Source organism: Hevea brasiliensis, chromosome 12 (genome assembly GCF_030052815.1).
Source record: "Hevea brasiliensis isolate MT/VB/25A 57/8 chromosome 12, ASM3005281v1, whole genome shotgun sequence".
Lineage (NCBI taxonomy): Eukaryota > Viridiplantae > Streptophyta > Magnoliopsida > Malpighiales > Euphorbiaceae > Hevea > Hevea brasiliensis.
In genome coordinates this window covers 58,490,954-58,635,132 of record NC_079504.1, presented here as the reverse complement: position 1 = coordinate 58,635,132, position 144,179 = coordinate 58,490,954, and the positions used below count along the sequence as shown (strand labels likewise).

The window sequence follows — 144,179 nt, the reverse complement described above, 5'->3', positions numbered from 1 at the left end:
ACTTATACTATACATCCAATAATCTAGATTTGGTTTCAAGCCATGCTAGGGACTTTGCAATCTAATTGCAAACCAAACCTATTTAATTAATCAATTAAACTTTTAATTAATTAATTAAATCATATTTAATTTGGTGATTACTTGTGTATCTGTGTGACTTACTAGGCTCATCATTAATTGGCAATGAGACATGATATCAACTCTTAATATAATCAGAACTCTTTCTTACCATAAATGATTTCTCTAAATCATTTTATGCACCTCATAGACCATGGTTAACACCTAGCATAGCAAGCCATGGCCACCTAATCAGTAATAAGGTTGACCTTAAATGAACCTATAATCATATGTTACCATGCACTAGAATCTCTCTGTTACAAAATCCCAATTCAATTTGAGTCATGGTTTATGTCAAACCCCATTTGCTATGAATATTATGTTCTCTTTTAATTCCAGTTCTTGATTAAAAGATTTTCTCATCTGAAACTCTTTTCTGAATAAATATATCTGTCCTGGCCAGGAAACATCAAGAACAATTAAATGAATATAGGATTTTATCCATATTTACTTAGAGGAATAGATTCCATCTTGATCAACACCTACCTCCATATATAACTAGTAGGAGCCAACACATGCCCATATACCCATACAAAGTACAAGTATGAAAGCAGTATCAAACTCAAACCACCTATATACAAGATAACTGTGCTATCTCGGGTCTAGAGATTATATGCACTGATATGATTTATGATAATACATTGACAAGACTAAACTCTATGTGCTTATTATAAGTGTCCTTTGGTTGACCTACTTATCATGTATAAGTGCCTATCATGTTTGTTATATGGCATGAGATTCACCATTCCATCTTATTTATATCTCATATAAATAACTTGGGAACAAACATGAATAAAATCTTTTTGGATAAGTCATGTCGTTATTATGAAGTGTCCTTGATTGTGAACCTATTTATGATACTTTGTACTAGAAATACTATCACTCATATTCTTAACAACTTAAGAATAGAATTTCAAATAAAATATCAATGGACCTTTTCTATTACACATAAATATATTATGTAAATGGAAAAGTGGAAATGCCTTTTATTAATAAAAACATGTACAAGATACATACTAAATGATATGCTCTAGGGCATGCTACTAACAGTCACACCATCGGTCACAAAGTATCTCCTGGTGTGCAAACAGTATGGCTAAAAAGCCATATAATCAATCAGGCATTAAGCCGAGTATAATAACACAATCTGTATAGCAATAGGCTATTAAAATAATAGTATGGCATAAAAAGCCATAAAACACAATATGACATAAAGCCATTTACAGAATAGCTATCAGGATCCTATTGGCATGCCAAACTATCCAAACTAGTCAACTACGCAAATCAGGGCATATTACAAGATTAAATATTTATTTTTAGAGTTTACTGGTCATTAGATAATTCACCGGTCAATGAAAATGTTGACCTTTTCATACATCACGCATAAGTTGATTCTAGTATCAACATGTCACAATTTGCATTTGAATATGCTACCAATATAGTGAAATTTACAATTCTCACAAGTTGACATTTATTGCCAATTTACTTCAAGGCTTGATTGTATGTTTGTAACACCCTCCCTGCGGCAATTACGTACATTTTACTATTTCGGTGACCGGTGTCGGTTCGGCCGGCTAGAACATTTGGAAAAATATTTAAACTAAAGTGAGAAACCATAATTAACTCAAATATTAATAAGAAAAATTTAGGAAAAATTTTAGAAATAAAATAGAACTAAGTTAAATGAGCCGGTGCCCAAGCGATGGGTAACTTAGTAGGAAGTTGCGGTCCTCGAAACTAGGAGCCCTAGACCTGGGGGAAAATTCATAAAATAATTTTTGGGACTCCAGAGAAGGGTCATTGAGGTTTCTATGGCATTAGAATGCCAAGAAAATACTTAGAAAAATTTTTCATTGATCTGAAACAATTTTGGTGCATTAAGCCAAATGGAGGGCATTTTGGTCATTTTGCCTTGAGGTGATTTTTGGCGACTTATCCAGTTAAGTAAATAATTATTATAACATAAAATGTGAATAAATATTGCTAAAAATTAAATTGAAAATGAGTAGAGAAGAGAAGAATAGAAAATGAAAGAAAATACCTAATTATGACATCATATGATGTCATTAAAAACCTATCCACCAATCACAATTAAGCACCACTTAAATTAACCTATTAAAGAGGATAATTGAGACAAAAAAAGAAAAACAAAAGCCATCTGCTCTTCCAAAAAAAGAAAAAAAACAAAAGCCATCTGCTCTTCCTCACCCAAACCAACGTCACTTTCTCTTCCAAAGTCATTCCACCATGAAAGCTCACTAAAGCTCCCAAACCTCACCTTATTTCACCTTGAAACCACAAACTTGCTTCACAAAAAATTAACCGAGCAACTTGAATATCCTCTAGGCAGCCAAAAGAGGAAGAAAAAAAGAAGTTGGGTAGCTTGAAATTCTGCTCCATTCAAGGCTAGTGCCCTAAACAATTTCTTTTCTTTCTTTAATCTTGTAAGCATGCTAAATCAAGTAGAAATTGTGTAAAATTAAAAGAAAAACTTGAGTAAATGAAATCTCTAAATTTGGCAGCCATGAGAAAGTTTAAGGATTGTTGGTTTTTGATGAAATTAAGTGGCTTAATTATGTTATTGATGAGTATAGATGATGGATAAAGTGATTTGGTATGAGTTTGGTGTGTGTATGCCATGAATTGGAAATTGGAGTTAGGGTTTGAGCATGAAATTGAGACTTTGATTATGTAATGATGAAAGTGAGTTTTAATTGTCAATTAGTGACCATTTGGTTATTGGTAAACAAGAAATGAAGTGTGTTTAGTGATGGGATTTAGGTTTAGTGTGGTTGCCCTAGGTGACCTGCAGAATTGGACATGAGTCCAACAGGTTTGGGCAGCCATAACTTGAATTGTAGAGGTTTAATTGGTGCAAGGCCAATTGGAAATGAAACTAGATATATAATGGCACAACTTTATTGAAGAAACCATGCCCATAAAACCGAACCAAGTAGACCAAAAGCTTGCCCCAATCCGGATGACCTGCAGTTTATTTCTGCAGAATGACCAAATGAACAGTGATTGTTCATTTGGCCATAACTCAGTGTAGAATGTCCAATTGACCTGACATTTTACCATAAATAAGTTTAGATATAGACCAACAACTTTCATGAAGAAACCTAACCCAAATTATGACCAGAACCTATCCAACAAGTGAGTTGCAGTCACTATTCACTGCACTGTAGATATGGTCAGTCCAGAAAAATTCCAATCTGGCGAGTTATGGTTTTTGGACCATAACTTGAGCTACAAAACTCCAAATGGAGTGATTCAAAAAAGGAAATTCAACTAGACAAAATAAGGAACAACTTTTATGTTGATCATTTTCCCAAATTCCCACTTCAAAGATGACTAATGGAACAGTAAAAATAAGGTACGAAAACTAAAAATTCTGCTCGATTAACTTTAAGCGTAGAAATGGTATTGGCAATCAATACCAACAAATTTTGAATGCAAAATGTGGTATGTTGGGAGTATTAAAACTAATGTACCTATTGTCTATGCAAAAGTCAATATTTTGGTTGACTAATGAAGTGAATAGTAGCACCAAAACTTGAAATTCAAAAATTGTAAAACTCAAAAGTGTAAAATGCCCTAGTATACCTAACAAGATTGGTTTGGATAGCTTGGCATGCCAATAGGGTTGATTAGCGATCTGCGGATGGCATTATGCCGTGCAGTGATTTCATGGCTTTTGGCCATTACGACATTATGTTGATACTTGGCCTTGTGCCTAATGTTATTATAGCTTATTAGGCTGCATTACATTGCACAGAGACACATATGTGACCGATGGTGTGACGGCCCGAGGTACTTGATACCCAGTGCCGGTTTACCCGTTTATCTAGTCCATTCGTCCAGTATAGGTTACTTGGGCAACCAAAAATGAATGTGGATAAATTTAATGAAATAATGAATATAACCAGTACAAAATAAGTACGACTACAAATACTCATCGAAAAATTTGTTTGCAATGAGACATCAATACATTCACTGCATATTTATTTTCTGTTATTTCTTTTTATTTTATTATTGGCACCACTAAGCATTATTGCTTAGCGCGTTGCTTTTTCCACGCGTGAGTTGGAGAATCTTGGCCGAGAGCCCAGTTGACCATAGGTAGGTGAGACCTCCTGTGACTACTGCATAGTGTCCGTGTCACCTCACCATCTTCAGTGCATTGGTAGGACACTAGGTTTCATTTTGGTATTTTGTAACTAACTTTTATTTTCTTTTGTGTAATTGAGACTTATGTAATGTATTTTGATGTTAATGTAAATAGTGGAAATTGTGTTTATGAATGGAAAATTGAGTATTTATTTATTGCTTGTATATGAATACCATGAGAAATGAATGATTGAGAAATGGAAATGTTGTTAAAAAATATTGAGATTTTGATGATGAAATGGAGTTTGGGATTGGTTGAAAAATTTGGAAGTGTTTTTCACAGGTTCCGAAGAACTGTTTTCTTCATTTTTAGCCGGTACTCTGCCAGATTTTCTATAAAATTTTCGGAACCTCAAATAAATTATAATTTCAATAAATGATTTCAATGAATTATATTTCATAAATTTTACTTCATAACTATGAAAAAAAAATAATAATAATAGTAAATTAGGAAAAAAAAATGATTGAATTAAAATAGGGTGTTCCGATACACTGCGTGGCATATCTTGCTCGGCTACACTGCCGACGGGTAAGGGGTGTCGCATTTAGTGGTATTAGAGCACGATTTAGGCATTTCTGGGCCTAGATCGAGTCCATACCATGCATTGCATTTGTAAGAGTCGAGGTGACACTAATGCAAATCTGTTTGTCTTTGTTATTTTGATTAGGATATGGACCCCACATCTCAGAGGGCAATTGAGGAGGAAGTGGAGTGTCATGCTCCACCTGCGATGGCGAGGCGGGGTAGGGGAGAACTGCTCCACCGGCTCAGTGAGCACCTTTCGGCCTCCACAGGTCGTGTTCCAGCAAATGGCCGAATTCTTCAGACAAATGGCTGGGGTAATGCCACCACCACCACCACCTCCACAGCAGAAATCACACTTGGAAAGACTAAGAAAATTTGGAGCAATGGATTTCTTTGGCAAGAGAGAAGATGACTCTGTTGCAGCTGAAAATTGGTTGAACAGAACAGGAAGGGTTTTAAAACAACTCCACTGCACTCTAGAGCAAAACCTAGAAGCTGTCATATCTCTGTTACAAGATGATGCATATGAATGGTGGGATACGGTGTCTAGTGAAGTGCAACCAGAAGTAATAACTTAGGACTTCTTCCTCTCAGAATTCAAGAAAAAGTATGTGGGTAGTGTATACCTGGAAGAGAGAAGAAGAGAATTCATTAACCTGAGATAGAGGCGGTGTGGTGGCCTAGTATGAAAAGGAATTTGTTAGATTGAGCCGCTACGGAAGGGAGATAGTCCCTAATGAGGCCGAAAGGTGTAAGAGATTTGAAGAGGGATTAAATGACAACATAAAGATCATGATTATGCCTTGGGAATCACCGACTTCACCAAGTTAGTGTAAGCTGCAATAAAAGTTGAAAAGGTTAGAATAAGTGAGCAGACCAAAAGAGAGAGACAGCAGAAGAGGAGCCCGGGTCAGTCTAGTTCATCTCCTGCACCTGGGAAGACGTTCAAAGGTCCACACACGAGTTGAGTCAACCACAAGGTCAGGGTCAGTCTCAGGGTCCCAGGCCACAGTTCACCCCCAGGAGAGGTCAATCCACACTATCAGTGGGCAGCTCTCCAGGGTCGAGGTTTAGGGGACCAGCCCCAGCATCTTCTGCATGTCCACATTGTCTGAAATGGCATAAGGGGGAGTGTTGGAGAGTGGCGGTGCACTGCTAAGGTGTGGGTCAGCAGAGCATCGGTGAGGCTGTCCACACTGAGTGCTGCATTTGCTCCAACACAAGCAGACACTGCTCTGCACCACAAGGGGTAGGAAATCTAGCAAATCTGAGGCGGTGGGACCATCACGAGGCACATGTCGAGCCAGCGAGAGAGGCTCGAGGCGGACCACTGCGAGCCTATGCCATGAGAGCTCGGGAGGAGCAAGATGCCGGACATCATTAGAGTGCGTTCTCCCTCTATAATACATCTGTGCATGCATTGGTGGATCCAGGATCCACTAATTCATACATCTGCATCAACCTACCCGTAGAAAGGGGGATACTAGTAGGGTAGAGTGACCAAGACATTCTGGTCACTAATCTATTGGGCCACAGTGTAGTGGTGAACAAAGTGTACAAGGGTTGCCCGTTAAGGATTCAGGGGTATGAATTCTTAGCAGACCTGATTGAGTTGCCTTTCCATGAGTTTGACGTGATTTTGGGAATGGAATGGTTGTCACGTCATCAGGCAATGGTTGATTGTAAACTGAAGAGGATTTCTTTGAAAACTCTTGAGGGTAATAAGATTATAGTTATAGGGGAAAGGATAGATTTCTTGTCAAATGTCATCTCAGCCACAATTACAAGAAAACTGATGAGAAAAAGCTGTGAAGCCTACCTAGCACATGTGGTGGATACTAGGCAGGCTAAGCTAGATCTGTGTGACATACCCACAGTAAAAGACTTCCCAGATGTGTTCCCTGAAGAATTGCCTAGTTTGCCACCACAAAGGGAAGTTGAATTTGCTATTGAGACACTGCCGGGTACAACACCAATCTCTATTGCTCCTTATAGGATGGCACCCATAGAATTGAAGGAAGGCGAAAATCCGATTCTGAGGAGTTCTTGGATAAAGGGATTCATACACCCAGTGTGTCACCATGGGGAGCTCCAGTGCTGTTTGTGAAAAAGAAGGATGGGACTTTGAGGTTATGCATTGATTACCGGCAGTTGAATAAAGTGACAGTGAAGAATAAGTATCCATTGCCTAGAATTAATAATCTGTTTGATCAATTGAAGGGAGCAGGACTATTTTCAAAAATTGATCTTAGATCGGGGTATCATCAGTTGAGGGTGAAGGAAGCAGATGTGCCAAAGACTGCATTCAGGACCTGGTATGGGCATTATGAGTTTTTGGTGATGCCCTTTGGCCTAACAAATGCACCAGCAGCATTCATGGACCTTATGAACCGTATCTTCCATCCATACCTAGATCAGTTCGTAGTGGTCTTTATTGGTGATATTTTGGTGTATTCCAAGACCAGTGAAGAACATGATGAGCATTTGAGGATTGTTCTGCAAACCCTGAGAGAAAAGAAGCTGTACGCTAAGTTGTCTAAGTGTGACTTCTGGTTAAATGAGATTGCATTCCTTAGACACATAGTGTCAGCTGATGGGATTAGGGTAGATCCCAGAAAAATAGAAGCAGTGATGGAATGGAAGCCTCCCAGAAATACAACTGAGGTCAGAAGCTTCTTGGGGCTAGCTGGGTATTACAGGAGATTTGTGAAGGGATTTTCCTTAATAGTTGCTCCAATGACCAAGTTGTTACATAAGAATGTCAGATTTGACTGGAATGACAAGTGTCAGACTAGTTTTGAGAAGTTAAAGGCTATGTTGATAGAGGCACCAATGTTAACATCAGTGTCGAGAAAAGACTTTGTGGTCTACAGTGATGCCTCTCATAATGGGTTAGGGTGTGTATTGATGCAAGAGGGGAAGGTGGTCGCTTATGCTTCCAGGCAGCTAAGGCCACATGAACAGAATTACCCTACCCATGATTTAGAACTTGTAGCAATTATCTTCGCACTGAAGATATGGAGGCATTACTTGTATGGTGAAAAGTGCTACATTTACAAAGACCACAAAATTCTGAAATACTTGTCAACCTAGAAGGAGCTCAACCTTAGACAGAGGCGATGGATTGAGTTCCTGAAGGACTATGATTGTGTAATTAACTACCATCCTGGGAAGGCAAATGTAGTTCTTGATGCGTTTAGCAGAAAATCCATCACAACTTTGAGATCATTGAATGCCCGTCTATCTTTGGTTCGAGATGGAGCTATTTTAGCAGAGTTGCAAGTGAGGCCAAATCTGTTACAGCAGATTTTAGATGGGCAGAAGGTAGATGAGAAGCTAAAGGCTATTATGAGAAAAATCTTAGAAGGGAAAGAAACTGATTATGAAGTGAAAACAGATGGGTGTCTATACTACAAAGGAAGACTATGTGTACGGATGATGGGGAATTGAAGGCGATATTCTAAAGAGACACACACTAGTGTATATGCTATGCACCAGGAAGTACAAAAATGTATCCTAATCTGAAGCTTGGTATTAGTGGCACAGTATGAAGAAGGACATAGCGACTATGTGACTAAATGCTTGACATGTCAGCAAGTTAAGGTAGAACATCAAGTTCCATCGGGTTTGCTATAGCCTATACACATACCTGAATGGAAATGGGATAGAGTCACCATGGATTTTGTAAGTGGTCTACCTCTCACCCAAAAGAAGCATGATGCAGTATGGGTGATAGTAGATAGATTGACAAAGTCGACACACTTTCTGCCGATTAGGGTGACTACTCCTTTGGAAAAGTTAGCGGTGTATATCAGTGAGGTAGTTAGACTGCATGGAATTCCACTTTCCATCATATCTGATCGAGACCCAAGGTTTACATCGACATTCTAGAAGAAGTTGCATAAGTCCTTGGGTACACAACTCCACTTTAGCACAGCTTTCCATCCTCAGATGGATGGGCAATCAGAAAGTGTAATCCAGGTAAACAATTGAAACCAATTAAACTAATACACATATTGAACTAAAATGGTAATAATAATGTGAAATATATGTCAGGTCCTTGAGGATATCTTTGAGGAGTTGTGTCATTGAGTTTGAGGAAGTTGGGATAGATATCTTCCATGGCGAATTTGCATACAACAATAGCTAACAAGCTAGCATCCAAATGGCCGTATGAAACCTTTGTATGGGAGGAAATGTAGAACTCGGTGTCTTTGGACTGAATTGGGCGAAGATAAACTGGTAGGACCAGACCTGGTGAAACAGACTGAGGAGAAGGTAAAACTAATCAAAGCCAATCTGAAGGTTGCCTCAGACAGACAGAAATCCTATGCCGACTTGAAGAGAAAAGAAATAGAATATGCAGTTGGTGATAAAGTGTTCCTCAAGGTGTCACCATGGAAGAAGGTACTAAGGTTTGGAAGAAAAGGTAAGTTAAGCCCTAGGTTCATTGGCCCATATTAAGTCATTGATCGTGTGGGACCGATAGCTTCTGCTAGCTTTACCACCAGAGCTGGACAAGATCCACAATGTGTTCCACGTGTCTATGCTAAAAAGATACCGCTCAGATCCTTCACATGTCATCTCCATGGAAGAAATTAAAGTACAACCGGATTTGACATATGAAGAAGAACCCATACGGATCGTAGCTCGGGAAGTGAAAGAGTTGAGAAATAAGCAGATTCCACTGGTGAAAGTGCTTTGGAGGCACCACAACACCGAGGAGGCAACTTGGGAAAGTGAAGAAACGATGAGGCAACAGTTCCCTCAACTGTTTGCATCAGGTAAATTTCGAGGACGAAATTTAAATTAGAGGGGAAGAGTTGTAACACCCTCCCTGTCACACCTTACCCCTCTGTAAGGCATAACATGATCCCATAGAATACTTAATAAACTACCGAATTTCACCTACCAATAACTCATTAAGTACCCTACAAGGGATTTTAACACAATTTTCTTCATTTTGGAAGTGGTGAGCATTTTGGTAGGAATTAAAAACTATTTATTCAAAGTTTAAATACTAATAAAAATTTTTGTCCATTCTAATTTTGCCACAAATTTTATAAAAATTTTGTGAGTTTAAATGCGTATTTTGAGAAAACAGTTCTTCAAATACCTGTAAAAAGCACTTCTAAAAATGTTTCTCAACAACTGCTTCAATTTCATACTCAATCTCAATCAATTTCTCAACGCATTTATCGACTTTCAAATTTCAAATCCACTATCCAATGATCATCAAATACTAACAATCCATTTCATTCAATTTAAATAAAATAGTTTCATTCATATTTCAACTCCGCCTAAGTAGTTTGCACTTAGCCGGTCCCAAGCCCGAATAAAGGAGGAGGGTTGCGGTAGGTGACAACCAGCGTAAAAATTTCGTCACACCCTATGATATGGATTCAAATGATATAAACGTTGGGGCATCATCTACTAACGACGCGCTACATCGGAGCCCGGGTGTAGTGAGAAATATGCAAGGGTGTAGGGCGTTCATCGAAAGCGACGCGCCATGCTAGCGCCCGGGTGTGGTGTTAAGTGAGCAAGGGTTCTCACATCATGGACGGGTGTGGGTAAATAAGTTAGTCCATAGGACAGATAGTAGAATAAATAGTGGAACAGAACACAAGATAGACATAGAAAACAATAGAAGATATCATAGAAGGAGACCAATTAGGAAGGAGCAAGATAGGAGGAGGATCAGGGTTGGTACTTGGAATGTTGGATCACTTACGGGAAAATTAATGGAACTTGTGGATACCTTGGAAAGGAGAAGGGTGAATATTGCTTGCATTCAGGAGACTAAATGGGTAGGAGAGAAAAGTAAGGAAGTGGGTAATTCAGGGTACAAACTGTGGTTTACAGGAAAGGAGAGAAACAAGAGCAGTGGGTATAATCATAAACAGGACATTGAAAGACGATAATAGCTGTGAAAAGAGTAGGAGATAGAATTATACTAGTAAAGCTAGTACTAGAAGGAGAAACAATAAATATAGTTAGTTCTTATGCCCCACAAATAGGACTAGACAGTGAGAGTAAACAAAGGTTTTGGGAAGATATGGATGATTTAATGCAAAGCATACCGAATGAAGAGAATGTTTTCGTTGGTGGAGATTTGAATGGGCATGTAGGAAGTGATAGACAAGGTTATAAGAATGTTCATGGAGGTTTTGGTTTTGGCAGTCGAAATGAGGAGGGAAAAAATATCTTGGATTTTGCTATGGCATACGACCTAATACTAGCAAATACCTACTTTATAAAAAGAGAGTCACATTTAGTGACTTTCAAAAGTGGGCAACATAGAAGCCAAATCGACTTCCTCTTAACTAGGAAGACAAATAGAGCTCTATGCAAGGATTGCAAGGTCATCCCAGGAGAAGCTTTAACAAGTCAACATCGCTTGGTGGTCTTGGATGTCAAGTTTAGGAACAATTCAAGTAAGGTCAGAAGAAATAGTGTAGCTCGAACAAAGTGGTGGGAGTTCGAAGGAGTAACGCAAGTGAAGTTCAAAAATGAGCTTCTCGAGTCCGAAGTATGGAAGCTGGATATGGAGGCCAATGATATGTGGATACAGATGGCATCAAAGATTAGAGAAGTAGCTAGAAAAGTACTTGGAGAGTCTAAAGGACATGGACCACCCTCAAAAGAGAGATGGTGGTGGAATGAGGAAGTACAAAAGACAGTGAAGAGAAAAAGGGAATGGTATAAGAAATTACCTAAATGTGATAATAATGAGGCATATGAACAGTACAATATAGCAAAGAAAGAGGCAAAAAAGGTAGTTAGTCAAGCAAGAGCATAGGCATTTGAAAAGTTATATGAGAAACTTGGAACTAAAGAAGGGGAGAAAGATATTTATAGATTAGCAAGGAGGAGAGAAAGGAAATGTCAAGATCTCAATCAAGTTAGGTGCATTAAGGATAAAGAAGGAAAAGTATTGGTGAAAGATGAGGACATTAAAGAAAGATGGAGAAATTACTTTAATGATCTCTTTAATAATAGTCAAAATGGTAATAGCGTGAATATAGATTATAGAACAATAGAAAAGAATGTGAATTATACTAGAAGGATTAGATCTTTAGAAGTAAAGAAAGCACTTAAGAGAATGAAAGTGAATAAAGCTTGTGGACTCGATGAAATACCAATTGAAGTGTGGAATTGTTTGGGAGATATGGGAGTGGCATGGTTAACTAAATTATTTAATAAGATTCTAAACTCAAAGAAAATGCCTGATGAATGGAGGAGGAGTATTTTAGTACCTATTTTTAAAAATAAGGAGACATCTGAGTTGCTCAAACTATAGGGGAATTAAACTCATGAGCCATACTATGAAGTTGTGGGAGAGAGTTGTGGAGCATCGACTACGTCATGATACTTCTATCTCTCTCAATCAATTTGGTTTCATGCCCGGTCGTTCAACTATGGAAGCAATCTTTCTCATTAGAAGCTTGATGGAGAAATATAGAGATGTGAAGAAAGATCTACACATGGTTTTTATTGATTTGGAGAAGGCTTATGATAGTGTTCCAAGAGAGGTCTTATGGAATGTGTTAGAACAAAAGAGGGTATCTATTAGGTATATACAAGTATTGAAAGATATGTATGAAGGAGCAACTACTATTGTGAGCACAGTGGGAGGGGACACAAGAGATTTTCTAATTTCAATTGGATTACACCAAGGATCAGCCATAAGCCCTTACCTTTTTACATTAGTTTTAGATGGTAATGAAACATATACAAGAGAGTATTCCTTGGTACATGATGTTTGCGGATGATATTGTTCTGATAGATGAGACACGAGAAGGAGTCAATAGAAAGCTAGAACTTTGGAGAAGTACTATAGAGTCAAAGGGTTTTAAGTTAAGTAGAGCAGACAAAATACATGCATTGCAAGTTCAGTGAAGGCCAAACTGGTGATAAGGAAGGAGTTAGTTTGAATGGAGTGATACTGCCCCAAAGTAATCACTTTAAATATCTAGGCTCAGTCCTTCAAGTAGATGGGGGATGTGAGGAGGGTGTTAGTTATAGGATTAAAGCTGGATGGTTGAAGTAGAGACGTACCACGGGAGTTTTATGTGATTGTAAGATTCCCAATAAATTGAAAGGAAAATTTTACCATCTGACCATACGTTGGCTATGTTATATGGTAGTGAGTGTTGGGCACTGAAAGAGTCGTATGCATCTAAGATAAGAGTTGCAGAGATGAGAATGTTAAGGTGGATGAGTGGCCATACTAGACAAGATAAAGTCCAATTGAAGATAAGTTGAGAGAAGGGAGATTGAGGTGGTTTGGTCATATGAAGTGTAGACATACGGAGGCTCCAGTTAGACAAGTAGAGCACATTAGGTCAGAGGATAGAAAGAAAAAAAGGGGTAGACCTAAATTGACTTGGAGGAGAGTAGTACAACATGATCTAGAAGCATTACACATTTCTGAGGATTTAACCCACAATCGTTCAGAATGGAGAAAGCGAATCCATATAGCCGACCCCAAATTTTTGGGATAAAGGCTTAGTTGAGTTGAGTTGAGTTGAGTTCCATTCATATTTCATTAGAGACAAAACAATTTAGATACATCATTACAAAATTTACATTAAGAGAATTTCAAACTACTATATATATTACAACTTTATACAAATTTTATACAAACTGCTCAAGACCCATTTTTACATGTCCATATATTTATGTGCAATATATACATCAAAAGAATTATTTACAGTTAGGGTATAAATTATACCCGAAGGCTTTAAACTGATAGCTCCTCACACCTCAGCAGCTCAATCTGCTGCTCCTCTAGTCTCTGTAACTGCGATAGCAATAGAAGCTATCGCTGAGTACTAGGACTCAGTGGTGCACAACATACTAAAATAATCTTTATGCAGAATATTAGTCACATTTATTCAAAATTTTAACTAAACATGAGCATTAAACACAAAACATGAATTATGAAATTTTAATATAAACCAAGTTCATTTCAAAGTATCAAAACACATTTCATAAAACCCACAGTTAGATCATGCCATTCGAAACAAATAGAATCTCAATAGCCAGAGGCTAAAGAGAAATCACATCACAAGGCTAGCTAGCTCAAATATATGGATATCCACTCACATCCTCCTCTACTGGCACACCTCAACACTTCTCCAGAGAAGGAATCAAAATTCGAAACTAATTACCCCCACTAGTCGTGCTAGTGAGGTGTTCAAATATATGGTCATGACACTGTGGTTTCAAAACTTATCTTAACAATTTGCTAAACATTGTCATTTCAATATACATAATAACTTTCAACAATTTAAATCAAAACATCATAAGAATGCCATAATCTAATATTTCACATTATTCAAAACAGTATGCAAAAGATGATTACAAAAAGTATACGTTGTGCACAAACCTCAAACGAGTCGCCCCTTAGCCTCGACTCGGTTCCTCAGGTTCCTTCCCGATATTCTTTTCAACTGAAACACACAATTTTATAATTTTTCAGTACTAGAACTTAATATAAATCCAAAATAAATTTAGCCTCATTTTTACCTAGCCCTAACGTGCTAAACTCGATGTTCTTGAAATTTTGTGCTTTGGGTTACTATTCACTATACTATTTAAATCAATTTGTTGACTTTCTAAGGCTTAATAGGTATGGGAATTCCAACTTCACCCACATACCACATTTTGGTCATTAAATTTGTTAGTTTTGGTCATTTTCTCAAAGCTTAAGTCCTTTTGACAAAATTGTCAAATTTTCAGTTTTGGTGCTCCTAGTTGCACTGTTCCATTGATAATTTTATTGTTGGAATTTGACAAAACTTCCCTCATAGAAAATGTTCCTTATTGTCTTAAGTTTATTCTCATTTTTGGATCACCCCAATTGGAGTTTTTTAGCTCAAGTTATGGCCATTTGAACCATGGCTGCCGGATTGGAAACAACCCAGATTTTCTAGGCAAATTTGGTGCTGGCAGTTTTGGGTCACCAACTTGGGGTGGCCAAATAACTTGGTTTCTTGCAGAATTTGGGTTTGTATTCTTCATAAAAGTTTTAGGTCTATATCTCATCTAACTACTGGTAAAATTTCAGGTCATTTGGACCTGCCTAGCTCGAGCTATGACCAAATGAACAAATACTGTTCATTTAGTCAGTTTGCACAGGGCAACCTGCACTTATCCAACTTTGGTCAATTTGTTCACTAGGTTTTGGTCACTTTTTGGGCATGGTTTCTAAATGAAAATTGTGTCATTTTATGTCTATTTTCATCCCCAATTGGTCCCATATCAATTGGACTTGTAAAATTTCATTTTTGGTCCTTCAAAGTTGACTTGGTCATGCTGCCAGCAGCATGACCACAGTCCCTCCGAATTTGATTTCAATTCCAACCATTCCAACACAACTCATGTAGTCCCAAATGACCATTTTTAACTTCAAAATAGGTCAAACATGTCATTTACCAATTTCTCATAATTTTGCCTCCCAAACCCTAGGTCCAAACCCTAAGTCACATTTTTTGTTACATTTTATTAATTCAACACATATAAACTTACTTACTCAACTCATTCAAGCTCATGTTTACTTTTAATTCAATCAAATGCATGCAATTCTCACCCCTACATAGGCTGGACGAATTTCCCATATGGTCCCTCAACAATAATTCTCTTTCATTTTAAATTAAAATTCTAAGTTAAAGAAACTCAAATCATATAAATTTAAATATTAAATTTCAATTTAATGCTTACCACAACTTGGAGTTTCCTCTTCCTTAATTCCTTCCTTTTCCTCTTTTATTTCCTTGCTCTAAATTCTTTTCAAGTTGCCTAGACAAGCTTTAATCAACAAAATTAGGGAATTTATGGGAGATTTTTAAGGTTTATGGAGCTTGAAATCAAGCTTCAATAGTGGATTTTGAGAGAGAGGTGAGAGGTGATGGGAATGGGAGAAGAAATCAATTTTTTTTCTTTTCTTTTTGTTATTTTATGTCTTAGGAAGACCATAATTCTAAATAAATAAATTTTTAATTAAAATACTTATGGCATCATGCATGTGTCACCACATGATGTCATTACCTTTTTAACTTTTTCATTTTTCTTTTTTTTTTCTTTTTATTTTTCTATTAATTTTTTAATTTAATTCTCGAACCCGAAGTTTTCTTTTCTCCGATTTTATTTGACAGTTAGGTCATGAGTCAGCTCTCGGGGTCAATTGACCAAATTGCCCTTCACCAGTTCAACCCGGTTTACAATTAATTTCATATTTCTTCCGGCTCCCTGACCTAATTATTTGACTGGCTTAATAGTTCTTTTTTGTGATTTTCCCTTTTCCACTATGTTCATAAGGGTCCTAAGGACCGCAGTGTCACATTTTACGGTTCGAAATTTGAGTTTAAAATGACTTCGCAGTCCTTCCCGAGAAGGTCACCCATCGATGTGACTCTTGGCTCGTTTAACTTCTTATGTTCTATTTTTCTTGTTTATACTTAACTAATTGGACATTACTAATTATTTGTGTTTATGGCTTCTCCAGTTGTCTTAAGTATGGTTCTAATCCCTTTAATTGTCCGGATCGACACCGGTCACCGGAATAATGAAATATACCAGGCTATACAAATGGGGTGTTACAATTCTCCCCTCCTTAAAATAAATTTCGCCTCGAAATTTTACCTGGTACTAATCTCTGAATAGCTGTGGGTGTTGTCTCCTCATGTCCTCTTCTCGTTCCCAAGTAGCCTCCTGGCCCGAATGATGGTTCCACAGCACTTTTACCAATGGTATCTGCTTGTTCCGTAGCTGCTTCACCTCATAAGTTAGAATTTGTATGGGTTCTTCTTCATATGTGAGGTCTAGATTCACTTCAATTTCTTTTACTGGTAGTACATGAGATGGGTCTGATCGATACCTCCTCAACATAGACACATGGAAGACATTATGTATCTTCTCCAACTCTGGAGGTAGTGCCAACCGATATGCCAAAGGACCCACTCTTTCCAGAACCTCATATGGCCCAATGAAACGAGGACTCAGTTTCCCCTTTTTACCGAATCTCATAATTCTCTTCTAAGGAGAAACCTTGAGGAAAACTTTCTCACCCACTGCATACTCAATATCCCTTCTTTTCAGATCAATGTAGGACTTCTGATGGTCTGATGCAGTCTTAAGTCGATCTCGAATCACCCTGATTTTCTCTTTAGTTTGTTGAATAATTTTGGGTCCAATCATCTTTCTTTCACCCACGTCATCCCAACACAACGGGGTTCTACATTTTCTTCCATACAAAGCTTCATATGGAAGCATCCCAATGCTTGATTGGTAGCTATTGTTGTAAGCCAACTCAATCAAAGGCAAGTGTGTATCCCAATTGCCCTCAAACTCAATCACACAAGCCCGTAGCAAGTCCTCCAAGATCTGAATTACCCTCTCAGACTGGCCATCTGTCTGTGGATGGAATGCAGTACTGAAGTTCAATCTAGTTCCTAAGGCTCTCGGAAGGCTACCCCAGAATCTAGAAGTGAACCTAGGAACTCTGTCTGACACGATGGATACTGGCACTCCATGCAATCTCACAATCTCATCGATGTATAACTTGGCCAATCTTTCTAAACTGTAGTCCATCCGAACTGGCAGAAAATGAGCAGATTTAGTCAGTCTGTCAATAATGATCCAAACTACATCATGACTCTTCTGTGTCCTCGGAAGTCCCATCACAAAATCCATTGTTATTCTTTCCCATTTCCATTCTGGTACTGGTAGTGGATGTAACAACTCAGTGGGTACTTGATGCTCTGCCTTCACTTGTTGACAAGTTAGGCATTTAGAAATAAACTCTGCTACATCTCTTTTCATACCCATCCACCAGTAATGCTCCTTTAGCCCCCTATACATTTTTGTGCCACTAGGGTGCATGGCAAAAGGAGGCTCATGTGCTTCCTTCAAAATGATCTGCCTCAAATCAACATCATTAGGAACACACATTCTGCCCTGGTGTAGCAATAGACCATCATCTCTGATTGAGAATTTTGGTTTCTTGCTCTGTTGGACTTCTTCCAACGACGATACTTCGATCATTACGGCGACCATTCTAATATGATCAATCAACACTGGCTGTACATGCCATGCAACTGCTGTCTGCCCATCATCATTAATCTCTAAGCTAGCATGCAATAATCTTAACTCATGTACCAAAGACAAAGGAGTAACTCGTAGACTTGCCATAGTCTTGCGACTTAAGGCATCAGCCACAACATTAGCTTTCCCTGGCTGATAGTCTATTAGACAATCATAGTCTTTTATCAACTCTAACCATCTCCTCTGTCTCAAATTCAACTCTTTTTGGGTGCCCAAATACTTCATACTCTTATGATCTGTGTAGATGTGGCACTTTTCCCCATACAAATAATGTCTCCAGTTCTTAAGAGTAAACACAATAGCTGCAAGCTCCAAGTCATGTGTCGGATAATTCCTCTCATCCGGTTTTAGTTGGCGTGATGCATAGGCAATGACATTTCGATCTTGCATCAATACACAGCCTAACCCATTGTGAGAAGCATCACTATATACTGTATATTCTTTACCCAGAGTAGGTAAAGTCAGGACTGGAGCCTCAGTCAAACATCTTTTCAATTCATCAAAACTTTGCTGGCAAATCCGTCCACTGAAATTTCACATCCTTTCTAAGTAGCTTGGTCAATGGAGATGCCAACATGGAGAATCCCTTTACAAATCTACGATAGTATCCAGCTAAACCCAGAAAACTACGAATTTCTGTGACATTTTTGGGTGGCCTCTAATTAAGGACAGCTTCAATCTTACTTGGATCTACTTTAATGCCTTCTTTTGATACTACATGCCCCAAGAAAGATATTTCCTTCAGCCAAAATTCACACTTTGACAATTTGGCATATAGCTGTTTCTCCCTCAAAGTCTGTAATACAACCCGCAGATGTCTATCATGCTCTTCTGCATTCCTCGAATAGACCAATATATCATCGATAAATACCACAACAAACTGGTCGAGGTATGGTCTGAAGATAGTGTTCATCAGATCCATAAAAGCAGCCGAAGCATTAGTTAACCCGAATGGCATAACCAAAAACTCATAATGGCCATAACGGCTTCTGAAGGCAGTTTTAGCAATACTCTGCTCTTGTACTTTCAACTGATAATAACCTGATCTCAAGTCAATTTTGGAGAACACAGCTGCACCCCTCAACTGATCAAACAAGTCATCAATGCGGGACAATGGATATCTGTTCTTTATACTCACCTTATTCAATTGTCGATAATCAATACACAAGCGGAGAGTGCCATCCTTCTTCTTTACAAACAATACTGGCGCTCCCCAAGGTGACACACTAGGGCGGATAAAGCCCTTGTCAAGCAACTCTTGCAATTGTACTTTCAACTCTTTTAATTCTGTAGGTGCCATTCTATATGGCGTTATGGAGATTGGGTCCACACCAGGCATAACATCAATCTCAAACTGCACCTCTCTTTTTGGAGGTAATCCTGGCAATTCATCAGGAAACACATCCGGAAAGTCACATACAATAGGGATGTCCCTCAATACTGGACTACCCACTTGGGTGTCTATCACATGTGCCAAGTATGTCTCACACCCTTTCCTAATCATTTTTCTGGCCAGTGCAGCTGAAATGATGTTTGATGGCAGTAAATGCCTCTCCCCATATATTACCACATCACCGTACAAAGGGAGACCAAAAGTGACTGTCTTCAGTCTACAGTCAATCATGGCATAATGCCTGGCTAACCAATCCATGCCTAAGATGATGTCATACTCTCTGAAGGGCATTTCAATCAAGTCTGATAGGAAAACATGTCCTTGGATCACCAAAGGACAGTCTCTATAAATTCTGTTGACCCGGACCTCTTGTCCTAACGGACTAGTTACTAGCACTTCAAAACCCATTTGCACACATGGAACAGCAAGTGAACTGACTATGCTAGCACTAACATATGAATGGGTTGAACCCGAATCAAACAATACAAATACTTCTTGATCAGAGATAGAGAATGTACCAGCTACCACATCGGAAGTCTCAGCCTCTTCTCGCTGTCTCATTGTGTAGATTCTGGTTGAAGCACTTCCTTGTCTGGATCGACCAAGCGTGCCCATTGCACAGGCGGTGCCTCTACCTCTGCCTCTTCCTCTGCCAACTGACTGTGAACCTCTGGGAACAGGACTCTGAATTGATCCCTCAGCAGTAGTAGGAGCTGGACCATATCTCGAAGACGGAGCACTAGTGCAGTCTCTTGCTAAATGACACTTGCCTCCACAGTTAAAGTAGGCTCCAGTGGCCCAATAACACTCCCCCCCATGAATCTTGCCACAAGTCTCACAGGGGCGGGCAGAATGTGAACCCCTGCTCGACTGCTGACCAGACCTAGGGGGTCTCTGTCCGGAGAATCGGCCCCTACCAAATCTTCCACCTCGACCCCTGCTGGGTCCACTAAACTTCTTTCTCTTTCCAGAGGTAGCACCAGAACTCTGTTCAACTGATTTTTCCCCCTTGTCTTTTTCTGATTTCTCAGCTTTTTCTGATTTTTCTTTCACTGGGGTTGCTTCTGATTCAAATCTCTCCAGTTCAAGTGCTTGAGACATAAGCTCTGAGAAGTTGCTGTGTCAAAATCCCACAACTTGCATCCTTATGCTAGGCTTCAAACCCATCTCAAATCTCTTGCACCTTGCCTTGCTGGTAGTAAGGAGACTCCCCACATAGTGACTCAGGCGGGAGAACTCCCTCTCATACTCTGCCACTGATTGATTTCCTTGTTTCAAACTCAAAAATTCTTGCAGTTTCTGATCAACATATACATCTGGGATGTATTTCTGTCTGAACTCTCTGATGAAGTCATCCCAGGTCAGCACTGGTGGTTCAACCAAGCTGTGGGGGATGGTCTTCCACCAATCATATGCATCCCCTTGCAGTAGCGACACAGAATACTCAAACTTCAACTCATCTTGGCAATGCAGCTTCTTAAATACTCTGTCCATTCTTTCAAGCCATTGCTCTGCCTTTAAAGGGTCCACTGTACCCTTGAATTTTGCAGCCCCATACTTCAATAACTTGTCATACTGTCTGGCTGGAGGCAATGGTTGTGCCACAGGTGGTTATGGTGGAGTTTGAACAGGCATACCCCCAGCCATTTGTTGAAACATTGCCGCCATCTGCTGTGCAAACTGTGTAGGGAACTGCAGCATTTGCGGGGCTGGTGCTACTGACCCACTGACATTCGGTAAAGCTGGGGCTTCCTCTTGTGCCTCAGCTTCAACAGACTGCTCAACTGAGCGATCCCCTTCTTCCATTTCAGTCTGAAGTTAGGGTATCTCCTGAACAAGTAACACATGGAGATTTCCCTCCGTTAGTTCATATTCATGATGTAATGCACTGTACGTAACAAAAATGGACATTGAGCAGTTATACTTAACAAAGAAAAGACACAAATTCATAATTTAAAACATACTTCAAAACTTGCTCTGATACCACTAAAACATGTCACACCTTACCCCTCTGTAAGGCATAACATGATCCCGTAGAATACTTAATGAACTACCGAACTTCACCTACCGATAACTCATTAAGTACCCTACAAGGGATTTTAACACAATTTTCTTCATTTTGGAAGTGGTGAGCATTTTGGTAGGAATTAAAAACTATTTATTCAAAGTTTAAATACTAATAAAAATTTTGTCCATTTTAATTTTGCATAAATTTTATAAAAATTTTGTGAGTTTAAATCTGTATTTTGAGAAAACAGTTCTTCAAATACCTGTAAAAGGCACTTCTAAAAATGTTTCTCAACAACTGCTTCAATTTCATACTCAATCTCAATCAATTTCTCAACACATTTATTGACTTTCAAATTTCAAATCTACTATCCAATGATCATCAAATACTAACAATCCATTTCATTCAATTTAAATAAAATAGTTCCATTCACATTTCATTACAGACAAAACAATTTAGATACATCATTACAAAATTTACATTAAGAGAATTTCAAACTACTATATATATTACAACTTTATACAAATTTTATACAAACTACTCAAGACCCATTTTTACATGTCCATACATTTATGTGCAATATATACATCAAAAGAATTATTTACAGTTAGGGTATAAATTATACCCGAAGACTTTAAGCTGATAGCTCCTCACACCTCAGCAGCTCAATCTGCTGCTCCTCTAGTCTCTGTATCTGCGACAGTAAAAAAAGCTATCGCTGAGTACTAGGACTCAGTGGTGCACAACATACTAAAATAATTTTTATGCAGAATATAAATCACATTTATTCAAAAATTTGACTAAACATGAGCATTAAACACAAAACATGAATTATGAAATTTTAATGCGAACCAAGTTCATTTCGAAGTATCAAAACACATTTCATAAAACCCACAGTTAGATCATGCCATTCGAAACAAATAGAATCTCAATAGCCAGAGGCCAAAGAGAAATCACATCACAAGGCTAGCTAGCTCAAATATATGGATATCCATTCACATCCTCTTCTACTGGCACACCTCAACACTTCTCCAGAGAAGGAATCAAAATTCGAAACTAATTACCCCCACTAGTCGTGCTAGTGAGGTGTTCAAATATATGGTCATGACACTGTGGTTTCAAAACTTATCTTAACAATTTGCTAAACATTGTCATTTCAATATACATAATAACTTTCAATAATTTAAATCAAAACATCATAAGAATGCCATAATCCAATATTTCACATTATTCAAAACAGTATGCAAAAGATGATTACAAAAAGTATACGTTGTGCACAAACCTCAAACGAGTCGCCCCTTAGCCTCGACTCGGTTCCTCGGGTTCCTTCCCGATATTCTTTTCAACTGAAACACACAATTTTACAATGTTTTAGTACTAGAACTTAACATAAATCCAAAATAAATTTAGCCTTATTTTTACCTAGCCCTAACATGCTAAACTCGATGTTCTTGAAATTTTGTGCTTCGGGTTACTATTCACTACACTATTCAAGTCAATTTGTTGACTTTCTAAGGCTTAATAGGTATGGGAATTCCAACTTCACCCACATACCACATTTTGGTCATTAAATTTGTTGGTTTTGGTCATTTTCTCAAAGCTTAAGTCCTTTTGACAATATTGTCAAATTTTCAGTTTTGGTGCTCCTAGTTGCACTGTTCCATTGGTAATTTTACTGTTGGAATTTGGCAAAACTTCCTTCATAGAAAATGTTCCTTATTATCTTAAGTTTATTCTCACTTTTGGATCACCCCAATTGGAGTTTTGTAGCTCAAGTTATGGCCATTTGAACTATGGCTGCCTGATTGGAAATAACCCAGATTTTCTGGGCAAATTTGGTGCTGGCAGTTTTGGGTCACCAACTTGGGGTGGCCAAATGACTTGGTTGCTGGTAGAATTTGGTTTGTGTTCTTCATGAAAGTTTTAGGTCTATATCTCATCTAACTACTGGTAAAATTTTAGGTCATTTGGACCTACCTAGCTCGAGTTATGACCAAATGAACAAATACTGTTCATTTAGTCAGTTTGTACAGGGCAGCCTGCACTTATCCAACTTTGGTCAATTTGTTCACTAGGTTTTGGTCACTTTTTGGGCATGGTTTCTAAATGAAAATTGTGTCATTTTATGTCTATTTTCATCCCCAATTGGTCCCATATCAATTGGACTTGTAAAATTTCATTTTTGGTCCTTCAAATTTTACTTGGTCATGCTGCCAGCAGCATGACCACACTCCCTCCGAATTTGATTTCAATTCCAACCATTCCAATACAACTCATTTAGTCCCAAATGACCATTTTTAACTTCGAAATAGGTCAAACATATCATTTACTAATATCTCATAATTTTGCCTCCCAAACCCTAGGTCCAAACCCTAACTCACAATTTTTGTTACATTTTATTAATTCAACACATATAAACTTACTTACTCAACTCATTCAAGCTCATGTTTACTTTCAATTCAATCAAATGCATGCAATTCTCACCCCTACATAGGCTGGACGAATTTCCCATATGGTCCCTCAACAATAATTCTCTTTTCATTTTAAATTAAAATTCTAAGCTAAAGTAACTCAAATTATATAAATTTAAACATTAAATTTCAATTTAATGCTTACCTCAACTTGGAGTTTCCTCTTCCTTAATTCCTTCCTTTTCCTCTTTTTATTTCCTTGCTCTAAATTCTTTTCAAGTTGCCTAGACAAGCTTTAATCAACAAAATTAGGGAATTTATGGGAGATTTTTAGGGTTTATGGAGCTTGAAATCAAGCTTCAATGGTGGATTTTGAGAGAGAGGTGAGAGGTGACGGGAATGGGAGAAGAAATCAATTTTTTTTCTTTTCTTTTTGTTATTTTATGTCTTAGGAAGACCATAATTCTAATTAAATAAATTTTTAATTAAAATACTTATGGCATCATGCATGTGTCACCACATGACATGCATGATGCCATTACCTTTTTAACTTTTTTATTTTTCATTTTTTTTTTCTTTTTATTTTTCTATTAATTCTTTAATTTAATTCTCAATCCTGAAGTTTTCTTTTCTCCGATTTTATTTGACAGTTAGGTCAGGAGTCAGCTCTCGGGGTCAATTGACCAAATTGCCCTTCACCGGTTTAACCCGATTTACAATTAATTCCATATTTCTTGGCTCCACGACCCAATTATTTGGTAGCTTAACGATTCTTTTTCGTGATTTTCTCTTTTCCACTTTGTGTTCATAAGGGTCATAAGGACATGGCGTCACATTTCTTGTTGAAATTTGAGTTTAAAAGACTTATGATCCTTCCGAGAAGGTCACCCATCGCTGTGACTCTCGGCTCGTTTAACTTCTTATGTTCTATTTTTCTTGTTTATACTTAACTAATTGGACATTACTAATTATTTGTGTTTATGGCTTCTCCAGTTTTCTTAAGTATGGTTCTAATCCCCTTAATTGTCCGGACCGACACTGGTCACAGGAATAATGAAATATTCCAGGTTATACAAATGGGGTGTTAGACTCCCTGTAGCAATTCCGTACATTCTACTGTTCTGATGATCGGTGTCGGTCCGGACAGCTAGAACGTCTGGAAAAATATTTAAACTAAAGTGAGGAACCATAATTAACTTAAATATTAATAAGAAAAAATTAGGAAAAATTTTAGAAATAAAATACAACCAAGTTAAATGAGCCGGTGCCCAAGCAATGGGTAACCTAGTAGGAAGTTACGATTCTCGCAATTAGGAGCCCTAGACCTGGGGGAAAATTCATAAAATAATTTTTGGGACTCCAAAGAAGGGTCATTGAGGTTTCTATGGCATTAGAATGCCAAGAAAATACTTAGAAAAACTTTTCATTCGGTACAGACAATTTTGGTCTATTAAGCCAAACGGAGGGCATTTTGGTCATTTCGCCTTCAGAGGTGATTTTTGGCCGACTTGTCCAGTTAAGTAAATAATTATTATAACATAAAATGTGAATAAATATTGCTAAAAATTAAATTGAAAATGAGTAGAGAAGAGAAGAAATGAAAATGAAAGAAATTACCTAATTATGACATCATATGATGTCATTAAAAACCTATCCACCAATCACAATTAAGCACCACTTAAATTAACCTATTAAAGAGGATAATTGAGACCAAAAAAAACAAAAGCCATCTGCTCTTCCTCACCCAAACCAACGTCACTTTCTCTCCCAAAGCCATTCCACCATGAAAGCTCACTAAAGCTCCCAAACCTCACCTTATTTCACCTTGAAACCACAAACTTGCTTCACAAAAAATTAACCTAGCAACTTGAAAATCCTCTAGGTAGCCAAAAGAGGAAGAAAAAAAGAAGTTGGGTAGCTTGAAATTCTGCTCCATTCAAGGTTAGTACCCTAAACAATTTATTTTCTTTCTTTAATCTTGTAAGCATGCTAAATCAAGTAGAAATTGTGTGAAATTAAAAGAAAAACTTGAGTGAATGAAATCTCTAAATTTGGCATCCATGAGAAAGTTTAAGGATTGTTGGTTTTTTATGAAATTAAGTGGCTTAATTATGTTATTGATGAGTATAGATGATGGATAAAGTGATTTGGAATGAGTTTGGTGTGTGTATGCCATGAATTGGAAATTGGAGTTAGGGTTTGAGCATGAAATTGAGACTTTGATTATGTAATGATGAAAGTGAGTTTTAATGGTCAATTAGTGACCATTAGGTTTAGTGTGGCTGCCCTAGGTGACCTGCAGAATTGGACATGAGTCTAGCAGGTTTGGGCAGCCATAACTTGAATTGTAGAGGTTCCATTGGTGCAAGGCCAATTGGAAATGAAACTAGACATATAGTGGCACAACTTTGGTGAAGAAACCATGCCCATAAAACAAAACCAAGTGGACCAAAAGTTTGCCCCAATCCGGGTGACCTGCAGTCTGTTTCTGCAGAATGACCAAATGAACAGTGTTCATTTGGCCATAACTCAGTGTAGAATGGTCCAATTGACTTGATATTTCACCAGCAACAAGTTGAGATACAGACCAACAACTTTTATGAAGAAACCTAACCCAAATTATGACCAGAACTTATCCAACAAGTGAGTTGCAATGACTGTTCACTGCACTATAGATATGGTCAGTCCAGAAAAATTCCAATCCAGCCAGTTGTGGTTTTTGGACCATAACTTGAGCTGCAAAACTCCAAATGGAGTGATTCTAAAATGGAAATTCAACTAGAAAAAATAAGGAACAACTTTCATGTTGATCATTTTACCAAATTCCCACTGCAAAAATGACTAATGGAACAGTAAAAATAAGGTATGAAAACTGAAAATTTTGCTCAATTAACTTTAAGCATAGAAATGGTATTGGCAACCAATACTAACAAATTTTGAATGCAAAATGTGGTATGTTGGGAGTATTAAAACCAATGTACCTATTGTCTATGCAAAAGTCAACATTTTGGTTGACTATTAAAGTGAATAGTAACACCAAAACTTGAAATTCAAAAATTGTAAAACTCAAAAGTGTAAAATGCCCTAGTATACCTAACAAGATTGGTTTGGATAGCTTGGTATGCCAATAGGGTTCAGTTAGCAATGCTGTACATGGCATTATGCCATTATGTGATTTCATGGCTTTTAGCCATTCTGACATTATGTTGATACTTGGCCTTGTGCCTAATGTTATCTGACTTATTAGGTTACATTTGCCTGCACAGGAGACACATATGTGACCGATGGTGTGACGGCCCGAGGTACTTGATACCCAGTGCCAGTTTACTCGTTTATCCAATCAAGTCGTCCAGTATAGGTTACTTGGGCAATCAAAAATGAAAGTGGATAAATTTAATAAAATAATGAATATAACTAGTATAAACTAAGTACGACTACAAATATTCATCGAAAATTTATTTGCAATGAGACATCAATACATTCACTGCATATTTATTTTCTATTATTTCTTTTTATTTTATTATTGGCACCACTAAGCATTAGTTCTTAGCGCGTTGCTTTTGCCATGCGTAGGTTATGGAGATACTGACTGAGAGCCCAGTAGACCACAGACTGAGTGAGACCTCCTGCAGCTCTGCATAGTGTCCATGTCACCTCACCATCTTCAGTGCATTGGTAGGACACTAGGTTTCATTTTGGTATTTTGTAACTCACTTTTATTTTCTCTTGTGTAATTGAGACTTATGTAATGTATTTTGATGTTAATGTAAATAGTGAAAATTGTATTTATGAATGGAAAATTGAGTATTTATTTATTGCTTGTATATGAATACCATGAGAAATGAATGATTGAGAAATGGAAATGTTGTTGAAAAATATTGAGATTTTGATGATGAAATGGAGTTTGGGATTGGTTGAAAATTTTGGAAGTGTTTTTCACAGGTTCCGAAGAACTGTTTTCTCCATTTTTAGTCGGTACTCTGCCGAATTTTCTATAAAATTTTTGGAACCTCAAATAAATTATAATTTCAATAAATGATTTAAATGAATTATATTTCATAAATTTTACTTCATAACTATGAAAAAAAAATGAAAAAAAAATAATAAGTTAGGAAAAAAAATGATTGAATTAAAATAGGGTGTTCCGATACAGTGCGTGGCATATCTTGCTCGGCTACACTATAGACAGGTAAGGGGTGTCACAATGTTAATGTCAAATTTTCAGTTTTAGTATGTGTCGCAAGGGTTTTGCGGTCGCCTGGACGAACCCTCACCAAAGTGGGAAGGAATGAGGAGTCGCCACTTTAATTTTGAGGGAAATTAAAGGAAACCATTTATGAAAACAAACTAACGTAAAACCACTTCGAAAACAGAGATTCTAGGTTCGGGGTCCATAAACGGGTGGGGAAGGTATTAGGCACCCCACCTCGTCCCTCAATGAGGGTGAGCAGATTTAACTTTAAGCTCTTTATATATTAAAATCGATAGTTAGGGGGTTCGAATGAAGATGTTAATCCTTTTGATTAAAGGGAATATTTGATTTTTCACTAATTCAGATTACCCAGATACATAAATAAATGAGACGACCCTTAGTGAGTTGGTGTTGCGCATCAGTTTTGTTTAGGGGGTTATTTTGCATATTTGTTAAAATTCGATTTGAGAATCGGATAAGAACTCTCCTCCGATCTCTTTTAGATATTAAAATTTTGGTTGAGAATCGGATAAGAACTCTCCTCCGATCTCTTTTAAATATTTATTAGAATTTTTTGATCGAGGATCGGATACGAACTCTCCTTTGATCTCTTTTAGATATTTATTAAAATTTTGGATTGAGAATCGGATAAGAACTCTCCTCCGATCTCTTTTAGATATTTATTAAAATTTTGTATTGAGAATCGGATAAGAACTCTCCCCCGATCTCTTTTAGATATTAAAATTTTGGTTGAGAATCGGATAAGAACTCTCCTTCGATCTCTTTTAAATATTTATTAAAACTTTGGTTGAGAATCGGATAAGAACTCTCCTCCGATCTCTTTTAGATATTTATTAAAACTTTGGTTGAGAATCGGATAAGAACTCTCCTTCGATCTCTTTTAGATATTTATTAAAATTTTGGTTGAGAATCGGATAAGAACACTCCTCTGATCTCTTTTAAATATTTATTAAATTTTTGGTTGAGAATCGGATAAGAACTCTCTTCCGATCTCTTTTAAATATTTGTTAAAACTTTGGTTGAGAATCGGATAAGAACTCTCCTCCGATCTCTTTTATTTGAATGGGAGTCGGATAAGGACTTTTCCGACCTCTTGAAATCTGATTACATCTACACATCATAAGAGCCTAAAACTAAGGGTTCTGGCATTCGAAGATGCCGGGGACCCAAATAAGGTTTCTTTTAACTCATGGGTACCTCGTGACTAGATAGGGGATACCAGACTGAATTTTATCGACCTCCTATGTGATCGCCTTACCAATACCTTTCGGCAGGCAACATTTGCTTATTTCATTTGCTATTCTGAAATTCAATTTTACTCCGACCCCCCCCCCCTGTGACACCCCTTACCCGTCTACAGTATATCCGAGTAAGATATGTCATACGGTGTACCGGAATACTCTATTTTATCTTAATTAATTTTGATCATAGTTTTGAATATAACTTGTGAAATATAATTCATTTAAGTCATTTATTGACATTATAATTTATTTGAGGTTCCAAAAATTTTATAGAAAATCCGTGATCTGGCTAAAAATGGAGAAAACAGTTCTTCGGAACCTATGAAAAACACTTCCAAAATCATTTCCAAACAATCCCAACTCCATTTTATCAACAAAGTCTTAATATGATTTTCAACAACCTTTCCATTACTCAAACATTCATTTCTCATGATAATCATATACAAGCAATAAATAAATACTCAAATTTTTACATTCATAACCACAATTTTCATTATTTACATGGACATCAAAATACATTACATAAGTTCAATTACATATGAGAAAATAAAAATTAGTTACAAAATACCAAAATGAAACCTAGTGTCCTACCAATGCACTGAAGATGGTGAGGTGACACGGATACTATGCAGAGCTGCAGGATGGTCTCACCCTGTCTGCGGTCTACTGGGCTCTCGATCAGTATCTCCAGAACCTACGCGTGGCAAAAGCAATGCGCTAAGCAAATATGCTTAGTGGTGCCAATAATAAAACAAAAAGAAATAACAGTAATAAATATACATTGAATGTATCGATGTTTTACTTGTTTTATACTCGTTATAATCATTTATTTCGTTAACTTTATCCACTTTCATTCTTTTGGTTGCCCAAGTAATCTATCTTGAATGGATTTGGATAAACGGGTAGCGCCTTTGGGTATCAAGTACCTCTGGCCGTCACACCATCGGTCACATATGTATCTCCCGGTGTGCAACAGAACAGCTAACAAGCTGTAAATAATATGAGGCACGAGGCCAAGTCTCAACACAATGTCAAAATGGCTAAAAGCCATAAAATCACAGAATGGCATAATGCCATGTGCAGTACTGCTAACTGAACCCTATTGGCATGCCAAACTATCCAAACCAATCTTGTTAGGTATACTAGGGCATTTGATACTTTAGAATTCTTCAATTTTTGAATTTCAAGTTTTGATGTTACTATTCACTTCATTAGTCAACAAAAATGTTGACTTTTGCATAGAAAATAGGTACATTGGTTTTGACACTCCCAACATACAACATTTTGCATTCAAAACTTGTTGGCATTAATCACCAATACCATTTCTAAGCTTAAACTAAGGGAGCAGAATTTTTCAGTTTTCATACCTAAACTTTACTATTCCATTAGTTGCTGTTGCAGTGAGAATTTGAGAAAATGATAAACATGAAAGTTGTTCCTTATTTTGTCTAGTTGAATTTCGTTTTTTGAATCACTCCATTTGGAGTTTTTTAGCTCCAGTTATGGTCTAAAAACCACAGCTGGCCGGATTGAAAAATTGTAGAACTGACCATATCTACAGTGCAGTGAACAGTGACTGCAACTGCTTTGTTGGATAGGTTCTGGTCATAATTTGGGGTAGCTTTCTTCATGAAGGTTGTTTGTCTATATCTTAACTTGTTGCTGTAAAAATTTCAGGTCAATTGGGTCATTCTACAATGAGTTATAGCCAAATAAACAATTACTGTTCATTTGGTCATTCTACAGAATCTGGTTGCAGGACATCCGGATTGGGGCCAGTTTTTGGTCCACTTGCTTTGGTCTTTTGGGCATGGTTTCTTCACCAAAATTGTGACATTATATGTCTAGTTTCATGTCCAATTGACCAAACACCAATTGAACCTACACAGCCAGAGTTATGGTAGTCCAAACAGGCTGGACTCACAGCCTCACCTGCTGCCCTCACTAGGCAGCATACCAATTCAGTTTGTAATACTCTAATTCACTTCAAATTATGGTCAACTTACTTCAAATGGTCACTAAATGACTATTAGAATGTTCACTCACCATTTCATGAACAAAGTCCAAGTTTCACTCCCAAAACCCTAATTCCCATTATGAATTTACACAAGATACCTTAATTAACTCACTAATTCATTATCCACATATATATATTCTTTAAACATGATCTCTAGTCCACTCTAAGTCCATCAAAAACAATCAATCTTATCCCTTCCTTAGGGCTGCCGAAATTCATGGTGTACATACACATAAATTTTATTCATTTAATTCACAAATCCTTACTCATTTTAAGTCTCTAAAATAGAATAAGAGAGATTTATGTGTAAATAGGCACTAACCTAGGTAGGGCAGAATTTTTCCAAGCTTAAACTTCACTTTCTTTCCTTTTCTAGGCTACCAAACACTTTAGCAAGGTTGGATGACCAATTTTAGTGAAGGGACTTAAGGGTTTTGGGGTAAGGTTGGAGAGATCTTTAAGCTAAAATGAAGAAAAGAAATGGAGGGCTTTCCTTGGCCATAGTGCGGCTGGAATGAGGGAAGAAGATGGCTATTTGCTTTTTAATTTCTTTGGTCTTTATGAAGGAACGGAAGCGTGAAAACACAAGTTTATACCATTGAAAGTCAAAATTTTTCACCTAGGGTCACATGCATCATGCAAGATTTATTTTTATCTATTTGATTTCAATGATAAACAACATATTAAAACTCTTTTAATATGTTTTTGGATCTGTATTTGCCATTTAAGATTTTAAAATTAATCAGATTAATTTTAGAACCCTAGATTAAATCAAGAACGATTACACTAACCTCTTAATGCACTGCAGCGTGTCTGCGCCTTTGAGATTCGTCTTCAGGACACCAAATGTTGTCCCTCTAGCTTGTCCACACCAAGAACACCTATGGCAGCCCCTTGAACAGCCTCTAAAGCTTTTTCTATTAATTAGAAATTCAAGTTCTGCCTTTTAAGAGATTAGAGATGTAAACAGGACAACAATTTCTAGTGTTCTTAATTCAAGAGATTGATGGCTAATCTCTTTGAATTGATGAGAGATGAAGAGAAATAGCTGGAGAGGCTCAAAGTGGCGTGACTATTGAGAAGAGAGGCTGCTGGTTATGTTTTTTTTTTCATAACCACACTTAAATAGCTAGGTTAACACATTAAACCCTAGCCACATGTCACCTTTTGATTAGCTCTAGGTTTAAGTGACCCAATCAAATTGTGCCAAGTGTCAAACCTATATTTAATCTTGATTTTAATCATCTTACATGATTAAAAAAACATTTGGCAAGCTTATGTGTAATCCCATGTGTCACCATCTCATGGTGCCACGTGTCACACTGCAAAATGACCAAAATGCTCCTGTGTCTTAATTTTGAGTTCTCAACCCAAAATAATTATTTTTCTTCTTCTAATTAATTTATATCAAATATAAATTAATTAATTAATCTCTATTAATTAATTTCTCATTAATTAAATTCATATTTAAACACTTTAAATATAAATTTAACTTATATTATACATCCAATAATCTAGATTTGGTTTCAAGTCATGTTAGGGACTTTGCAATCTAATTGCAAACCAAACCTATTTAATTAATCAATTAAACTCTTTAATTAATTAATTAAATCATATTTAAATAGGTGATAACTTGTGTATGTGTGTGACTTACTAGGCTCATCACTAATTGGCAATGAGACATGATATCAACTCTTAATATCATCAGAACTCTTTCTTACCATAAATGATTTCTCTAAATCATTTTATGAACCTCATAGACCATGGTTAACACCTAGCATAGCATGCCATGGCCACCCAATTAGTAATAAGGTTTACCTTAAATGAACCTATAATCATATGTTACCATGCACTAGAATCTCTCTGTTACAAAATCCCAACTCAAGCTGGAGTCATGGTTTATGTCAAACTCCATTTGCTATGAATATTATGTTCTCTTTTAATTCCAGTTCTTGATTAAAAGATTTTTCTCATCAGAAACTCTTTTCTGAATAAATCTATCTGTCCTGGCTAGGAACTTGAAACATCAAGAACAATTAAATGAACATAGGATTTTATCTCTATTTACTTAGAGAGCATATTCCATCTTGATCAACACCTACCTCCATATATAACTAGTAGGAGCCAACACATGCCCATATAACCATACACAGTACAAGTATGAAAGCAGTATCAAACTCAAACTACCTATATACAAGATAACTGTGCTATCTCAGGTCTAAAGATTATATGCACTGATATGATTTATGACAAAACATTGACAAGAGTAAACTCCATGTGCTTGTCATAAGTGTCACTGGTTCGGCCTACTTATCATTTATAAGTGCCTATCATGTTTGTCATATGGCATGAGACTCAACATTCCATCTTATTTATATCTCATATAAATAACTTGGGAACAAACATGAATACAATCTTTCTGGATAAGTCATGTCCTTATTATGAAGTATCCTCGATTGTGAACCTATTTATGATACTTTGTGCTAGAAATATTGTCACTCATATTCTTAACAACTTAAGAATAATATTTCTAACAAAATATCAATGGACCTTTTCTATTACACATAAATATATTATGTAAACGGAAAAGTGGAAATGCCATTTTTTAATAAAATATGTACAAGATACATACTAAATGATATGCCCTAGGGCATACTACTAACAATCTCCCACTAGCACTAGAGCCATTCATAACAATACCTTAGACCTATCTTCTCAAGATGGCGGTCTAACTGAACTTGTGACAAAAGCTTAGTGAATGGATCAGCTGAATTTTTTAGCTGATGTTATTTTTCTGCATGGCTATATCGCCTTGCCCAACTATATCTCTGATAATGTGGTAGTGCCTTTCTATGTGTTTGGATTTTGGGTGAGACCTTGGTTCCTTAGCTTATGATCGCTCCATTGTTGTCACGGTGTAGTGGAGCTATTGACTAAATGGAAGGAACTCTTGTAAGTTACATCACGAACTTCTTTATCCAAACGACTTCCTTTGCGACATCGATGCGACAATATACTCGACCTCGAGTGGAATCTGCGATGCGTACTGCTGTTTGGAACTCTTCCAACCGATCGCACCTCCATTACAAATGAACACATATCCAGAGGTAGACTTTCTATCATCGATATCGATTGGAAATCGTAATCGATATAACCATCTAATTGCAAGTCTCCACCTCCATAAATCAAGAATAAATCCTTAGTTCTTCTCAAGTACTTAAGGATATTCTTGTGATTATCGATGTTCCAAACCTGGATTGGATTGATACCTGCTAGTCAAACTAATAGCATATGCGATATCCGGCCTAGTACACAACATTGCATACATTAAACTTCCAATAGCCGAAGCATATGGAATCCTAGCCATCTTATCTCTTTCTTCGGGTGTCTTTGGAGACATCTCTTTAGAAAGATGGATACCATGTCTTACTGGTAACAATCCTCTCTTGGAATCAAGCATGTTAAACCTCTTTAACACCTTTTCCAAGTATAGACTTTGGGATAAACCTATTATTCTTTTCGCTCTATCTTTATAGATGCGAATCCCAAGAATATAGGTTGCCTCCCCTAAGTCTTTCATGGAGAATGTACTTGACAACCATACCTTTATAGTCGTCAACATACCTGTATCATTACCCATCAACAGTATGTCATCCACATATAAGACAAGGAAAGTGATAGCATTGTCACTAACCTTCTTATATACACATGGCTCATCCTCATTTTTGATAAAACCAAAGGATTTAATGGCTTCATCAAAACGGATGTTCCAACTCCTCGAAGCTTGTTTCAACCCATAAATGGATCGCTTTAGCTTGCATACCTTGGAACCATCTTGGGATTCAAATCCCCTAGGTTGTTCCATGAAAATGTTTTCTTCAATGTATCCATTGAGAAAAGCTGTTTTGACATCCATCTGTCAAATCTCATAATCATAGTATGCAGCTATTGCTAATAAAATCCTAATTGATTTAAGCATGGCAACAGGCGAGAAAGTCTCCTCATAGTCGATTCCTTGCCTTTGGCGAAACCCTTTTGCTACTAGCCTTGCCTTATAGGTCTCTACCTTTCCATCAGAACCAATTTTCTTCTTGAAAACCCATTTGTTCCCTATAGGTATAATACCTTCAGGTGGGTCAACAAGATCCCAAACTTGATTCTTATACATGGAATCAATCTCGAATTTTATAGCATCAATCCATTTTGAAGAGTCTATATCTGATATAGCTTCTTCATAGGTAAGTGGATCATCTCCATGATCTACTTCTTCATGAGTAGACAACTCTTGTTCTTCTTCATGAAGAAAACCATATCTCACTGGTGGGTGAAATACCTTGGTTGTTCTACGAGGAACAGTTGTAGATGTTTCATCAACGGGTATAGGTTGACTAGATGGATCTATATCCATCTGATCTGTTGGTTGGTCAGAATTCTCCAATTCTAACTCTATTTGCCTTCCTTTGCCTCCTTCTTGAATAAACTGTTGTTCAAGAAATGTGGCATCTCTACTTATCACAACCTTTTGTGAAGTAGGCAAATAAAAATAATATCCAAAACTATCTTTTGGATATCCAAAACTATCTTTTGGATATCCAACAAATCGACCTTTTTCTGATCTGGTCTCCAATTTATCAGTGTTCAGCTTTTTGATATAAGCTGGACAACCCCAAATCTTAACATGCTTAAGACTTGGTTTTCTTCCATGCCATATCTCATAAGGTGTGGAAGAAACTGATTTTGATGGAATCTTTCAGAATATACAAAGCTGATTCTAATGCAAATCCCCAAAAGAAGATTGGCATATCAGTATAGCTCATCATACTACGTACCATATCCAATAGGGTACGATTTCTCCTTTCAGATACACCATTCAGTTGTGGCGTTCTGGAGGAGTCGGTGAGAAACAATGCCATGCTCTCTCAAGTATTCATCAAATTCAGTACTCAAATATTCACCTCCACGATCTGATCGAAGAGCTTTAATACTTTTTCCTGTTTGATTTTCTACTTCAGATTTAAATTCCTTAAACTATTCAAAGGATTCATGTTTGTATTTCATCAAATACAAATACCCAAACCTTGATTTATCATCAGTAAAGGTAATAAAATAATGAAAGCCCCCTCTAGCCATTTCTTTAAACGGACCACATACATCACTATGTATTAGTTCCAAAATATTTTCATCTCTTAGCCCTTGTCCAACAAAGGGTGATCTAGTCATTTTGCCCTGAAGGCAAGATTCACAAGTTGGAGTAGGTTCAGAGCCCAATGAGGATAGAATCCCTATTTTCTCCAATTTTGCAATCCTATCTTCTGCAACATGACATAACCTTAAGTGCCAAATATATTTTGAACTTGAGTTGGTTTTCACCATGGCATTGTATTCTTTTAGATTGCTATACTCTGGCTAGTGGAAACACTTTCTTACTGGCAATGGAAAAACTTTCCTACTGGCAATGGAAACACTTTCCTGTTGCCTTTGTCAGCTTTGGTTTTCCTTTTCTGTTTAGCTATTTTCTTGGAAGGACCAGGAATTTGAGGTTTCTTTTTCTTATTGCCCTTCTTCTTGTTGGACTTTCCAGCAGAAGAAGATGCAACCAAAGCTACCTCTTTTCCTTTATTGCCTGGCATATTCTTTTGGGCAATAACCAGCATGTTGAGTAATTCAGCTAAGGTGCATTCGTGTTTAGTCATATGGAAATTTGTCACAAAATTCCCAAAAGACTCAGGAAGGGACTGAAGGATCAAATCCGTTTGTAGTTGGAAATCCATGTTGAAGTCAAGATGTTCCAACTGCTCAATCAGCCGAATCATCTTGTGGACATGATCCCCAACATTCTGTCCCTCAAACATCCTCATACGGAATAGCTGTCTAGATATCTCATACCTAGCATTCCTGCTGTGCTCACCATACAACTCTTGTAGGTGAAGGAGGATCTCACTCGCACTCTGCATGTTCTCATGTTGCTTCTGTAACTCATTACTCATGGAAGCAAGCATATAACACTTAGCTCTCATATCATGCTCCTTCCACTTGTCCAAAGTTTCATGTTCCTCTTGTGTGGCCTCTGGAGGTAAGGGACCAGGAACATTTGAATCTAGAACATATCCTATATGTTCAAGGTACAAGACAAGTTTCAAATTTCTTAGCCAATCAGAGAGATTAGGTCCTGTCAACCTATTGCGATCAAGTATGCTTGCAAGGATATTGGATGGTGGTGGTTGTTCTGTGCTCATTATTATCAGAAAATTAATTGCAGAAATAACCAGATTAATTAGTAAATGTATCATGTAATTAACCAAAATGATTATGGTCTTTTAATCAAATTGGTCCTCCCACTAACTTAGCGAATCCTACACTTCCAAAGTAGAAAACGGAAATCCTAATTGGATGGATTTCTAGTGGGTGATTGAATTCTTATAATTCTATTGATCATCCTCAGGTACATCCATTATTGGAATTACAATAAACTATAAGTGAGCAACTCCTTGCCCATCACATCTCATGTGAGGTTCAATCCTTTACCTAGCCCCTAATGCTCAAAATCTCAGGTACATCCATTATTGACTTATCTTGCATTAGTTAAGTTGATCCCATTGAGTCAGTAATTATGCAAATAATTTTAATGTCCTCAGGTACATCCAATATTGGCCACCAAACCATTTACATATTTACAACATCTCATGCTTAACAATTATTCTTAAGAAAATCTCTTAAATTAATTGCATCTCATGCAACTATTTAAAATTTCTTAAAATAATTGCCCCAATGGAGGGCTTATGTTATAATTACTTTAATTATAGTATTTCCAACTTAATCATTTGTTTGGAAGATTTTATAGCCATCCTTATTACTATTAAGGTCTCACTTTGCACATTATACATTTAGCATGCATATATCATATAATTGCATACATTCCCATACATCTCATGCATTCATGGATAAGCAGTAAATATGGTATGATCATGGACTTTATAAGGGATTCAATTCTGAGCCACCAAGAATTGAATCAGGGCATTCCTAGGTGCATTTCATTCATTCATTTTACAAGAGTTGCTGAAGGAGTACATAATCAACACTTGATATTGAATTCCTCCCACTAGTCCCACCAATGCTCTTGACCTCCTTAAACTTCTTGCAATCCAATATTACATAGTAATCCTTGGCATACCAAGGCGAATTTACAAGAACTTAAATAAATGAAATTACAACCCAAAAATATTACAAACTTAATAATACATGCCCAAAATAAATTAAAATAAATTAATTAATTTACAATCCCAAAGAAACATAAAAGAAATAAATCCAATCACATTGGTCTTTTATAGTCCATGATCATCCATCATGCATATCACTATTTAACAATTAAATAAAACATACATACTTAAATTAAATTGAATATCTCATATTCAACTTAAAAATCCAGATTTGAATATGATTCAAATAAATTTAAAAATTCAGATTTGAATCTCATTCAAACAAATTTAAAAATTCAGATTTGAATCACATTCAAACAACTTTAAAAATTCAGATTTGAATCACATTCAAACATTTTTTAAAAAATCAGATTTGAATCACATTCAAATATTTTTTAAAAAATCAGATCTGAATTTTATTGAATCAATTTTAAAAAAATCAGATTTAAATATGATTCAAACAACTTTTAAAATTCAGATTTGAATCACATTCAAACAACTTTTAAAATTCATATTTGAATCACATTCAAACAATTTTTAAAATTCTGATTTGAATCATAATTTAATTGTGTGATTAAAACTACTAATTAAACACTTTAATTAGTCAAAGAATAGGCCTTAGATCATACAACAATTGCAGAATTAAAAGCCAAACCTTGAACCACCCATGGAACCATTGTTGCCGCCACCAATGGTGGCTTCACCATGTGTGCCGCCACACCTCTTGATCCAACCAGCAATGAATCAATCATCTCATGATCAAATCACACAATTAAATCATATAATCAACAATCTAAATGGCAAATATAGTGGCTCTGATACCAATTGAAGGAACGGAAGCGTGAAAACACAAGTTTATACCATTGAAAATCAAAATTTTTCACCTAGGGTCACATGCATCATGCAAGATTTATTTTTATCTATTTGATTTCAATGATAAACAACATATTAAAACTCTTTTAATATGTTTTTGGATCTGTATTTGCCATTTAAGATTTTAAAATTAATCAGATTAATTTTAGAATCCTAGATTAAATCAAGAACGATTACACTAACCTCTTAATGCACTGCAGCGTGTCTGCGCCTTTGAGATTCGTCTTCAGGACACCAAATGTTGTCCCTCTAGCTTGTCCACACCAAGAACACCTATGGCAGCCCCTTGAACAGCCTCTAAAGCTTTTTCTATTAATTAGAAATTCAAGTTCTGCCTTTTAAGAGATTAGAGATGTAAACAGGACACTAGAAACAATTTCTAGTGTTCTTAATTCAAGAGATTGATGGCTAATCTCTTTGAATTGATGAGAGATGAAGAGAAATAGCTGGAGAGGCTCAAAGTGGCGTGACAATTGAGAAGAGAGGCTGCTGGTTATGTTTTTTTTTTTCATAACCACACTTAAATAGCTAGGTTAACACATTAAACCCTAGCCACATGTCACCTTTTGATTAGCTCTAGGTTTAAGTGACCCAATCAAATTGTGCCAAGTGTCAAACCTATATTTAATCTTGATTTTAATCATCTTACATGATTAAAAAACATTTGGCAAGCTTATGTGTAATCCCAGGTGTCACCATCTCATGGTGCCACGTGTCACACTGCAAAATGACCAAAATGCCCCTGTGTCTTAATTTTGAGTTCTCAACCCAAAATAATTATTTTTCTTCTTCTAATTAATTTATATCAAATATAAATTAATTAATTAATCTCTATTAATTAATTTCTCATTAATTAAATTCATATTTAAACACTTTAAATATAAATTTAACTTATATTATACATCCAATAATCTAGATTTGGTTTCAAGTCATGCTAGAGACTTTGCAATCTAATTGCAAACCAAACCTATTTAATTAATCAATTAAACTCTTTAATTAATTAATTAAATCATATTTAAATAGGTGATAACTTGTGTATGTGTGTGACTTACTAGGCTCATCACTAATTGGCAATGAGACATGATATCAACTCTTAATATCATCAGAACTCTTTCTTACCATAAATGATTTCTCTAAATCATTTTATGAACCTCATAGACCATGGTTAACACCTAGCATAGCATGCCATGGCCACCCAATTAGTAATAAGGTTTACCTTAAATGAACCTATAATCATATGTTACCATGCACTAGAATCTCTCTGTTACAAAATCCCAACTCAAGCTGGAGTCATGGTTTATGTCAAACTCCATTTGCTATGAATATTATGTTCTCTTTTAATTCCAGTTCTTGATTAAAAGATTTTTCTCATCAGAAACTCTTTTCTGAATAAATCTATCTGTCCTGGCTAGGAACTTGAAACATCAAGAACAATTAAATGAACATAGGATTTTATCTCTATTTACTTAGAGGAACAGATTCCATCTTGATCAACACCTACCTCCATATATAACTAGTAGGAGCCAACACATGCCCATATACCCATACACAGTACAAGTATGAAAGCAGTATCAAACTCAAACTACCTATATACAAGATAACTATGCTGCTATCTCAGGTCTAAAGATTATATGTACTGATATGATTTATGACAAAACATTGACAAGAGTAAACTCCATGTGCTTGTCATAAATGTCACTGGTTCATCCTACTTATCATTTATAAGTGCCTATCATGTTTGTCATATGGCATGAGACTCACCATTCCATCTTATTTATATCTCATATAAATAACTTGGGAACAAACATGAATACAATCTTTCTGGATAAGTCATGTCCTTATTATGAAGTATCCTCGATTGTGAACCTATTTATGATACTTTGTGCTAGAAATATTGTCACTCATATTCTTAACAACTTAAGAATAATATTTCTAACAAAATATCAATGGACCTTTTCTATTTCACATAAATATATTATGTAAACGGAAAAGTGGAAATGCCATTTTTTAATAAAATATGTACAAGATACATACTAAATGATATGCTCTAAGGCATACTACTAACACTTTATTGTCTCTTTTATTAGTTAATTAAATGGTTGTTTAAATGTAATTGGTGGGAACTTGTAAATGACATCATAATGATGTCATAATTTGCATTATATTGATTTTTCTTTTCTTTTCTTTTCTACTAACTTTAAATTAATTTTTCATCAACATTAATTCATATTTTATGTCATAATAATTATTTACTCAATTGGACAAGTCAGCCAAAAATCACCTCTGAAGGCGAAATGACCAAAATGCCCTCCGTTTGGCTTAACGGGTCAAAATTGTCTGTACCGATTGAAAAATTTTTCTAAATATTTTCTTGGCATTCTAATGCCATAGAAACCTCAATGACCCTTTTATGGAGTCCCAAAAATTATTTTATGAATTTTTCCCTAGGTCTAGGGCTCCTAGTTGCGAGAACCGCAACTTCCCTCTGGGTTACCCATCGCTTGGGCACCGGCTCATTTGACTTAGTTGTATTTTATTTCTAAAATTTTTACTAAATTTTTCTTATTAATATTTGAGTTAATTATGGTCCCTCACTTTAGTTTAAATATTTTTCCGATCGTTCTAGCTGTCCGGACCAACACTGGTCACCGAAACAGCTAGAACGATCGGAATTTACAGGGAGGGTGTTACAACTCTTCCCCTCTAATTTAAATTTCGTCCTCGAAATTTACCTGATGCAAACAGTTGAGGGAACTGTTGCCTCATCGTTTCTTCACTTTCCCAAGTTGCCTCCTCGGTGTTATGGTGCCTCCAAAGCACTTTCACCAGTGGAATCTGCTTATTTCTCAACTCTTTCACTTCCCGAGCCAGAATCCGTAGAGGTTCTTCTTCATATGTCAACCGGGCTGTATTTCAATTTCTTCCCCGAGATGACATGTGAAGGATCTGAGCGGTATCTTCTGAGCATGGACACGTGGAACACATTGTGGATCTTGTCTAGCTCTAGTGGTAAAGCTAGCCTATAGGCCACTGGACCCACACGTTCAATGACTTCATATGGGCCAATGAACCTAGGGCTTAACTTACCTTTTCTTCCAAACCTCAATACCTTCTTCCACGGTGACACCTTGAGGAACACTTTGTCGCCAACCGTATTCTATTTCTTTTCTCTTGGTCGGCATAAGATTTCTGCATGCGAGGCAACCTTGATTGGCTTTGATTAGTTTCACTTTCTCCTCGATCTGTTTCACGGATCCGCCCCACCGCTTGTTCGCCAATTCAGTCCCAAAGACACCGAGTTCTACATTTCCTCCCATACATTGCTTCATACGGCCATTTGGATACTAGCTTGGTAGCTATTGTTGTATGCAAATTACGCAGTGGGAGGTATCTATCCTAACTTCCCTCAAACTCAATGACACAACCTCAAAGATATCCTCAAGGACTGACATATATTTCATGTTATTATTATCATTTTAATTCAATAGTTGTATTAATTCAATTGGTTCAATTGTTTACCCGATTACTCTTTCGGATTGCCCATCCGTGCGAGGATGGAATCTTGTCTTTGAAGTGGAGTTGTGTACCCAAGGACTCATGCAACTTCTTCTAAAATCTCGATGTAAACCTTGGGTCTCGATCGATATGATGGAAAGTGGAATTCCATGCGCCTAACTATCTCAGCGATATACAATTACGCTAACTTCTCCATGAGTAGTCACCCTAATCGGCGAGAAAGTGTGCCGACTTTGTCAATCTATCAACTATCACCCATCTTGCATCATGTTTCTTACGGGTGAGAGGTAGACCACTTACAAAATCCATGGTGACTGATCCCATTTCCATTCGGTATGCATATAGTCCGCAAAGAAACCCGATGGAACTTGATGTTCTCGCTTGACTTGTTGACATGTCAAGCATTTAGTCACATAGTCACTATGTCCTTCTTCATACTGTGCCACCAATATCAAGCTTCAAATCATGATACATCTTTATACTTCGGTGCATAGCATATACACCGATGTGTGCCTCTTTTAGAATCTCGCCTTCAATTCCCCATCATCCGTACACAGTCTTCCTTTGTAGTATGACACCCATCCGCTTTCACCTCATAGTCGCTTGCTTTTCCTCCGAGATTTTGCTCATAATAGCCAATAACTTTTCATCCGCTTTGCCCATCTTAAATCTGCCAGAGCAGGTTTGGCCTCACTTGCAACTCACCAAAATAGCTCCATCTCGAACCAAAGATAGACGGGCATTCAATGATCTCAAAGTCGTCATGGATTTTCTACTCAAAGCATCAAGAACTACATTTGCCTTCCCGTGATGGTAGTCAATTACACAATCATAGTCCTTCAGAACTCAATCCATCGTCTCTGCTAAGGTTGAGCTCCTTCCGGGTTGGCAAGTATTTTAGGCTTTTGTGGTCCGTGTAAATGTAGCACTTTTCACCATACAAGTAATGCCTCCATATCTTCGGGCGAAGATAATTGCCGCAAGCTCTAGATCATGGGTAGGGTAATTGCTCATGTGGCCTTAGGCCCTGGAAGCATAAGCGACCACTTTTCCTCTTGCATCAATACACACCCTAACCCATTATGAGAGGCATCACTATAGACCACAAAGTCCTTTCCTGACACTGGCTGTGTTAACACTGGTACCTCTGTCAACATAGCCTTCAACTTTTCAAACTGCGTTTCGACACTTGTCATTCTGTCACAACTGATGTTCTTGTGTAACAACTTGGTCATTGGAGCAGCTATTAAGGAAAATCCTTCAAAATCTCTGTAATACCCACTAGCCCCAAGAAGCTTACGACCTCGGTTGTATTCTGGGTGGCTTCCATTCCATCATCGCTTCTATTTTCTTGGGATCCACCTAATCCCATCGGTGACACTATGTGTCCAAGGAATGCAATTTCATTTAACGGAAGTCACACTTGGACAACTTAGCATACTGACTTCTTTTCTCTCGTGGTTTGCAGAACAATCCTCAAATGCTCATCATGTTCTTCCTTGGTCTTGGAATACACCAAAATATCATCAATAAAGACCACTATGAACCGATCTAGGTATGGATGGAAGATACGGTTCATAAGGTCCATAAATGCAGCTGGTGCATTTGTTAGGCCAAAGGGCATCACCAGAAACTCATAATGCCCATACCGGGTCCTGAATGCAGTCTTTGGCACATCTGCATCCTTCACCCTCAACTGATGATACCCTGATCTGAGATCAATTTTGGAAAATACTCCTGCTCCCTTCAACTGATAAAACAGATCATCAATTCTAGGCAACGGATATTTGTTCTTCACAGTCACTTTATTCAACTGCCGGTAATCAATGTAAAGCCTCAAAGTCCCATCCTTCTTCTTCACAAACAGCACTGGAGCTCCCCATGGTGACACACTAGGGCGTATGAACCCCTTATCAAGCAACTCTTGCAACTGAGTTTTCAACTCCCTCAATTCAGTGGGTGCCATCCTATAAGGAGCAATGGAAATGGGTGCTGTACCCGGCAGTGTCTCAATAGCAAATTCAACTTCTCTTTCTAGTGGCAAACCAGGCAATTCTTCAAGAAATACTTATGGGAAGTCTCTTACTATGGGTATATCACTCAGGTTTGGCTTAGCCTGCCTAGTATCCGCCACATGTGCTAGGTAGGCTTCACAGCCTTTTCTCATCATTCTTCTTGCAACTGTGGCTGAGATATTGGACAGAAATCTCCTTTCACCCACATGATGATCTCATTACCCTCTCAAGTTTTCAGAGAAATTCTCTTCAATTTGCAATCAACTATTGCCGATGACGTGACAACCAATCCATTCCCAAAATCACGTCAAACTCATGGAAAGACAACTCAATCAGTGCGCCAAGAATTCATACCCTGAATCCTTAACGCAACCCTTGTATACTTTGTTCACCACTACATCGTGGCCTAATGGATTAGTGACCGTAATGTCTTGGTCACTCTCCTACTAGTATCCCCTTTCTACGGGTAGGTTGATGCAGATGTATGAATGAGTGGATCTGGATCCACCAATGCATGCAGATGTATTGTAGAGGGAGAACGTATCTGAAACGTCAGGGCATCTTGCTCCTCCCGAGCTCTCATGGCATAAGCTCCGCAGTGGTCCATTATCGGGCCTCTCTGCGCTCGATGCAGCCTCGAGATGATCCCACCGCCTCGATTTGCCGATTTCCTACCCCTTTGTGGTGCAGAGCAGTGCATGCGCTTGCATTGGAGCAATGTAGTGGTTCTGCGTGGGCGGTTCCTCAACTAATGCTCTGTTGACCCACACCTGCGAGCACCGCCACTCTCCAACACTCCCCCTTGTGCCACTTCGTGCAATGTGGACATGCGAGAAGATGCCGGGCTGGTCCTGAACCCATCCTCGAGAGGTGCCCACCGATGGTGTGGGTGACCTCTCCTAGGGGTAAGCGTGGCACAGGCCCCGAGGTGACCACGACCTTGTGTGTAACACCCTCCCGATAACTACTCCGTACATCCTACTGCCTGTTGATCGGTCGGTCCCATGACCTAGAATGTCCGGAAAAATATTTAAATTAAAGTCAGGAACCATAATTAACTCAAATATTAAAAATAAAAATTTAGTAAAAATTTTAGGAATAAAATACAACCGAGTTAAACGAGCCGGTGCCCAAGCGATGGGTAACCAGAGGGAAGTTGCGGTTCTCGCAACGAGGAGCCCTAGACCCGGGAGAAAAATTATAAAATAATTTTTGGGACTCCAGAGAAGGGTTATTGAGGTTCCCATGGCATTAGAATGCCAAGAAAATACCTAGAAAAAATTTTCAATCGGTACAGACAATTTTGACCCGTTAAGCCAAACGGAGGGCATTTTGGTCATTTCGCCTTCAGAGGTGATTTTTGGCCGACTTGTCCAGTTGAGTAAATAATTAATATGACATAAAATATGAATAAACATTACTAGAAATTAAATTGAAATTGAGTAGTGGAGGAAAGAAAAGAAATTGAGGAAAAAGGGCTATTTATGACATCATGGTGATGTCATTTATAATTACCAACCAATCACAATTAAGCCCTTATTTGACTAACTAATAAAGAGACAAATTGAAGACTAAATTCATCAAAGATCCAGCAGCCATCTCCTTCCCCAAACCAGCCAAAAATGTAGAGAGAAAGAGAGGGTTTCCACCATAGTTCAAGCTTCCAAGCTTTGAAACCTTGCTTATCTTGCACCAAAACCCTAGATCCCTTCAATAAAAATTACCCCACACCTTGTTGGAGTGTTTGGCAGCCAAGAAAAGCCAAGAAAGTGAAGGAATTGCTTGGGAAAAATCTGCCCTAATCAAGGTTAGTGCATTAGATACTTAAAACTCCTTTTTTTTCATGATTTGCAACTTGAATTGAGTAAGAATTGTAACTAAAATGAATAAGAATTTTGTGTACACATACTATGAATTTTTGGCAGCCCTTGTGAAGGGATTATTTTGATTGTTTTGATGTACTCAAAGTGGGCTATAGATCAAGTTTAAACCATGTGTGTATGTGATTATTGAAGGAGCTAATAATTAAGGTGTTGTGAAAACCTATAATGGAACTAGGGTTTTGAAGAGTGAAAAATTGGCTTGGCTTGGGAAATTGTTAGAGCACATTTTAATGGTCAATTAGTGACCATTTTAGGTAAGTTGACCATAATTAGAACTGAAAAATAGTATGGTAAAGTGAAGGTGAAATCTGCCATAGGACAGCAGCAATGGACTGAGATTTCAGTCCAATTACACAGCCATAACTTTGGCTGTGTTGGTCCAATTGGTGTTTGGCCAATTGGACATGAAACTAGGCTTATAATGGCACATTTTTTCTGAAGAAACCATGCCCAAAAGACCAAAGCAAGAGGACCAAAACTTGGCCCCAATCCGGACACCCTGCAACTGATTCTGCAGAATTGACCAAATGAACAGTCTGTTCATTTGGCCATAACTCACTGTAGATATGGTCAATTGACCTGAAATTTTTACAGCAACAAGTTAAGACATAGACAAACAACTTTCATGAAGAAACCTACCCCAAATTATGGCCAGAACCTAACCCAAATGGCAGTGGCAATCACTATTCATGTTACTGTAGATATGGTAATTTCTGCAGATTGGCAATCCGGCCAGCTTGGGTTTTTAAGCCATATCTGGAGCTACAAAACTCCAAATGGAGTGATTCAAAAAAGGAAATTCAACTAGACAAAATAAGGAACAACTTTCATGGTTTACATTTCTTCAAATTCCCACAGTAACAGTGTCCAATGGAACAGTGAAGTTGACTCACCAAAACTGAAAATTCTACTTGTGTGGGTTGACACTTTGAAATGGTATTAACACTTAATGCCAACAAGTTTTAAACACCAAATGTGGTATGTTGGGAGTGCCAAAGTCAATGTACATATTTTCTATCCAAAAGTCAACATTTTTGTTGACCAATGAGGTGAATAGTAACACCAAAACATGAAATTCACAAATTGAAGAATTTAAAAGTTTCAAATGCCCTAGTATACCTAACAAGATTGGTTGGGATAGTTTGGCATGCCAATAGGGTTCAGTTAGCAGTACTGCATATGGCAATATGCCATTCCGTGATTTCATGGCTTTTAGCCATTCTGACTTTATATTGAACTTGGCCTTGTGCCTGATATTATTCTGACTTGTTAGCTGCTACATTGCACACCGGGAGATGCATATGTGACCGATGGTGTGATGGCCCGAGGTACTAGGTACCCAGTGCCAGTTTACCCGTTATCCAGTCCAGTCATCTAGTGTAGGTTACTTGGGGCAACCAAATGAATAAAAGTGAACAACGTTAATGAAACAATGAATATATCTATACCAACAAAGAAAGCATACACATTCTATACACATTCATTTTCTTGCTATTTTCTTCTATTATATTATTGCACCACTAAGCATTATTGCTTAGCGCGTTGCTTTTGCCACGTAGGTACCGAGATCCCGATCGTGAGCCCAGTAGACCACGGTGGGTGAGTCCATCCGGATTACGCTCATTGTCCGTGTCACCTCAACTTCTGCTGTGCCTTGGTAGGACACTAGGTGTCATTTTGACATTTTGTAACTTAATTTTGATTTTTCTTCATATGTAATTAAACTTGTGTAATGTATATTGATGTTTATGTAAATTATGAAAATTGTATTTGTTAATGGAAAAGTAAATGTTTACTTGTGATTTATATGTGATCATCACATGTGAATGATGAATGAGAGTTGAAATTGAAATGTTGAGATCTTGATATTGGAATTGAGAATGATTGAATTTGTTTATTGGAAGTGTTTTTAACAGGTTCCGAAGAACTGTTTTCTCCATTTTTAGCCGGTACTCCGCTGGATTTTCTTTAAAATTTTCGGAACCTCAAATAAATTATAATTTCAATAAAGGAACTATATTTCACAAACTATATTCAAAACTTTGACAAAAATTAATTAAGGTAAAATAGAGTGTGCCGGTACACCGTGTGGCATAGCTTGCTCACCTACACTGTAGACGGGTAAGGGGTGTCACATTTAGTGTTATCAGAGCACGGTTTAGGCATTTTTGGTCCTAGATCGAGTCCATACCATGCATTGCATTTGTAAGAGTCGAGGTGACACTAATGCAGATCTATTTGTTTTTCTTATTTTGAATAGGATATGGACCCTTCATCTCAAAGGGCAGTTGAGGAGGAAGTGGAGAGTCATGCTCCACCGTGCTTGGTGAGGCGGGGGTAGGGAGAACCTACTCCGCCCAGCTCGAGCGAGCACCTCGGCCTCCACAGGCCATGTTCCAACAAATGGCCAACTTCTTCAGACAAATGGCCGGGGTAATGCCACCACCACCACCACCAGCTCCACAGCAGAAATCACACCTGGAAAGGCTAAGGAAGTTTGGAGCTGTGGACTTCTATGGCAAGAGAGAAGATGACTCTGTTGCGGTAGAATTGGTTGAGCAGGCAGGCGAGTACTAAAACAACTCCACTTTGCACTCGAGCAAAACACGGAAGCTGCCATCTCTTTCTTTGCAAGATGATGCATATGAGTGGTGGGACAACGTGTCGATGAAGTGCGACGGAAGCTGTAACTTGGGACTTCTTTCTTTCGAATTTAAGAAGAAATATGTGGGTCTTGTATATACGGAAGAGAGAAGAAGAGAGTTTATTAACTGAGGTAGAGGCAGTGTGTCGGTGGCGAATATGAGAAGGAGTTTGTTCGATTAAGCCGATATGGAAGGGAGATAGTCCCTAATAAAGCTGAAAGGTGCAAGAGATTTGAAAAGGGACTAAATGACAACATCAAGATCCAGCTCACTTCCTTGGGAATCACAGAATTTACAAAGTTAGTGGAAGCTGCAATAAAGGAGGAAAAAGTGAGAATCGGTTAGCGAGACCGGAAGGATAGGCAGAAGAGGGGACCGGTCGGTCTAGTTCAGCCTGCATTTGGGAAGAAGTTCAAGGGTCCTCCCGCGAGTTCGGCTCGGCCACGAGTCGAGTCGGTCTCGAGGGCCCAGGCACGATTCACCCCTAGGAGAGGTCGGTCCACACCATCGGTGGCGACTCTCGAGGATGGGGTTGAGGACCAGCCCAACATCTTACGCATGTCCACACCGCCTTAAATGGCACAAGGGAGTGTTGGAGAGTAATGGCGTGCTTGCTTGAGATGTGGGTCAACAGAGCATCGATTGAAGAAGCGTCCACCTTGAGAACTACTACATTTGCTCCAACACAAGCGCAGACCTGCTCCTGCACCACCAAGGGGTAGAAGGTCTGGTAAATCCGAAGCTGTGGGACCATCTCAGAGGCGTGCATCTGAGCCAGCAGAGAGGCCAGATAACAGACCACCTGCAAGAAATTATGCCTTGAGAGCTCAGGAGGAGCAAGATGCCCCGGACGTCATCAGGGGTACTTTCTTCCTCTACACTTCACCTGTGCATGCATTGGTGGATCCAGGATCCACTCATTCCTACATTTGCATCAACCTACCCTAGAAAGGGGGATACTAGTAGGGGAGAGTGACCAAGACATTCTGGTCACTAATCCATTGGGCCACAGTGTGGTAGTGAACAAAGTATACAAGGGTTGCGTTAAGGATTCAGGGTATGAATTCTTGGCGGACCTAATTGAGTTGCCCTTCCATGAGTTTGACGTGATATTGGGAATGGGTGGTTGTCACGTCATCGGGCAATAGTTGATTGCAAATTGAAGAGAATTTCTCTAAAAACTTGAGAGGGTAATGAGATCATAGTTGTGGGGAAAGGACAGATTTCTTGTACAATGTCATCTCATCCACTGTTGCAAGAAGTATGATGAGAAAAGGCTGTGAAGCCTACCTAGCACATGTGGTGGATACTAGGCAGGCTAAGCCAAACTTGAGTGACATACCCACAGTAAGAGACTTCCTAGAGGTATTTCCTGAAGAGTTGCACAGTTTGCCACGAGAAAGGAAGTCGAATTTGCTATTGAGACAACTAAGATCTGACACCCATTTCCATTGCTCCTTATAGGATGGCACCCACTGAATTGAGAGAGTTGAAAACTCAGTTGCAAGAGTTGTTAGATAAAGGGTTCATACGCCCCAGTGTGTCACCATGGGGAGCTCCAGTGTTGTTTGTGAAAAAGAAGGATGGGACTTTGAGGCTATGCATCGATTCTGCAGCGATTGAATAACGTGACTGTGAAGAATAAATATCCGTTGCCTAGAATTGATGATCTGTTTGATCAGTTGAAGGGAGCAGGAGTGTTTTCCAAGATTGATCTCAGATCAGGGTATCATCAATTGAGGGTGAAGGATGTAGATGTGCCCAAGACTGCATTCAGGACCCGGTATGGGCATTATGAGTTCCTAGTGATGCCCTTTGGCCTAACAAATGCACCAGCGGTGTTTATGGACGTTATGAACCGTATCTTCCATCCACACTTAGATCGGTTTGTAGTGGTCTTTATTGATGATATTTTGGTGTATTCCAAGACCAGTGAAGAACATGATGAGCATTTGAGGATTGTTCTGTAAACCCTAAGAGAAAAGAAGCTGTATGCTAAGTTGTCCAAGTGTGACTTTTGGCTGAATGAGATTGCATTCCTTGGACACATAGTGTCAGCTGATGGGATTAGGGTAGATCCCAAGAAGATAGAAGCGATGATGGAATGGAAGCCTCCCGAGAAACACAAGCGAGGTCGAAGCTTCTTGGGGCTAGTATTCTGAGAAGATTTGTGAAGGATTTTCCCTAATAGCTGCTCCAATGACCAAGTTGTTACACAAGAATGTCGATTTGATTGGAATGACAAGTGTCGGACCAGTTTGAGAAGTTGAAGGCTATGTTGTGAGAGGCACCGGTGTTAACACGGCCGGTGTCGGGACTTTGTGGTCTCTGGTGATGCCTCTCATAATGGGTTAGGGTGTGTATTGATGCAAGAGGGGAAAGTGATCGCCTATGCTTCCGCGGCTAAGGCCACATGAGCAGAACTACCCTACCCATGATCTAGAGCTTGCGGCAATTATCTTCGCCTTGAAGATATGGAGGCATTACTTGTATGGTGAAAAGTGCTACATTTACACAGACCACAAGAGTCTAAAATATTTGCCAACTCGGAAGGAGCTCAACCTTAGACAGGCGATGGATTGAGTTCTGAAGGATTATGATTGTGTAATTGACTACCACCACAGGAAGGCAAATGTAGTTCTTGATGCCTTGAGCAGAAAATCCATGATAGCCTTGAGATCATTGAATACCCGTCTATCTTTGATTCGAGATGGAGCTATTTTGGCTGAGTTGCAAGTGAGGCCAAACCTGCTACAGCAGATTTTAGATGGGCAAAAGGCAGATGAAAAGTTAATGGCCATTATGAGCAAAATCCCAGAAGGAAAAGCAACTGACTTTGAGGTGAAAGCAAATGGGTGTCTGTATTACAAAGGAAGACTGTGTGTACCAGATGATGGGGAATTAAAGGCTAGCATTCTAAAAGAGGCACACACCAGTGTATATGCTATGCACCCAGGAAGTACAAAGATGTATCATGATCCAAGCTTGATATTGGTGGCACAGTATGAAGAGGGACATAGCTGACTATGTGACTAAATGCTTGACATGTCAGCAAGTCAAGGCAGAACATCAAGTTCCATCAGGTTTGCTACAGCCTATACGCATACCTGAATGGAAATGGGATCGAATCACCATGGATTTTGTAAGTGGTCTACCTCTCACCCGGAAGAAGCATGATGCAGCATGGGTGATAGTTGATAGATTGACAAAGTCAGCACACTTTCTGCCAGTTAGGACTGACTACTCACTAGAGAGGTTAGCGGTGTACATCGATGAGATAGTTAGATCGCATGGAATTCCACTTTCCATCATATCGATCGAGACCCAAGGTTTACATCGAGATTTTGGAAGAAGTTGCATGAATCCTTGGGTACACAACTCCACTTCAAAGATGACTTTCCATCCTCAGACGGATGGGCAATCAGAAAGAGTAATCCAGGTAAACAATTGAAACCAATGAAATTGATACAAATATTGAATTGAAATGATAACAATAACGTGAAATACTTATCAGGTCCTTGAGGATATGCTGAGGAGTTGTGTCATTGAATTTGAGGGGAGTTGGGATAGATACCTCCCACTAGCAGAATTTGCATACAACAATAGTACCAAGCTAGTATCCAAATGGCCCCGTATGAAGCGCTGTATGGGAGAAAATTTAGAACTCCAGTGTGCTGGACTAAATTGGGCGAAGACAAACTGGTAGGGCCAGACCTGGTGAAACAGGCTGAGGAGAAGGTAAAATCAATCAAAGCCAACTTAAAGGTTGTCTCAGACAGACAGAAGTCTTATGCCGACCTGAAGAGAAAAGAAATAGAATATGTGGTTGGCGACAAAGTGTTCCTCAAGGTGTCACCGTGGAAGAAAGTACTGAGGTTTGGAAGAAAAGGTAAGTTAAGCCCTAGGTTCATTGGCCCATATGAAATCATCGAACGTGTGGGTCCAGTGGCCTATAGGCTAGCTTTACCACTAGAGCTGAACAAGATTCACAATGTGTTTCACGTATCCATGCTCAGAAGATACCGCTCAGATCCTTCACATGTCATCTCCAGAGAAGAAATTGAAATACAACCGGATTTGACATATGAAGAAGAACCTCTACGGATCTTGGCTCGGGAAGTGAAAGAGTTGAGGAACAAACAGATTCCACTGGTGAAAGTGCTTTGGAGGCACCACAACACTGAGGAGGCAACTTGGGAAAGTGAAGAGACGATGAGGCAACAGTTCCCTCAACTGTTTGCATCAGGTAAATTTCGAGGACGAAATTTAAATTAGAGGGGAAGAGTTGTAACACCCTCCCGGTAACTACTCCGTACATCCTCTTATTAGGTGACCGGTGTCGGTCCGGACAGCTAGAATGTCCAGAAAAATATTTAAATTAAAGTCAGGAACCATAATTAACTCAAATATTAATAAGAAAAATTTATTAAAAATTTTTGGAATAAAATACAACCGAGTTAAACGAGCCGGTGCCCAAGCGATGGGTAACCAGAGGGAAGTTGCGGTTCTCGCAACGAGGAGCCCTAGACCCGGGAGAAAAATTATAAAATAATTTTTGGGACTCCAGAGAAGGGTTATTGAGGTTCCCATGGCATTAGAATGCCAAGAAAATACCTAGAAAAATTTTTCAATCAGTGCAGAGACAATTTTGTCCCGTTAAGCCAAGCGGAGGGCATTTTGGTCATTTCGCCTTCAGAGGTGATTTTTGGCCGACTTGTCCAGTTGAGTAAATAATTAATATGACATAAAATATGAATAAACATTACTAGAAATTAAATTGAAATTGAGTAGTGGAGGAAAGAAAAGAAATTGAGGAAAAAGGGCTATTTATGACATCATGGTGATGTCATTTATAATTACCAACCAATCACAATTAAGCCCTTATTTGACTAACTAATAAATTGACAAATTGATGACTTAATTATTAATAGATCCAGAAGCCATCTACTTCCCCAAAACCAGCAAAAAACGTAGAGAGATAAAAGAGTGGGTTTGCACCATAGTTCAATCTTACATGCTTTGAAACCTTGCTTATCTTGCACCAAAACCCTAGATCCCTTCAATAAAAATTACACCCACACCTTGTTGGAGTGTTTGGCAGCCAAGAAAAGCCAAGAAAGTGAAGGAATTGCTTGGGAAAAATCTGCCCTAATCAAGGTTAGTGCATTAGATACTTAAAACTCCTTTTTTTCATGATTTGCAACTTGAATTGAGTAAGAATTGTAACTAAAATGAATAAGAATTTTGTGTACACATACTATGAATTTTTGGCAGCCCTTGTGAAGGAATTATTTTGATTGTTTTGATGTACTTAAAGTGGGCTATAGATCAAGTTTAAACCATGTGTGTATGTGATTATTGAAGGAGCTAATAATTAAGGTGTTGTGAAAACCTATAATGGAACTAGGGTTTTGAAGAGTGAAAAATTGGCTTGGCTTAGGAAATTGTTAGAGCACATTTTAATGGTCAATTAGTGACCATTTTAGGTAAGTTGACCATAATTAGAACTGAAAAATAGTATGGTAAAGTGAAGGTGAAATCTGCCCTAGGATAGCAGCAATGGACTGAGATTTCAGTCCAATTACACAGCCATAACTTTGGCTGTATTGGTCCAATTGGTATTTGGCCAATTGGACATGAAACTAAGCTTATAATGGCACATTTTAGCTGAAGAAACCATGCCCAAAAGACCAAAGCAAGAGGACCAAAACTTGGCCCCAATCCGGACACCCTGCAACTGATTCTGCAGAATTGACCAAATGAACAGTAACTGTTCATTTGGCCATAACTCACTGTAGATATGGTCAATTGACCTGAAATTTTTACAGAAACAAGTTAAGACATAGACAAACAACTTTCATGAAGAAACCTACCCCAAATTATGGCCAGAACCTAACCCAAATGGCAGTGGCAATCACTGTTCATGTTACTGTAGATATGGTAATTTCTGCAGATTGGCAATCCGGCCAGCTTGGGTTTTTAAGCCATATCTGGAGCTACAAAACTCCAAATGGAGTGATTCAAAAAAGGAAATTCAACTAGACAAAATAAGGAACAACTTTCATGGTTTACATTTCTTCAAATTCCCACAGTAACAGTGTCCAATGGAACAGTGAAGTTGACTCACCAAAACTGAAAATTCTGCTTGTGTGGGTTTACACTTTGAAATGGTATTAACACTTAATGCCAACAAGTTTTAAACACCAAATGTGGTATGTTGGGAGTGCCAAAGTCAATGTACATATTTTCTATCCAAAAGTCAACATTTTTGTTGACCAATGAGGTGAATAGTAACACCAAAACATGAAATTCACAAATTGAAGAATTTAAAAGTTTCAAATGCCCTAGTATACCTAACAAGATTGGTTGGAATAGTTTAGCATGCCAATAGGGTTCAGTTAGCAGTACTGCATATGGCAATATGCCATTCCGTGATTTCATGGCTTTTAGCCATTCTGACTTTATATTGAACTTGGCCTTGTGCCTGATATTATTCTGACTTGTTAGCTGTTACATTTGCCGGGAGATGCATATGTGACCGATGGTGTGATGGCCCGAGGTACTAGGTACCCAGTGCCAGTTTACCCGTTATCCAGTCCAGTCATCTAGTGTAGGTTACTTGGGGCAACCAAATGAATAAAAGTGAACAACGTTAATGAAACAATGAATATATCTATACCAACAAAGAAAGCATACACATTCTATACACATTCATTTTCTTGCTATTTTCTTCTATTATATTATTGCACCACTAAGCATTATTGCTTAGCGCGTTGCTTTTGCCACGCGTGAGTACCGGAGATCCCGATCGTGAGCCCGATAGACCACCAGTGGGTGAGTCCATCCGGCGATTACGCTTTCGGTGTCGTGTCACCTCAACTTCTGCTGTGCCTTGGTAGGACACTAGGTGTCATTTTGACATTTTATAACTTAATTTTGATTTTTCTTCATATGTAATTAAACTTGTGTAATGTATATTGATGTTTATGGAAATTATGAAAATTGTATTTGTTAATGGAAAAGTAAATGTTTACTTGTGATTTATATGTGATCATCACATGTGAATGATGAATGAGAGTTGAAATTGAAATGTTGAGATCTTGATATTGGAATTGAGAATGATTGAATTTGTTTATTGGAAGTGTTTTTAACAGTTCAGAACTATTTTCTCCATTTTTAGCGGTACTCCATGGATTTTCTTTAAAATTTTTGGAACCTCAAATAAATTATAATTTCAATAAAGGAACTATATTTCACAAACTATATTCAAAACTTTGACAAAAATTAATTAAGGTAAAATAGAGTGTGCCGGTACACCGTGTGGCATAGCTTGCTCGCCTACACTGTAGACGGGTAAGGGGTGTCACATTGTGGTTGACCTGAACTCTATGCAGGTGGACCCTTGAACTTCTTCCCAAATGCAGGAGATGAACTAGACTGACCTGGGCCCCTCTTCTGCTGTCTTTCCCTTCTAGTCTGCTCACTGATTCTTACTTTTTCAACCTTTATTGCAGCTTCCACTAACTTAGTGAAGTCGGTAATTCCCAAGGCAGTGATCATGATCTTTATGTTGTCATTTAGTCCCTCTTCAAATCTCTTACACCTTTCAGCCTCATTAGGGACTATCTCCCTTCCGTAGCGGCTCAATCTAACAAATTCCTTTTCATACTCGGCAACTGACAGCTGTCTCTGCCTCAGATTAATGAACTCTCTTCTTCTCTCTTCCAGGTATACACTACCCACATATTTCTTCTTAAATTCAGAGAGGAAGAAGTCCCAAGTTATAACTTCTGGCTGCACTTCACTGGATACCGTGTCCCACCATTCATATGCATCATCTTGCAACAAAGATATGGCAGCTTCTAAATTTTGCTCTGGAGTGCAGTGGAGTTGTTTTAAAACTCTGCCTGTTCTGTTCAACCAATTCTCGGCTGCAACAGAATCATCTTCTCTCTTGCCAAAGAAGTCCACTGCTCCAAACTTTCTCAATTTTTCCAGGTGTGATTTTGGTTGTGGAGGTGGTGGTGGTGGTGGCATTACCCCAGCCATTTGTTTGAAAAATTCGGCCATTTGCTGGAACATGGCCTGTGGAGGCTGAGCAGGCTCTGCTTGAGATGGCGGAGCAGGTTCTCTCATACCCCCAGTCTCAACTGCTGCAGGTGGAGCATGACTCTCCACTTCCTCCTCAACTGCCCTCTGTGATGTAGGGTCCATATCCTATTCAAAATAAGAAAGACAAACAGATCTGCATTAGTGTCACCTCGACTCTTACAAATGCAATGCATGGTATGGACTCAATCTAGGCCCAGAAACGCCTAAACCGTGCTCTGATACCACTAAATGTGACACCCCTTACCCGTCTACAGTATATCCGAGTAAGATATGTCACACGGTGTACCGGAACACTCTATTTTATCTTAATTAATTTTGATCATAGTTTTGAATATAACTTGTGAAATATAATTCATTTAAGTCATTTATTGACATTATAATTTATTTGAGGTTCTGAAAATTTTATAGAAAATCCGGCATAGTACTTGCTAAAAATGGAGAAAACAGTTCTTCGGAACCTGTGAAAAACACTTCCAAAATCATTTCCAAACAATCCCAACTCCATTTTATCAACAAAGTCTTAATATGATTTTCAACAACCTTTCCATTACTCAAACATTCATTTCTCATGATACTCATATACAAGCAATAAATAAATACTCAAATTTTTACATTCATAATCACAATTTTCATTATTTACATGGACATCAAAATACATTACATAAGTTCAATTACATATGAGAAAATAAAAATTAGTTACAAAATACCAAAATGAAACCTAGTGTCCTACCAATGCACTGAAGATGGTGAGGTGACACGGACACTATGCAGAGCTGCAGGATGGTCTCACCCAGTCTGCGGTCTACTGGGCTCTCGATCAGTATCTCCAGAACCTACGCGTGGCAAAAGCAACGCACTAAGCAAATATGCTTAGTGGTGCCAATAATAAAATAAAAAGAAATAATAGTAATAAATATACATTGAATGTATCGATGTTTTACTTGTTTTGTACTCGTTATAATCATTTATTTCGTTAACTTTATCCACTTTCATTCTTTTGGTTGCCCAAGTAACCTATACTGAACGACTGGACTTGATAAACGGGTAAACTGGCACTGGGTATCAAGTACCTTGGGCCGTCACACCATCAGTCACATATGTATCTCTCGGTGTGCAACAGAACAGCTAACAAGCTGTAAATAATATGAGGCACGAGGCCAAGTCTCAACACAATGTCAAAATGGCTAAAAGCCATAAAATCATAGAATGGCATAATGCCATGTGTAGTACTGCTAACTGAACCCTATTGGCATGCCAAACTATCCAAACCAATCTTGTTAGGTATACTAGGGCATTTGATACTTTAGAATTCTTCAATTTTTGAATTTCAAGTTTTGATATTACTATTCACTTCATTAGTCAACAAAAATGTTGACTTTTGCATAGAAAATAGGTACATTGCTTTTGACACTCCCAACATACCACATTTTGCATTCAAAACTTGTTGGCATTAATCACCAATACCATTTCTAAGCTTAAACTAAGGGAGCAGAATTTTTCAGTTTTCATACCTAAACTTTACTGTTCCATTAGTTGCTGTTGTAGTGAGAATTTGAGAAAATGATAAACATGAAAGTTGTTCCTTATTTTTTCTAGTTGAATTTCTTATTTGGAGTTTTGTAACTCCAGTTATGGTCCAAAAACTACTGCTGGTCGGATTGAAAAATTGCAGAACTGACCATATCTACAGTCTGATGAGCTGATCGCAATTGCCTTGTTGGATAGGTTCTGGTCATAATTTGGGGTAGGTTTCTTCATGAAAGTTGTTTGTCTATATCTTAACTTGTTTCTGTAAAAATTTAAGGTCAATTGGGCCATTCTACAATGAGTTATGGCCGAATGAACAATTACTATTCATTTGGTCATTCTGCAGAATCTGGTTGCAGGACATCCGGATTGGGGCCAGTTTTTGGTTCACTTGCTTTGGTCTTTTAGGCATGGTTTCTTCACCAAAATTGTGCCATTATATGTCTAGTTTCATGTGCAATTGGCCAAACACCAATTGAACCTACACAACCAGAGTTATGGCAGTCCAAACAGGCTGGACTCACAACCTCACCTGCTGCCCTCACTAGGCAGCATACCAATTCAGTTTGTAATACTCTAATTCACTTCAAATTATGGTCAACTTACTTTAAATGGTCACCAAATGACTATTAGAATGTTCACTCACCATTTCATGAACAAAGTCCAAGTTTCACTCCCAAAACCCTAATTCCCATTATGAATTTACACAAGATACCTTAATTAACTCACTAATTCATTATCCACATATATATATTCTTTAAACATGATCTCTAGTCCACTCTAAGTCCATCAAAAACAATCAATCTTATCCCTTCCTTAGGGCTGCCGAAATTCATGGTGTACATACACATAAATTTTATTCATTTAATTCACAAATCCTTACTCATTTTAAGTCTCTAACATAGAATAAGAGAGATTTATGTGTAAATAGGCACTAACCTCTTGTAAGGCAAAATTTTTCCAAGCTTAAACTTCACTTTCTTTCCTTTTCTAGGCTGCCAAATACTTTAGCAAGGTTGAATGACCAATTTTAGTGAAGGGACTTAAGGGTTTTGGGGTAAGGTTGGAGAGATCTTCAAGCTAAAATGAAGAAAAGAAATGGAGGGCTTTCCTTGGCCATGGTGCGGCTGGAATGAGGGAAGAAGATGGCTGTTTGCTTTTTAATTTCTTTGGTCTTTATTGTCTCTTTTATTAGTTAATTAAATGGTTGTTTAAATGTAATTGGTGGGAACTTGTAAATGACATCATAATGATGTCATAATTTGCATTATATTGATTTTTCTTTTCTTTTCTTTTCTACTAACTTTAAATTAAATTTTCATCAATATTAATTCATATTTTATGTCATAATAATTATTTACTCAATTGGACAAGTCGGGCAAAAATCGCCTCTGAAGGCGAAATGACCAAAATGTCCTCCGTTTGGCTTAACGGGTCAAAATTGTCTGTACCGATTGAAAAAATTTTTTAAATATTTTCTTGGCATTCTAATGCCATAGGAAACTCAATGACCCTTTTCTAGAGTCCCAAAAATTATTTTATGAATTTTTCCCTGGGTCTAGGGCTCCTAGTTGCGAGAACCGCAACTTCCCTCTGGATTACCCATCGCTTGGGCACCGGCTCATTTGACTTAGTTGTATTTTATTTCTAAAATTTTTACTAAATTTTTCTTATTAATATTTGAGTTAATTATGGTCCCTCACTTTAGTTTAAATATTTTTTCAATCGTTCTAGCTGTCCGGACCAACACTGGTCACCGGAATAGTAGAATGTACGGAGTTGCTACAGGGAGGGTGTTACACCCCCCCCCTTTACCCAGTTATCTTCTCGAGCTAGTCTAGTGGTTCGACTTCATAACTCTCCGATTTATTATCCAAACGTTTATTAAAAAAACTCTTATGTTAAGACACTATTACCAACATTTTATCAAATTACCTATACATTACCCATAAACAGAACACCTACATTAGGAGATAATAAAAGACCAAGAACAAATAAATAACATGAACTGATATCAAAAATAAACTCGAGAATAACCACCCATGTGGGACCTTCTTGAAGGAACGGAAGCGTGAAAAACACAAGTTTATACCATTGAATTCAAAAATTTTCACCTAGGGTCACATGCATCATGCAAAATTTATTTTTATCTATTTGATTTCAATGATAAACAACATATTAAAACTCTTTTAATATGTTTTTTGGATCTATATTTGCCATTTAAGATTTTAAAATTAATCAGATTAATTTTAGAACCCTAGATTAATTCAAGAACGATTACACTAACCTCTTGATGCACTGCAGCGTGTCTGCGCCTTTGAGATTCGTCTTCAGGAAACCAAATGTTGTCCCTCTAGCTTTTCTACACCAAGAACACCTATAGCAGCCCTTGAACAGCTTCTAAAGCTTTTTCTATTAATTAGAAATTCAAGTTCTGCCTTTTAAGAGATTAGAGATATAAACAGGACACTAGAAACAATTTCTAGTGTTCTTAATTCAAGAGATTGATGGCTAATCTCTTTGAATTGATGAGAGATGAAGAAGAATAGATGAAAAGCCTCAAAGTGGCGTGACAAAGGAGAGGAGTGGCTGCTGGTTATTTTTCTTTTCATAACCACACTTAAATAGCTAGGTTAACACATTAAACCCTTGCCACATGTCACCCTTTGATTAGCTCTAGGTTTAAGTGACCTAATCACATTGTGCCAAGTGTCAAACCTATATTTAATCTTGATTTTAATCATCTTACATGATTAAAAAACATTTGGCAAGCTTATGTATAATCCCATGTGTCACCATCTCATGGTGCCACGTGTCACACTGTGAAATGACCAAAATGCCCCTGTGTCTTAATTTTGAGTTCTTAACCCAAAATAATTATTTTTCTTCTTCTAATTAATTTATATCAAATATAAATTAATTAATTAATCTCTATTAATTAATTTCTCATTAATTAAATTCATATTTAAACACTTTAAATATAAATTTAATTTATACTACACATCCAATAATCTAGATTTGGTTTCAAGTCATGCTAGGGACTTTGCAATTTAATTACAAACCAAACCTATTTAATTAATCAATTAAACTCTTTAATTAATTAATTAAATCATATTTAAATAGGTGATAACTTGTGTATGTGTGTGACTTACTAGGCTCATCACTAATTGGCAATGAGACATGATATCAACTCTTAATATTATCAGAATCTTTCTTACCATAAATGATTTCTCTAAATCATTTTATGCACCTCATAGACCATGGTTAACACCTAGCATAGCATGCCATGGCCACCCAATTAGTAATAAGGTTTACCTTAAATGAACCTATAATCATATGTTACCATGCACTAGAATCTCTCTATTACAAAATCCCAACTCAAGCTAGAGTCATGGTTTATGTCAAACTCCATTTGCTATGAATATTATGTTCTCTTTTAATTCTAGTTCTTGATTAAAAAGATTTTTTTTTTATCAGAAACTCTTTTCTGAATAAATCTATCTGTCCTGGCCAGGAACTTGAAACATCAAGAACAATTAAATGAACATAGGATTTTATCTCTATTTACTTAGAGGAACAGATTCCATCTTGATCAACACCTACCTCCATATATAACTAGTAGGAGCCAACAGATGCCCATATACCCATACACAGTACAAGTATGAAAGCAGTATCAAACTCAAACTACCTATATATAAGATAACTATGCTATCTCAGGTCTAAAGATTATATGCACTGATATGATTTATGACAAAACATTGACAAGAGTAAACTCCATGTGCTTGTCATAAGTGCCACCGTTGACCTACTTATCATTTATAAGTGCCTATCATGTTTGTTATATGGCATGAGACTCACCATTCCATCTTATTTATATCTCATATAAATAACTTGGGAACAAACATGAATATAATCTTTCTGGATAAGTCATGTCCTTATTATGAAGTATCCTAGATTGTGAACCTATTTATGATACTTTGTGCTAGAAATATTGTCACTCATATTCTTAACAACTTAAGAATAATATTTCTAACAAAATATCAATGGACCTTTTCTATTACACATAAATATATTATGTAAACGGAAAAGTGGAAATGCCTTTTATTAATGAAAATATGTACAAGATACATACTAAATGATATGCTCTAGGGCATACTACTAATAATCTCCCACTAGCACTAGAGCCATTCATTACAATATCTTAGACCTATCTTCTCAAGATGTCGGTCTAACTGAGTCTGTGACATAGGCTTAGTGAATGGATCAGCTGGATTTTCAGCTGATGCTATTTTCTGCATGGCTACATCTCGTCGCCCAACTATTTCTCTGATAATGTGGTAGCGCCTTTCTATGTGTTTGGATTTCTGATGAGACCTTGGTTCCTTAGCCCGTATGACTGCTCCATTATTGTCACAGTGTAGTGGAACTGCTGACTCAATGGAAGGAACTACTGTAAGTTCTGTCATGAACTTCTTTATCCAAACAGCTTCCTTTGCAAGATCTCGATGCAAAGAATATACTCAGCCTCTATAGTGGAATCTACAGTCGTGCTCTGTTTGGAACTCTTCCAACTGACTGCACCTCCATTACAAATGAACACATATCCAGAGGTAGACTTTTTATCATCGATATCTGATTAGAAATCAGAATCAGTATAACCATCCAATTGCAAGTCTCCACCTCCATAAATCAAGAATAAATTCTTAGTTCTTCTCAAGTACTTAAGGATATTCTTGACAGCTATCCAGTGTTCCAAACTTGGATTGGATTGATAACTGCTAGTCAAACTAACAGCATATGCGATATCCGGCCTAGTACACAACATTGCATACATTAAACTTCCAATAGCCGAAGCATATGGAATCCTGGCCATCTTATCTCTTTCTTCAGGTGTCTTTGGAGACATCTCTTTAGAAAGGTGGATACCATGTCTCACTGGTAACAATCCTCTCTTGCAATCAAGCATGTTAAACCTCTTTAACACCTTTTCCAAGTATAGACTTTGGGATAAACCAATTATTCTTTTCACTCTATCTCTATAGATGTGAATCCCAATACTATAGGTTGCCTCCCCTAAGTCTTTCATGGAGAATGTATTTGACAACCATACCTTTATAGTCGTTAACATACCTGTGTCATTACCCATCAACAGTATGTCATCCACATATAAGACAAGGAAAGTGATAGCACTGTCACTAACCTTCTTATATACACATGGCTCATCCTTATTTTTTATAAAACCAAAGGATTTAATGGCTTCATCAAAACGGATGTTCCAACTCCTCGAAGCTTGTTTCAACCCATAAATGGATCGCTTTAGCTTGCATACCTTGGAACCATCTTGGGATTCAAAACCCCTAGGTTGTTCCATGAAAATGTTTTCTTCAATGTATCCATTGAGAAAAGCTATTTTGACATCAAAGCTATTAGCAATAGCTGCCTATTGCTAATAGAATCCTAATTGATTTAAGCATGGCAGCAGGCGAGAAAGTCTCCTCATAGTCGATTCCTTGCCTTTGGCGAAACCCTTTCGCTACTAGCCTTGCCTTATAGGTCTCTACCTTTCCATCAGAACCAATTTTCTTCTTGAAAACCCATTTGTTCCCTATAGGTACAATACCTTCAGGTGGGTCAACAAGATCCCAAACTTGATTCTTATACATGGAATCAATCTCGAATTTCATAGCATCAATCCATTTTGAAGAGTCTATATCTGATATAGCTTCTTCATAAGTAAGTGGATCATCTCCATGATCTACTTCTTCATGAGTAGACAACTCTTGTTCTTCTTCATGAAGAAAACCATATCTCACTGGTGGGTGAGTACCCTGGTTGTTCTACGAGGAACAGCTGTAGATGTTTCATCAACGGGTATAGTTTGACTAGATGGATCTATATCCATCTGATATGTTAGTTGGTCAGAATTCTCTAATTCTAACTCTATTTGCCTTCCTTTGCCTCCTTCTTGAACAAACTGTTGTTCAAGAAATATGGCATCTCTACTTATCATAACCTTTTGTGAAGTAGGCAAATAAAAATAATATCCAAAACTATCTTTTGGATATCCAACAAATCGACCTTTTTCTGATCTGGTCTCCAATTTATCAGTGTTCAGGTTTTTGATATAAGCTGGACAACCCCAAATCTTAACATGCTTAAGACTTGGTTTTCTTCCATGCCATATCTCATAAGGTGTGGAAGAAACTGATTTTGATGGAATCCTATGTAACACCCCTAAGTTCGGTAGTGCGTTCTACTGTCCAGTGACCAATATTGTCCTGACAGTTAGGATGCCTAGAACTACACTTCGATATGAGTGACGGGACATAACATAATGAAATACAAGAAAAGAAAATACAAGAAAAACAAAGGAAAAAATAATAGCAAAGAAATGTAACCAAGTTAAGCGAGCCGAGAACCCTAGCGATGGGTGACCGCACCGGGAAGTCACGGCGTGGACCGTTGACTAGCCCTGGACCGCGGGGAACCCTGAAAAATATTTTTAGGACTTAAATAGACCCCTATTGAAGTATAAATATCATTAGAAATATCAAAGAAAAATATAAATAATTAGTACAAAGAAAAGTGAGAAATCGAAAAACGGATAAAACCCGGTGTTACAGAAAAATCGGGAATGCAACCCGAACAGGGGCATTATGGTCATTTGACATCCCGAGTTGTCTTTTGACCTAAATTTCCATTAAAAATAAATAATATTACACTTGGAAAATATAATGAAAAATTAATTTAGTGGTACCTAATGTAAATAGCAAAAATGGAGTATAAATGGAGTAATTAACACATTTAAACATATAATATAGTTTATAATTGGTGAGTGGAGCACTATGGATTAAATTTAATCATAAGTGGGCAGATTACTCCCACTCACACATCATCTTCTTCATTTCTTTCATCCATGCCGAAATGAACTCCCTAAAAATCTCCATGGCCGAAATTTGAAGAGCTTCATCATCTCCTCCATTTCACCTCCAAACACCAAGGTTCCTTCATTAATCTTGATCCCCACCTCACAAGGAAGAGTTTGATAGCAATTTCAAGAAGTTTTGGTGAAGATTTAGCAAGTCCCAACAATAGGTAAGTTTGAGTTTTTGATTGTTGCTTTGTTAAAGTTTGTAAGGATGTTATGGGTGTTTGATTTATGGAGAAAATTTTGAGGTTTGATGTTGAATGGGGATGTGTACTTTTTGGCAGCCATGGAAACACTTTGAAGGCAGTTTATTTGTGCTTGTAAATGGTGAATTAAATGATTGATTAAATGTATATTGTGTAGGAAATTGTTTGGGTGATGTATACTTAGTATATGTAAATGTAAAATGAAATTTAAAGCTTGGAAAGTAATGGAATGTAAGTGTACCATTGTGGTAGTTTGCTAACTCTTGAAGAATGTTGGAATTCATGCTTGGTTTATGGAATAATGATGTTAAAATGTGTTGGTTGTTATGGCAGTTTGAGTGCATGTATGATGGTTTGAAGTTGGACATGTAAATGAGCATGAATTAGTGATTGAATTATTGTAAATTGAGTTGGACAAATTCTGCACTTGTTGGTGGACATTGAATGTAATTGTAAGCTGCCAAAATGAGCTATAATATGTTGTAAATTATGTTTAGGTTGTGGTACAACCAGAATTGGTTGGAATGTTGAGTTTGGTAAGTGTTAAAAGTGATCCTTGATGTGTATGCAAAAAAATGCAATAAGGCAGTTTGGGTTTTAGGCCTATAACTTTAAGTGTGTGGCTTCAATTGGTATGAGACCAATTGGAGGTGAAACTAGGCACAAAATGTGCCAACTTTCATGAAGAAAGCTTGCCAAAATTCTGCTTGCAAGGTAGCTTGAAAAATGACCAAATCCGGATTAAGTGCAAATAAGGCCTGAAAATTGACCATTTGGGCAGCAGTTAGTGTTTAGGCCATAACTCACTCAAAACAGATCCAATTAACCTGAAATTTTAACCATGAATAGTTAGGACCCATATCTATAAGTCTTATGAAGACACCAAAGCCCATAAATTACCATAAGCAAGTCAAACAGCTTGCACAAGTTCGGGTCCAAAAACTGGCCGAACCTAAAATGACCTAAAGTGACCTAAAGTGACCAATTTTGATGCAATTTGACCAGAAATAGTAAAATGATCATAACTTGGTCTACATAACTCAGAATGACCTGAAATTTTGTCCTGCATTCCATAAGACATAGATCTACAAGTTTGTAGTTTTGACCGAAACCCAAAAACCAAGGGAACTAGGTCGTTTGGCTAGGTCAAACTAGTATCCCGGAATCCAGCAAATTGCAAGAAAATGCAGTATACATGGAAATAAACTTAGTAACATGTACCAACTCTAAAATACTATCGAATGTGACATATTCATAACATTAAAACCTAATTTACCTAGAATGCATCGAGGGTCGACATCTTAGGTTGACTAAGCAAATATTAGAATTCAATGAATTAATTATCAAGCATTATCGTTAGAGACAGTTGAAATGAGTACTGAAACACTTCAAATTGTGTTTCTCAGTTAGCAAAGACTCCGAGAAAGGGAAGGAAACACTAAGTCAAGGCCAAGAGACAGTTATCAGAGGTTTGTGCACAACAGTTATTTCTTTTGAATTTTTCAATTGAAATAAATTATGACTATTTGTATATTATTGTTTTCAATTATGGAAATGTGTTTGAATGGATACTTATTGCTTGAAAAGCATTGTAAATGGTTTGAAACTGTGGAAAAATTGATTTAGTGTGATTGTGAAAATTTGAAGTTAATTATGAATTGTGTTGCCATTTTGTGAATGAATTTATGACTTTAGAAATTTATTGGATTCTCACGAATCATTTGAATAAAATGATTGGAATTGATTTTGTGTTCACACTTAGCATGACAGTATCATATCATTCCTTCTCCATTTATGGGGTTGTGATCATTTATTTTCCTTCTCCATTTATGGAGTCGTAATCATTTATTTTTCTCCCTCTCTGGTTTACCAGTTGAGGTGATCGGATGAGTACTCATTATATAGCTAGCTCCCTTCCTCATTGATTTCGATTAGTGGGGTTGTGATTGCTTTGTTGTGGTGTACAACGCGGTATTAATCGGAAAATTGTGTCATGGCTTAAGTTGTGTATGAATTGGCAACACTGTATTCTTAAATTATTTGACTAAATTGTGTTAGTATGAGCTTTGATAAATTGTGAAATGGAATTTAAATGCTTTATGACATTCATTGTCTTGAATTTAATTATGGTTTTAAGTATCCACTATTTATATAACTTGTGATTTGTGATTTAAAGTTGTATTTGGTTAATGTTGTGCACCACTGAGACATTGTCTCAGCGATAGCTTTTCATTGCTGTCGCAGGTAGACAGACGGACAGGGCAGCAGACTAGGCTGCTAGTACATCCAGCGAGAGATTATCGGGTATAATGAGTATACCCCATTTTGCATTTGTACTATAATGTATATACACTGTATGTATATATTGTTTTTGATTTTGAGCAATTGTAAATTAAAATTGTACATTGAAGTTGTAAAGTAAATTATGAGTTATTTTGACTTGTAAAAATTGTATTATATTTCTTATATCTCAGTCTTTGAAAAATCACTGTGGATTTGAGTTGAGAAATATGTTGTGTTGAGAAATATGTTGGAGTTGAGATTTGGAAATATATTAAAGTGTCTTTTACAGGTTTTTTGAAGAACTGTTTTATCTAAAATACAGATGGCACTCTGCCAAAATTTTTACAGAAATTCCAAATAATTTAAATGTGTTAGTTCTATCACTTCAGTTCAAAAAGGTTTTTAACACCTGTAAATAGTGCTCACCACTGTAAAAGAAGTAAGAAAAGTTTTAAAATCCCTTGTAGTGTATTTAATGGGTTATCAGTAGACGAAGTTGGTAATTCATTAGGTATACTACGGGATCATGTTATGCCTTACAGAGGGGTAGGGTGTGACATCCTATTCAGAATATACAAAGCTGATTCTAATGCAAATCTCCAAAAGAATATTGGCATATCAGTATAGCTCATCATACTACGTACCATATCCAATAGGGTACGATTTCTCCTTTTAGATACACCATTCAGTTGTGGCGATCCTGGAGGAGTCAGCTGAGAAACAATGCCATGCTCTCTCAAGTATTCATCAAATTCAGTACTCAAATATTCACCTCCACGATCTGATCGAAGAGCTTTAATACTCTTTCCTGTTTGATTTTCTACTTCAGATTTAAATTCTTTGAACTTTTCAAAAGATTCATATTTGTATTCATCAAATACAAATACCCAAACCTTGATTTATCATCAGTAAAGGTAATAAAATAATGAAAACCCCCTCTAGCCATTTCTTCAAATGGACCACATACATCACTATGTATTAGCTCCAAAATATTTTCAGCTCTTAGCCCTTGTCCAACAAAGGGTGATCTAGTCATTTTTCCCTAAAGGTAAGATTCACAAGTTGGAGTAGGCTCAGAGCCCAATGAGGATAGAATCCCCATTTTCTCCAGTTTTACAATCCTATCTTCTGCAACCTGACATAACCTTAAGTGCCAAATATATTTTGAACTTGAGTTGGTTTTCACCATGGCATTGTATTCTTTTAGATCTCTTGCATTCAATTTGTGTTTGTCATTATTATCTAAATAATAAAGACCATCATTCATATAACCTTAACCAACATATTTATTTCCAAAATAAATATTGCAAACATCATCTGCGAACTGAAATTCATAGCCATTTCTAGTCAAACTAGATATAGAAATGATGTTCTTAAAAGCATCAGGTACATATAAAATATTATCCAAACACAAAACATGTCCAAACATGTAAAAAGATTTAGATCCTATGGCTAAAGCTTCAACAGTTGAGCCATTGCCAATCTGGACTCTAATATCTTGAGAACGCAAGCTGCTACTATTTGCTAGTTCCCGCATATCATTAAAAATGTGAGAACTGGCACCAGTATCTAAAACCCAAGCTGTAAATGAACTATGAGTATCATCAGAATCTAAATAACAAGATATGGACATACCTTCCGAAGGTGTATCCTTCTTGTCTTTCAGAGAAGCAAGATACTCTGGGCAGTTCCTTTTTCAGTGCCCATCCTTTTGGCAGTGGAAACACTTTCCTTTGCCTCCATCTGCTTTAGTCTTCCTTTTCTGTTTAGCTATTTTCTTGGAAGGACCAGGAATCTGAGGTTTCTTTTTCTTATTGCCCTTCTTCTTGTTGGACTTTCCAGCAGAAGAAGATGCAACCAAAGCTACCTCTTTTCCTTTATTGCCTGGCATATTCTTTTGGGCAATAACCAGCTAAGGTGCATTCCTGTTTAGTCACATGGAAATTTGTCACAAAATTCCCAAAAGACTCAGGAAGGGAGGATCAAATCCGTCTATAGTTGGAAATCCATGTTGAAGTCAAGATGTTCCAACTACTCAATCAGCCGAATCATCTTGTGGACATGATCCCCAACATTCTGTCCCTCAGACATCCTCATATGGAAAAGCTGTCTAGATATCTCATACCTAGCATTCCTGCTGTGCTCACCATATAACTCTTGTAGGTGAAGGAGGATCTCACTCGCACTCTGCATGTTCTCATGTTGCTTCTATAACTCATTACTCATGGAAGCAAGCATGTAACACTTAGCTCTCATATCATGCTCCTTCCACTTATCCAAAGTTTCATGTTCCTCTTGTGTGGCCTCTGGAGGTAAGGGACTAGGAACATTTGAATCTAGAACATATCCTATATGTTCAAGGTTCAGGACAAGTTTCAAATTTCTTAGCCAATCAGACAGATTAGGTCCTGTCAACCTATTGTGATCAAGTATGCTTGCAAGGATATTGGATGGTGGTGGTTGTTTTGTGCTCATTTTTATCAGAAAATTAACTGTAGAAAATAACCAGATTAATTAGTAAATGTATCATGTAATTAACCAAAATGATTATGGTCTTTTAATCAAATTGGTCCTCCCACTAACTTAGCGAATCCTACACTTCCAAAGTAGAAAACAGAAATCCTAGTTGGATGGATTTCTAGTGGGTGATTGAATTCTTATAATTCTATTGATCATCCTCAAGTACATCCATTATTGGAATTACAATAAACTATAAGTGAGCAACTCCTTGCCCATCACATCTCATGTGAGGTTCAATCCTTTACCTAGCCGCTAAAGCTCAAAATCTCAGGTACATCCATTATTGACTTATCTTGCATTAGTTAAGTTGATCCCATTGAGCTAGTAATTATGCAAATAATTTTAATGTCCTCAGGTACATCCAATATTGGCCACTAAACCATTTACATATTTACAACATCTCATGCTTAACAATTATTCTTAAGAAAATCTCTTAAATTAATTGCATCTTATGCAACTATTTAAAATTTCTTAAAATAATTGCCCCAATGGAGGGCCTATGTTATAATTACTTTAATTATAGCATTTCCAACTTAATCATTTGTTTGGAAGATTTTATGGTCATTCTAATTACTATTAAGGTCTCACTTTGCACATTATCCAATTAGCATGCATATATCATATAATAGCATACATTCCCATACATCTCATGCATTCATGGATAAGCAATAAATATGGCATGATCATGGACTTTCTAAGGGATTCAATTCTGAGCCACCAAGAATTGAATCAGGGCATTCCTAGGTGCATTTCATTCATTCATTCATTTTACATGAGTTGCTAAAGGAGTACATAATCAACACTTGATCTTGAATTTCTCCCACTGGTCCCACCAATGCTCTTGACCTCCTTGAACTTCTTGCAATCCAATATTACATGGTAATCCTTGGCATACCAAGGCAAATTTACAAGAACTTAAATAAATGAAATTACAACCCAAAAATTATTACAAACTTAATAATACATGCCCAAAATAAATTAAAATAAATTAATTAATTTACAATCCCAAAGAAATATAAAAGAAATAAATCCAATCACATTGGTCTTTTATAGTCCATGATCATCCATCATGCATATCACTATTTAATAATTAAATAAAACATACATACTTAAATTAAATTGAATATCTCATATTCAACTTAAAAAAACCAGATTTGAATATGATTCAAATAAATTTAAAATTCAGATTTGAATCTCATTCAAACAAATTTAAAAATTCAGATTTGAATCACATTCAAACAACTTTAAAAATTCAGATTTGAATCACATTCAAACATTTTAAAAAAAATCAGATTTGAATCACATTCGAATATTTTTTAAAAAATCAGATCTGAATTTTATTCAATCAATTTTAAAAAATCAGATTTAAATATTGTCACACCTTACCCCTCCGTAAGGCATAACATTATCCCGTAGAATACTTAATGAACTACCGAACTTCACTTACCGATAACTCATTAAGTACCCTACAAGGGATTTTAAAATGATTTTTCTTACATTTTGGAAGTGGTGAGCATTTTAGTGAGAATTAAAACCATTTATTCAAAGCTTAAAGACTAGTAAAAATTTTTGTCCATTTAAATTTTGCCGCAAATTTTATAAAAATTTTGACAGAGTTCTGTTTGTTTTTGAAGAAAATCGTTGTTCAAATACCTGAGAAAAACACTCCCAAATATGTTTCACAATTTCCAATCTCCAATAAATCACAATTCAACTCCAATCAATTCATTTCAAAACAGTTCCACAATCCAAATAAAATTTATCAACTCAGAATAGTTAATAATTCCATTCACAAAGCATAAAGTAGGAATTTCATATGTACAAATATTAAATTTACAGAAGAAAGTCCAAAATAATATCATTGCAATTTATTTACAACTGCTCAACTTACATTGATACAAATAACATTTCTATATTTACATCAAGATTATCTACAAGGGTATAAAATAATACCCGTACAAAATGATCAGAGTAGTCCTCGATTTAACAGTAGCTCACTCTGCTGCTTTCTCCTGGCTCTTATCTGCGACAGCAAAATAAGCTGTCGCTGAGTATAAAAATACTCAGTGGTGCACAATAAAAATTTAAAATGCAATAAATAAATCATTCATTGCCAAACATAATTTAATTTTTTCTCAATCACATTTCATAAATATTAAAGTTCATAATAACATCATTTTGTCAAATAATCTATTAAACACAGTTTAGTTAAACAATTTCATAAACATAGTGTTGCCAAAGTCATACACAACTTAAGCAATGACACAAAATTTCCGATCAATGCCGTGTTGTACACCATGACAAAGCAATCTCAACCCCATTAAGCGAAATCAATGAGGGAGGTGGCTAGCTAGCTAATGAGTACTCATCCGATCTACAACCTCAACTGGCAAGCCAGAGAGGGAGGAAAATAAACGATCTCAACCCCATAAATGGAGGAGGAAATGTGATATTGTCATGCTAAGTGTGAATCCAAAATCAATTTAAAACAATTATTTTCAATAATTTATAAGAGATCCCAAACAATTTTCAAAGTCATTTTTGTAATCACAAAGTGGCAACACAATTCGTAAATAACACAGTGACTTCATAAAGTATAGCAATTCAAATTTTAAATTGGAAAACAATTACATAAATTTATTGTGCGCAAACCTGACTGGAATCGCCTCTAGGCCTTGACTCAGTCTTTCAGGGCTTCCAAGTCTCTTTCAGTTGAAACACACAATTTCACAGTGTTTCAGTACCATAACTTAGCATAAATCCAAAAATAAATTTCACTTCATTTTAACTAGCTCTATTGCGTTAAATTCGACGTTCTCGAAGTTTTTGTGTTTCAGGTTACTATTCACTACACTATTCAAGTCAAATTATTGACTTTTTAAGGCTTAATAGGTATGGGAACTCCAACTTCACCCATATACCACATTTTGGTCATTAAACTTGTTGGTTTTGGTCATTTTCTCAAAGCTTAGGTCATTTTGGCAAAATTGCCAATTTTCGGTTTTGGTGTTCCGAAGTTGCACTGTTCCATTGGTCAATCTACTGTTAGAATTTGGCAAAACTTCCTTCATAGAAAATATTCCTTATTGTCTTAAGTGTATTCTTATTTTTGGATCACCCCAATCGGAGTTTTGTAGCTCAAGTTATAGCCAAAATACAGTTACTGCTCACGTGCACTGTTGATATTGCAACTATGGTTCTGGCAGGTTTTTTATCCAACTTTGTTCAGTAATTTGATCAAGTTAACTTCATAATTTGGTCTAACTTTCTTCATATGAAATGTTCTACTATGTCTTAGGTTTCCATCGGTTTAAGAATCACCTAAATCAGAGTTTTCTAGAGAGAGTTATAGCTATTCAAACATTACTGCTCAAATGGCAATCCTGCAGTTTTGCAGGTACCGTAACTCAACTTTGCTCAATAATTTGAATGGGTTAATGGCATAATTTGGGTTGGTGTTCTTCATAAAAGTTTTAGATCTATATCTTATTTAAGTTTTGGTAAAATTTCAGGTCAATTTGACCTGTATAGCTCGAATTATGACCAAATGAATAGTTACTGTTCATTTGGTCAGTTTGGTACAGTGGCAGCCTGCTCTCATTTCACTTTGGTCAATTGGTTCACCAAGTTTTAGTAAGTTTTTGGGCATGGTTCCTTAATGAAAATTGTGCCCTTTTATGTCTATTTTCATCCCTAATTGGTGGCATATCAATTGGGCTTGTAAAATTCCCGTTTTGGTTCTTCAAAGTAGGTTTGGTCATGCTGCCAGCAGCATGACCATTTGACCTACGAATTTGACTCCCATTCTAATAATTCCCACACATTTCATTTGGTCATTATTGACCATTTTTCTGTCCACAATTGGTCAAAGATATCATTTATGCATTTCTCCAAAATTTGCCTCTAACCCTAGGCCTCCAAACCCTAGTTTCACTACTTTGTTGCAATTAATCACACTTAATGGTTTTAATGCTAATCATTCAACTAAGGAAGGTTTCTAAACTCATTCAAACCCATTAAATTCATGCAATTCATACTCCCTTCAAGCTGGCCAAAAATTCAGTTTGTCCTTCCCCCATATTTGTTTCATTTAATCAAGTTCTAAGCTCACTTTCACAACTAATTATGCATTTAAGGAAGTAAAATTGAAAGTTAGCATACTAACCTTAGGTGAAGTCTTTGATCTTCAATCTTTGTTCCAATTTCTCCCTTTTTTTTCTATTTTTTTTTCTATTTTTCTATTAGTTCTTTAATTTAATTCTTGATTCTGAAATTTTCTTTTCTCCGATTTTATTTGACAGTTAGGTCAGGAGTCAGCTCTCAGGGTCAATTGACCAAATTGCCCCTCGCCGGTTCATCTCGGTTTGCAAATAATTCCATATTTCTTCCGGCTCCCTGACCTAATTATTTGACTGGCTTAACAGTTCCTTTTCATGATTTTCTCTTTTCCACTGTGTTCATAATGGTCCTAAGGACCGCAGCGTCACATTTTACGGTTCGAAATTTGAGTTTAAAATGACTTCGTGATCGTTCGAGGAGGTCACCCATCGTTGTGACTCTCGCTGCTTAACTTCTTATGTTCTGTTTTTCTTATTTATACTTAACTAATTGAACATTACTAATTATTTGTGTTTATGGCTTCTCTAGTTGTCTTAAGTATGGTTCTAGTCCCCTTAATTATCCGGACCGACACCGGTCACCGGAACAGTGAAATCTACCAGGCTATGCAAACGGGGTGTTACAATTCTCCCCTCCTTAAAATAAATTTCATCTCGAAATTTTACCTGGTATCAATTTCTGAACAGCTGTGGGTGCTGTCTCCTCATGTCCTCCTCTCGTTCCCAAGTAGCCTCCTGGCCCGAATGATGGTTCCACAGCACTTTCACCAACGGTATCTGCTTGTTCCGTAGTTGCTTCACCTCATAAGCCAGAATCTTTATGGGTTCTTCTTCATATGTGAGGTCTGGATTCACTTCAATTTCTTCTACAGGTAGTACATGAGATGGGTCTGATCGATACCTCCTCAACATAGACACATGGAAGACATTATGTATCTTTTCCAACTCTGGAGGTAGTGCCAACCGATATGCCAAAGGACCCACTCTTTCCAGAACCTCATATGGCCCAATAAAATGAGGACTTAGTTTCCCCTTTCTGCCGATTCTCATAATTTTCTTCCAAGGAGAAACTTTGAGGAAAACTTTTTCACCCACTGCATACTCAATATCTCTTCTTTTCAAATCAATATAGGACTTCTGACGGTCTGATGCAGCTTTAAGTAGACCTCTGATGACCCTGATTTTCTCTTCAGTCTGTTGAATAATTTCGGGTCCAATCATTTTTCTTTCACCCACGTCATCCCAACACAACGGGGTTCTACATTTCCTGCCATACAAAGCTTCATATGGAAGCATCCCAATGCTTGATTGGTACCTGTTGTTGTAAGCAAACTCAATCAAAGGCAAGTCCCAACTACCCTCAAACTCAATCACACATGCCCATAGCATCTCCTCCAAGATCTGAATTACCCTCTCAGACTGGCCATCTGTCTGTGGGTGGAATGTCGTACTGAAGTTCAATCTAGTTCCTAGGGCTCTCTAAAGACTACCCCAGAATCTAGAAGTGAACCTAGGATCTCTGTCTGATACAATGGATACTGGCACTCCATGCAGTCTCACAATCTCGTCAATGTACAAGCTGGCCAATCTGTCCAAACTGTAGTCCATTCGAACTGGCAGAAAATGAGCAGACTTAGTTAGTCTGTCAACAATGACCCACACTGCATCGTGACTCTTCTGTGTCCTCGGAAGTCCCATTACAAAATCCATTGTTATTCTTTTCCATTTCCATTCTGGCACTGACAGTGGATGTAATAACCCAGTTGGTACTTGATGCTCTGCCTTTACTTGCTGACAAGTCTGGCATTTGGATACAAACTCTGCCACATCTCTTTTTAAACCCATCCACCAGTAATGCTCCTTTAGTTCTCTATACATTTTTGTACCACCAGGGTGCATGGCAAAAGGAGACTCATGTGCTTCCTTCAAAATGATCTGCCTCAAATCAATATTATTAGGAACACATATTCTACCCTGGTGTAGCAATAGGCCATCATATCTGATTGAGAACTCTGGTTTCTTGCCCTGCCGAACTTCTTCCAACAGCTTCTGATACTTTTCATCATTCTGAGCAGCCATTCTGATCTGATCAATTAACACTGGCTGTACATGCCATGCAACTGCTGTTTGCCCCTCATCATTAATCTCTAAACTGGCATGTAATGATCTCAACTCATGTATCAAAGACAAGGGAGTAACCAGTAGACTTGCCATAGTCTTACGACTTAAGGCGTCAGCCACAACATTAGCTTTCCCTGGCTGATAGTCAATGTCACACCCTACCCCTCTGTAAGGCATAACATGATCCCGTAGTATACCTAATGAATTACCAACTCCGTCTACTGATAACCCATTAAATACACTACAAGAGATTTTAAAAAACTTTTCTTACTTCTTTTACAGTGGTGAGCACTATTTACAGGTGTTAAAGACTTTGGTGAACTGAGTGAAATAACTAACTCATTTGGTTTATTTGGAATTTCTGTAAAAATTTTGGCAGAGTGCCATCTGTATTTTGGATAAAACAGTTCTTGTAAAACTCAGAAAAAACACTTCAATAATTTTCCAAATCTCAACTCCAATACATTTCTCAACACAACAATTTATCAACTCAATTCCATAGAAATTTTTCAAAGTCTGAGATAAGGAAATATAATACAATTTTCACAAGTCACATAACTCATAATTAATTTACAACTTCAAGGTACATTTGAATTTACAACTGCTCAAAACCAAAAACAAAATGTACATACAGTGTCATACATTACAGTACAAAATGCAAAATACTGGTATACTCATTATACCAGGTAATCCCTCATTTGGATGTATATGCGGCCTAGTTTGTCATCTGTCTGTCTCTCTACTGCGATAAAGAATAAAGCTATCATTTGAGACAATGTCTCAGTGGTGCACAACATTAACCAAATACAATTTAAATCACAATTCATAAATCATGTAAATAGTGGATACTTAAAACCATAGTCAAATTTAAGATAAAAAAGGTCAATAAGGATTTAAACTCCATTTCTCAATATCACAATAGATTTCCATAAGTCAGATCATGTTTGAATTCAAAAGACAGTATATGTCAATGAGAGTTTAAATCCATTTCACAATCTCACAATAAACATCAATAAATCACACACAGCTTAATCATGATCCATAGTTCAATTCGTCCCAAAAGCCGATGGCTAATGAGGTATTCAATTCGTCCCAAAAGTCGATGACTAATGAGGAATAACATGGCTAGCTAGCAAAAATATGAGTACTCATCCAATTCGTCCTCAACAGGCACACACCTCAAAACTTCAACCAGAGAGGGAATTCAATTCGTCCCACTAGACAAGCTAATGAGGAATACAATCAATATACATGATAGCTGTGGTTTCAAACCATTTCCAATGCTTTTAAAACAATAAGTATCCATCAATGTCATTCAAACAATTTCTCACAGTTTCAAATCATTTACAATGCTTTTCAAGCAATAAATATTCATTCAATACATTTCCACAATTTAAAATAATAATATACAAATAGTCAATATTTATTTCAATTGAAAATAATTCAAAAGAAATAGTTGTTGTGCACAAACCTCTGATATTTGTCTCCTGGTCTTGACTCAGTATTTCTTTCCCTTTTGCTAAGTCCTTGTTAACTGAGAAACACAATTTGAAGTGTTTCAGTGCTAAATTATATTGTTTCTAATGATAATGTTCGATAAGTAATTCACTGAAAGCGATTATCTGCTTAATCACCTAATATGCCGACCCTCGATGCGTTTTAGGTAAATTAGGTCTTAGTGTCAATAATATGTCACATTCGCTAGGGTTTTAGGTTTGGTACGTGTTACCAAACTCAATTCTATGTATATTGCGTTTTCTTGCATTTTATTGCAAATTGCTGGATTTCGGGATACTAGTTTGACCTAGCCGGACGGCCTAGTTCCCTCGGTTTTCGGGTTTCGGTCAAAACTACAAACTTGTAGATCTATGTCTTATTGCACGCGGGGCAAAATTTCAGGTCAATCCGAGTTAAGTAGACCAAGTGATGGTCATTACACTATTGCTGGTCAAATGGCATCAAATTAGGTCAATTTGGTCAACTTTGGTTCGGCCAGTTTTTAGACCCGAACTTGTGCAAGCTTTTTGACTTGCTTATGGTCATTTCTGGGCTTTGGTGTCTTCATAAGACTTGTAGGTATGGGTCTTAACTATTCTTGGTCAAAGTTTCAGGTCAATTAGACCTGGTTTGAGTGAGTTATGGCCTAAACACTCACTGCTGCCCAATTGGTCATTTTTCAGGTCCTAATTGCACCTAATCCGAATTGGTCATTTTCTTAGGTCACCTTGCAAGCAGAATTTTGGTATGTTTTCTCAATGAAAGTTGGCACATTTTGTGCCTAGTTTCACCTCCAATTGGTTTCATACCAATTGAGGTTACACATTTAAAGTTATAGGTCTATTTGCACACTGTCCTCTATGTGTCTTTCAAACCCCAATTCAAACACACATTTAACTTGCTCTACCTTAAATCCCCATACCCAATTCTGATTTTATACCATTCCATATTCATTTATCACTTCTTACTATGGTCAATTTGGACAGAATACAAACATTCTCAATACATCAAATACAACCATAAACCACAAAGTCCAAATTTAGCAATATATGTACATAAATACACCTAATCATTACATAGAATCTCCACTACTAATTTACATATACATTCATCAATTCTTCTATGTCAACATTCTGCCAACACTTCCATCAATACATACAATTATTCAAGGGTTCCCAAGCTGCCGAAAACCTTCTTCAACACCACATTGCCCTACAATTCATCAATTCTCATCCAAGTGCCAAAATCACCATATATATGTGAACTAATTCACTAGGATATTAAATCACCATGATCAACATTATTTCTCATCAATTATATGCATAATAAATCATTAAATGCGTGACCCCATGGCTGTCCAAAAATGGCTATCTCAATAACTATTTAAACTTTAAAATTTCCTTCACAAAACTAACACCCATAACATGAACATAAAGTTTAACAAAGGAATTCTAAAAAATGTAAACTTACCTTTAATTGTAACTTGCTAAACCTTCACCAAACTTCTCAAATTTGGTATCAATATCTTCCTTGTGATGTGTAGACCATTTTTCATGAAGGAACCTAAGAGATTGGAGTTGAAAATGGAGGATGGATCAAGCTTGCATGCAAACGCCCATGGAGTTCTTCTCCTTTCCTTCAATTCGGCAAGTTTGAATGCTTTGAAGAAGATGAATATTTCTGCTGGTTTAGTGGAGTTACAACTGCCCTATTATGTGTTTATTTTATGCATTAGTGGTCCACTCATAAATTTAATCATATTATAAACTTAACTCCCACTTATTCCACATTTAACCTATGATTTTAGCTATTTACTTTAGGTACCACTAAACTAATTTTTCATTTTATTTTCTAAGTGTAATATTATTTATTTTTAATGGACATTTAGGTCAAAAGACAATTCGGGATGTCAAATGACCATAATGCCCCTGTTCGGGTGGCATTCCCAATTTTTCGGTAATACCGTATTTTGTCTGTTTTTTGATTTCTCACTTTTCTTTGTACTAATTATTTAATTTTTCTTTAATCTTTCTAATGAGATTTATACTTCAATAAGGGTCTATTTATGTCCTAAAAATGTTTTCCAGGGTTCCATGATCAGGAGCTAGTCAACGGTCCACACCGTGACTTCCCGGTGCGGTCACCCATCGCTAGGGTTTTCGGCTCGTTTAACTTGGTTACATTTCTTTGCTATGATTTTTCCTTTGTTTTTCTTGTATTTTCTTTTCTTGTATTTCATTATTTTATGTCTCCCCACTCATATTGAAGTACAGTTCTAGGCATCCTAGCTGTCCGGACTGACAGTCAGCAGCGTGAGCGCACTCTACGAACTTTGGGGTGTTACAATTCTCCCCCCCTTAAATAAATTTCTTCTCAAAATTTTACCTGGCATTAGTCTCTGAACAGCTGTGGGTGTTGTCCCCTCATATCCTCTTCACGTTCCCAAGTAGTTTCCTGGCCTGAATGATGGTTCCATAGCACTTTAACCAGGTGTATCTGTTTGTTCCTCAGCTGTTTCACCTCATAAGCCAAAATTTTTATGGGTTCTTCCTCATATGAAAGGTCTGGATTTACTTCAATCTCTTCAACTGATAGTACATGAGATGGGTCAGATCTGTACCTCCTTAACATGGACACATGGAAGACACTGTGTATCCTTGCTAGCTCTGGAGGTAATGCCAACCGATATGCCAAAGGACCCACTCTTTCCAGAACCTCATATGGTCCGATGAAACGAGGACTCAGTTTCCCCTTTCTGCCAAATCTCATAATTCTCTTCCAAGGAGAAACTTTGAGGAATACCTTATCACCCACTGCGTACTCAATATCTCTTCTTTTCATATCAACATAGGACTTCTGATGGTCTGATGCAGCCTTGAGTCTATCTCTAATCAATCTGATCTTTTCCTCTGCATTGAACAATTTACGGCCCAATCATCTTCCTTTCACCTACCTCATCCCAACATAGGGAGTTACGCACTTTCTGCCATACAATGCTTCATATGGAGGCATCCCAATGCTTGATTGGTAGTTGTTGTTATAAGCAAACTCAATCAAAGGCAAGTGTGTATCCCAACTACCTTCAAATTCAATCACACAAGCCCGTAGCATATCCTCCAATATCTGAATAACCCTCTCGGTGGCCATGCATGCGTGGGTGGAATGCTATCTTTGAAGTTCGATCTAGTTCCTAGGGCTCTCTGAAGACTACCCCATAATCTAGAAGTGAACCTAGGATCTGCATCGGACATAATTGATACGGCACTCCATGCGCTTTACAATCTCATATATGTACAATCGCCAATCTTTCCAGGCTATAGTCCATCCGAATCGTAAAAAGTGAGCAGACTTGATCAATCATCAACTATAACCCATACCGCATCATGACTACTCGTGTCCTTGGAAGTCTGTAACAAAATCCATAGTTATTCGTTCCCATTTCCACTGTAATAACAAAGGATGTAATAAACCACCGAACTTGATGTTCGCCTTTACTTGTCGACAAGTTAGGCATTTGGAAACGAATTCCTATATCTCTTTTCATGCCCATCCACCAAGAATGCTCTTTCGACCCTCTGTACATTTTAGTTCCACCAGTGGTGCATAGCAAATGGAGACTCATGTGCTTCCTTCATAATGATCTGTCTCAATTCCACATCACTAGAACGCACATTACGCTTCTCGATGTAGCAATAAACCATGCTCTCTCGCAGAATTTAGGTTTCTTGCCTGCTGACTTCTTTCAAGAGCTTCGATACTTTTCATCACTCTGAGCACCATTACGACCGATCAATCAACACCGGCTGTACTTGCCAAGCAACTACCGTCATCGCCCTCATCATCAATCTCTAAACTGGCATGCTGTGCTTTCAATTCACATACCATGGACATAGGAGAAACTCTGAGATTTGCCATAGTCTTGCGACTTAAGGCGTCAGCCACCACATTTGCTTTCCCTGGCTGATAGTCTATTAAACAATCATAGTCTTTGATGAGTTCTAACCATCTCCTCTGCCTCAAATTCAATTCCTTCTGGGTGCCTAAGTACTTCAAGCTCTTGTGATCTGTGAAAATGTAGCATTTCTCTCCATACAGATAGTGTCTCCAGATCTTCAGAGCAAAAACAATAGCTGCTAACCTGTGTCATGTGTTGGGTAATTCCTCTCATGCGGTTTCAGCTGGCGTGATGCATAAGCAATGACATTCCGATCTTGCATCAGTACACAGCCTAACCCATTGTGAGAAGCATCACTATAAACTGTGTATTCTTTACCCGGAGTAGGTAAAGTGAGAACTGGAGCTTCAGTTAAACACCTCTTCAACTCATTAAAACTCTGCTGACATTTATCAGTCCACTGAAATTTTACATCTTTCCGAAGCAGCTTAGTCAGTGGAGAAGATAACATAGAAAATCCCTTCACAAACCGACGGTAATATCCAGCTAGACCCAGAAAACTGCGAATTTCTGTGATGTTCCTGGGCGGCTTCCAATTAAGGATAGCTTCTACCTTGCTGGAGTCTACCTTGATCCCTTCAGCTGACACAACATGTCCCAAAAAGGAGATTTCTTTCAGCCAAAATTCACATTTCGACAATTTGGCGTATAGTTCTTTCTCCCTTAAGTCTGCAGTACAATCCGCAGATGTCTGTCATGCTTCTCTGCATTCCTTGAATATATCAAAATGTCGTCAATAAATACCACCACAAATTGATCAAGATATGGTCTAAAAATAGTGTTCATCAGATCCATAAAAGCAGCTGGAGCATTTGTCAACCCGAATGGCATTACTAGAAACTCATAGTGGTCATATCGAGTTTTGAAAGCAGTTTTTGGAATACTCTGCTCTTGCACCTTCAACTGATAATAACCAGATCGCAAATCAATTTTGGAGAATATAGCTGCACCCTTCAACTGATCAAACAGATCATCAATGCGAGGCAATGGATATCTATTCATTATTGTCACCTTATTCAACTGCCGGTAGTCAATGCATAAGCGGAGAGTACCATCCTTCTTCTTAACAAACAACACTGGTGCTCCCCAAGGTGACACACTAGGGCGGATGAAGCCCTTTTCAAGTAATTCTTGCAACTGTATCTTCAACTCCTTCAACTCCGCTGGTGCCATTCTGTATGGTGTTATGGAGATTGGATCCACACCATGCATAACATTAATTTCAAACTGCACTTCTCTTTCCGGAGGTAATCCTGGCAATTCATCAGGAAACACATCTGGAAAGTCATGTACTGTAGGGATGTCCTTCAATGCTGGACTCCCCACTTGGGTGTCTACCACATGTGCCAAGTATGCTTCACACCCTTTCTCGATCATTTTTCGCTAGTGCATACTAAATGAGGTTTGATGGCAGTCGCCTTTCCCCATGTATTACCACATCACTATACTGAGGAAGGCCAAAAGTGACTGTCTTCAGCCTACAGTCAATCATGGCATGATGCCTAGCTAACCAATCCATGCCCAAGATGATATCATAATCTCTGAAGGGCATTTCAATAAGATCAGATAGGAAAGTGTGTCCTTGGATCACCAAAGGACAATCTCTATACATTCTATTAACCCCGACCTCTGTCCTAACGGACTCGCATTAGCACCTCAAAGTCCATTTTTGTACATGGAACAAAGAATGCAATCAATGATGCTAGCACTCACATAAGAATGGGTAGAACCTGATCAAATAACACAAACACATTACGATTAAAAGTTGAGAAGGTACCAGCCACAACATCGATGTCTCTCGCTCTTCCTCTGTCTCATGGCATAGACTCGATCGAGCACTATCTTGCTCGATTGTTTTATGCCTTGGCCGCCTGCTTTGGGTTACCTCTACCCCCGCTCTACCTGCTAGGTGGTTGTGAGCTTCGTGACAGTGGCTCGAATCGATCCTTCTGCAGTAGTAGGAGGTGGTCCAACTCTGCGACTACTGGTGCAGTCCTTGGCAAAGTGCCCTGTGCCTCCACAGTTATAACAGGCTCCAATAGCCTTGTAGCAGATCCCACCATGATTTCTTCCACATGTTTCACACTGGCGGGGAGGATAGGAACCTCTGGTACTTTGCTGTCCAGATAGGGGAGGTCTATGTCCTGAATATCTTCCCCTACTAGATTTCTTGCCACCTCTGCCATGTCCCCCATAGTTCTTCCTCTTTCCAGTATGACCACTGGAACTCTGTTCTACAGATTTTCCCTCTTTCTCTGTCTTCTCTGATCTCTTTTTCTCTGGAGCAGTCTCAAACTCAACTCTTTCCAACTCTAGGGCTTGAGAAACAAGTTCAGAGAAGTTAGTGTGTTTGAAGCTGAGCACTTGTACTCTGATACTGGGTTTCAAGCCAGTTTCAAACCTCTTGCATCTCTCCCTGCTGGTAGCAAGCAAACTTACTGCATAATGGATCAGGCGGGAAAATTCTCTTTCATACTCAGCCACTGATCTGTTCCCCTGTTTCAAACTGAGGAACTCTTGCAGCTTTTGGTCTACATAAGCATCAGGGATATATTTACTCGAATTCTCGAGGAAGTCATTCCATGTTAGCACCGCAGCTCTACTGCATCGTGTGGGGAATGGTTTTCCACCAGTCATAAGCATCCCCCTGTAGTAAGGACACTGAGTATTCAAATCTAAGCTCTTCTGTACAATGTAGCTTCTTGAACACCCTATCCATCCTCTCTAACTATTGTTCAGCTTCTAGAGGATCTACTGTCCCCTTAAACTCTGTAGCCCCATACTTCATCAATTTATCATACTGCCTCGTAGGAGACTGTGGTTGTACCACTGGTGTCTGTATTGGGACTTGAGTAGGTACATTACCAGCCATTTATTGGAACATTGCAGCCATCTACTGAGCGAAGCGAGAAATCTGATGCAGCAGTGGTCTTTCTTGAACCACTAACATTTTGTAGGCCTGGGGCATCCCCATGCACCTCAGCCTCAATAGATTGATCGACTGAACGATCATCCTCTTTCATATTCAATGCGAGGATTTAAGATCTCCTGAACAAATAACATAAGGAGATTTCCTCCTGTTAGTACATATTTATAATGTAATGTACTATATGTATCAAACAATGATATTGAGCAGTTGTACTATGAAGAAAGAATAATCAAATAACAAGTGAAAACAGAATTTAAAAACTTTGCTCTGATACCACCAAAACATGTCACACCCTACCCCTCTGTAAGGCATAACATGATCCCGTAGTATACCTAATGAATTACCAACTCCGTCTACTGATAACCCATTAAATACACTACAAGGGATTTTAAAAAACTTTTCTTACTTCTTTTACAGTGGTGAGAACTATTTACAGGTGTTAAAGACTTTGGTGAACTGAGTGAAATAACTAACTCATTTGGTTTATTTGGAATTTCTGCAAAAATTTTGGCAGAGTGCCATCTGTATTTTGGATAAAACAGTTCTTCAGAAAACCTGTAAAAAAAACACTTCAATAATTTTCCAAATCTCAACTCCAATACATTTCTCAACACAACAATTTATCAACTCAATTCCATAGAAATTTTTCAAAGTCTGAGATAAGGAAATATAATACAATTTTCACAAGTCAAATAAGTCATAATTAATTTACAACTTCAAGGTACAATTTGAATTTACAACTGCTCAAAACCAAAAACAAAATGTACATACAGTGTCATACATTACAGTACAAAATGCAAAATACTGGTATACTCATTATACTGTAATCCCTCATTGGATGTATATGCAGCCTAGTCTCACGCCTGCTCTGCTCTCTACCGCGACAAAGAATAAAGCTATCATTTGAGACAATGTCTCAGTGGTGCACAACATTAACCAAATACAATTTAAATAACAATTCATAAATCATGTAAATAGTGGATACTTAAAACCATAGTCAAATTTAAGACAAAAAAGGTCAATAAGAATTTAAACTCCATTTCTCAATATCACAATAGATTTCCATAAGTCAGATCATGTTTGAATTCAAAAGATAGTATATGTCAATGAGAGTTTAAATCCATTTCACAATCTCACAATAAACATCAATAAATCACACACAGCTTAATCATGATCCATAGTTCAATTCGTCCCAAAAGCCGATGGCTAATGAGGTATTCAATTCGTCCCAAAAGTCGATGACTAATGAGGAATAACATGGCTAGCTAGCAAAAATATGAGTACTCATCCAATTCGTCCTCAACAGGCACACACCTCAACACTTCAACCAGAGAGGGAATTCAATTCGTCCCACTAGACAAGCTAATGAGGAATACAATCAATATACATGATAGTTGTGGTTTCAAACCATTTCTAATGCTTTTAAAACAATAAGTATCCATCAATGTCATTCAAACAATTTCTCACAGTTTCAAATCATTTACAATGCTTTTCAAGCAATAAATATTCAATCAATACATTTCCACAATTTAAAACAATAATATACAAATAGTCAATATTTATTTCAATTGAAAATAATTCAAAAGAAATAGTTGTTGTGCACAAACCTCTGATATTTGTCTCCTGGTCTTGACTCAGTATTTCTTTCCCTTTTGCTAAGTCCTTGTTAACTGAGAAACACAATTTGAAGTGTTTCAGTGCTAAATTATATTGTTTCTGATGATAATGTTCGATAAGTAATTCACTGAAAGCGATTATCTGCTTAATCACCTAATATACCGACCCTCGATGCGTTTTAGGTAAATTAGGTCTTAGTGTCAATAATATGTCACATTCGCTAGGGTTTTAGGTTTGGTACGTGTTACCAAACTCAATTCTATGTATATTGCGTTTTCTTGCATTTTATTGCAAATTGCTGGATTTCGGGATACTTGTTTTACCTAGCCGGACGGCCTAGTTCCCTCGGTTTTCGGGTTTCGGTCAAAACTACAAACTTGTAGATCTATGTCTTATTGCACGCGGGGAAAAATTTCAGGTCAATCCGAGTTAAGTAGACCAAGTGATGGTCATTACACTATTGCTGGTCAAATGGCATCAAATTAGGTCAATTTTAGGTCAATTTGGTCAACTTTGGTTCGGCCAGTTTTTAGACCCGAACTTGTGCAAGCTTTTTGACTTGCTTATGGTCATTTCTGGGCTTTGGTGTCTTCATAAGACTTGTAGGTATAGGTCTTAACTATTCTTGGTCAAAATTTCAGGTCAATTGGACCTGGTTTGAGTGAGTTATGGCCTAAACACTCACTTCTGCCCAATTGGTCATTTTTCAGGTCCTAATTGCACCTAATCCGAATTGGTCATTTTCTTAGGTCACCTTGCAAGCAGAATTTTGGTATGTTTTCTCAATGAAAGTTGGCACATTTTGTGCCTAGTTTCACCTCCAATTGGTTTCATACCAATTGAGGTTACACATTTAAAGTTATAGGTCTATTTGTACACTGTACTCTATGTGTCTTTCAAACCCCAATTCAAACACACATTTAACTTGCTCTACCTTAAATCCCCATACCCAATTCTGATTTTATACCATTCCATATTCATTTATCATTTCTTACTATGGTCAATTTGGACAGAATACAAACATTCTCAATACATCAACTACAACCATAAACCATAAAGTCCAAATTTAGCAATATATGTACATAAATACACCTAATCATTACATATAATCTCCACTACTAATTTACATATACATTCATCAATTCTTCTATATCAACATTCTGCCAACACTTCCATCAATACATACAATTATTCAAGGGTTCCCAAGCTGCCGAAAACCTTCTTCAACACCACATTGCCCTACAATTCATCAATTCTCATCCAAGTGCCAAAATCACCATATATATGTGAACTAATTCACTAGGATATTAAATCACCATGATCAACATTATTTCTCATCAATTATATGCATAATAAATCATTAAATGCGTGACCCCATGGCTGTCCAAAAATGGCTATCTCAATAACTATTTAAACTTTAAAATTTCCTTCACAAAACTAACACCCATAACATGAACATAAAGTTTAACAAAGGAATTCTCAAAAATGTAAACTTACCTTTAATTGTAACTTGCTAAACCTTCACCAAACTTCTCAAATTTGGTATCAATATCTTCCTTGTGATGTGTAGACCATTTTTCATGAAGGAACCTAAGAGATTGGAGTTGAAAATGGAGGATGGATCAAGCTTGCATGCAAACGCCCATGGAGTTCTTCTCCTTTCCTTCAATTCGGCAAGTTTGAATGCTTTGGAGAAGATGAATATTTCTGCTGGTTTAGTGGAGTTACAGCTGCCCTATTATGTGTTTATTTTATGCATTAGTGGTCCACTCATAAATTTAATCATATTATAAACTTAACTCCCACTTATTCCACATTTAACCCATGATTTTAGCTATTTACTTTAGGTACCACTAAACTAATTTTTCATTTTATTTTCTAAGTGTAATATTATTTATTTTTAATGGACATTTAGGTCAAAAGACAATTCGGGATGTCAAATGACCATAATGCCCCTGTTCGGGTGGCATTCAGATTTTTCTAATAACAAGTATTTTGTCTGTTTTTCGATTTCTCACTTTTCTTTGTACTAATTATTTGATTTTTCTTTAATCTTTCTAATGAGATTTATACTTCAATAAGGGTCTATTTATATCCTAAAAATGTTTTCCAGGGTTTCCCGCAGTCCAGGGCTAGTCAACGGTCCACGCCGTGACTTCCCGGTCCGGTCACCCATCGCTAGGGTTTCCGGCTCGTTTAACTTGGTTACATTTCTTTGCTATGATTTTTCCTTTGTTTTTCTTGTATTTTCTTTTCTTGTATTTCATTATTTTATGTCTCCCCACTCATATTGAAGTACAGTTCTAGGCATCCTAGCTGTCCGGACAGCACTGGTCACCGGAGCAGCAGAATGCACTACCGAACTTTGGGGTGTTACAGTCTATCAGGCAATCGTAGTCTTTTATCAACTCTAACCACCTCCTCTGTCTCAAATTCAACTCTTTCTGGTTGCCCAAATACTTCAAGCTCTTATGATCTGTGTAGATGTAGCACTTCTCCCCATACAAATAATGTCCCCAGATCTTAAGAGCAAACACAATGGTTGCAAGCTCCAAGTCATGTGTCGGATAATTCCTCTCGCGGTTTCAGCTGGCGTGATGCATAGGCAATGACATTTCGATCTTGCATCAACACACAACCTAACCCATTGTGAGAAGCATCATCAGAATCGTATATTCTTTACGGTGTAGGTAAAGTCGGGATGGAGCCTCGATCAAACGTCTCTTCAATTCATCAAAACTTTGCTGGCATTTGTCCGTCCACTGAAATTTCACATCCTTTCTAAGCAGCTTAGTCAATGGAGATGCCAACATGGAGAATCCCTTCACAAATCTACGGTAGTATCCAGCTAAACCCAGAAAACTACGAATCTCTGTGACATTTCTGGGTGGCTTCCAATTAAGGATGGCTTCAATTTTGCTAGGATCTACCTTAATACCCTCTTCTGATACTATGTGCCCCAAAAAAAATATTTCTCTCAGCCAAAATTCACACTTCGACAATTTGGCATATAGCTGTTTCTCCCTCAAAGTTTGCAGTACAATCCGCAGATGTCTATCATGCTCTTCTGCATTCCTCGAATAGACCAATATATCATCAATAAATACCACAACAAACTGGTCGAGGTATGGTCTAAAGATAGTGTTCATCAGATCCATAAAAGTAGCCGGAGCATTAGTTAACCCGAATGGCATGACCAAGAACTCATAATGGCCATGGCGGGTTCTGAAGGCAGTTTTAGAAATACTCTGCTCTTGTACTTTTAGCTGATAATAACCTGATCTCAGGTCAATTTTGGAGAACACAGCTGCACCTCTTAACTGATCAAACAAGTCATCAATACGGGGCAATGGGTATCTGTTCTTTATTGTCACCTTATTCAACTGCCGATAGTCAATGCATAACCGGAGAGTGCCATCCTTCTTCTTAACAAACAATACTGGCGCTCCCCAAGGTGACACACTAGGGCAGATGAAGCCCTTATCAAGCAACTCTTGCAATTGTACTTTCAATTCTTTTAGTTCTGCAGGTGCCATTCTATATGGTGTTATGGAGACTGGGTCCACACCAGGCATAACATCAATTTCAAACTGCAATTCTCTTTCTAGAGGTAATCCTGGCAATTCATCAGGAAACACATCCGGAAAGTCACATACAGTAGGAATGTCCCTCAGTGCTGGACTCCCCACTTGGGTGTCTATCACATGTGCCAAGTACGCCTCATACCCTTTTCTAATCATTTTCCTGGCCAGTGCAGCTGAAATGATGTTTGAAGGTAATAACAGTCTCTCCCCATGTATTACTATATCACCATACTGAGGAAGACCAAAAGTGACTGTCTTTAGTCTACAGTCAATCATCGCATGATGCCTGGCTAACCAATCCATGCCCAGGATAATGTCATAATCTCTGAAGGGCATTTCAACTAAGTCAGACAGAAAAGTGTGTCCTTGGATCACCAAAGGGCAGTCCCTATATAGCCTATTTACCCTGACCTCCTGGCCTAATGGACTAGTTACTAGCACATCATAGTCTATTGGTACACACTGAATAGCAGTAGGACACATCACACTAGCACTAACATAAGAATGTGTGGAGCCAGGATCAAATATGTAGCACCCCAAAGTTCGGTAGTGCGTTCTACTGCTCCGGTGACCAGTGTTCTCCAGACAGCTAGGATGCCTAGAACTACACTTTGACATGAGGGAGGAGACATAAAATAATGAAATACAAGAAAAGAAAATACAAGAAAAACAAAGGAAAAATAATAGCAAAGAAATGTAACCAAGTTAAGCGAGCCGGGAACCCTAGCGATGGGTGACCGCACCGGGAAGCCACGGCGTGGACCGTTGACTAGCCCTGGACTGCGGGGAACCCTGGAAAACATTTTTTCGACTTAAATAGACCCTTATTGAAGAATAAATATCATTAGAAAGATCAAAGAAAAATTAAATAATTAGTACAATGAAAAGTGAGAAATCGAAAAACGGACAAAACCCGGTGTTACCGAAAAATCGGGAATGCAACCCGAATAGGGGCATTATGGTCATTTGACATCCCGAAGTGTCTTTTGACCTAAATGTCCATTAAAAATAAATAATATTACACTTAGAAAATAAAATGAAAAATTAGTTTAGTGGTACCTAATACAAATAGCTAAAATCATGGGTTAATGTGGAATAAATGCACATTTGGCTTATTATATGATTATTTGGAGTTAGTGGACCATTAAAGGATTAATTAAACACATAGTGGGGCAGGTGTACTTCCATTACACCATCAGAAAATTTCATCTTCTCCATTGTACCAAAGTTGCCGTGAATGAAGGTGAGAGAAAACTCCATGGGCGTTTCATGCAAGCTCACTTAACCTCCCCATTTTCAACTCCAATCCCTTAAGTGGCTTCATGAAAGTTTGTCTACTCATCACAAGGAAGAGTTTGATACCAAATTTGAGAAGTTTAAGCAAGGTTTAACAAGCTCCAACCATAAGGTAAGTTAGCATTTTTGAAGATTTCTTTGATAAACTTTGTATACATGTTATGGGTGTTGGTTTTGTGAAGGAAATTTTTAAGTTTGAAGAGTTTTGAGATATCCATTTTTGGGCAGCCATGTAATCATGTATTGATGAAGTATTTGTACATATAATTGATGAGAATTATGTTGGTTGTGATGATTTAATAACCTAGTGAATTACTTCACATGTATAAGGTGATTTTTGCACTTGGAATGGGATTTAATGAATTGTAGGACACTTGGTGTTGAAGGACAATTTCGGCAGCTTGGGGACACTTGAATAAATGTATGTATTCATGGAAGTGTTGGCAGAATGTTGACATAGAAGGATTGATGGATATGTGTATGAAATTATTTTGTAAAGTGTATGTGAGAATTAGTGATGTTTAGGTGTGTATGTGATTGTATTTAGACTTTGTAAATGTGAACTTTAATTGGTGTATTGAAGATAATTGTAATCTGCCCAAAGTGAGGATAATGTAAAGTGGGATGTGGTTTTGGTAATGTACCAAAACAGAAATGGTAGGAAAGTAAACATATTGCAAGGTAAATGTGTCATGGATGTGTGTTTAAGCAAGGTAACTAAGGGCAGTGTACATTTTAGCCAATAAGTTTAAATGTGTAACCTCAATTGGTATGAGACCAATTGGAGGTGAAACTAGGCACAAAATGTGCCAACTTTCATTGAGAAAACATACCAAAATTCTGCTTGCAAGGTGACCTAAGAAAATGACCAATTCGGATTAGGTACAATTAGGACCTGAAAAAATGACCAATTGGGCAGCAGTGAGTGTTTAGGCCATAACTCACTCAAAACAGGTCCAATTGACCTGAAATTTTAACCATGAATAGCTAAGACCCATACCTACAAGTCTTATGAAGACACCAAAGCCCAGAAATGACCATAAGCAAGTCAAAAAGCTTGCACAAGTTCGGGTCCAAAAACCGGCCGAACCAAAGTTGACCAAATTGACCTAAAATTGACCTAATTTGATATTAATTAACCAGCAATAGTATAATGACCATAACTTGGTCTACTTAACTCGGATTGACCTAAAATTTTGCCCCGTGTGCAATAAGACATAGATCTACAAGTTTTTAGTTTTGACCGAAACCCGAAAACTGAAGAAACTAGGTCGTCCGGTTAGGTCAAACTAGTATCCCGGAATCCAGCAAATTGCAAGAAAATGCACTAAACAAGGAAATGAGTTTGGTAAAACGTACCAACCCTAAAACCCTATCGAATGTGACATATTAAGGACACCAAAACCTAATTTACCTTAAACGCATAGGGTCGGTATATTAGGTAATTGAGCAAATAATAGCCTTCAGTGAATTACTTATCGAACATTATCGTTAGAGACAGTTTAATTTAGTACTGAAACACTTCAAATTGTGTTTCTCAATTACCAAAGACTCAGGAAAAGGGAAGGAAACACTGAGTCCAGACCAGGAGACAGTCATCAGAGGTTTGTGCACAACTAGTTTTTAACTGATTTTGTTCTGAATATTTTATATGATTAAATGACATATTTTCTTATGAACTATGTTTAACAGGCATTGGATGTAATTCAATTATTATTGAAATTGCTATAGTATGTATGATTTTAGCTTTGTGAAATGGTATTTCCACAAGTATTAAGCATTGTTATGGATTGAACAAAATATGTTTTGGAAAATTGTGATAGAACATTTTTGAATTGTGATGGTAATTTTCATGGAAAAATGCAAATTTATGATTTGAATTGTGATGAGCATAAAAATTATTGGATATTAGAATTGACTTTAAATCGAATTATATTGTGATTTATGCTCACTAAATGGATTGTAATATTGTTTTATATCTCACTATAGATGCTTGACTAGGTTATTACCCGTCTCTCTCATTTGTTGAGAAGACAATGGAGTTAGTTGTGTTTTGATTATCATGGTACGTGCACAGGCTTAGATTTTCCTCTGATTTGAGGTTAGATCTAAGTTTATTTTATCGTTATGGCCCTTGCGGAAGATTCATTATTGTGATGGTACTGTGCACGATGATTCGACCTCCCCGACCATAGGGAGTTAGAATCTGACTCGACCTCCCCGACCATAGGGAGTTAGAATCACATCGAATATGGCCCTTTCGGATTAGTCTTGCATAGTTAGTGAGATAAAGAATGATTTTTGAGATAAAGAATGAGTTTTGAGATACAGTATAATTTTTGAGATACAGTATGATTTTTGAAATACATAATGATTTTTTAGATACAGAATGGCTTTTGAATGGTAAGGAATTTTGATTTCAATTATGGTTTATGTATAATTGATTTCGTTAGAATTATTTAAATGGATAGTCATGATTTGATAAATTGAATTTTGTGATCAAAGTCATTTATACAAATGATTTACATTATTGGCAATGAATATTTTGAGTTGTGGAATTTGATGAGTATTCAGATTTCCAAATTATTTACTGTAAATTTTGTCAATGTATATTGCACTATGTTTTAAATTATAGTTGTGCACCACTGAGTTCACCACTCGGCGATAGCTTTGTATGCTGTCGCAGGTAAGAAGAGCATAGAGCAGTAAGTAAATTTCCTTGAAGATATATTCAGATCAGCTCCAGGTATATCATAGGTATACCCATGTACATAGGTTTTGATGTATGCATGTAATAATATGTATGTAAATTATTTGAGCAGTTGTATAGAAACTCTTGTAAAATATTTTGGTTTGTAATTAAATGTAAATTATTGTAAATGTAAATTTGAGATTTCATTTACTTGAATAGTTTTGTATTATATTTCTTGTATCTCAGTCTTTGAAAAATCACTGCGGATTTGAGTTGAGAAAAATATTGTGTTGAATTTTGTTAGAGTTGATATTTGGAAAAATATTGAAGTGCTTTTTACAGGTTTTCTGAAGAACTGTTTTATCCAAAATACAGATGGCACTCTGCCAAAATTTTTACAGAAAATTTCTAATTGGTCCAAATGAGTTAGTTGTTTCACTTCAGTTCATAAAAGTTTTTAACGCCTGTAAATAGTGCTCACCACTGTAAAAGAAGTAAAAAAAGTTTTTAAAATCCCTTGTAGTGTATTTAATGGGTTATCAGTAGACAGAGTTGGTAATTCATTAGGTATACTACGGGATCATGTTATGCCTTACAGAGGGGTAGGGTGTGACATATTTTAGTGGTATCAGAGCAATGGTTTTAAAGTAAATTTTGAACTGTGAATTTGAAATCTTTTTGTCAGAACTACAACTGCTCAAATGTTTGATACATATAGTACATTTACATCATAAATGTGAACTAATAGAGAGGAATCTTCTTGTGTTGGTTGTACAGGAATAGAAAATTCTGTGAAAAGAATGGAAGAGAAGAATGAGATAATAGAACAGTCCGTGGTGGCAGAAGTACAAGTTGAGGCCCCAACTCCACAAAGTGTCGAAGGCCCGACTGTACCAATTTTACCAGTACAAATTACTGCACAAATGGCCCAGCAAATGGCCACTTTCTTCCAACAAATGGCTGATAATATGTCAGCCCAAGCCCAAGTGCAGACCCAACCCCCACAAGGGCAGTGTGAAATAGAGAAGAGGGAGAAACCTATGGGTCAGAGCTCGAACAGTAATTTGAGAAAGAGAAAAGATGTAACACCCTCACTGTAGCAACTCCGTACATTCTACTGTTCCGGTGACCGGTGTCGGTCTGGACAGCTAGAACGTCCGGAAAAATATTTAAACTAAAGTCAGGAACCATAATTAACTCAAATATTAATAAGAAAAATTTAGAAAAAATTTTAGAAATAAAATGCAACTAAGTCAAATGAGCCGGTGCCCAAGCGATGGGTAACCAGAGGTAAGTTGCGGTTCTCGCTACGAGGAGCCCTAGACCCGGGGAAAAATTCATAAAATAATTTTTGGGACTCCAGAGAAGGATTACTGAGGTTCCTATGGCATTAGAATGCCAAGAAAATACCTAGAAAAATTTTTCAATCGGTACAGACAATTTTGACCCGTTAAGTCAAACGGAGGGCATTTTGGTCATTTCGCCTTCAGAGGTGATTTTTGGCCGACTTGTCCAGTCGAGTAAATAATTAATATGACATAAAATGTGAATAAATATTGTTGAAAATTGAATTGAAAATGATTAGAAAAGAAAAGGAAAGAAAAATCCATAAAAAGCAATTTATGACATCTTTATGATGTCACTTACAAGTCTCCACCAATTGCATTCAAATAAGCATTTTTAAAACACTTAAAAGAGTCAAAGAGGACTAAAAATTCTGCTCTTCTTCTTCTTCTTCTTCCTCCAATACGTGACCTCTTCCATAGCTAAGCATATTCAAGCTTTTCAAAGCTTGATTCACCCATTTCTACCCAACAAAATCATAACCTAGCTTCACAAAAAATAAACCTAGCAACTTGAGCAACCTCTAGGCAGCCAAAAGAGGAAGAAAGAAAGGAGTTTGGGTGGCTGGAAATTCTGCCCCATTCAAGGTTAGTGCACATATACACCTAAAACTCTTTATTTCTATGTTAAAGACTTGAAATAAGTAAGGATTTGTAATTAAAATGAATAAAAACTATGTATATGTATGCCATCAATTTTGGCTGCCCCTAAGTAAGGAACAAGATTGAGTCTTTTTGATGGGCTTGGAGTACACTAGGGATTATGTTTAAAGTAAGTAAATATGAGTATAATGGATTAGTTAGTTAATTAAAGCATGTTGTGAAAATTCATATGGGAATTAGGGTTTTGAGAAGTGAAAATTTGACTTGGCTTAGGAAATTGTTAGAGAACATTTTAATGGTCAATTAGTGACCATTTTAGGTAAGTTGACCACAATTTGGACTGAAAAATAGCATGGCCAAGTGAATGTGTAGGCTGCCTAAGGACAGCAGCAGAGTGACTAAAATTTCAGTCCACTTGGACTGCCATATCTTGGGCTTTGTTGGTCCAATTGGTGTTTGGCCAATTGGACATGAAACTAGGCTTATAATGGCACATTTTTGCTGAAGAAACCATGCCCAAAAGACCAAAGCAAGAGGACCAAAAGTTGGCCCCAATCCGGATACCCTGCAAACAGCCCCTGCAGAATGACCAAATGAACAGTAAGGCCATAATTTACTGTAGAAATGGTCAATTGATCTGAAATTTTTACAGAAACAAGTTAAGACATAGACAAACAACTTTCATGAAGAAACCTACCCCAAATTATGACCAGAACCTAATCAAATCATTGAGCAAAGTGAAGTTTATCAGATCGAGATTTCCAGAATTTTCATTTGAGCAATAATGTTTGGATGGCTATAACTCTCTCTAGAAAACTCGGATTTAGGCGATTCTTGAACCGATGGAAACCTAAGTCATGGTAGAACATTTCATATGAAGAAAGTTAGACCAAATTATGAACTTAACTTGGTCAAATTACTGACCAAAGTTGGACCAAAATCTGCCAAAACCCAAAATTTCAGCAGGAACAGTACACGTGAACAGTAAACTTATTTTGGCCATAACTTGAGCTACAAAACTCCAAATGGAGTGATTCAAAAAAAGAAATTCAACTAGACAAAATAAGGAACATTTTATATAAAGGAAGTTTTGTCAAATTCCAACAGTAAATCGACCAATGAAACAGTGCAACTTCGGAGCACCAAAACAGAAAATTGGCAATTTTGCCAAAATGACCTAAGCTTTGAGAAAGTGACCAATACCAACAAGTTTTAAATGAAAAATGTAGTATGTTGGAAGTGCCAAAGTCAATGTACATATTGTCTATGCAAAAGTCAACATTTTTGTTGACCAATGAGGTGAATAGTGACACCGAAACTTGAAATTCAAAATTTGAAATTAGAAATGCATCTAGGGGACTTTAAATTGCAATTGGCAATTAATACTAGTAAATGTAAAACTCAAAATGTGGGATCTTGGTGTAATTAGAATTAATATATCCATTAAGTATAAAAAGGTCAACATTTTGGTTGACTAGTATGGTGAATAGTAATCAAAATGATTAGTGAATTAAGATGAAGACCTAGAACCAATTCTAAGCTTAAATGCTTAGAATTGTATGACAAATATGGACTATGCATCCTAGTCAAAATTGTTAAAAAGAAATTTAGGCCATAAATTTGAAATCCATGAAATATTCATGGATTACTTGAAACATGAAAAATAAGTCACCTAATTGATGTGAATAGATAGTTAGGGCATATATGCCCATCACAAATGGAATTCATAAAATATTAGTAACTCAACTTGAAATATAAAATTTGTAATTACATAAGTAGATTCTTGAATGTATAAATGAGAAAGGAAAAATGTTTTGAATACAATGGTACATGTGAACCATTGTTTAGAATTGTGATCAAAATGAATAACAAAATGAATGGATAAATAAACCATATTAATGTATGAATGAGACATTAGTTCTCATTATTGTAAAGAGGAGAAGTATTTTGAGTACAATGGTATAAAAGAATAATTAATGTGAATTGTGATCATATAAATGATCAAATGAATGTATGAATTATGATTGAAATTTATCATGAAATAATGAAGTCATAAAGCACAATATATTAACATTTTAAAGTATTAAATGCCCTAGTATTCCTAACAAGATTGGTTTGGATAGTTTGGCATGCCAATAGGGTATTGTTTTAGCAGTACTGCGAAAGGCTTTATGCCTGTATTCATGGCTTTATGCCCGTATTCATGGCTTTTATGCCAGTATTCATGGCTTTCATGCCCGATCATGTGATATCATGGCTTTTTAGCCATACTGACTGCATACGTGGTTGACGTTCTGCGTCCCATGGTATGACGGCCCGAGGCACCGCGGTGTCCAGCGCCAACGACCCGTTATCCAGTCCAGTCGTTCAGTATAGGTTACTTTGGCATGGAAAAGTATAACTGTAATTGAACTGATTGTTAAAGAAAATGTGAAAATTAAATATCAGGAATGATTACGATAGAATACAAAGAAACTCAAGATCATGAAGAAAATAATTAACAAAAGGCATGAAGAAGTTAATATCATAAAACGTAATTAGCCCTCGACTAAACATTAAGTTGATAATTATTCAGTTCTTATGAACACAATGGCTAAGAAATTATGATTTTTATTTGCATATTATATTTTCTTGTATTATTGGCACCACTAAGCTTTATGCTTAGCGCGTCGCTTTGCAGCGTAGTGCGAAGATTTGGACAGAGGGCCCAGTAGACCACAGATTCGGTAAGGCAGTTCACAGTTCTGCATAGTGTCCGTGTCACCTCGTCACCTGCAGTGCATTGGTAGGACACTAAGTGTCATTTTGATATTTTGTAACTAAATTTTTATCTTCTCATATGTATTTGGATCTATGTAACATATTTTGATGTTCATGTAAATAATGAAAATTGTATTTGTGAATGGAAGAGTGAATGTCTATTTATGACTTGTACATGATTAACAAATGAGATGAATGATTGAGAAATGAATGTGAACTGAAAAATATTGAGATTTTGATAAATGGAGTTGAGATGAATGAATAAGAATATAGGAAGTGTTTTTCACAGGTTCCGAAGAACCGTTTTCTCCATTTTTAGCCGGTACCTTGCCGGATTTTCTATAAAATTTTCGGAACCTCAAATAAATTACAATATCAATAAATGAATTATATTTCATAAGTTATTTTCAAAACTATGATAAAAATGAATTAAGATAAAATAGAGTGCTCGGCACACTGAGTGGCATAACTTGCTCGGCTACACTGTAGTCGGGTAAGGGGTGTTACAAAAGAATTTGAGGAACCCCGAGCTCAGGGATACGATAGAGGTGGATCATTAAGACAGAGACCACCAAGGTCCAGTCGTCGAACAACTAGAAGTTCCTACCCTTCCCGCCAATGTGAAACTTGTGGAAGATATCATGGTGGGATATGCTATAAGACCTCTGGAGCCTGCTACAATTGTGGAAAACTTGGACACTTTGCTAAAAATTGTACTAAACCACCTCGATCTGCTCTCCGGAGTTCACAGACCGTCAGTCAGAGTCAAGATAGAAATAGAGTTGGTACTCCTCACCACTATAACATAGTGAATCAACCCGAATATAGTAGCGCACCAGTCGAAGTGTCCACTATGCGCCAAGTAAAAGGAGCAGAACTTGGATGTAGCTGGTAAGTTCTTAATTTTAGTTATTATTTGATCCCAGTACTACTTAGTTGTGTGTTAGTGTCAGAACTATATGTTCTGTTGTCATTCCTTTACATGGGAACGAATTTTGATGTATGAGTGACTAGTCCTTTAGGATAATAACTATAATAACAAGTATGATTGACATTACTTTTGGAAGAATTGTTAGCTAAAAGTATTTTCTAACATACCATAAATTATAAAGTTAAATGGCGAGCCTACTTAATGTAAGGCAAGAGGACCTAAAAGTAAGTTACAGTAATAGAATTGCTCTAGGTGAGGGCAAAGATGTTACTGTTAGTAATTGTCAAAGGAAATTGTAATCAGAATCGGTTTGGGATATTAGTGGATTCAAGAAAGATAAGATGTTAGAAAACCTAGCCCATGAGGTTATAACGTAGTGACTATATAATGTTCTCAATGTTTGTATTGTAAGCTGCAGATTACAGTACCGACACGAGATTATTGTTTAGAGCTATGTGCTTCCTCGTGGTATAATAAATTAAGAATATTTGTAAGTAATCTATAAATTGATACAGTTGCACCGGAATAGAATACTATTGCTGGAAATAAATGTGAAAATTTTAGTCAGAAATTTAAGACTTCAGAACTAGCCTATCAAATAACTACACTTGTAAGGTAGCTAGAGTCAGTGACTCAGTTATATTAATGTGAATTACCTGTACCACAGTAATTGCTATAAGCTTAAAGATATCAGTACGACTTATCATCCTCAAACGGATGGACAATTGAAACAAGTAATTCAGGTAAATTCGAAAACTCATTGAGTTCCTATAAATAATGAAATGAAATGATAAAAATAACCTGTAAAATGTGATAAGCCCTCAAGAATATATCGAGAACTTGTGTCATTGAATCCGAGAGGAGATGGGACAGATACTTCCCACTAACAGAATTTGTATACATTAATAAGTGTCAAGCGAGCATACAAGTGGCACCCTCTGAAACATTGTAAGGGAACAGATAACTATGGATTTTGTAATGAGATTTCTGAGGACACAGAATAGTCATGATGCATTATAGGTTATAATTGACAGACTAACCAAGTCTGCTCACTTTTTGCCAGTTCGGATGGACTATAGCCTGGAAAGATTGGCCAGATTGTACATATATGAGATTGTAAAATTGCATGGAGTGCCAGTATCAATTGTGTCTGACAGAGATCCTAGGTTCACTTCTAGATTCTGGGGTAGTCTTCAGAGAGCCCTAGGTACTAGATTGAACTTCAGCACAGCATTCCACCCACAGACAAATGGCCAGTCTGAGAGGGTTATTCAGATATTGGAGGATATGCTACAGGCTTGTGTGATTGAATTTGAAGGTAGTTGGGATACACACTTGCCTTTGATTGAGTTTGCTTATAACAACAGCTACCAATCAAGCATTGGGATGCCTCCATATGAAGCTTTGTATGGCAAAAAGTGCAGAACTCCCCTATGTTGGGATGAGGTAGGTGAAAGGAAGATGATTGGGTCAGAAATTGTTTAGCAGACAGAGGAAAAGATCAGATTGATTAGAGATAGACTCAAGGCTGCATCAAACCGTCAGAAGTCCTATGTTGATATGAAAAGAAGAGATATTGAGTATGCAGTGGGTGATAAAGTATTCCTCAAAGTTTCTCCTTGGAAGAGAATTATGAGATTTTGCAGAAAGGGGAAACTGAGTCCTCGTTTCATCGGACCATATGAGGTTCTGGAAAGAGTGGGTCCTCTGGCATATCGGTTGGCATTACCTAGCAAAGATACACAGTGTCTTCCATGTATCCATGTTAAGGAGGTACAGATCTGACCCATCTCATGTACTATCAGTTGAAGAGATTGAAGTAAACCCAGACCTCTCATAAGAGGAAGAACCCATAAAAATTCTGGCATATGAGGTGAAGCAACTGAGGAACAAACAGATACACCTGGTTAAAGTGCTGTGGAACCATCATTCAGGCCAGGAAGCTACTTGGGAACGTGAAGAGGATATGAGGAGACAGCACCCACAGCTGTTCAGAGACTAATGCTAGGTAAAATTTCGAGACAAAATTTATTTTAAGGGGGAGAGAATTGTAACACCCCAAAGTTCGGTAGTGCGTTCTACTGCTCCGGTGACCAATGTTGTCCGGACAGCTAGGATGCCTAGAACTACACTTTGACATGAGGGAGGAGACATAAAATAATGAAATACAAGAAAAGAAAATACAAAAAAAAACAAAGGAAAAATAATAGCAAAGAAATGTAACCAAGTTAAGCGAGCCGGGAACCCTAGCGATGGGTGATCATGACAGGAAACCACGGCGTGGACCGTTGACTAATACTGGACTGCAGGAACCACGGAAAACATTTTTGGACTTAAATAGACCCTTATTGAAGAATATTTATCATTAGAATGATCATAGATAAATTAAATAATTAGTACAAAGAAAAGTGAGAAATCGAAAAAGCGGACAAAACCGGTGTTACTGAAAAATTGGGAATGCAACCGAACAGGGCATTATGGTCATTTGACATCCGAAGTGTCTTTTGACCTAAATGTCCATTAAAAATAAATAATATTACACTTAGAAAATAAAATGAAAAATTAGTTTAGTGGTACCTAATACAAATAGCTAAAATCATGGGTTAATGTGGAATAAATGCACATTTGGCTTATTATATGATTATTTGGAGTTAGTGGACCATTAAAGGATTAATTAAACACATAGTGGGGCAGGTGTACTTCCATTACACCATCAGAAAATTTCATCTTCTCCATTGTACCAAAGTTGCCGTGAATGAAGGTGAGAGAAAACTCCATGGGCGTTTCATGCAAGCTCACTTAACCTCCCCATTTTCAACTCCAATCCCTTAAGTGGCTTCATGAAAGTTTGTCTACTCATCACAAGGAAGAGTTTGATACCAAATTTGAGAAGTTTAAGCAAGGTTTAACAAGCTCCAACCATAAGGTAAGTTAGCATTTTTGAAGATTTCTTTGATAAACTTTGTATACATGTTATGGGTGTTGGTTTTGTGAAGGAAATTTTTAAGTTTGAAGAGTTTTGAGATATCCATTTTTGGGCAGCCATGTAATCATGTATTGATGAAGTATTTGTACATATAATTGATGAGAATTATGTTGGTTGTGATGATTTAATAACCTAGTGAATTACTTCACATGTATAAGGTGATTTTGCACTTGGAATGGGATTTAATGAATTGTAGGACACTTGGTGTTGAAGGACAATTTCGGCAGCTTGGGGACACTTGAATAAATGTATGTATTCATGGAAGTGTTGGCAGAATGTTGACATAGAAGGATTGATGGATATGTGTATGAAATTATTTTGTAAAGTGTATGTGAGAATTAGTGATGTTTAGGTGTGTATGTGATTGTATTTAGACTTTGTAAATGTGAACTTTAATTGGTGTATTGAAGATAATTGTAATCTGCCCAAAGTGAGGATAATGTAAAGTGGGATGTGGTTTTGGTAATGTACCAAAACAGAAATGGTAGGAAAGTAAACATATTGCAAGGTAAATGTGTCATGGATGTGTGTTTAAGCAAGGTAACTAAGGGCAGTGTACATTTTAGCCAATAAGTTTAAATGTGTAACCTCAATTGGTATGAGACCAATTGGAGGTGAAACTAGGCACAAAATGTGCCAACTTTCATTGAGAAAACATACCAAAATTCTGCTTGCAAGGTGACCTAAGAAAATGACCAATTCGGATTAGGTACAATTAGGACCTGAAAAAATGACCAATTGGGCAGCAGTGAGTGTTTAGGCCATAACTCACTCAAAACAGGTCCAATTGACCTGAAATTTTAACCATGAATAGCTAAGACCCATACCTACAAGTCTTATGAAGACACCAAAGCCCAGAAATGACCATAAGCAAGTCAAAAAGCTTGCACAAGTTCGGGTCCAAAAACCGGCCGAACCAAAGTTGACCAAATTGACCTAAAATTGACCTAATTTGATATTAATTAACCAGCAATAGTATAATGACCATAACTTGGTCTACTTAACTCGGATTAACCTAAAATTTTGCCCCGCGTGCAATAAGACATAGATCTACAAGTTTTTAGTTTTGACCGAAACCCGAAAACCGAAGAAACTAGGTCGTCCGGTTAGGTTAAACTAGTATCCCGGAATCCAGCAAATTGCAAGAAAATGCACTAAACAAGGAAATGAGTTTGGTAAAACGTACCAACCCTAAAACCCTATCGAATGTGACATATTAAGGACACCAAAACCTAATTTACCTTAAACGCATCGAGGGTTGGTATATTAGGTAATTGAGCAAATAATAGCCTTCAGTGAATTACTTATCGAACATTATCGTTAGAGACAGTTTAATTTAGTACTGAAACACTTCAAATTGTGTTTCTCAATTACCAAAGACTCAGGAAAAGGAAGGAAACAGAGTCGGACCAGAGACAGTCATCGAGGTTTGTGCACAACTAGTTTTTAAGCGATTTTGTTACGAATATTTTATATGATTAAATGACATATTTTCTTATGAACTATGTTTAACAGGCATTGGATGTAATTCAATTATTATTGAAATTGCTATAGTATGTATGATTTTAGCTTTGTGAAATGGTATTTCCACAAGTATTAAGCATTGTTATGGATTGAACAAAATATGTTTTGGAAAATTGTGATAGAACATGTTTTGAATTGTGATGGTAATTTTCATGGAAAAATGCAAATTTATGATTTGAATTGTGATGAGCATAAAAATTATTGGATATTAGAATTGACTTTGAATCGAATTATATTGTGATTTATGCTCACTAAATGGATTGTAATATTGTTTTATATCTCACTATAGATGCTTGACTAGGTTATTACCGTCTCTCTCATTTGTTGAGAAGACAATGGAGTTAGTTGTGTTTTGATTATCATGGTACGTGCAGAGCTTAGATTTTCCTCTGATTTGAGGTTAGATCTAAGTTTATTTTATCGTTATGGCCCTTGCGGAAGATTCATTATTGTGATGGTGCGTGCACGATGATTCGACCTCCCGACCATAGGGAGTTAGAATCGACTCGACCTCCCGACCATAGGAGTTAGAATCACATCGAATATGGCCCTTCGGATTAGTCTTGCATAGTTAGTGAGATAAAGAATGATTTTTGAGATAAAGAATGAGTTTTGAGATCTGATATAATTTTTGAGATCTGATTATGATTTTTGAAATACATAATGATTTTTAGATCTGAATGGCTTTTGAATGGTAAGGAATTTTGATTTCAATTATGGTTTATGTATAATTGATTTCGTTAGAATTATTTAAATGGATAGTCATGATTTGATAAATTGAATTTTGTGATCAAAGTCATTTATACAAATGATTTACATTATTGGCAATGAATATTTTGAGTTGTGGAATTTGATGAGTATTGATTTCCAAATTATTTCTTGTAAATTTTGTCAATGTATATTGCACTATGTTTTAAATTATAGTTGTGCACCACTGAGTTCACCACTCGTGATAGCTTTGTATCTTGTCATGAGTAAGAAGAGCATAGAGCAGTAAGTAAATTTCCTTAAAGATATATTCAGATTAGCTCCAGGTATATCATAGGTATACCCATGTACATAGGTTTTGATGTATGCATGTAATAATATGTATGTAAATTATTTGAGCAGTTGTATAGAAACTCTTGTAAAATATTTTGGTTTGTAATTAAATGTAAATTATTGTAAATGTAAATTTGAGATTTCATTTACTTGAATAGTTTTGTATTATATTTCTTGTATCTCAGTCTTTGAAAAATCACTGCGGATTTGAGTTGAGAAAAATATTGTGTTGAATTTTGTTAGAGTTGATATTTGGAAAAATATTTAAGTGCTTTTTACAGGTTTTCTGAAGAACTGTTTTATCCAAAATACAGATGGCACTCTGCCAAAATTTTTACAGAAAATTTCTAATTGGTCCAAATGAGTTAGCTGTTTCACTTCAGTTCATAAAAGTTTTTAACACCTGTAAATAGTGCTCACCACTATAAAAGAAGTAAGAAAAGTTTTTAAAATTCCTTGTAGTGTATTTAATGGGTTATCAGTAGACAGAGTTGGTAATTCATTAGGTATACTACGGGATCATGTTATGCCTTACAGAGGGGTAGGGTGTGACAAAATAACACATACACATCTTGGTCAAGGATGGAGAAAATACCAGCTATAACATCTGATGTTTCAGCCTCTTCCCTCTGACGCATGGTATACACTCTAACTGGTGTGCCCTTTGGATCTTTGGTAGTTAACGTGCTCGACTTCCGTGGGTGTTACGAACCCTACCTCTACCTCTACCTCTAGCAACTGACGGTGACCCTCGAGGTGCAAAGACTTGGGTTGATCCTTCAGATGTGGCAAAAGATCCAGACCAGCGCGGACTAGTGCAATCCTTAGCGAAATGTCCGCTTCCTCCACAGTTAAAACATGCACCAGTAGTCTTGAAACAAACCCCACCATGAGTTCTACCACATGTTTCACACTGCCGGACCGATAGAGATCCTCGAGAAGCTTGTTGGGTCGGTTGACCAGACCGAGGTTGTCTTTGGCCAGAAAATCTGCCTTTGCCTTTACGGAAGCTAGATCCCCCAAATTGTTTCCTCTTGCCAGAACCACTTTCAGATGCTTGTCCAGTAGTCTTTTCAGCCTTCTCTTTCTCTTGTGAACCCTTCTTCACTGCCCCTTCGGATTCTATCCTTTCTAATTCCAAGGCTTGTGAGATCAATTCAGCAAAATTCTGATGTCTGAAACCCACAACTTGCATTCTCAGACTCTGCCTTAGCCCAGACTCAAACCTCTTGCATCTGTCTTTGTGGGTGGAGACTAAGCTTCCAGCATAGTGGCTTAGCCTTGAGAAATCTCTCTCATATTCTGCTACAGTTTGGTTCCCTTATTTCAAACTCAAGAATTCTTGCAACTTCATATCCACATATGCATCGGGAACCCATTTCTGTCGGAACTCCCTCAAAAAGTCTGTCCATGTCAGCACAGGTGGCTCAACCAGGCTGTGGGGGATGGTCTTCCACCATTCAAACGCATCCCCTTGCAACAAGGAAACAGAATACTCAAACTTCAGCTCTTCCGTACATTGCAGCTTTCTGAAAACTCGTTCCATTCTTTCCAATCACTGTTCTGCCTCCAGTGGATCCACAGTGCCTTTAAACTCGGTGGCCCCAAATTTCATCAATTTTTCATATTGCCGAGCTGAGGGCTGTGGTTGTGTTACAGGTACTGGTATCTGAGCTTGGGGTGGCACATTACCCGCCATTTGTTGGAAGAACGCAGCCATCTGCTGTACAAATTGAGCAGAAAACTGCGGTGCTGGAGCAGGAGCTGGAGTGGCTGACCCACTCACATTCTAGAGTGCTGGGGCTTCCCCTTGAACCTCAGCCTCAACAGATTGTTCTTCGGAATGATCTCCTCCTTCCATTCTATTTTTCACAATTTTCTACTTCCTGAGATCAAACACAAGGAGGTTGACCTCTGTTAGTGCATATTTATGATGTAAATATGTCATATGTATCAATTAAAGACACTTGAGCAGTTGTACTTGTCAATAAAATGTTCATAAACATAGTCAAAATTTATTGAAAAACCGATGCTCTGATACCACTAAAACATGTCACACCTTACCCCTCCGTAAGGCATAACATGATCCCATAGAATATTTAATGAACTACTGAACTTCACCTACCGATAATTCATTAAGTACCTTACAAGGGATTTTAAAACGATTTTTCTTACATTTTGGAAGTGGTGAGCATTTTAGTGAGAATTAAAACCATTTATTCAAAGCTTAAAGACCAGTAAAAATTTTTGTCCATTTAAATTTTGCAGCAAATTTTATAAAAATTTTGACAGAGTTCTGTTTGTTTTTGAAGAAAACCGTTCTTCAAATACCTGAGAAAAACACTCCCAAATATGTTTCACAATTTCCAATCTCCAATAAATCACAATTCAACTCCAATCAATTCATTTCAAAACAGTTCCACAATCCAAATAAAATTTATCAACTCAGAATAGTTAATAATTCCATTCACAAAGCATAAAGTAGGAATTTCATATGTACAAATATTAAATTTACAAAAGAAAGTCCAAAATAATATCATTACAATTTATTTACAACTGCTCAACTTACATTGATACAAATAACATTTCTATATTTACATCAAGATTATCTACAAGGGTATAAAATAATACCCGTACAAAATGATCAGAGTTGTCCTCGATTTAACAGCAGCTCACTCTGCTGCTTTCTCCTTGCTCTTATCTCATGATAAAATAAGCTATCGCTGAGTATAAAAATACTCAGTGGCGCACAATAAAAATTTAAAATGCAATAAATAAATCATTTATTGCCAAACACAATTTAAATGTTTCTCAATCACATTTCACAAATATTAAAGTTCATAATAACATCATTTTGTCAAATAATCTATTAAACACAGTTTAGTCAAACAATTTCATAAACACAATGTTGCCAAAGTCATACACAACTTAAGCAATGACACAAAATTTCTGATCAATGCCGTGTTGTACACCATGACAAAGTAATCTCAACCCCATTAAGCGAAATCAATGAGGGAGGTGGCTAGCTAGCTAATGAGTACTCATCCGATCTACAACCTCAACTGGCAAGCTAGAGAGGAAGGAAAATAAACGATCTCAACCCCATAAATGGAGGAGGAAATGTGATATTGTCATGCTAAGTGTGAATCCAAAATCAATTTAAAACAATTATTTTCAATAATTTATAAGAGATCCCAAACAATTTTCAAAGTCATATTGTAGTCACAAAGTGGCAACACAATTCGTAAATAACACAGTGACTTCATAAAGTATAGCAATCCAAATTTTCAATTGGAAAACAATTACTTAAATTTATTGTGCACAAACCTGACTGGAGTCGCCTCTAGGCCTTGACTCAGTCTTTCAGGGCTTCCAAGTCTCTTTCAGCTGTAACACACAATTTCACAGTGTTTCAGTACCATAACTTAGCATAAATCAAAAAATAAATTTCACTTCATTTTAACTAGCTCTATTGCGTTAAATTCGACGTTCTCGAAGTTTTTGTGTTTCGGGTTACTATTCACTACACTATTCAAGTCAAATTATTGACTTTTTAAGGCTTAATAGGTATGGGAACTCCAACTTCACCCACATACCACATTTTGGTCATTAAACTTTTTGGTTTTGGTCATTTTCTCAAAGCTTAGGTCATTTTGGCAAAATTGCCAATTTTCGATTTTGGTGTTCCGAAGTTGCACTGTTCCATTGGTCAATCTACTGTTGGAATTTGGCAAAACTTCCTTCATAGAAAATGTTCCTTATTGTCTTAAGTGTATTCTCATTTTTGGATCACCCCAATCGGAGTTTTGTAGCTCAAGTTATAGCCAAAATACAGTTACTGTTCACGTGCACTGTTTATACTGCAACTATGGTTCTGGCAGGTTTTTGATCCAAACTTTTTCAGTAATTTGATCAAGTTAAGTTCATAATTTGGTCTAACTTTCTTCATATGAAATGTTCTACTATGTCTTAGGTTTCCATCGGTTTAAGAATCACCTAAATCAGAGTTTTCTAGAGAGAGTTATAGCCATTCAAACATTACTGCTCAAATGGCAATCCTGCAGTTTTGCAGTCTGATAACTCAACTTTGCTCAATAATTTGAATGGGTTAATGGCATAATTTGGGTTGGTGTTCTTCATAAAAGTTTTAGATCTATATCTTATCTAATTTCTGGTAAAATTTTAGGTCAATTTGACCTGTCTAGCTCGAATTATGACTAAATGAACAGTTCATTTGGTCAGTTTGGTGCAGTGGCAGCCTGCTCTCATTTCACTTTGGTCAATTGGTTCACCAAGTTTTAGTCCGTTTTTGGGCATGGTTCCTCAATGAAAATTGTGCCCTTTTATGTCTATTTTCATCCCTAATTTGTGGCATATCAATTGGGCTTGTAAAATTTCCATTTTGGTTCTTCAAAGTAGGTTTGGTCATGCTGCCAGTAGCATGACCATTTGACCTACGAATTTGACTCCCATTCTAATAATTCCCACACATTTCCTTTGGTCATTATTGACCATTTTTTAGTCCACAATTGGTCAAAGATATCATTTATGCATTTCTCCAAAATTTGCCTCTAACCCTAGGCCTCCAAACCCTAGTTTCACTACTTTGTTGCAATTAATCACACTTAATGGTTTTAATGCTAATCTTTCAACTAAGGAAGGTTTCTAAACTCATTCAAACCCATTAAATTCATGCAATTCATACTCCCTTCAAGCTGGCCGAAAATTCAGTTTGTCCTTCCCCCATATTTGTTTCATTTAATCAAGTTCTAAGCTCACTTTCACAACTAATTATGCATTTAAGGAAGTAAAATTGAAAGTTAGCATACTAACCTTAGGTGAAGTCTTTGATCTTCAATCTTTGTTCCAATTTCTCCCTTTTTTTTTCTTTTTTTTTTTTCTATTTTTCTATTAGTTCTTTAATTTAATTCTCAATTCTGAAATTTTCTTTTCTCCGATTTTATTTGACAGTTAGGTTAGGAGTCAGGTCTTGGGGTCAATTGACCAAATTGCCCCTCGCCGGTTCATCCCGGTTTGCAAATAATTCCATATTTCTTCCGGCTCCCTGACCTAATTATTTGACTGGCTTAACAGTTCCTTTTCATGATTTTCTCTTTTCCACTGTGTTCATAATGGTCCTAAGGACCGCAGCGTCACATTTTACGGTTCGAAATTTGAGTTTAAAATGACTTCGCAGTCGTTCTCGAGGAGGTCACCCATCGTTGTGACTCTCGGCTCGTTTAACTTCTTATGTTCTGTTTTTCTTATTTATACTTAACTAATTGAACATTACTAATTATTTGTGTTTATGGCTTCTCTAGTTGTCTTAAGTATGGTTCTAGTCCCCTTAATTATCCGGACCGACACCGGTCACCGGAACAGTGAAATCTACCAGGCTATGCAAACGGGGTGTTACAAATATGATTCAAACAACTTTAAAAATTCATATTTGAATCACATTCAAACAACTTTTAAAATTCAGATTTGAATCACATTTAAATAATTTTTAAAATTCTGATTTGAATCATAATTTAATTATGTGATAAAAATTCTAATTGAACAATTTAATTAGACATAAAATGGATCTTAGATCATACAACAATTGCACATTCACCATCCATTTACCTTTGCACACCATTGTGGTGCATCAACCATGTGCACCATGGTGTTCATCATTTGTGCCGCCACCTTGGCTTTGCAACCAGCAATGAACTTTTGATCTCATGATCAAACACACAATTAAATCATATAATCAACAATCTAAATGGAAAATATAGTGGCTCTAATACCAATTGAAGAAACGGAAGCATGAAAAACACAAGTTTATACCATTGAATTCAAAAATTTTCACCTAGGGTCACATGCATCATGCATGATTTATTTTTATCTATTTGATTTCAATGATAAACAACATATTAAAACTCTTTTAATATGTTTTTTGGATATGTGTTTGCCATTTAAGATTTTAAAATTAATCAGATTAATTTTAGAACCCTAGATTAAATCAAGAACGATTACACTAACCTCTTGATGCACTGCAGCGTGTCTGCGCCTTTGAGATTCGTCTTCAGGACACTAGATGCTGTCCCTCTAGCTTGTCCACACCAAGAACACCTATGGCAGCCCTTGAATAGCTTCTAAAGCTTTTTCTATTAATTAGAAATTCAAGTTCTACCTTTTAAGAGAATAGAGATGTAAACAGGACACTAGAAACAATTTCTAGTGTTCTTAATTCAAGAGATTGATGGCTAATCTCTTTGAATTGATGAGAGATGAAGAAGAATAAATGAAAAGCCTCAAAGTGGCATGACAAAGGAGAGGAGTGGCTGTTGGTTATTTTTCTTTTCATAACCACACTTAAATAGCTAGGTTAACACATTAAACCCTTGTCACATGTCACCCTTTAATTAGCTCTAGGTTTAAGTGACCCAATCACATTGTGCAAGTGTCAAACCTATATTTAATCTTGATTTTAATCATCTTACATGATTAAAAAACATTTGGCAAGCTTATGTGTAATCCCATGTGTCACCATCTCATGGTGCCATGTGTCACACTGTGAAATGACCAAAATGCCCATGTGTCTTAATTTTGAGTTCTTAACCCAAAATAATTATTTTTCTTCTTCTAATTAATTTATATCAAATATAAATTAATTAATTAATCTCTATTAATTAATTTCTCATTAATTAAATTCATATTTAAACACTTTAAATATAAATTTAATTTATACTACACATCCAATAATCTAGATTTGGTTTCAAGTCATGCTAGGGACTTTGCAATTTAATTACAAACTAAACCTATTTAATTAATCAATTAAACTCTTTAATTAATTAATTAAATCATATTTAAATAGGTGATAACTTGTGTATGTGTATGACTTACTAGGCTCATCACTAATTGGCAATGAGACATGATATCAACTCTTAATATCATCAAAACTCTTTCTTACCATAAATGATTTCTCTAAATCATTTTATGCACCTCATAGACCATGGTTAGCACCTAGCATAGCATGCCATAGCCACCCAATTAGTAATAAGGTTTACCTTAAATGAACCTATAATCATATGTTACTATGCACTAGAATCTCTCTGTTACAAAATCCCAACTCAAGCTAGAGTCACGGTTTATGTCAAACTCCATTTGCTATGAATATTATGTTCTTTTTAATTCTAGTTCTTGATTAAAAAGATATTTTTTTTATCAGAAACTCTTTCCTGAATAAATCTATCTGTCCTGGCCAGGAACTTGAAACATCAAGAACAATTAAATGAACATAGGATTTTATCTTTATTTACTTAGAGGAACAGATTCCATCTTGATCAACACCTACCTCCATATATAACTAGTAGGAGCCAACAGATGCCCATATACCCATACATAGTACAAGTATGAAAGCAGTATCAAACTCAAACTACCTATATAAGATAACTATGCTATCTCAGGTCTAAAGATTATATGCACTGATATGATTTATGACAAAACATTGACAAGAGTAAACTCCATGTGCTTGTCATAAGTGTCACTGGTTTGGCCTACTTATCATTTATAAGTGCCTATCATGTTTGTTGTATGGCATGAGACTCACCATTCCATCTTATTTATATCTCATATAAATAACTTGGGAACAAACATAAATACAATCTTTCTAGGTAAGTAATGTCCTTATTATGAAGTATCCTCGATTATGAACCTATTTATGATACTTTGTGCTAGAAATATTGTCACTCATATTCTTAACAACTTAAGAATAATATTTCTAACAAAATATCAATGGACCTTTTCTATTACACATAAATATATTATGTAAACGGAAAAGTGGAAATGCCTTTTATTAATAAAAATATGTACAAGATACATACTAAATGATATGCTCTAGGGCATACTACTAACACTTCTAACATAAAACAAACTTTAACGAAAATTACGAGCGTAAAAAGAAAATAAAAGCGAACACTGGATAAGGCAACGTTTCAAACACTCACCTGCAGGAAGTTGAACCTATTGAACTAACTATGGAGTCACGAATGTTGCAGAGTTTCGGGCTAATAGTCTGGGGACTAATGCTTGCCTTGAAATGATGAATGCCTAGTTAGCATGTAATCGAACCGGAATGATAATGAATGAGATTGAGCTTAGAAAATAAAAGTGGATACAAAGGTGGTGAAAACAGAACTAAAACTTAAGAAAGGGTATCATAGAGCAATGAACAAACTGAAAATCAAAAGTTCCAGTGTCCAATACTTCTTCAAAGAAAATACTTTAGAAAACTGGTTTCTAAAGTCTTTCTAGCTTAAAAATAGCAGAGTAGCAAAACTGAATTAATTTTCAGAGCCTTTCCACTATAATTACCACCCTTTTTCTTCGCTCCCCTATCAACAGTTTTCATACAGGTATTTATAGGGAACGTGTGCTCCCAATGAAGGGTCAAGATTCCCCTTGAAGGAGATGGAAGGTTTGGATCTTAAAGGACATGATCTGATGTTTGAGAATCAAAGAGAATACAAATGAACGGCTGAGATCCTTTTCAGAATATTTGTCCTTTCTCTCTTCTAATCTGACAGCCCAAAATTTTCTTGTCAAGGGCGATCCGAGGGCTGAGAATAAAAGGCGCTGGTCTTGTCGTCTTCTTCTTTGATCCAAGGGCTCCAGACTTGTCCTTACAAGTAAGATCAACGGTAGAGATTGAGATGTACAGGACTGTCATGACATACTCTGGCACCTGTCAGCAATGTGGGTGATTCTACAAATGAGGCGTGCAGAGGAGATTTGATCTCGTCTGCAACGCTTTAACTACCTCGGCTCTGATTATGACGACAGTCATGGGAAGTTGTCTTATTCTCTTTACATTCCGATCTCCCCTCCCTTCCTATCTTTCCAATATGCTCTTTTTCTGAACTCTCATGCCAGGCCGCTCTCCCGATCTCTCTCATTCCATAGTCTTCTCCTTTGTCCGGGTTGGCTTAGTTAAGGCATTTATTCTTTCAATTTCCGAGGCGTCCGCTTCGTTTTCTGCTAGCCATAAATGCTCAGGCCTTCTCTATATATATACCCTCGTCAGAAAATCCTCCCGCATTTCATTTTCTCCTCTTTCTGACTTTTCCTGTTCTAACTACTCCGGTAACAATCCCGGCCATGATAGCTGCTTTTGATCTTTTCCCGACTGTTCACCTTATTCACCGACTGACAATTTTCGACCCCGGTGATCAGAAAGTCATTATGGCCATATTTGATGACAGTGAGAGAACCGAATTAATTTACCGACCCAGATCGAGAATATAGATTGTGTTGACCTCGAATAGGTCGACCGATGTAATCGACGAATCGATTTCGGGCGAGAAGACTGCTAATTTCCCTTCGATCTTTGATGAGTGCCCTTCGAAGTTCATTTGGCTTCTCACCACATTGGATGTCCCGACAGTGGCTCGGTTCCGAGCGATAACATTGACGATGACCTCTCTCATCCTCATGAGAGTCATAGTCACCCCATCTGAGTTGTACATCTATTCGATGTCAATGGCCGGTCTCCTGATCAGACACATCTTTTGATTCAGCCACGAGACTAGGCTTTGACATAGGCCTTCACTAGATAGGGTGTACTGCCAATCTCTAGAGATCGCCAAAATGATGTAATCTTTCCTTTAATGTAATCTGATCTCTTGAGATCGCCCAAATGATGTAATCTCTCCTTTAATGTATCCGATCTCTGGAGATCGCCCAAATGATGTAATTTGACCTTTTGGAAATAAAATTTTATTTTGTCAATTATCATTTTATTATTATCGCATTGGTTATTTTCCGATCTCTGATGTGTTCATCCGATCCGATTCTTAACTGAATAGCCCTTAACCGATCTGTAATTCCAAACAACCACCTTAATCTGTCAGTCTTTTAACCAGCCGATCTCTCCTTATTCAATAATAGAATTTTCAGAATATTCGTGAGACGTGTCAGAAAAAGCTGGTGAATCCCGCTAACCAATGCACCGCTTGGGACACCGTGAGCATTAAATGCTCAGACGGGTATAAATAGAGGATGGGTCAGCCAGTTGCTTCCTAATGTCATTTTCAACCTCTCGCGAGTGATTCCAAAATCCTCTCATTTTCTTCAAGTTCTTCCGACACCGATCACACTCCGATAAGGGTTTTGATCCTTCTCTAGTTTAAATTTTCTCTTCTTTTTTGAAAATGAGCGGCGCCGAGGGTCAGAGAGCAGCAAGCCCCCCTTCCGTTCAGATCTCGTGGTCTTCAAATGAGGTAGAAGTGGTCGGACCGAGCGGGCGACCTAAACCTCCTAGGACCTCCGTTCCAGCCCATTGTCAAGCAGCACCCTCGAGGCAAACACATTCTTTAGGGAGAGAAAACCTCCTCATGGATGAGCTGCCATTAATCCTTCAAGAAACCGACCTGCAGTCGTTCAGCCAAGAGTATAATATTCAGCCTGATTCATATGAACTCATTAAAGTGTCACGGCGATCTTCGAGCCAATCACTTCTTCAAAGAGAATGATATGATCATGGTATACGAAGAACAATTAAAAGCCGGGCTGCAGTTCCCTCTCGACGACTTCATCAAGGAAGTTCTAAAATTTCACCAAGTAAGCATAGCCCAAGTTCACCCGAACTCATGGCGGATCCTAGTAGCCTTCAAAGGTCTTTGCTGAGCCAAAGGACTCAGTCCTATAACTAAGGTGTTCACCGAACTACATAGGCTAACTCATTGAAAGGACGATGAGTATTGGTTCTTCCAGGAGAAGCCACATTGTGGGCTTTTTACCGATCTACCCTACTCTCTGAAGAATTGGAAGAATCGCTTCTTTATTCTGAGGAGCAAAATTCCGAACGGCTTTGAGGGTTTCCCACGCAGCTGGCTGCATCAAGGCCCATTAATTCCAAAGTGCATCACCCTGAATAGGGAAGAAGGCCTAATGGTGATGGAACTAAAAGATTAGGCAGCCCGACAGAAGTTCTCTTGTTTAGATGCAGTGACATCCGAACTACATCATTGGACAATGGAGTTGATTACTGGCGAAGAACGCGGGCTTTAGCTCTCTGACCTCGGCCTCAGTACTTTCTATATCTCTGATCTTTGGGCCTTAGCGATCTCACTGACCTTTTCTTTGTGCAGGTATGGCGAGCGGCGAGGCTTCCAAGGAGAGCTGGAAGTGGAAAAGAGAGGTCTCCCGGAAAGTGCGGGAGATGAAGCGGGCCGAGGCCCTTCAGACGCCCAGGCATGATCCCGAGGAAATGCAAGGAGGCTCGTCTCAACCCTCGAGACCACCGATCCCTGACATAGAAGTGGTCCGATCCCCTCCTCGTCAAGAAGAGCTGTCACCACCTCCTCCGGTTGTTTCAAGCGCGGAAGGGGGTCCTTCCCAACCACCTGTGAGGACCCTTTCCTGCGATGCTCAAATCCTGATTCACTCGCTGGAGAAGAATCGCACGGTTCGAGAAAATCCAGGCTTTGCTAAGGTCTTGGGGTCCTCCATCTACCTTCGGGAGGATCGGGATAGGCTAACCCCGAACAACCTCGATGATATCCTGACCCAAACTATGAGCCTGAGCGTGGAGAGTTTGGTGAACCAACACATTGTCCTGTAGAAGGCTCACCGCTTGAGGCAGGAGGTCAAGAAGGTGGGTCAGGAAGCTGCTTCCCTCCGATCTCAACTTTCGTCCGCTCAAAACTACATATCTGAAATTGAGGGGCGGATGAAATTCTATGAGGATAAGCTGGCCGAGCAGGCTCATGTTCTTGAAGAGGTTCGGGCGCTCTGAGCTGCTGAAGTTGCTCGCCACACTGAGGAGCTCAAAGCAAAAGAAGAAGAGGCAGTGACAAGGGAGGCCGGTGCTTATGTGAACGCTCATGGAGATCTCTTGGCCAAGCTCAGGAAGCGTTATCCCGAGGAGGACTTCTCCTGGATGGTGGACCTGGCCCCCCAGGATGAAGAGGATAGCGAGGAGGAGGCCGAAGGTGATAGAGGGGGTGAACAAAATGTAAAACAGGTTGGAGGTGATCCTCTAGCCAAATGACTTGTTTATATTTGAAATGAAATGAAATTCCTTTTTTTTTGTTCAATGCTTGGATGAGATCGGAAAGTATCTAAGTTGCATAAGCACTTGATTGTCTAAACATATTAGAACAACAGCTAAAAGTGATTATTAATCTAAGTGTAAGAGGTCGGAAAACATTGTAAACAAGAGATCGGCAAACGCCAAATGGGACTTGATTAAAATTGTAAACTTGATTTGAACACTTAAGATCGGAATCATCCTTAAACCGGATTGGAACCTTAACTTTATCAGACGATTATCCCCAAACTTTTAAAAGGGAGATCGGCAATAACACTTGAGACATGAAGGCCTGACGTTGGTTTGGTTTCGCTAGACAAGAGATCGGAAATGTGATTGACTGGCCAGGAGATTTGACAATTGATTTGAGAGATCGGTGAGGCTTTAAGTGATATGGAGACTTGGCATCGGTTTGCTCTCTATGAAGAGAGATCGAAAATGAATTACTTAGCGTTGGGGATCAATTTCAAAGTCCATTGATTTCAGGGATCGACCAAAATATGGTGTCGACAGTGTGCTAGATTGGTCTAGCTTTAAGTCCTATTTCTCTTAGTTTTTAGCTTCTAGTCAAAGAAGAAAAATTGTAGCTCTATGTCTTATTGCACTCTAGGCAAAATTTCAGGTCATTCTGAGTTGTATAGACCAAGATATGGTCAATTTACTAAAGCTGGACAGATTGCACCTTTAGTGCAAAATTTGATCAATTTTAGGTCACTTTTAGTTCTAGCAGTTTTGGTACCCAAACTTGTGCAAGCTATTTGACTTGGTTCTGGCCATTTTTAAGCTTTGATGTCTTCATAAGAATTGGAGCTCTATGTCTTATTGCACTATGGGAAAAATTTCAGGTCATTCTGAGTTGTGTAGACCAAGATATGGTCAATTTACTAAAGCTGAACAGATTGCACCTTTAGTGCAAAATTTGATCAATTTTAGGTCACTTTTAGTTCTGGCAGTTTTGGTTCACGAATTTTTACAAGATATTTGACTTGGTTCTGGCAATTTCTGGGCTTTGGTGTCTTCAAAAGAATTGTAGCTCTATGTCTAAGCTATCCATGGTAAAAATTTCAGGTCAATTGGACCTGCTTTGAGTGAGTTATGGTCATCCCACTATTGTTCATATGGTCAAAAATCTGGGTTTGCAAGGTTGCCATTCCAGATTTGGTCATTTTTAAGGCCAGTTTCTAGGCAGAATTTTGGCAACATTTCTACATGAAAGTTGGCCTATTTGGTGTCTAGTTTCACCCCCCATTGGCCTCATACCAATTGGGTTCATAGTTTTGCACTTATGATAAAATTTAGGTGCTGCCAACATACACAACCTGCATTTGAATATCACACTTCCAATTTTGACAATCCTCCTCCTCCCAATACTTCAACATTTAATCGTGGCACTTATTTATATATTGTACACAATTCCAGTAAGCATTTTGGGCAGAACACTCAAGTGCTCAATGCACACAATACACCATTAATGTTTAACATTTACTTCAACCCAAATTCAATGTACAACAACACATATATCACACATACACTTCCATGGCAATTACACAAACTGCCCACCATTCAACACCATCATATTTCATTGATAAATTTCATAAACTCACACATAAATTCATGATATTTAAGGCTGCCCAACATGGCAGTTTACTAAAGCATCAAAGTCCTACTATTAAAACCTTAATTCAAGCACTAACATACACATACTTGGATATTAACTTACCATAACTTCCATTTGAGTTAATCAACCTTAATTCCCATCCATTAAATATAAGAATAAGTCATTAACCATGCATTTTCATGGCTTCCAAAACTAAGGTTCACCAATACTCAATCCTTTCCTCAATTTTTCTTAGCAATTCAACTTACCCAAAGCTCAACACAAGGATTAGTGAAGGAAAATGGGAAGATTAAGCACTAACCTTTATTTGGAGCTTGCTAAACCTCACCAAAACTCTTCCTTTTTGTTCTCCATAATCTGCCCAAGGTGTGTGGACCACTTTTAATGAAGTGAGTTACAAGAACCATGGCTTGAAGATGAGGATTGAAGCTCTTGCATGTGGCCGGCCATGGAGGATTTAGGGAGAAGGACCATTCGGCCATGGATGGTGAAATGAAGGAAATGAGATTTTTAAGTGATGGAATATGTCCATATGTACTTATATACTCCACTAGCTTTAGGTTAATTAATATAATATACTCCACTAACTTTAGGTTAATTAATATAATAAGTGAAGTTTCATTATTTCAATTAATCGCCCCTCATTTTTATTTAATTATATCACCTATGTAATTTCTTCTTTTTACGGGGTTTCGAAATTTATTACCACTCATTTTTTTAATGGACATTTAGGTCAAAAGTCAACTCTAGGTATCAAATGACCAAAATGCCCCTCTTCGGGTCAAATTCAGACTTTTTTGGTAACATCGATTTAATCCTTGTTCCGCCGATTTTCTTAAATTTTCGTTTTTATTTGTTCTGACTTACTAATTTTTCTTTGACATTTGCAATGTCAATTATACCTCAATAGACTTTTAATTATGTCCCGAAAATACTTCCCCGAGTTCCCCAAGATCCAGGACTAGTCAAATCCTCACCGTAACTTCCCAGTGCGGTCACCCATCGCTACGGGTTCAGCTCGTTTAACTTAGTCACATTTTATCTCTTTTATTTTTCCTTAATTTTTCTCATCACATATTTCATTATTTTATACTTTCTCATTGTCATTACAGTGTAGTTCTAGACATTTTGACTTTTCGGGTAGACATTAGCTGTCGAAACAGTAGGATGTATAGACTACGAAAATGAGGGTGTTACAAGGGGACTCCTGAAACATGGGCTCTTGAGTTTCCGCCTGTGGCTGCGAAGTCTCGCTAGGTCCTTCTTGTGCTTTGTCTCTCCGAGGGATGGCATTCCCTTTGGCATCTAGCAGGTAGCAGGTGTTGCCCACCTTCTTACATATCCCCATGGATATGCAGATGGTTTGATCTATTCTTGATGTTTCACTGACAGAGCATAGCCTATGATGTCCTAGAACGAATTTGAAGTGGAGGGCGATGGTTGTGACAAGGCCACCAAGCACGATGTACCCGATAGGTTGATGAAAGAGGCAGCAAAGGTGGTTACACAGAAAGAAGCCGGTGCTGCAGCACTGCCTGGTGACCATACACCACAAGAAGAATAGCTCACTAGTGTTTACCATGCCAAGGCTATCACCACGGCCCATGATGGTATAGGCTGCAAACCGATGCATGTAGCGCAGGGCTAGACTTGTGATGCCCATGGATTTAGACTTGCTAGAGTTATACGGCTCCATGTTCAGGGCAATGGAACTCTAGAAGTTGATGTTGTTGTAGAGCATGTGATTCCTAGGGATCTCCTGGTGGCCTATGCTAACAAAGCCAAAGATGGCATTGAACTCATCTATGTTCATCACTCAGTTGACACCAAGGAGGCAAAATTCAATTCTGCCTCTGTCTTCCCTGTCGGTAGGCCATAAGGTGGCCTTGAAACTACCCAAAAACTCGAATGTGGTGTCTCGGTATGCTGGGAACTGGAGTTGGGCGAATCTTATCCACCCGATGCTATCGAATAGCCTGTTAATCTCATCCTGCAGCCCGATTTGCTCCAGCAGCGCGAAATCCATGTATTTTGTGGAGCTTATTTTCCAGGTGTGAAGTCGGGTGCACATTGCCTTATGGGCATCATCACGGAATCCCTAAGGAATAGAGATTTCTAGTTGAGGAGCGGCTTGTGGTTGGGGTCACGGTGGAGGATGGGCTACTTGAAAGGGTTGAGGAGAGGCTACCCTTGTTCTTGGGCATTGGGGTGTCAGCTGAGGGGGAGAAGGTAAGGATTCCCCTCCGTGCCTTGTGGAAGAGCCCATTCTTCACGCAGATCTCTTTGCAGGAGCCATTGATGAGTTTTTGGGAAGGAGAAGAGTAGGGTTTGGTGAACGGAAAAGAGATTTAAGGGGTTTTTATAGACTATGAGGGGTGGAGATGAAGGGTTTTGCCTTTATGAATGGGTTTAATGCAAAGGGTGCATTTAAAGAGCCATTAGGACTCTTCGTTTCGCGCGTTTTGCACCCTAGGAGTCATGTCTGCGACATGATACACGGGTCGTGTATCACTACATGGGTCCCGACATGTAGAGCCATGCAAATTTCTGCCCAAAAATTTCAAATACTATCATAGTACACGGCCAGTGTAAATGAAGCTCTGGGACCCGTGTAACTTACTGCCTCTCGAGTTGCTTTGCTGGACATGTTACACGCCCCATATCAAGTACAAAAAGGACCCATGTAACTTTATGTCTTTGAGCTATTCTGCTAGCAACATTACATGGTCCGTGTAAATTGGGCTATGGACCTGTGTAACTTTCTGTCTCTCTCAGAGCTAAAATTCCAAGAAATTTATGGACTTCAAGAAAGTTACACGGGGCATGTGAATCCAGTACATGACCCGTGTACTTTTCTACTTTTCAAATTTTTTCCAAATGAAAATTTTTATAATCACAACACATGAAATGGATGCAAAGATTAGCAATAGAGTTACTTTCCCGGTTTTGTTCAATCTTCTCTTTTATAGTTCTAACTTGGTGATTCCTCTCCTCTCTTGTTCTCTACTCCCTTTTTTCTTTTCCAGAAGGTCCTATAAATGAAATACTAATGAGTATGAAGAAAAAAAAATTAATATGAAAAAGAAAAAGAAGAAAAGTTCAGAAAAATTTTTGGGTTGCCTCCCAAAAAGTACTTATTCATAGTCTTTAGCTGGACTTTGCTTATTTATGGTCTATCAGTAGGATGGTCTAGGGTATAATTGACTCTCATTTCTATGGGTTCTCCCTGAAAGTAAGGCTTCAGCCTCTGCCCTTTGACCTTAAATGCTCCTGAGGTTTCGCTCCACACTTCTACTGCTCCATGTGGAAAGACTTGAGTGACCTTAAAAGGTCCAGACCATCTTGATTTCAGCTTCCTTGGAAAGAGTTTCAATCTAGAGTTGAATAACAGGTCAAGATCTCCTTCTTTTAGTTCTTTCCTTGCTATGCGCCTATCATGCAATCTTTTGGTTTTATCCTTGAAGATTTTGGCATTTTCATATGCATCCTATCAGATTTCTTCCAACTCATTCAATTGTAGGAGCCTTTCTTCACTAGTGGCTTTGAGGTCAAAGTTTAGGATCTGAATTGCCCAGTAAGCTTTATGCTCAAGTTCAACAGGGAGATGGCATGATTTTTCATAAACTAGTCAGAAGAGTATTGTGCCAATTGGGGTTTTATATGCAGTATGGTATGCCCACAGTGCATCATCTAACTTCATGCACCAGTCCTTCCTGGATCTATTTATAGTTTTCTCTAGAATTCGCTTTAGTTCCCTGTTTAAGATTTCTACTTGGCCGCTGGTTTGAGGATGATAAGGTGTGGCCACCTTGTGAGTCACTCCATACTTTTTTAGTAATGTTTCGAATTGTTGGTTGTAGAAGTGACTTCCTCCATTGCTGATTATTGCTTGTGGTGTGCCAAATCTTGTAAAGATATTCTTCTTAAGGAACCTTATGACCACTCTAGCATCATTGGTTGGTGAGGCTATTGCTTCTACCCATTTTGACACATAATCAACACCAACCAGAATATACTTGTTTCCATGGGAAGAGGGGAATGGGCCCATGAAGCCTATCCCCCATACATCAAACAATTCTGCCTCAAGTATACCATGCAGTGCCATTTCATTCCTACTTGAAGTGTTACCTATTCTTTGGTATTGATCACAAGCTAGGACAAAGGATCTCACATCTTTAAACAAATGTGGCCAGTAAAATCCTGCTTGCAAGATCTTGGCTGCTATTTTTGAGGTGCCAAAGTGTCCTCCATATAGTGATGAATGGCAGTGATGAAGGATACTTTCCATATCTTCCTCTGGTATACGTCTTCTTATCAGCCTATCATTACATCTCTTGTACAGTAGATGTTCCTCCCATGTGTAATATCTCACATCATGTAGGAATTTCTTCCTTTGCTGATAAGTCATGTTTGGAGGCAATAACCTGCATGCAAGAAAATTAATAAAGTCAGCATACCATGGAGCCTTGGAGAATGCAAGTAATTGCTCATTAGGAAATGAGTCATCAATTGGCAAATCCTCAAAGTCTCCTGTGTACTCCAATTTTAGCCTAGAAAAATGGTCAGCCACGACATTTTCGGATCCCTTTTTATTCTTGATTTCAAGATCAAATTCTTACAAGAGTAGAATCCATCAAATCAGCCTTGGTTTTGCTTCCTTCTTCTTCAAAAGGTACCAGATTGTAGTACGATCTGTAAATACAATGACTTTTGACCCAATTAAGTAAGATTTGAATTTGTCCATTGCAAACACTACTGCTAGGAATTCCTTCTCTGTGATAGCATAATTGATTTACGCGTCATCGAGTGTCTTGCTAGGATAATAAATGGCATGGAGCTATTTATCTTTTCTTTGCCCGAGCACCGCTCCAACTGGAAAGTCACTCACATCGCACATCGCTTCGAATGGTAGCTCCCAATTTGGTGGCTGCATTATTAGTGCTGAGATCAGGGCTTTTTTGATCCTGTTAAAAGAAACAAGGCAATTTTCATCAAAATGAAAGGGAACATCTTGACTTAACAGGTTGGTAAGTGGCTTAGCTATTTTGGAAAAATCTTTAATAAATCTTCTGTAGAACCCTGCATGTCCCTAAAAGCTTGGAACTCTTTTGACTGATGTTGGTGGTGATATGTTTTCAATGATCTGAATTTTTGCCTTATCAACCTCAATTCCTCTTTCTAATATCAAATGTCCCAGAACTATACCTTTCCTTACCATAAAGTGGCATTTTTCCCAATTTTGGACCAAGTTTGATTTTTCACATCTTTGCAAGACTTTAGATAAATTAGCTAGGAAATCATCAAAAGTAGTTCCATAGACAAAAAAATCATCCATAAAAACTTACATGATATTTTCATTATAATAAGAAAAAATAGACATCATGCATCTTTGAAAGGTAGCAGGGGCATTACAAAGACCAAAAGGCATTCTCCTATATGCAAATGTTCCATAAGGGTAAGTGAATGTGGTCTTTTCTTGGTCTTCTGGGTGAATAGGAATTTGGAAGAATCCTTAAAGCCATCTAGATAATAGAAATAAGAGTGCTTTGCTAACCTTTATAACATTTGATCGATGAAAGGGAGAGAGGAAAATGGTATTTTCTGGTAGCACTATTCAATTTCCTATAATCTATGCACATTCGCCAACCAGTAACTACCCTAGTAGGGATTAGTTCATTGTTTGCATTTTGGATAATAGTTTTCCCACCCTTCTTAGAAACTACATGTACTAGACTAACCCATTAACTATCAAAAATTGGGTATATGATACCTGCATCTAATAGTTTTAAAATTTCTTTCTTGACTACTTCTTTCATGTTGGGGTTAAGTCTTCTTTGGTGCTCAATAGTGGGTTTACTGTTTTATTCCACGAGTATCATATGCATGCAAATCGAGGGGTTGATTCCTTTCAAGTCTTCTATTTTATACCCTATGGCATTGTTATGGATCCTAAGTTCTCTTAACAATTTTTCCTCTTCTAACTTAGACAAGCTAGCATTGATTATAACAGGATATTTAGAGTTTGAGTCTAGAAATGCATACCTTAGTGAGGACGGGAGAGGTTTAAGCCTAACCTGTTTGGCATTTTCCTGGAGCTTGATCTTGGGTTGTTCCTCCTTTAACTCCTCCATCTCGGAGGCTTGAGCTAGGGGTGGTAGGGTGGATGAGCTGCTAACTGTTGTACACAGGCTGCTATTTCTGTGTTTTCATCATTCACTGTGTGGCTATGCACAATACATGCTTCAAGACGATCTTTAGGATGTGTCTTATGAAATTCCTCTTCAACTTGTTTGTCAATTATGTCAACCTTGAAGCATTCATCAGGTTCGAATTTGTGTTTCATTGTGTCGAACAAGTTGAATTCCACTTCTTCTTCTCCTACCTTGAGGGTTAGTCGCCCATTTTTTACGTCTATGATGGCTCCGACAGTTGCCAAGAATGGTCTTCCCAAGATGATAGGGATCTGAACATCTTCTTCCATTTTAAGGACAACAAAGCCTACTGGAATGAAGAATTTGCCCACTTTGATAGGGATGTTCTCAAGTATGCCCACTGGATATTTAACAAATCGATTAGCCAATTACAATGAGATTATCGTGGGCCTTAGTTCTCTGATCTCTAGTTTTTTGCATATTGATAGAGGCATTAAACTCATGCTTGCCCCAAGAACGCAGAATGCCTTGTCTATTTTCTTGTTGACAATGAGGCAGGGTATAGAGAAGCTTCCTGGATCTTTTAACTTTGGAGGTAGTTTTTTTTTTAACTATGGCACTGCATTCCTCTGTTAGAGCTACTGTCCCATATTCTTCCAGCTTTCTTTTCTTTAACAAAATTTCCTTAAGAAATTTAGCATAGGATGGCATCTGAGAGAGTGCTTCAGTGAAGGGGATGTTGATATAAAGTTTCTGTAAAACTTCTAAAAACTTTCCAAACTGCTTGTCCAATTTGCCTTTTTGAAATCTCTGAAGAAAAGGTAGGGGAGGCTGGTATGGCTCTGGTAATTTCTTTTTCCTCCTTGCTTCCTCTTCCTGATCTTTCTTGGCTTCTCCCTCCTTTTTCTCTGCTTGGCTTTCATATTTTTCTAAGGTCTCATCTTTTGGTTCTTTCTCTAATTGTACTAGAGTTCTCCCACTCCTCAATGTAACTGCCTTATAATGCTCCCTTGGGTTCATCTCTGGTTGACTAGGCAGTTTACCAGCAGCCTTACTTGAAGAACTTGCTTGCTGAGCAATTTGATTCTCCAGCATCTTATTATGGGTCGCAAGTTGGTCCATTCTGGAAGTCAGCTGTTTAATCAATTCATTCTATTGTTGTTGAGCTGCTAGGAACCCTTCCATCATGGATTCCATGGTCATCTTCGATTCAGGTTGCTGAGGTTGAGGAGGCAGTAGTGGCTGTGCAAAGTTTTGGTCTCTGTTCTGAAATCCAGGGGGTGTTGGTGGTTTGTACCCCTATTACTTGTTTATTGGTTGGTTCTATTGATTAGACTAAGAGAAATTTGGGTGGTTCCTCCATCTAGGGTTATAAGTGTTTGAATATGGATTGTTGGGCTATCTCTGGTTGAAGTTTCCTCCATTATTCACATAGTTCATCTGTTCTGTAGAAGGTTCATTAAAGCTATTATATTCTGAATATCCTCCTCCATAGCTGTCCTCATGTTGACTATTCATCCCTACTACATTGGCTTGCATTTTATGAAGCCTCCTTGTGAGCTAATCAAATTGAGCATTTATCATGCTTAGGGCATCCATTTCCAGGACCCCTACTGTTCTCCTTGCATTTCCTCTTTCATTTGACCACTCATAATTATGGTATGCAACCCTCTCTAAAAGTTCAAGTGCTTGTGTCACTATTTTCTCCATTAAGTCACCTTCTGCAGCTGAATTAACTGTGCTCCTTGTAGAGGGTAGTAACCCATTATAGAAATTTTGCACTAGTAGCCAATCCTCTTTGCCATGGTGTGGACATTCCCTCTGCAGGTCTTTATATCTTTCCCATGCATCATAGAGTGATTCACCTTCCTTTTGTCTAAAGGTGTTGAGCTCAAGTCTCAGTCTTGCAGTCTTTGCAGGTGGAAAATACCTTGCTAAAAAAGCTTGTGAGAGGTTTTCCCAAGTGGTGAACATTCCAGCTAGTTGAGAAAGTAACCACTTCCTTGCTTTATCTTGAAAGGAGAATGGAAATTCTCTGAGTCTTATGGCTTAATCAGACACTCCATTCATCTTAAATGTGCCACAAAGGCCAAGAAAGCACTGGAGGTCATAATGTGGATCTTTTGTTAGTGAACCCGCAAACTGGGTTTGTTAAATCATTTGAAGCCATGCTGGTTTTAATTCAAAGTTGTTGGCTTCCACTGTGGGTCTAGTGACACTGGGCTGGATAGATGGAGCTCCGCAGTCTCTCAAGAGTCTTGGTCTATCATTATTATCGGCCATGGTTGGAATTTCAGGATCTTCTTGACCGTGCTCTTGATGTTTCCTTTCCCTCATGATGGCTCTCAGAGTTCTGTCTATATCCAAATCACAGTCCAAATTTGATGTTTCAACGATTTTCCATGATGCTCTCGAGTTCTTACGGCCTTGTTCTGGTCATATACCAGATCAGGCACCTGAGAGAAAAAAAAAAAAGAAATAAGAAAAATTAAATAAAATTAGATAATAAATATAATTGCCTAAATTAGCTAAATTGCCTATCGCTCGATATTACTAAAGCCAAAATCCCTGACAACGGCGCCAAAAACTTGTTTGCTATTTTTACAACCATCACAAGTGCACGGATAACTAACAAGTAATAAAGTGATGAGTAAAGTATCGTTCCCACGAGGAATTTGTTTAGTAAGTACCAATCTACACAGTAATTTTAACTGTTTAGGCTATCAAACAATGAAGGAAAGAAAGTTGTCTATTTTAAACACTAAAATGATAAATTTAAAATCAAGTAATCTATTTTGGAATAATTCCGAAATTAAGATTTCACATTTGAATCTTGCTATGGATGTTATCTTGTCTATTTACTGGATTGAGAATCATTTTCCTTGATGGAAATTAGTCCTAAGGTATCCTCAGTCCTCTCTCAATACACCTAGGGTGTATTCTAATTAACTTAAACCCGACTTTTATGGCGATCAAATTAATTAAAATCCTTTAAGGCCTTTGACTAATTTTGATATTCCATAAAGGTATCAGCCTATGTCTAGGTCAGAATTCCTAGGTTCAAGATCTTTATTTTTTAATATTAATCTTCACCTTTCAGTCCTTTAATTAATATCTACAATCAATACTAAGTGGGTACCGGCACATAGCATGCATTAAGATCACAAGAAATTAAATCAAGGAACAAATCTCAAATCCAATAAATAAAACTTAATGTTTATCCATAACAATAATTATAAGCATTACTCTCCCAATTCCAGAATATGAAAACTACTCACTCGTGAGTTCAACAAACATCATGATAAAAAGGTAAAGACAGTAAAAAGAAATCATATAGAAGAAATAAAATAATAAAAATCCGTTTAAGGAGATGGAATGAAGGAATCGAAGAGAGTTTGCAGCTTTGATCTTGTGGAACTTCACCTGGAAAACTCCTCTTGATGCTGATATTCTTCTCCTCAAGACGGCTGGAGAAGTGCAGAATGCGAGTTTTTTTAAAACTCCTAAAAGTGCTGTCAAAGGATTCTCCCCCCTTTTTGGATGTTTTCTCTTCCTATTTATAATAGCTGTTCTAGGGTTAGGTCATTTTGAGTCCCAAAAGCCTTAGGAGTCTGATTTGAATGTGTAAACAAGAGTAGGAATTCGGGTTTGAAAACTGGCTACCGCATGGTACACGGCCCGTGTGTTACTACACGGCCCAGGGCCATGTAACTTACTGGAGTGGAATTGCATTGGCACAGAGACTTACATGGGTCTGTGCTGGCTACATGGGCCTGGTTACATGGGCCGTGTACTTTTGTTCTCAGAAAGTTCTTCAAGCTTGTGTGTAACACCCCTATATGCATAGTCTGGTATATTTCACTGTTCCAGTGTTCGGTGTCGATCCAGACAATTAAGAGGATTAGAATCATATTTAAGTCACCTAGAAAAGCCCTGAACATAAATTAGTAGTGATTATCAGAATGTTAAATACAGATCAGAAAAATAAAACATAAAAGGTTAAATGAGCAGAGGGTCACAGTGATGGGTGACCGCACCAGGAAGTGACTGCGAGATCAATCAAATCCTAAATTCGCACGAGCCATTATGACACCGCATGCTTAAGAAAAATTGCAAAGCTAAGGGAAATGTGAAAATCACAGGAAAAGGTAGAGAACTAGAACAAATAATTAGATCAGGGTCCCGAAAGAAACACAGAATTATTGGCAAACCGGATCAGACCAGCGAGGGGCAAATTGGTCAATTCACCCCTAGAGGTGACTCATGACCTAACTGTCTAATAAAATCTGGGAAATGAAAATTTTGAAATATAGAATGAAATTTAAGAAGTATGGAGAAGAAAAAAGGAAAAGAAAAAGAAAAGAAAATAGGATTATTACATCATAGTGCCATCACTACATGACCTCAAAATTAATTTTCCATTTGATTAAGAATTTGACCAAGTCAATTTTAAGGATAAATACTCATAAAAAGAAAAAAAAATGAAAAGTTGTCTTCAACCTCCCTAGCCGTTCCTCTCTCCTCTCCCAATTTTCTCTCTAATTTTCTCCATGGAAGCTTGTTACCAAGCTTTATAAACCCAAATTAAGCCATAAATTCTTGGTGAAAAACAATAGAAACTTCAAATGGAACCTCAAGAGGGAGATTAGAAGGTTAAGAATTGAAAGAAATTGAAGAAAAGAGGGGATAAAATTCTGCTCACAAGTAAGTTTTTCTTTCTACCTTGATTTGTTAAATTATCATTGAATTAAGGTAGTTAGTGAGGTTTAAAATGGTTAAATTGTGTAATTTAGAATGTGTTTGAATGGTGAGAAGTTAAGTCAAATTTGGATTGGTGAGGGGTAACTATTGGACAGCCTGACCTAGGTCCCTTTGAGGGACCAAAACTATAATTCTGCTACTCCAATTGGTATGAGGCCAATTGGAGATGAAAATAGACACATAATGACACATTTTTCATATAGAAACCATGCCTAGAAAGTGATTCTAAGTTGGTGAATAATTAGGTCAAACTCAAAATCGGTAAACTACCACTGTACAAAAATGACCAAATGAACAGCCATAACTTGGCCTAGGAAGGTCCAAATGACCTGATTTTTGTGGCATTGGAAAGATATGACATAACACTACAACTTTTGTGAAGAACACCAACCCAAATTCTACCCATAACCAAGTTGAATTGTCACCCAAATTTGGGTCACCAAAACTGCCAGAACCAGAAATTGCCCAGAATTTATGGGTTTAAACCAATCCGGCCAGCCTTAGAAAAATAGGCATAACTTAAGTTACAAAACTTTAAATGGAATAATTCAAAAAGGGAATTAAAGCTAAGACAATAAGGAACAACTTTGATGAAGGACATTTAGCCAAATTTCCACAGTAACTAGACCAATAGAATAGTAGAAAATAATGACCAAAAACTGAAAATTTACAATTTCTCTTAGGAGACTTAAAAGTTGAATTGGCAATCAATGCCAGTAAAATTAATACTCAAAATGTGGTATATGAGTGCAATTAGAATTAATAAACTTATTAAGTATGGAAAAGTCAACATTTTAACTTGAATAGTGCCATGAATAGTACCATTATACACAAAAATATGAAAAACCCAAAAATTATAAACCGTAATAGGTAAGATAAGTCTATAAAGAAATTGTTAGAATTTAAGTATTAGAAATGGGTACTGAAGCACTTTAAATTTATGTGTTTTAGTTGGAAAGGGATCTTCAAAGGAGAAACGAAAGTTTGAGTAAATTGAGTTGACAAAAGAGGTTTGTGCACAACTAGTTTTTTATTGAATTTGTTTTGAATATTTTACGTAATTAAATGATTTTATTCTTCCTTATGCACTATGTTTATCAATTATGGGATTTATTTCAATGATTATTGAAATTGGTATAGCAAGCATGAGTATAGTTTTGCGAAATATTATTTCAACAATTGTTGAATATTGTTTTGGATTGGATAAATTATGTTTGAAAAATTGCGTTGGAATTTTGTTTTGAATTGTGATGGGCAATTTGCATGAGTAAAATACAAAATTTTGTTTTGGACTGTGATGAGCATAAAAAAATTATGGAATATTGAAATTGATCTTGAATTAATATTGTGTTGTGATTTATGCTCACAAAAAGGACAAAGAAATGCATGATATGATTTTATATCTCACTATAGATGCTTGACTAGGTTATTACCCGTCTCTATATCATTTGTTGATGAGACAATAGAGTTAGCATTGTTTTTTTTTTTTTTTAATACCATGGTATGTGCATAGGCTTAGATCCTCCTCCTATTAGAGGTTAGATCTAAGTATTTATTATTGGCCTGTCAGAAGTTTCATTAGTGTGTTGAGTACTGTGCACGATGATTCGACCTCCCCGACCTTAGGGAGTTAGAATCGCTCCCGAAGATGGCCCTTTCGGATTAGTCTTGCATAGTTAGTGAGATAAAGAATGGGTTTTGATTGATAAGAAATTGTGATTTTAAATGAGACTGTGAACAAATGATTTTGTTAAAATAATTATTTATTTCCATAATTGCAGGAATTATTTTCATGTTTAGTTATGATTTGATAAATTAAAATTCTTAAGCAGAGTTTTTTCAACAAATGATTTATTTTATTAGCAACGGATATTTTAATTTTTGGAATTTTGATTGAATTTCAAGATTTCCAAATTCTTTGCTAAAATTTTGGCAAGGTATTGTATATTATATTTTAAATTATAGTTGTGCACCACTGAGTTCACCACTCAGCAATAGCTTTGTATGCTATCGCAGGTGAAAGTAAAGATAGAGCAGTCGAGTGAGATTTCCGATAGCTACGCCTTGAAGACTCATTAGGATTAGCTTTGGGTATATTATAGGTATACCCTTGTATATTAAATTTTGATTATGCATGTAAATATATGTGTGTAAATTATTTGAGCAGATGTATAAAACTTTTGAAATATTATTTCACATGTGTAATGGAAATGAAAATTTAGTTATAACAATAATTTTAGTACCTTAATGAATGTATTATTTACTTTTTTCTGAAAATTGAAAATTATGGATGGTTTCTTTTATGATGAGTTTTGCTTGATAAGTGAATTGAATTGATTGTGATGAATAAGGATATGAAAATGAGTGTATTGGAGTTGTGGTTGTTTTGAAAATATTGGGAGTATATTTCTTTGCAGGTTTTAAGTTTGGTTTTCTCAAAATACAGCCGGCACTCTGGCGAAATTTTTGTAAAAATTGCGGAAAAATTTTAATGACTTGAAAATTTGATTTATGACTTAGTGTCAAATAAAGGTTTTGATATTAGAAAAAAAAAAATTTTCTCACCACTTTAAAAATGAACGAAATTATTTTAAAATCCCTTGTAGTATATTTAATGGGTTACCGGTAGACGAAGTATGGTAATTCATTAGATGTACTACGGGATCATGTTGCATCTTACTAAGGAGTAGCGTGTGACATTGTGCCCGACAGAGACTTACACGGGTCCCTACAGATTACACGGGTCCAATTACACGACCTGTGTACTTTTATTTCTCCATTGGCTGTTTAGCTTTCGTCTGGCAGAAGGTTACACGGGTCTGTGGCTTGGCTTACACAGCCTGTGTACTTTATATCAGCAGAAATTCTGAGTCTTTTGACTTCTCCAAGCTTCCCTTTTGCACTCTTATACTCTGGGGCTTCACCCAAACGCCTGAAATGATGCAGAAAACATGGAATTAAGGGCTTGATAATAGAAATTACAAAAACTAATGAAATCAACTACTATGCATAAGATTACTTACCTAAATGCTATGAGATAGTATACAATTGTGCTTAAAAACATCTATACAATTCAAGTGTATCATTAAACAATACAAAAGATTAGTAATAGAATTATACTTTAAATAAATGTTACAATGAACTATATTTTATTTCTATTTGTATTTTGTATATTACTTTCTTTGTTATATTATTGTACCACTAAGCAAAAATGCTTAGCGTGATGGATTTTTTTCCTCGCACAGGTACTGAAGATAAAGCCCAGTGGATATTAGACTGGAATTTTAGAGTTCTGATCTGCAGAAGTGTCTGAAGTGTATAAGGTTATCACCTCCTCAGCAATGCATGTAGATAGGGCTCACATTAGTCATATTTTGTATTTTGTGTATTACAATTATTTCATATGTTGTAATGCAATCGAAGAAATTGTATTTAATATGTATGGGATGTAAATTAATAGATTAGCTCTTTCATCTGAAATTAAATTGTATATGTTAGTAGTATGCCCTAGAGCATATCATTTAGTATGTATCTTGTACATATTTTTAATAATAAAAGGCATTTCCACTTTTCCGTTTACATAATATATTTATGTGTAATAGAAAAGGTCCATTGATATTTTGTTAGAAATATTATTCTTAAGTTGTTAAGAATATGAGTGACAATATTTCTAGCACAAAGTATCATAAATAGGTTCACAATCGAGGATACTTCATAATAAGGACATGACTTATCCAGAAAGATTGTATTCATGTTTGTTCCCAAGTTATTTATATGAGATATAAATAAGATGGAATGGTGAGTCTCATGCCATATAACAAACATGATAGGCACTTATAAATGATAAGTAGGCCGAACCAGTGACACTTATGACAAGCACATGGAGTTTACTCTTGTCAATGTTTTGTCATAAATCATATCGATGCATATAATCTTTAGACCGAGATAGCATAGTTATCTTGTATATAGGTAGTTTGAGTTTGATATCTGCTTTCATACTTGTACTATGTATGGGTATATGGGCATGTGTTGGCTCTGCTAGTTATATATGGAGGTAGGTGTTGATCAAGAAGGAATCTGTTCCTCTAAGTAAATAGAGATAAAATCCTATGTTCATTTAATTGTTCTTGATGTTTCAAGTTCTGGCCAGACAGATAGATTTATTCAGAAAGAGTTTCGATGAGAAAAATCTTTTAATCAAGAACTGGAATTAAAAGAGAACATAATATTCATAGCAAATGGAGTTTGACATAAACCATGACTCCAGCTTGAGTTGGGATTTTGTAACAGAGAGATTCTAGTGCATGGTAACATATGATTATAGGTTCATTTAAGGTAAATCTTATTACTAATTGGGTGGCCATGGCATGCTATGCTAGGTGTTAACCATGGTCTATGAGGTTCATAAAATGATTTAGAGAAATCATTTATGGTAAGAAAGAGTTCTGATGATATTAAGAGTTGATATCATGTCTCATTGCCAATTAGTGATGAGCCTAGTAAGTCACACACATACACAAGTTATCACCTATTTAAATAGATTTGGTTTGCAATAAAATTGCAAAGTCCCTAGCATGACTTGAAACCAAATCTAGATTATTGGATGTGTAGTATAAATTAAATTTATATTTAAAGTGTTTAAATATGAATTTAATTGATGAGAAATTAATTAATAGAGATTAATTAATTAATTTATATTTGATATAAATTAATTAGAAGAAGAAAATAATTATTTTGGGTTAAGAACTCAAAATTAAGACACAGGGGCATTTTGGTCATTTTGCAGTGTGACACGTGGCACCATGAGATGGTGACACATGGCATAACACATAAGCTTGCCAAATATTTTTAATCATGTAAGATGATTAAAATCAAGATTAAATATAGGTTTGACACTTGGCACAATGTGATTGGGTCAAAAGGTGACATGTGGCTAGGGTTTAATGTGTTAACCTAGCTATTTAAGTGGGGTTATGAAAAGAAAACACAACCAGCAGCCTCTCCTCTCATATGTCATGCCACTTTGAGCCTCTCCAGCTATTTCTCTTCATCTCTCATCAATTCAAAGAGATTAGCCATCAATCTCTTGAATTAAGAACACTAGAAATTGTTTCTAGTGTCCTGTTTACATCTCTAATCTCTTAAAAGGCAGAACTTGAATTTCTAATTAATAGAAAAGGCTTTAGAAGCTGTTCAAGGGCTGCCATAGGTGTTCTTGGTGTGGACAAGCTAGAGGGACAACATCCGTGTCTGAAGAGCGAATCTCAAAGGCGCAGACACACTGCAGCACATCAAGAGGTTAGTGTAATCGTTCTTGATTTAATCTAGGGTTCTAAAATTAATCTGATTAATTTTAAAATCTTAAATGGCAAATACAGATCCAAAAACATATTAAAAGAGTTTTAATATGTTGTTTATCATTGAAATCAAATAGATAAAAATAAATCTTGCATGGTGCTTGTGACCCTAGGTGAAAATTTTTGAATTCAATGGTATAATCTTGTGTTTTTCACGCTTCCGTTCCTTCAGTATATTATGTAAATTAATGAAAATATGAAAATTTATTTATATAAATCGTGCATTAATGAATATGTATGGAAATGAATGGATTTTTACAAATGAGTATGTGAATTGCAAGAATTGAATGTGAGATGACTATGATGAGTATGAATGATATATTCATTGTAAATTATTATTGAAAATTTCAAGCAGGTGAATAGTGAAATACGTCAACTGGTAATAAAATAGGGAAAACTCTGCTGGTTTCTCCATAGAAAAATAATTGATATTAAAATATAACTAGTTCAAAATTATTAAAGAAATAAAGTAAGATAAGTTAGGGTCCTCCAGCACCGAGTGTGACATGCCTCACTCGCCTACACTGTAGAGAAGTGAGGGGTGTCACATAGCTAGTCCTATGACAAGGTTGACTCAAAAGAATAAAAAGTTTGAGTAGATAGACTAGTGTGAAGAGGTTTCCAGAAGCTCAAGGAATGTTTAGTGACAACACTAATTTTAGCTTTACCTTCGGACAATGAAGATTTTATAGTGTATTATGATTTCTCCACTGTGGGTTTGGAGTGTGTTCTCATGCAGAATGGCAAGGTAATAGCTTATGCTTTGAGGCAATTAAAGAAGCATCAAACTGGCTATCCCGCTCATGACCTAAAAATGGCAGCTGTAGTTTTTTCCCTTAAGATGTAGAGATGCATCTTTATGGGTATAAGTGTGAAATCTTCATAGACCACAAGAGTCTCTAGTACATCTTTAATCAAAAGGAGTTGAATCTCAGGCAAAGAAGGTGGGTGGAATGCTTAGTGATTATGATTATACTATCCAGTACCATCGGCATAAGGCAAATGTAGTTGTAGATGCCCTCAGCCAGAAATTATTTGGCAGTTTAGCTCACATATCAGTGGAAAGATGACCCATCTTAAAGGAGCTATGCCAATTGATAGGAGAGGGGTTGTAGTTGGAGTTATCAGCAAAAGGCACCCAGATAGTGTTACACCCTACCCCTCCGTAAGGCATAACATGATCCCGTAGTATACCTAATGAATTACCAAATTCGTCTACTAATAAACCATTAAATAAACTACAAGATATTTTAAAACTTTTCTTACTTTTTTTTACAGTGGTGAGCACTTTTGGTAGGTGTTAAAGTTTTTTTTGCACTGAAGTGAAACCAAATAACACATTTGAAGTATTAATAATTTCTGTAAAACTTTTTGGCAGAGTGTCATCTGTATTTTGAATAAAACAGTTCTTCAAAAACCTGTAAAAAGCACTTCAATTATTTAATTCCTCAATCCCAAACTTCAATAATTTGTTCGATATAATGAATTTCTCAACATTATCAGCTCAGTTCAACAATCAATTTTCCAGTGTTTCCAAAAGCTGAGATAAGATAAATATACCACAATATTTTTACAAGCCAAAATAATTTATAATTTTAGTTTACAACTGCTCAAGACCAAGTAAGATATATACATACAGTGCACATAGTGAAGGAGCGAAAGCGTGAAAGACACAAGTTTATACCATTGAATTCAAAAATTTTCACCTAGGGTCACATGCATCATGCAAGATTTATTTTTATCTATTTGATTTCAATGATAAACAACATATTAAAACTCTTTTGATATGTTTTTGGATCTTTATTTGCCATTTAAGATTTTAAAATTAATCAGATTAACTTTAGAACCCTAGATTAGATCAAGAACAAATACACTAACCTCTTGATACGCTGCAGTGTATTTGTGCCTTTCGGATACGTCTTCAGGACACCAGATGTTGTCCCTCTAGCTTGTCCACACCAAGTTCACCTATGGCAGCCCTTGAACAGCTTCTAAAGCTTTTTCTATTATTTAGAAAATCAAGTTCTGCCTTTTAAGAGATTAAAGATGTTAACAGGACACTAGAAATAATTTCTAGTATTTTTGATTCAAGAGATTGTTTGCTAATCTCTTGGAATATATGAAAGAATAAGATGAAGAGAAGGGAGAGCCTCAAGGTGGTGGCACAAATGAGAACAGCAGCTGGTTGTTCTTTTTCCTTTTCATAACAACACTTATATAGCTAGGTCAACACATAAAACCCTTGCCACATGTCACCCTCTGATTCGTTCTAGGTTTAATTGACCTAATCACATTGTGCCAAATGTCAAACCTATATTTAATCTCAAATTTAATCATCTTATATGATTAAAAGACATTTGGCAAGCTTATGTGTAGTGTCATGTGTCACCATCTCATGGTGCCACATGTCACCTTGTGAAATGACCAAAATGCCCCTGTGTCTTAATTTTGAGTTCTAAACCCAAAATAATTATTTCTCTTCTTCTAATCAATTTATATCAAATATAAATCAATTAATTAATCTTTGTTAATTAATTTCTCATTAATTAAATTCATGTTTAAATACTTTAAATATAAATTTAACTTATACTATACATCCAATAATCTAGATTTGGTTTCAAGTCATGCTAGAGACTTTACAATCTAATTGCAAACCAAACCTATTTAATTAGGTAATAACTTGTGTATGTGTGTGACTTACTAGGCTCATCACTAATTGACAATGAGACATGATATCAACTCTTAATATCATCAGAACTCTTTCTTACCATAAATGATTTCTCTAAATCATTTTATACACCTCATAAACCATGGTTAACACCTAGCATAGCATGCCATGGTAACCCAATTAGTAATAAGGTTTACCTTAAATGAACCTATAATCATATGTTACCATGCACTAGAATCTCTCTGTTATAAAATCCCAACTCAAGCTAGAGTCATGGTTTATGTCAAACTCCATTTGTTATGAATATTATGTTCTCTTTTAATTCCAGTTCTTGATTAAAAGATTTTGTCATCAGAAACTCTTTTCTGATGAAATCTATCTATCCTGGCCAGGAACTTGAAACATCAAGAACAATTAAATGAACATAGGATTTTATCTCTATTTACTTAGAGGAACAGATTCCATCTTGATCAACACCTACCTCCATATATAACTAGTAGGAGCCAACACATGCCCATATACCCATACACAGTACAAGTATGAAAGCAGTATCAAAGTCAAACTACCTATATAGAAGATAACTGTGTTATCTCAGGTCTAAAGATTATATACACTGATATGATTTATGACAAAACATTGACAAGAGTAGACTCCATGTGCTTGTCATAAGTGTCAATGGTTCGGCCTACTTATCATTTATAAGTGCTTATCATGTTTGTCATATGGCATGAGACTCACCATTCCATCTTATTTATATCTCATATAAATAACTTGGAAACAAACATGAATACAATCTTTCTGGATAAGTCATGTCCTTATTATGAAGTATTCTTAATTATGAACCTATTTATGATACTTTGTACTAGAAATACTGTCACTCATATTCTTAACAACTTAAGAATAGAATTTCTAACAAAATATCAATGGACCTTTTCTATTACGCATAAATATCTTATGTAAATGGAAAAGTGGAAATGCCTTTTATTAATAAAAACATGTACAAGATACATACTAAATGATATGCTCTAGGGCATACTACTAACAATCTCCCACTAGCACTAGAGCCATTCATTATAATATCTTAGACCCATCTTCTCAAGATGTCAGTCTAGCTGAGTCTATGACATAGGCTTAGTGAATGGATCATCTGGATTTTCAGCTAATGCTATTTTCTGCATGGCTACATCGCCTCGTCCAACTATTTCTCTGATAATGTGGTAGCGCCTTTCTATATGTTTGGACTCTGGTGAGACCTTAGTTCCTTAGCCTGTATGACTACTCCATTATTGTCACAGTGTAGTGGAACTACTGACTCAATGGAAGGAACTACTGTAAGTTCTGTCACGAACTTCTTTATCCAAGACTTCCTTCTGACATCCGACGCGACAATATGCTCAGCCTCGGTAGTGGAATCTATAGTTGTGCTCTGTTTGGAACTCTTCCAACTGACTGCACCTCCATTACAATTGAACACATATCCAGAGGTAGACTTTGTATCATCGATATCTGATTGGAAATCAGAATCAGTATAACTATCTAATTGCAAGTCTCCACCTCTATAGATCAAGAATAAATCCTTAGTTCTTTTCAAGTACTTAAGAATATTCTTGATAGCTGTCCAGTGTTCCAAACCTGGATTGGATTGATACCTGCTAGTCAAACTAACAGCATATGCGATATCTGGCCTAGTACACAACATTGCATACATTAAACTTCCAATAGCCGAAGCATATGGAATCCTAGCCATCTTATCTCTTTCTTCAGGTGTCTTTGGAGACATCTCTTTAGAAAGATGGATACCATGTCTCACTGGTAACAATCCTCTCTTGGAATCAAGCATGTTAAACCTCTTTAACACCTTTTCCAAGTATAGACTTTAGGATAAACCAATTATTTTTTTCGCTCTATCTCTATATATGCGAATCCTAAGAATATTGGTTGCCTCTCCTAAGTCTTTCATAGAGAATGTATTTGACAACCATACCTTTACAGTTGTAAACATACCTGTGTCATTACCCATCAACAGTATGTCATCCACATATAAGACAAGGAAAATGATAGCACTGTCACTAACCTTCTTATATACACATGGCTCATCCTCATTTTTGATAAAACCAAAGGATTTAATGGCTTCATCAAAATGGATGTTCCAACTCCTCGAAGCTTGCTTCAACCCATAAATGGATCGCTTTAGCTTGCATAACTTGGAACCATCTTGGGATTCAAAACCCCTAGGTTGTTCCATAAAAATGTTTTCATCAATGTATCCATTGAGAAAATCTGTTTTGACATCCATCTGCCAAATCTCATAATCATAGTATGCAGCTATTGCTAATAGAATCCTAATTGATTTAAGCATGGCAACAGGCGAGAAAGTCTCCTCATAGTCGATTCCTTGCCTTTGGCAAAACCCTTTCGCTACTAGCCTTGCCTTATAGGTCTCTACCTTTCCATCAGAACCAATTTTCTTCTTGAAAACCCATTTGTTCCCTATAGGTACAATACCTTCAAGTGGGTCAACAAGAACCCAAACTTGATTCTTATAGATGGAATCAATTTCAGATTTCATAGCATCAATCCATTTTGAACAGTCTATATCTGATATAGCTTCTTCATAGGTAAGTGGATCATCTCCATGATTTACTTCTTCATGAATAGACAACTCTTGTTCTTCTTCATGAAGGAAACCATATCTCACTGGTGGGTGAGATACCCTGGTTGTTCTACGAGCAACAGCTATAGATGTTTCATCAACGGGTGTAGGTTGACTAGATGGATCTATATCCATCTAATCTGTTGGTTGGTCCGAATTCTCTAATTCCAACTCTATTTGCCTTCTTTTGCCTCCTTCTTGAACAAACTATTGTTCAAGAAACGTGGCATCTCTACTCACCACAACATTTTGTGATGTAGGCAAATAAAAATAATATCCAAAACTATCTTTTGGATATCCAACAAATCGACCCTTTTCTGATCTGGTTTCCAATTTATCAGTGTTCAGCTTTTTGATATAAGCTAGACAACTCCAAATCTTAACATGCTTAAGACTTGGTTTTCTTCCATGCCATATCTCATAAGGTGTGGAAGAAACTGATTTTGATGGAATCCTATTCAGAATATACAAAGCTGATTCTAATGCAAATCCCCAAAAGGAGATTGGCATATCTATATAGTTCATCATACTACGTACCATATCCAACAGGGTACGATTTCTCCTTTCAAATATACCATTCAGCTGTGGCGTTCCTGGAGGAGTCAGCTGGGAAACAATGCCATGCTCTCTTAAGTATTCATCAAATTCAGTACTCAAATATTTACCTCCACGATCTAATCGAAGAGCTTTAATACTCTTTCCTATTTGATTTTCTACTTCAGATTTAAATTCTTTGAACTTTTCAAAAGATTCATGTTTGTATTTCATCAAATACAAATACCCAAACCTTGATTTATCATCAGTAAAGGTAATAAAGTAATGAAAACCGCCTCTAGCCATTTCCTTAAATGGACCACATACATCACTATGTATTAGCTCCAAAATATTTTCAGCCCTTAGCCCTTGTCCAACAAAGGGTGATCTAGTCATTTTGCCCTGAAGGCATGATTCACAAGTAGGAGTAAGCTCAGAGCCAAATGAGGATAGAATCCCCATTTTCTCCAGTTTTGCAATCCTATCTTCTACAGTATGACATAACCTTAAGTGCCAAATATGTTTTGAACTTGAGTTGGTTTTCACCATGGCATTGCATTCATTTAGATTGCTATACTCTGGGCAGTTCCCTTTCCAGTGCCCATCTTTCTAGCAGTGGAAACACCTTCCTTTGCTTCCATCAGCTTTAGTCTTCCCTTTCTGTTTAGCTATTTTCTTGGAAGGACCAGGAATCTGAGGTTTTTTTTTCTTATTGCCCTTCTTCTTGTTGGACTTTCCAGCTGAAGAACATGCAATCAAAGCTACCTCTTTTCCTTTATTGCCCGGCATATTCTTTTGGGCAATAACCAGCATGTTGAGTAAACCAGCTAAAGTGCATTCCTGTTTAGTCATATGGAAATTTGTCATAAAATTCCTAAAAGACTCAGGAAGGGACTGAAGGATCAAATCCGTCTGTAGTTGGAAATCCATGTTGAAGTCAAGATGTTCTAACTGCTCAATCAGCTGAATCATCTTGTGGACATGATCCCCAACATTCTGTCCCTCAGACATCCTCATGCGGAATAGCTGCCTAGATATTTCATACTTAGCATTCATACTGTTCTCACCATATAACTCTTGTAGGTGAAGGAGGATCTCACTCGCACTCTGCATGTTCTCATGCTGCTTTTGTAACTCATTACTCATGGAAGCAAGCATGTAACACTTAGCTCTCATATCATGCTCCTTCCACTTTTCCAAAGTTTCATGTTCCTCTTGAGTGGCATCTGGAGGTAAGGAACCAGGAACATTTGAATCTAGAACATATCCTATATGTTCAAGGTTCAAATTTTTTAGCCAATCAGAGAGATTAGGTCCTATCAACCTATTGCGATCAAGTATGCTTGCAAGGATATTGGATGGTGGTGGTTGTTCTGTGCTCATTATTATCAAAAAATTAACTACAGAAAATAACCAGATTAATTAGTAAATGTATCAAGTAATTAACCAAAATGATTATGGTCTTTTAATCAAATTGGTCCTCCCACTAACTTAGCGAATCCTACACTTCCAAAGAAGAAAACGAAAATCCTAGTTGGATGGATTTCTAGTGGGTGATTGAATTCTTATAATTCTATTGATTATCATCAAGTACATCCATTATTGGAATTACAATAAACTATAAGTGAGCAACTCCTTGCCCATCACATCTCATGTGAGGTACAATCCTTTACCTAGCCCCTAATGCTCAAAATCTCAGGTACATCCATTATTGACTTATCTTGCATTAGTTAAATTGATCCCATTGAGCCAGTAATTATGCAAATAATTTTAATGTCCTCTGATACATCCAATATTGGCCACCAAACCATTTATATATTTACAACATCTCATGCTTAATAATTATTCTTAAGAAAATCTCTTAAGTTAATTACATCTTATGCAACTATTTAAACTTTCTTAAAATAATTGCTCCCAAGGAGAGCCCATGTTATAATTACTTTAATTATAGCATTTCTAACTTAATCATTTGTTTGGAAGATTTTATGGTATCCTAATTATTATTAAGGTCTCACTTTGCACATTATCCATTTAGCATGCATATATCATATAATTGCATACATTCCCATACATCTCATGCATTCATGGATAAGCAGTAAATATGGTATGATCATGGACTTTCTAAAGGGATTCAATTCTGAGCCACCAAGAATTGAATCAGGGCATTCCTATGTGCATTTCATTCATTCATTTTACAAGAGTTGCTGAAGGAGTACATAATCAATACTTGATCTTGAATTCCTCCCATTGGTTCCACCAATGCTCTTGACCTCCTTGAACTTCTTGCAATCCAATATTACATAGTAATCCTTGGCATACCAAGGCGAATTTACAAGAAGCAAATAAATGAAATTACAACCCAAAAATTATTACAACCTTAATAATACATGCCCAAAATAAATTAAAATAAATTAATTAATTTACAATCCCAAAGAAACATAAAAGAAATAAATCCA

The 144,179-nt window shown here is 37.0% G+C and overlaps 1 non-coding gene across 1 annotated transcript; it reads left to right on the top strand.

The window, feature by feature from the left end:
- Nucleotides 1-127,548: 127,548 nt before the first annotated feature.
- Nucleotides 127,549-127,655, top strand: LOC131171552 (small nucleolar RNA R71). The gene has a single exon (XR_009142212.1). It is a non-coding gene; the product is annotated as a small nucleolar RNA R71 (small nucleolar RNA).
- The last annotated feature ends 16,524 nt before the right edge of the window (nucleotides 127,656-144,179 follow it).